Here is a 116,682-nt window from a genome sequence, read left to right on the forward strand (position 1 = left end):
TTTGTCACTAGAAGCCCGTACCGATAGATCCTTAAGTCGTCTCTATAGGTGTCGTCCCCATAGATAAACTTTTAGAGACAACATGTCCTCCCGATAAGCATATAATAATAAAATATATTTCTCATATGTAGAGACAATATGTCGTCCTTATAGACAGGAAATGAATAAAAATAAAAACAATTATGAAAATCTTTTAGGGACGACGACATGTCGTCCCTATAAGTTTTTATTAAAAAAAATATTGTCACCCATAGAGACGACATGTTGTCTCTACAGGTTTTAAAACATTAAAAAAAACATTATTTTTCCAGTTTTTAAACCAGAAAATCCCAACAATCAAACAAATTTAAACCTGTTAAAAAACTACAACCTCAAATATAATAAACTACATGTTATAATGGAAAGTAATACAACTTTTGGGCAGATTAGTTTATAAAACTTCTATGTAATTACATTAAATACACTATCAATATACAATAACATTTGTGGTTCATCTACAATGAGATATACTAATAGCACAAATGCAAAGAATATCAAAATTAAAAAAGCAAACATTAACCTGAAGGTGCGTAATGCCATATTGTGCACCATTAGATACAAATGTCATTCTCCTCTATGCCGAGGCTTGCATTGAAGTTGAAGCAACTTGAGCTTTCGGTGCTGATATATAAACAAGTATACATCAATAACCAAAACTAGAACTATAACCAACAAAGCTATCAATTGTACATACCTTTTTCACCTTGTTCAGCTCCGTAATCACTTTTACCCTCAGCAGTAGAGAAGCCAAGTGCTCTCTGTTAAACACAAACCATCATTAAAAATGGGAAAATATAGTTTTATACATACAGTCGACACAAAACATTTATTATTTCATAAGCTTTGAGCATCTTACCTTGCCATATACATTAGTAAAGTTCCTCATGTATTTAACTTCATAACCCAAATGTTTCAAATACCTTAAAAAGGTAAATTATGTGTTGGATAGATGTATCATCAAAAGTAATAAAATACATACTTCTGAAGTCATGAATAAGATAAGAGAGTTGAGTTTACAAAAATAATAATAATAATGCGTAAACGAGACAGATAGAACTTAGATCTGTGAATTCATTATCAAGGGAAGCAACTTTTGGTAATGTGTGCTTAATTGATTCACAACATAAAAAAAAGGCCTAACATAAACAGATAGAAAAACAACAAAAAATCCTAAATATGTAAGTTCAAGACTTTAATTGGAAGATCTGATTTACCTTCTGGTAGAAAAAGAGCCTCCAAATCCTGATTTTCGCTAACTTTTGATCTAAATTCTTCATTTTTTTCTTTTCTAAGAATCTTATTTGCATCCACCACCATAATAAAACCAAACCCCCAAATCAGTAGGATTGACCAAATTTAAACCAAAACAGATTCAATAAACTTTTGCTGTGAAAGCTTAATAGAGTGTATAATCATACAAACAATGTTCTAGGACTCACCTGACATAGCCACGGAGGTGGGGTTAATGATGGTGGCGGGTTGCAAGAAGTCGGGTGCAGTGGTGACCGTGAAGGAAGAGGAGGCGGGTGCGGTGACGACGGCAAGAGCTGGGAACTGCGGTCGGATTACAAGAGGTGGGGAGTGGTGGTGACGATGGCGGTAGAAGGGAGGGAAGAATGGATGTTTGGCGTTTGGCGCTCATTTCCTTAATGAACAAACACGTACATAAAATCTAGTTCGGTAAGTGTCCGTGAACCGTTCGTAAACACGGTATTTCCTTAATAAACGAACATGAACAAGACCTTGCTCGTGTTCGTTCGGTTCGTTTACGGCCATATACATATGTGTACACTTGCGTAGGGCTATAGACGAACCGAACCAAATCGAAAAATAGCTTGTTCATGTATGTGTTCTTTCATTACGGAATTGGGGTTGTCCGTGTTCATTTGATTATGTTCATTAATTTTATAAACATATACTAATTGATAGTAAAGAACACAAACGAACGTAACTGGACACAAACGAACATATATTAAATTCTTATCATCAGATGGACACTAACGAACTCATTAGGTTGCTGACAATCTTTCGTCATATGCCTTTTTTGTTAGCAACTATCGTACCTATACAGAAGTCTATTTAGTTGGTATCTTGATTATTCTTCTTGGTTCTCTTCGTCCAATGAATATTCTTAAGAGTAGTCGTCCCGACCCTTTATGTTCCATTATTTCTTATCGGTTCGGTCACGTTTTTTGTTCTCCCAGTATAGCCCTGTTTTTCTCGCCATTACAGTTCTGACTGTTACTGAAGTGACCAGTCTCCTTTCTCCCACATAAAAGGTTTGGGTAGCGGTTTTAATCAACACCTGACTAACTATATTTTCTCAGGGTTATTGTCTGACAAGGATATTTTCGATCTCTGTAATACTCGGTTGGGTCATCAACCCTTGTACTGTAGTAGCGAAGCTGCGATATTCCAATCTCGCAGAGGGTATCCTTCATACAAGCATCGTTAACTCGAGAATGCGGATCGAGTTCTCCAATCTCGTGACATAGATTCTTAACTCTACGAAAGTATTGTGAAATCGAGAGATCTCCTTGGGAAACCGTCATTAACTCACCTTCTACTAGTTGCAAGTGAAGATCACTCTTCTTTGTGATACGGTCTTTGGTGAATCCTACACTTACTTTGAGAATTCGAGTTCTTGAGTGTGGTCAATGAATTTAGATTACTCGTTTGATTCAATCAAACACACATACTCACGAAAGACAAACACTTAACGCATTCATATTGTTGGTTTGATCACCGAACATCTTTAGTTATGTTTAATAGTATGTTAATTTTTATATTTGTTATGTTAATTATGTAGTTTTATTTAAGTTCATGTACCTGTTGTATATTAGTTTTTTATGTTAGTACTCACAGACAAAATATACATATACAGTAGAAAATCTATAAAATAATACACTTGGGACCACCAAAATTTGTTAATTAAATGAGTTATTAATTAATCGATAAATTAATAATTATTAATTTACATATTAATTAATATTTTATTAATTTATAGTAGAATACTTAGTTTACAAACACCTTTCAAGCTTCCAGTTAATTACTGTATACAATGCATGTATATCAAATGAATGGCACAATTTGAAAGAAACATTCAATCTCTCACCTTATTATGCTTATTGTGTTCAATACATCACTTTATGAACATTAAAAATATTTTCTATATAAATACAAGATCAAAACAGGTTAACACAAACAAATCATACACACAACATGGCTTCCCATCTTAAAGGGAGCCCCCTTCGCGAAACGAAGCTATTAAAGCGGCAATCACATTGAACAATTTTTTGTTGAGCTATGAGAAAACAACACTAGAAGTTCTTACCATGCTAAGGAAAATTAGAGACGAGATTTAAGGGGAAATTGATTTCAACAAAAAACAAAAGACAATTGAGTCACTTTTCAAGAAACCTTCATAAATCATTCATGTAATATGCTATATATAAGGAATTATTAATTTATATTTTATATGGGGTCTAAAGAAATTATCAAAAATGTATTATTTTATAATTTTAGCGAATTATTAGTTTAGCACCCTATTCCCGAGTCGGGACCGACAAAAATATTATCTTAGAGAGTTTATTAAATAATCGAGTATTAATTTATCGAGTTTCTACTGTACATATAAGCATACATGCACATGCACATGCACATGCACATGCACATGCACATGCACATGCACATGCACACATAGATAGAGCGAAAAGATTTTTTTTGTCTAATAATAACAAGGGTTATTATGTTAGTTATAAAATTACTTATTAATTAATTTAATTAATCAAAAATAAAAAAGCCAAATTTAAACGGTATGAAATTGAAGACTTTTTTATATAATTTTTTTTATTTACCAATTAACTATAAAAAAAAGGTTTTATAATACACTTTATAGAGACATGTCTTCTTTGTAATTCATATATACTAAATACTTTTTTATTAATTTTGAAAATATTTGGTGAATTGGTGGGAATTTTTGGCTCCTAATTTTTACTAGTCAAACCTTTTAGAGACCACGTATCGTTTTTATATGTTTAAGTAGTTTTTTTATATATTTTTAAAATGTTTTCTTAGATAAATCATGATTAAAATAAAATTATAAAATATTGATTCGTCATGTAGAAACGACATGTCGTCTCTATAGATTAGATTATTTTTTAATATTTTTTTCTAATATGGTGGGAAATTTTACCGCCTAATGAAAATAATTTCTTTTCACTCAGACTTTGTAGGGACGACATGTTGTCTCTATAAGTTAAAATATTTTAATTTTTTTTATCTTATTGTATTTTGAACATTAATAAAAGAAAATCAAAAAATATATATGCATATTAAATGTTGTAGACACCATATGTCGTCTCTATAAGTCAAATCGTTTTTTTAGGTTTTTGTGTTTATCAAACTTGAATTAAAAAAATAAAAAATAAAATATTTTCACGCTATAGAGATGACATGTCGTCTCTAAATGGTTACCAGGCTTAAAAAGAAGGAAAACTATGTAGATGCGACATGTCGTCCCTATAGGGTGAACTATAGAAACAACTTGTGTTGTCCCTATAGGTTTCGTCTCTATATGGTATTTTTCTTGTAGTACTAAGGTGCATACCAAAGAGAATTTGACATAGTGGTACTAAGGTGCAAGTTAATTGAGTAAAGGTGTCCCTCTTCAAATAGTGAGAAATCAAGTCTCGTGTTTGATAAATGGTTGTAAATTTATGAGTAGTATTAAAGAGAATAATTTATAAGTTCAGACACGCTTCAATGCATGTGGAAAAAGTACGTTAAATACAGTTAACATCTTTGCTTCATTGTACTTAGAACACACATATGTGAATGTATATGTTAAGAGTTTGTCTTATAATTTTCTTCTTCCTAGCCCTGGCGCTATACGTTATCTTATTTATAGATCCCACTAATTGCACCAAGAGAAATATAAAATCATTTTCCCTTGCATATTTATAGAATTACCACCACCCTTTGTAGTTCTTTTTCTAAAAGTAATATCCATATATATATCTTGTGTTGTGACTACTGAACCATCATGAAAAAAACTGCAAGTACAAAAGTATTGTCTTGCATATATAGGAGGTTGGTGCTAGTGTAATAGAAAGTTAATTTATAATGCGCTCGCTACATTTAATTTTTATTTAAAAAAAAAACAACCTTCGTGTGCCGAACACAAATCATGATGTCCTCCATTTTCTTCATAGTATTCTACAAATATCCAAATCCACACACACGTCAACCTCGGAATCATATTCATGTTTCTCAATCTCCTTTTGTTGATGACCTCATAAAATTAACCCACTTTCCAACTCAAAAAGCAGTTGAAGCTTAATGAAAGAAAGTGAACAATTTCAGTAAAAGAATCATGTTCTTTAACTTTAAAGACAATGCATGCATGATAACAATTAACAACACATTCTCTTCAACTGCTTTTATTTTTTTCTTTTAGGGTGACACCAAAAAGAAACCTATATGTGCATGGCACATAATATGAAAGCGCGTAGAATTAGTCACACCCAAATATCAAGAACATCATGACGTATGTTGGATTTACACGGTTTATACTGTAAAATTGTTTCTTTTTATTGATCACAACGGAATTATAGTAAAGAGTCTTACATTACAAAAAACTTAACTAAAAGTTAACAATAAGAGCTCATATTGATAGTTAAAGCGCCCTATACATGGCAGTTAAAAATGGTCGGAGGTCGGGTGTCACAAGGTTTACATAAGAAGTAAATTCAAACCATCATTTCATTTAATCTTTGAGGCTGTTTGGCCCTTCTTAACGACCTTTTCTATCAAATGTTAGTTGCATTAACATAATTTGAAGTAACTTTTTTACTTTTTACTCAACAAAAAAGTTACAAAAGGTCAAAAAACAAGTGTGTTTATGGTATCCATTGGGTGGTGGTGGTGGTGTAAGGGGGTTGTTGGTTCCACATTATCTTGATTTAGTGGTGTGGGGTGAACTTAAGGAAAGAAGTCTCGAGAATAGAATCTGACTAGTAAAGCACTTAACTCAAAAGCTAACAATTGATATATGTTCAAAGATTAATTTGTCCCACATGGAAAACACCACAATTCAACAACAAACAATAATTGGCCAGAATGCTTTCTAGTACATAAATAATTGTATCTTGTCTATTGATCCTGTTCTTGTGTGTGGGCGGCAAGAATGGAGGTGAATGAAAGTAAAAGCTGTATATATCCATCACCCCACACCTCGCATTAGCATGTTCATGAACTTGTGTCGACACATGTCACATATGTGGTTTGTCGCATCACATTTGTATGATGTGTGCTCTTTATGTGTGTGTGAGAACATTTGAACCGACAAAAGCTTGTAGCGTGAACTCATCAGACCATTGCCTTATATTAAGGGGCGTGTGGATCCAATATTGATATAAATCAAATAGTGTTAGCTAGGGTGAAAATGAGTGATAATTTATTATACAAATTATCAAAACACTTTTTTTTTTGTTTTTCTAAAATAATCTACCCAATTTATTATAAAAAAATTGATGTGTCAGACATTCTTATTATTAATAGTCCATTTTTCAATCAATATTTAGACAGAGTAAATGAAAAAACGTGGATCGACTCACTGGTAGACGATCAACTTTCCTCGGGTGTGATTATGCTATTTCACCGACGGTTCTCTGGGATCTGGATTCTTCCACCTACAAAATGAACAGCACCGTAAACTTACCCCTCAGAAAGGGACAGAGGGGTCCTCTTTGGGGTAACCCTCCGGTGTGAGAATAAGAGATTGTAGGAGAAGATAATAATCTGAGGGTAAGGAATTGGAATGTATTGCTTAATAATGTGTAATACTGTGTAATAGGGCATACCTCTCCTTGTGGAGTTGATGTGGTATTTATAGTGCTAGGGTTTCCAATGATTGGGCTCAGACCCAATTAGGGCCTTTTTGGCCTCTTCCTATTGCTTTGCGCCACGTGTCCTTGGGACACCTGGTGCTTTTTCATTGATTATTCTCTGACCCATGTGCAATCACGTGGTAGCACATGGGTTTTGCTGAGTTGTCAACCTTCATTGGCAGCTGTCAACATCAGCATATTCTTATTCCTTAAAAAGATACCTTCTGGAAGGTTGTCTGACGTGCACAATCAAGGTTGTCCTTATCCTGATTTGGATAAGGACGAGGTTGATTATGTGCATGTGTGATATGCGCCTATCCTGAGGATGCGCGAGGTCTTCTCTTTATTCTCACGCGCAGATGTTTCATGCGCAGATGTGATATGCACAAGCATGTGATATGCGCCACGCGCGGATGCGCCACGCGCAGATGTGATATGCGTGAGCATGTGATATGCGTCACGCGCGGATGCGTCACGCGCAGATGTGATATGCGTGAGCATATATGGTGCGTGAGCATGTGATGCCTGAGCATGTGTGATGCATGAGCATATGTAATATGCGTGAGCATATGTGATATGCGCCATGCGCATAGGTTTTGGCTTTGTGCCTTTATAATATCTTGATTTCAAGCCTCTTGTCTATGTCTTGTGGGTTGACCCGCCTCGCTCGGTGTTGAGGCGGGTACATACCTCTTCAAGCCCCCCAGTCTAATGTGTGTCTTGTCTCGCGCGAGCGAGGTAAGATAGATATTAGACTTAATAGTTTGCTCTTTTAGTAGGGTTTTGTCTTTTTCTTCTTATTACTCATCGTTGCGCGAAATTCTATCCTTTTGGTTGAAACGAATCGCCCATGTACGTGGTTGGTTGTTGCTGACATGCGTCAGTGATGGAGACGTGTCAGACTTTTCGTGTGCTCGAGGTGCTACAGTTGCCTTTCATGTCCCCTCACATAGTGTCAGGAACACGTGTCGCGCTCGCGTTGGTCCGTACCTACGAGTGGTGGCGCGTGAACTCTGGCAGCACCTATATCGTTTCTTTTCGTGTCCCCTCACACAGTGTCAGGGATACGTGTCGCGCTCGCGTTGGCTTACACCTGCGAGTGGAGGCGCGTGAAGTCCGATCAGTACCAAATTTTCTCTCTCCTGGGCCTATAAAAACAAGCCCTTAGAGTTTTTATCCTTCATCTTCCTTGTTGTTTATTCAGAGCTTTCCTTTCTTTCTATTCCGATTAAGTGCCTATCTTTCAGATTTCCGTTCTTCAGAAGCAACTTGTGCCTGACTCTGTTGTATGTCTGATAGCCCAGACAACACAATCTCCCCCAGCAATCGCCGTGTGAAATCGTTAGTAATGTCTATGTTGAAGAAGACCGGCAAGGGGAAGAGGGCTGCTGAGGCCTCATCGGAGGAGGTAGGGAAGACCAAGGCAGTGAAGAAGTGGGATGAGATCCCCTGTAAACTGAGGCAGTCCGATTTTGACAGCCTTATCGCCTCTCAGGGTTTTCTCCCTGAGTATGGCTGCATGCTGCCGGCGGCCGGGCAAACGGCGGCGGACCCGCCCACCGGCTATATATCCCTTTATTGCCATTTTTTCACCCACTGCAACCTTCGTCTCCCGATGACAAGGTTTGTGGGTGCGCTGCTTAGGTTTTATGGGATTCATATATCCCAAGTCCATCCGTTTGGACTCGTGCGCATGACTCACTTTGAGTTCATGTGCAAATCTCAGCGCGAGGAGCCCACCCCTCGGCGCTTTCAGTTTTTTTATAAGCCAAAGATCCAAGATTCTTGGTTCTCCTTCATTCCTCGCAGTCAGAAGGTCAAGTGCTGCACTGTTTCCTTCAAGAGCCTTCATGACTGGTCTGAGAGATTTTTTTACATTAAGGCTGGTGTGATCCCCATCCGCATGACCATGCGCGCGATCTCTTCTGCGCCTGCGGATGTGGGTGTCTTCAAGAACCCAACTGGCGCCTGGGTTAAAAAGTTGACTGCCGAACCATCCCCCGCCAAGAACATTTGCGAGGAGGCGCTGGTGGGGGTTGGTATGAGCAGGAGGTGGGCCGACAGCGCGACTGAGCCCGTTATCCAAGTTGACGGCTTGTGTAAGTTAACTCATTGCATTACTTCTGCGTGAATATAATTCGTTTTGCTGATATCATTTGACTTGTTTTGTGCAGTCAGCAAGGAGTATGTCCACGCCGCCTATGATGAGCATATGGAGGGTGGCTCCGTCGCGCTGGGCGCTGGGGAGGTTGGCTTCCCCGATCGCTTCGATGACATGTTCATCCCTGTTGATCTGGGATTTCGCTTTGACTGCGACGCGCCTGGTAAGCCTTTGTACTTATGCTTATGCCTTTATAATACCATATTTGGCTAACCTTTCTGTTGCGTGTATTGTAGACGCGCTTGAGAACTACGAGCTGGAGCTCGCGGAAGAGGAGGAGGAGGAGGAGGAGGCTGAGGTGCCCCAACTAAAGCGTAAAGCTAAGGGGAAAACTGGCGCAGGGGCCAGTAAGAAACAGAAGAAAGATGTTGCCCCTGTTGCTCAGGATCCTCCTACTCAGGCGAGGGGACTTGAGAAAACCCAGGAGTTTACCTCCAAGTTTTCCTTGTCTTCCCTGCCTCAAAATGTGGGCAGACCTCCTCCCTTCGCGCGGATGAAACCCACGAGGTATGGTGCCGCTACCTCCTCCCTTCGCGCGGCGGAAAAGGGAAGCGGCGTTGCGCCTGCCGTTTCCTCTTCGACAGGTATACTTTATACTTTATGGTTTTATGAGCGTTATTCTGATAGGATTACTAATGAATCTTTTCTCTCAAATGCTTGTAGAGCCGGCGACGTTGGTGGATCAACCTCATGCGCCACAAGGTGCCGAGGCTGCGCCGGAGGTCGCTTCGAAGTCCCCTGTTTTACCCTCAAAAAAGGGGAGAATGGACTTCATGGCGATGTTTAACTCGCGAACGGCGGTGCGCCAAGGTATGTATTGCACTTTTATTTTCTGACTTTTCTCTTTTTAGATCAAGTCAGAACCATTTCTTTTTGTTGATTTTTTCATAGGAGTCATTGCTGGCGTACAAGCTGCTGGCGGCACTGCTGGCGCCGGTGTCAGCGCCGTTGGTTCTGCTCCTGCTCCTGCAAGCGCTGAATCTCCCCTCATCGGGATTACTAAGGAGCAGGAGGCTGTTTTACGCGCCGACCTGGCGGCGTCGAGACCTCCCTCACCTCCTCCTGCGCACAGCCCTCCTCGCGAGACTAATTTTGGTTCTTCTAGGTCGCAGGAGAAAAGGCCTGTTTCAGAGGAGGATGAGGAGGTTCAAGTTGAAGGCTCCGACAGCGGCCGCGCCAGCCCTGCAGCGCCACGAGATTTCGCGGCGCAGTCTTCTCGTGGGGCTGGCGCTGACTTTTCTACTTCATCCCCGCAGGTATAGGTTCGTTTTTGCTCCGCTGCGCGGACTTCCTTATTAGTGTTTTGATGACTTAGATCATTACTTTGTGTTTGCAGGAAGCCGATCACATTTACCGCCCGAGATGGAATATTACTGAGGACAGCTCATTTCAGTCCATGGGTGTGTGTGAGGACTTCTGGGCTCATTCTGTGCCTCCAGCTGAAAGGAGGTTTCAGGAGGACCGCGCTCGCGAGGACTTGCTCAACGATCATCTGTTTGCTGGGCCGGCTTTCTTTGCTGCCTCCCAAGAGCTTCGCTATGATTAAATAAAGGTACGTGATGCTCTTGCGGAAGCCAAGCAAAAGGCTAAAGTGTCTGCTTGGAATCTTTCTGATGCTCGAGAGAGAGTTGAGAAACTCCAAACAGAGCTCAGCGAGAACAGAGCAAGTGCCAACACCGCATTCGTGAAGCGCGGGCATGAGCTACAGGCTGCGCGGGAGAAGCTACAGGCGGCCGAGGCGGACGCGGCCAAGTACGCGCGTAGAGTGCGCGACTTGGAGCTGGACGCGGAGGCGCGTGACCAAGCTCTTGTCCAGTCTATAACTGACAAATCATCATTGGAGAGTGAGGTTGCGCGCCTGAAGAAGGAGCTTGCGGCGGCGCGAGCAGAGAAAGATGAAGCCTTGGCGACGGCAGCGTCTAGCCAGGAAGCACTTGATGCTGCGCGAGCGGAAAGGGAAGAGGCCTTGGCGGCGGCAGCGTCCGACAGAGAGGAGCTGAAACAGACTAAGGAAACTGTTGAGTTGTTAAACTCTCAGATTCCTGCTCTTGAGACGTCTGTTTCTTCCCTCGCGCAGGATCGCCAATGGCTAATCTCACAGGGTATGACTCGTTGCGCTTATGCGATGAAATACTCAGAAGAGTTTCAGACCCTTGTGATGGATTGCAACGCTGCCTCGCGCTTGGTGGGTCGAGCTGAAGGGTTCCAGGATGGTTGTGAATATAGCGTGCTGAAGAACCCATCCGACTACCCTTATCAGCTCGACGTTGTCTGCGCGGACATGGCCGAGATGGGGGAGAAGTATTTGAATACTCCCATTCCCATCCTTGCGCAGGTATTTTAACCTTAATGAGTTTACCTTGACTTATTTTCCTAGTCTTTTTGTACTCATATTTTTCCTTATGATTTGCAGATATCCGCTCGCAGACTAGCCCGATCTCGGCGCGCTAAAGAAATTACTTGACGAGTGCGAAGGGACTGGTGGCGGCGATGATGGCGCGGGGAATGCCGCCCCTGCTAGCGGCTCTGGCGTGGCCAAAGGACCCGCTCCTGACACTATTGTGATAGAAGGCGACTCCATTCAGGACGAACATCTTGACTATGGTCAGTTTGGAGATGACGAGGAGTGGGCTGCGCCAGATGCTGAGGGCGGTGATGAGGACGATGAAGAGGCTGACGTCGACGTGGAGACTTGAGAAGCCCTTCATGTTTTTTTTTTTTTTTTTTATTTGTAGTTTGTATCACATCATCTTGTAAACTTGTAAATTTCAATGCTTTGGAATGAAATTTTGTTTTTCCCTTATTTGCATCTTGCGCATTCCCCATTCATCTCTTTATATTGCATGTTTGCTTGTTGAATATAAGATATGCTTGCACGTTGAAATAAGAACAAGGTTGTAAGGAAATTATTATACTTAATCCTTGTCATATTGTAAGTGATTTCGCAATATCCTGACTATGTTGACACGTGCTTTGGCGTTCCATTATTCCTCTTTTGCGCGACGTTATCGCGCATTTATTATAGGGAATTATGAGTTTTTTAGCCTTTACGTGTCAGTATGTGTTGCTCTGATATCCATTACAATTTCATGCGCGACCTCGACCTGAGACCTTAACAACTATGTTTTGGCATGTGCTTTGCCTTAGTTGTGCTTAGGTATTTTTATGGTCAGGCTGCGCAGCATGTAGGATGGATGTTGTGAGTGATTTGAGCTAAGGCTCACATTATTGGGCTAAGGCCCTGAGCTAAGGCTCATATTATTGGGCTAAGGCCCTGACGTTTTAGAGTTAAGACTCGTTAACGCGTTTGAGCTTGAAGCTCGCGCATGTATGTTTTACTTCGTTTTATTTTTTGTTTTGATGTCAATACAATGTTGTCATATTGCTCAAAATTAATAAAGGGAAGTGTGAAACATGTATGCAAAAGGTAATAGAATCCACATTAAGAGAAGATAGCGCGTATCATTATTCATAATGGCTTAAAAAGCCTTGATTACAAACTTGACATTTCCTACATGAAACATTTTCTAAGCTGTGCCGCGTTCCATGCGCGCGGGATCTTCTTTCCATTCAAATCTTTTAAAGCGTATGCGCCTTTTCCCAATTCTTCCGAGACTTGATAAGGTCCCTCCCAATTGGGGGACATCTTTCCCGGGGGTATCGCGCGGCTAGCTTCATTGTTTCGAAGGACAAAATCATTCTTCTTGAAGTGGCATTCTTTCAAGCGCTGATTGTAATATTTTTCCAGTTTTTTCTTGTATTTGGCTTCACTGATGATAGCCGCCTCTCTGCGCCCTTCAAGCAAGTTGAGATCCAACCTCCTTTCGCCCTCGTTATCAATCTTGTTCATCATGAGCACTCTATGGGATGGGCATCCAATTTCTTCTGGAATCATAGCCTCCGTTCCATAGGTTAGGCTGAACGGAGACTCGCCATTGCTGGTTTTGCTTAATGTCCTGTGCGCCCACAGGACATTAGGTAGCTCTTCGACCCAAGAATGGGATTCTCCCTCCAACCTTTTCTTCAGCCCATTTAGCAAGCTTTGGTTCGCGCGCTCCACTTGGCCATTCCCCTGAGGGTGGTATACTGAAGTGAAGATTTGGTTGATGCGCAATTCCTTGAGCCAGCTGGATATCTTTCTGTCAGTGAATTGTTTGCCATTATCGCTCACAATTTCCATGGGCATGCCAAAACGGCATATGATGTGGCTCCAGATAAATTGCTTCATCGCCTCGGCTGTAATTTTTGCTAGTGGCTTGGCTTCAACCCATTTTGTGAAATAGTCTACTGCCACTACCAAAAATTTTACTCGCCCTTGCGCCTGCGGTAAGGGACCCACAATATCGATTGCCCATTTGTGGAAAAGCCATGCGGAGGTCACCGGAATCAAGTTGTTCTTTGGCCGCATGGTGTTTGGCGCATAGCTCTGACACGCTTTGCATTTTTGGATCTCTTTTAAAGCGTCCAAGTACATGCCTGGCCAATAGTAACCTGCGCTCATTGCCTTGGCAACCACCATGCGCGGGCCAGCATGTATTCCACAGATTCCTTCGTATATCTCTCTGATCACATAGCTTGCTTCCTCAGCATCTAGGCATTTCATGAGCGGTCCAAGATAAGAGCGTCGATATAATGTACCATCAAGCAGTTCATAATTCTGCGACTTGTGTCTTATCTTCCTCGCCTTTGCGCGATCGTCCGGTACCTTTCCCTCCTTCAAGAATTCCATTATTGGAGTTATCCATGATGAAGGGGTTGTATGAGTTACCAGGACAGACTTCGCTCCCACCGACGGGTTGCTCATTACTTCTACCCTGACATCTTTGCCAAAGTGATCGAAGCCGGTTGATGCCATCTTGCTCAGCGCGTCGGCAGATTTGTTTTCACTGCGCGGAATATGAATGATTCTGAATAAGTCGAATTGCTCGATGAGTTTTTTCGCCTGCTCTAGATACAGAGGCATGGTGTTCTCCTTGGCATCATAAAGGCCATTGACCTGTGCTGCTACCAAGTATGAATCAACATGGGCCTCTAGCTTTTTAACTCCGAATTTGTGCGCGATGCGCAGGCCAGCCAGCAGGGCTTCATACTCAGCTTCATTGTTGGTGCTCTTGAAGTCCAACCTGATGGCGTAAGTATATTCATGATTCTCTGGATCCACCAGTTTGAGGCCTGCGCCGGATCCTTCGTTGTTTGAAGCTCCGTCAGTGAATAATCTCCAAACATTTTCTTCATCATTGGTTCGCGGAGGATCTACCTCGCGCTGAGCCTCTTCAATTTTACCTTCGGGGATTTCTGCGATGAAATCAGCTAAGACTTGTCCCTTTATTGCTGGACGTGGCTTATAGGCGATCGTGTGCTCTCCTAATTCCAGCGCCCATTTTGTCAGCCTTCCTGAGAGCGCGGGGCGCCGCAAGACTTGCTGGATGTTGTAACCAGTCAGAACTTCAATAGGATGACCATTAAAATATCTATGAAGCTTGCGCGACGCGTGTGTTAGTGACAGAACTAACTTTTCCATGATGGAGTAGCGCGTCTCAGGGTCTGTCAGCACCCGACTCACATAGTATATTGGCGTTTGGATTCCCTTGCGATCCACCAACAATACTGCGCCGATGGCGCGCTCTCCTGCTGATAGGTACAATGTCAAAATTTCACCAGGAAGTGGAGCTGTGAGCGCGGGCAGATTTATCAAACATTCTTTTATCTCACTGAAAGCTTGCTCGGCCTCAGGAGTCCATTTGAATTGGCTTTTCTTTAAGCAATTTCTCAATGTGTTGACAAATGGGGTAGATTTGCTTGCATGGTTCGCTAGGAACCTGTTGATTGATACCAATCTCCCATTCAACTTTTGGACTTCTTTCATGGTGGATGGCGATGGCATGTCAAGGATGGCCTCCACCTTCTCTGGGTTCACCTTGAAACCATCCTTGGTGACCATTACACCTAGGAATTTTCCCTCTTGTACGCCGAAAGTGCATTTGCTCGGATTGAGCTTCATGTTAACTTCCTTTAGGCGCCCAAGGGTTTCTTCGATGTCTTTGAGCATTTGTTTTTCCTCCCTGCTTTTGATCACCAAATCATCCACGTAGACTTCTAGGTTTCTTCCAATTTGCTCGTTGAAAACGGCATCCATAAGTCTTTGGTAGGTGGCTCCCGCATTCTTCAAACCAAAGGGCATTTTTGTGTAACAAAAAACACCCTTGTCGGTTCTGAAGGCAGTCTTGTCCTCGTCATGTGGTGCCATTTGAATCTGGTGATAGCCCTTGTAGGCATCCAGGAAACATTTGAGCTTGAATGGCGCCACGGAGTCCACTTTTGCGTCGATGTTTGGGAGGGGGTAACAATCTTTTGGGCACGCTTTGTTGAGGTCCTTGAAGTCAATGCACATCCTCCACGACCCGTTACTTTTCTTTACCATCACAGGATTGGCTACCCATGTCTGGTATCGTATCGGGCGGATGATGTTTGCGCGCAGTAGATCCTCAACCTGCTCATTCATGGCCTTCGCCTTCTCATCCCCCATGACTCTCTTCTTTTGAGCAATTGGCTCTACAGACTTGAACGTGTTGAGAGAATGTTGCGCCAGGTCTCGCGGAACCCCAGTCATATCAGAGTGTTGCCACGCGAAGACCGACATATATGCTGTGAGCAATCTTTTCATTCTCAACTTCGTGTCGTCTGATATCGTAGCGCCAATTGTGATTGTTTGCTCCGAGAATTTTGGGTTGAGAATCCATTCCTCTGGCGCGTTGTCTGCCATTGGAAGTTTCATTCTCCCTTCCCGCGGAGTACTTGTCACTGCACACAAATGATCTCGGTATACAAAAGTTACACCTGTTGGTGTTGGGAACCCCAACGCGCCGTGCGCTGGCGACGGTATGGCGTTGAATTGGGCAATCGTTCCCCTACCCAAGATCATATTGTGGCATGAAGTGGTGGGCAAGACCAAGAAGTTGACAACTTCGGCTCGCTTGTGTTTCTCATCCCCCATGGTTAGTTCAAATTGTATTTGACCTAGGGGATGAATGATTTCATTTGAAACACCAGAGATTGGTGCATTCACAATTTCAAGCCTTGCTTGGTCTGCCGGATCCAGTTTCCTGAAACATTGCTCATACATGATGTCTGATTCGCTGCCAATGTCCACCAGGACTTTTGACACTTCATAATGAGCAATGTGTGTAGTGATGACAAGAGGACTGCTGATAGAAGGGCCTCCCCTGATTCTTGGGAAGATTACTTGTTGCTCGCGCCAATCTCCTTGGATTTGCGCGCTTCTCTTTCTTGATCTTTGCCCTTGCCTTCCTCCCTCGGCTACACAGATTCTTTTGAACTTTTTGCTGGCTGAGGCTCCTTCTGGTTGTTCATTTTCTGGTCTTGAGTTTTTCACCAGGTGAGCCAGCTTGCCTGATTTCACATCTTTTTCAATTGCATCCTTCAAGTGGTGGCATGCATCAGTGTTGTGTCCTGTGGACTTGTGAAACTCACAGTATTTGCCACTGCTTGATGGTCCCTTGTAGTGTAGTGGCTTGGGGCTTTTGAACTGGACATTCTCAGTGCTTAACACTTGTGAAGGCGTTTTAGTGAGGGGAGTCCATATTCTTGGCAGAGGTCTGTTAGGATCTCTGCCGCCTTCCCTCTTATCACCTTCTCCGTGATTACGAATGTCTTTTTGGGGCTGGGGTGAGCTTGGTTGCGCCTGCTTTTCTGCGGGAGAAAAACTGGTTTGTTGCAACCTGGACCATACAGAGTTCTGTTTGCCCCTTCTTTCGTTGTTGCGCGGTGCCTCTGCTTGATGCCCTCTTTCTCTCGCTCTATCTTGGGCAATTTGTTTTTCATTTCTCGCGAAGACTCGCGATGCTTCCATTAGCTTGGCCCAAGTGGTTGGCATGCCATCTCTGCTCACGAGAACTCTGCGGAGTTGATCACTGCGCGCGCCTTGTATAAAGGCCACGCGCAAAAGTTGCTCAGTGATACCTCCGATTGCCAGAGACTCCTGATTGAAACGAGTTATGTAGTCTTCAATCGTTTCATCATTCCTGCGCACGCAGTGCATGATGTCATCAGGGTCGCGCGTGTGTCTGCGCTGCTGTACGAAGTGAGCTTGGAACTTTTCCAATAGTTCCTCGAACCCATCGATTTGCCCAGTCGGCAAGCTTTCGAACCAGACACGCGCCGCGCCTGTGAGGCAGCGAGCAAACATGTGACACCATGTTGGCATCGTCCAGCTTTCTAGGTTTCCAGTGTTGTAAAAACCTTGTAAGAAATCGTCTGGATCTGTTGTGCCGTCATATTTGCCCAAACCACTTGGCATCTTGGTTCTGTGCTGAATGGGAGCCTTCGCGATGCGCTCAGTGAATTTTGAATGTTTCACCAAGATGGCTGGCCTGTACGGTGTGGTTACGTCCACTTGCCCTCTCACTGGTGGGCTGTACGGTGTGTACAGATCCATGTCGGCTTTGGCTCCAGGCGTCGCGTTCATGTGCGCGTGAAGCTGTGAGCCTCCTGCATGAGTATCTCGCGTCTTCCTCATGCTGTGCACTTCTTCATCACTAAACTCAGCGTGTTCAGTGTGAACAGAGTGACCCTCTTCCGGCGCGCGCGCCCTTTTTGTTCCATGAACGGTTTGCTTGTCAAACGCTAGCCTTTGTGTTAAGTCGGCTAACTTTTTGTGTTTGACCATCTCATTGTACTTGTCCATTAGACGTCGTTGCTCGTTTATGAGCCATTCTTTAGGGTCATTGGTTTCATCTTCTGGACCCATTGGTCCTTTTTGTTTCGCGCCGGTAAGATTTTGGAACGTGAGATCGTCTGGAGGAGTTTCAGTCTGGCTATGAGGAGTTGTGATGAAGGGATGGTTACTGGTGGTGCGCGTAGAATCACGCGGCACCCTCGGAAACCGCTGTCCCTCATTAACATCCTCACGCTCAATATCCTTCAGAACTTGATCGCTGTTACGAACACCAGAAGCCATGGTGAAAATTTTTTTTTAGAGAACTGATGAGATTTTGTTGCCGTTGTAACAGGTGATGGCGCCAATGAATAAACGTGGATCGACTCACTGGTAGACGATCAACTTTCCTCGGGTGTGATTATGCTATTTCACCGACGGTTCTCTGGGATCTGGATTCTTCCACCTACAAAATGAACAGCACCGTAAACTTACCCCTCAGAAAGGGACAGAGGGGTCCTCTTTGGGGTAACCCTCCGGTGTGAGAATAAGAGATTGTAGGAGAAGATAATAATCTGAGGGTAAGGAATTGGAATGTATTGCTTAATAATGTGTAATACTGTGTAATAGGGCATACCTCTCCTTGTGGAGTTGATGTGGTATTTATAGTGCTAGGGTTTCCAATGATTGGGCTCAGACCCAATTAGGGCCTTTTTGGCCTTTTCCTATTGCTTTGCGCCACGTGTCCTTGGGACACCTGGTGCTTTTTCATTGATTATTCTCTGACCCATGTGCAATCACGTGGTAGCACATGGGTTTTGCTGAGTTGTCAACCTTTCATTGGCAGCTGTCAACATCAGCATATTCTTATTCCTTAAAAAGATACCTTCTGGAAGGTTGTCTGACGTGCACAATCAAGGTTGTCCTTATCCTGATTTGGATAAGGACGAGGTTGATTATGTGCATGTGTGTTATGCGCCTATCCTGAGGATGCGCGAGGTCTTCTCTTTATTCTCACGCGCAGATGTTTCATGCGCAGATGTGATATGCACAAGCATGTGATATGCGCCACGCGCGGATGCGCCACGTGCAGATGTGATATGAGTGAGCATGTGATATGCGTCACGCGCGGATGCGTCACGCGCAGATGTGATATGCGTGAGCATATATGGTGCGTAAGCATGTGATGCCTGAGCATGTGTGATGCATGAGCATATGTGATGCATGAGCATATGTGATATGCGTGAGCAAATGTGATATGCGCCATGCGCATAGGTTTTGGCTTTGTGCCTTTATAATATCTTGATTTCAAGCCTCTTGTCTATGTCTTATGGGTTGACCCGCCTCGCTCGGTGTTGAGACGAGTACATACCTCTTCAGTAAATATATATATATATATGAGACCGGTTTATAATAGCCTAATAAGGACCCGTTAAATTTCGCATTTACTAATTGTTCTTGTAAATCACTAAAACATGTTTATCATATTATCAAAAGGTGTTATCGTGAATTCATCATAATGTTCATACGCGTCACCGTTTAAATTTTTGAGTGGGAAAATTATAGAGTAAAAAAAGAAATTAATAAATTCAACATCATCCGGTTTTCTGCTAGATTTAATAATCACCGTTTAAAATTTGATGATATTGAAATATTTTAATAATACTTATGTACTTTTTTGAGTGGAAAATTTATTACATTATAATGTAACATGAACGTCACTAATTGATTGATAACAAAAATTGCATAATTAGCTTTCAAAACTATTAGATAATTGAAAAATAAATGCTTTTGCTAGTATAATTGGTATTTTATTTTGAAAATAAAATGATGTGTGCTTAATAAGCAAAAAAAACATATATAGAAAATAAACTGTGAGAATGAATATGAAGATGACACGTGTCATTGGACATTTGATTTTTTTATTAGATGGGATCGGATGAATTATATGTCATCACCTTTTTCGTTAAAACATAGAGTCGGGTCGGGACTAGGTAACGTTGGACTGGGCTTTTTTGGTTTCAGATTTGATTGGATTAGATCTATGAACTGGCTTTGGGTCCTGAGCCTACAAAGTATTTAGGCCCAAATAGTACTTTTAGGCTTTGAGGAGCAATTGTCAGACTGGTTTTGAGTACAGGCCCGTTTGTTCATCTCTCTCTCTACATATTATTAAACTAACTTATAGTTGTTGTTTTTAACGGCAAATTAACAACCTTTTTTTTTTCAACAACGGGACTTAGAACATTTACCCATTGAAAAGGAAAAGCCATAACCAACATCTTGGCACCGTTAGAATTTATGATCAAAGTCTTGGCCAAGTTTTAATTGACACGGGATCAAGGATGGATGTCATACAATGTTTACTATGTACAATAGTACATGTGTTTCGGGTGAAAATAACATGATTTTATAATAATAGCCTTCAGGGTTACATTATACAAAAATGATGGTTATATTTTCTTGCAATTTTATTAAATTAAAATATACTAGTTTAAAACATGAACGACAAGGCTGCTCATAGAGTGTGACATGGTACATTTTCATACTCAATATGTTCCTTCTTTAGAAATCAGGCAGCTAACTTCAGTGCATGCAAATATAAACAACAATTTAGGGCCTTTTGTGGTCTCTGCTTAAAAAATAAACATGTATACTTCATGTATATTATCGTACTTTGAAATGTTTAACATAAATCATTTTTGTAGTTCGTTGATAACGCAATGCCAAAAAAAACCATTACAGTTTATAAATTGGTATAAGTTTCTTTTTAACAATCTTCATGTCAAATAAACCAAATTTATTAATTTATTTTTATCGACGCTTATAAGTTTCTTTGTAAGCTCTGTCGTGTTTCCTTCAATGTCCCGACAATGGTTGAGTTGCCCGACTAGCTCACATTGCTGTTTATGATATTACCATGCTGCGTGCCTCATGGATTTGCATCATTCAAAGGTTTGTCACTAATTTGTTGTTTCACAAGGATGAGTTGACTTTGACCAAGATTCTTGTTTGTCAGTTTGTAGTTTTGTTTTCTTCCTAACTTATGGATCTTCATATCCCAACTGCCATGTATAATAATAATAATAATAATAATAATAATAATAATAATAATAATAATAATATTTGTTGGTAGTTTTAGTTAGTAAAAAGAGGAAGAGGTGCGACGAACATAATAGACTAGTTCTGGGAAGTAGGTACCGCTTTTTTGTTTTTTTGTTTACACTTTTTATATAACAAAATTCACAAAAGCATGGAGAAAGTTTCATTTTTTTATCATAAGAAAATAATGTAACAATACAATTTTTTATTTTTTATTTTATTTTTTGTAAAAGAACATTTTGTGTTTATCATACACACACAAGGGTGTATAATTCATAATAGGGATGTATGAAACCACAACCCATTTTCCTATTCCAAAAGGACATGTCATAGACATGGAAATGGTCTAAGCACATTACATCATTTTCCTATGTTAGGTTTAGAAAATGTCATAAACCCCACTTGATATGGAAGCATTAGACTTCCATTGAATAATAACAGTGGTCCTTTGATTGCTTAAACAAATAATAATATGAAAGTTTTTAGCTTCTATCCAAGTAAAATATATAGACACCCTTAGAAAGTTTAGATTAAGACAACAAACCCGATGGTTGTTGGTACCTCGTATCATTATCTGCTAACACAAAAGAGAGACCATTCTACACATTATTATTATTATTATTATTATTATTATTATTATTATTATTATTTATTATTATTATTATTATTATTATTATTATTATTATTATTATTATTATTGGATTCACCTACGTTTTTTGTTACTTTTTTTAGACGCATTTAAACTTTTGTTCCGAACCCTTTTGGACTGAACTAAATCCAGACAATCTGGTTACATGCATATACAAGGGCCTCATAAATATCTTTTAATTTGGTAACGCTATCAAAGAGGTACAAGTCGCTACATATAATACAAAATTATAAATGTCATGCTTTGAGTATAGATTGGATATGGTTGTAACAATTGGTATTGGTATATTCTAAGGTTAAACTTGGAAATAAAACATGTTTTTGTTGTTAATTTCCTTGTGCCTAATGCCTTGTTAATAACAAGTTGTTATTTAATTCAGATTTAACAGGAATATCTGAACAAAGATGCTTTTGTTCACAATACCACACGGCTTCAAATTAATATATTTTTTGTTTGATCTATATTACGATATCTTTTAGTAACTTGATTGCAAATAGGCTCCATCTGCAAAATGTGACCACAATAACTAGTGGTAATAAATTTGTACAAGGGGAAGAGCTTCTCTGTTACACAAATTCATTCTTGACATTTAAGTATACAATAAATGTCAAAATCTTTATATGGCTAAATTATCAATTGGTTTTAAATATGAGATTACTAAATGGAAATAATAAATGAGCTCAAATGCAACCATCAGTCCCTCATCAACATTTTTCTAAAGTTTTATTAAATATCTTTTGGTACACCATTACCTTATGGTATAGTGATAATCTGGTTGCTTCTTTTAAAATGGTGGGTGGGTTAACCGTTAACGGAACCAAAACCTGGTGTAATCGAACCGAAATAATCAAATATCGGTTATCGATAATTTTTGTTCCATCGGTTAACCGAATCGAAGCATTCACATTTTTATATATTTCTAATATTGTATACCTCAATTTCATTTATTTTATGTTTTGTGCCACCATTTCATGTAAGTATATATTCATTTCATGTCCTTTATTGTATTTATGCATCTATTTCATACATTTCTAAACAACTTTGGTTTTGATTATTAATCGAAATTAACATAACCGACCTGAAAACCATAATGTGAACCAAATAAACCAAACCAACTAACCGAAAACCATTTATAATACGATGAAAGGCGCGTTAGTAGTTGGGGAAAGATTCAAAGAAAACCATTTGTCATAATAATAATAATAATATTGCCTAGTTAGGACAAGTATTTAAATAAGGCCTGCAACACTCTATTTGTCTTGCATATTATTATTTTCAACCAAAGCCAAAGCCAAAACCAACAATGCCAATGTCTACCAATCTGTTTCTTCTGCTTCTAATGATCTCCGCCTTCATGTTCACGTTACCGGCCGCAGCCGCTAGTGATGTAGACGAGTTTAGCTGGATGTCAACACAAGGCGGATGCCAAGGATCTATAGCCGAGTGTATGGCCGATGGAGAGGTAGAGATGGAATCCGAAAGCACCAGGCGTATACTAGCCACGTCTAATTACATAAGCTACGGAGCCTTGCAAGGGAACAATGTCCCGTGCTCGCAAAGAGGTGCGTCCTACTATAACTGTCAAACGGGTGGACAAGCTAACCCTTACCAGCGCGGTTGCAGTACCATTACTCGTTGTCAACGTTGATCGAATTCATATTTCATATTTTCTTTTCAAGTTATGTATCAATAACTTCTTTGCTTAATTTGCAAGTATAATTTGTTCATGATATCAATATGATCGTTCGTTGGGTAAATCCACTTGTAAGTTATAAACTACGTACTAGTGTACTACCTTGTCCAGGTTTTAACCTATGCCCTCATATGCATATAAGTTCGGCTAATTGTTCAATGTTTTTTTCTTTGTTCAAGTTGAAATTTGTTCGGTTATGGTTCCAAGCTCAAATATGAAATTTTAAAGTTGAAATATGTCGGTTCTAAGCTTGTTTTGGTGTTTCAAGCTATGTTATATACAATTGCAACATAATTTAAATGTTCGAAACCCAAAATTGGATGTATAAAACTTGGAAAAATACAAACTTGGTTTCGGTTAAAGTCGGTCAACGGAAACAAATCAACTGTAACTGTAATAGAATGGTCAGATATCACTAGTATTGTTATGTTGTGTTAATTCGTTAGCGTTTTTTGGTTATGATTGGGTTTTTGCTCAACCTGATGGCTCTAAGAGGTATTTGATTTTACCAAGTGAACTAGCACCCACACTGGCCTCGTTTTCGCTCTTTCATTTTCGTTCTTGAGATTAGCAAATATATTTATTTATTTTGAAATTTGAATATGTGGTTTAATCAAATTCACAACATCAAGAACAAGATATCGAGATTCGAGAGACTAATTTAACATCGTTGAGTTAGTTTATTCTTTTACTTTTTACTAGGTGTCATTAAGTTTCAAATTTAACACTAAACTTGAAAAACAAGCACTCGTCCATCCTAGTGGTTAGCAAATTCTTGTATCATCAAAATATTAAGAACAACTTTTATGACTAGACAATATCCAAAGGTTGTTAAAGTTTAAACAATAAATTTAATTTTTAATGTCTTATAGTGTTTGATTAAATCTATAACATAGTGTCAACCATCAAATGAGTTATTTTTTTTATATGTCTATCGATTATTTGTCTATATGATTATCTTTCTTTACAAAACAAAAATGATTGATGATTGCTTAGGTAGCCACCATGAATTTATTCTTTTATTTGGTTCAAATAAAAGAATAATCTTTAGCTCGAATTCGAAGTTGCAATCGGATTTGTTCTTTAAGAATCGATTCAATATATTAGTTTTTTGTAAAAGCAACCGAAGAAAGGACATTACATTTTAAAATTATTATTATTATGTCACAAATGAGAAAATAAACATAAAAAAATTATATAGTTAGCAAATCGATTAGTTATCTTTTATTATTCAAATGTTTATATTATTTAAGAAGATTTTTCTCTAATTTCTACTTAGAATATAGTTTCTGAAATTATTGTTATTGCAATAATGATTATCCAGCTATTATATTCTCTTTAATTAAAGCAAATATATATATTGGTAGGTGATGACTGGTGTGTGATCGTCCGTCCTGATCCTATTTTACTACTTTTTTTTTTGTTATTATTTCGTTTTTCCTCTAGACTGGTTTTCAATTATTTAAACCTTTTTATTACATGTAAATATAATTATATTAAGTTAAACGTTCTACCACAAGGTTTTAATAAATTAAAGTAGGTGTTGTCTCATTCGAAATAATGTTATTCCCCTCTTTAAATATTCCATAGATATTAACCATAAAAAGAAAAGAACCATCATTATAATTAACTAGTTTTTATCCCTCGTATTACGGGGTTGTTTTATATTATTTGTTCTAATATTTATTTATTTTTGCATTTATATTTTTTTATTGTATGAAAGCTAATAATATACTTATGGCTTGATGATAAATTGTTTGACAAATAAATGAGATATTATAACCCGATTTAAAAGCTATATGATTTTAATAAGACCCAAGACCAGTTTATTTCTTTTACTATAAAATTGGGTTTTTAATTATAAATAATATTTATAAAAGTTAATAATGTACTTATGGTTTGATGAGACTCAAGACCCGTTTATTTTTTTTACAATCAAATTGGTTTTTTAATTTAAATAATATATATATCTTTTTAGAAATAAATAATATATTAATTTTTAGTATATCCTATTTTATATGATTTTTACATCAATAATTTGGTGAAAATAATTTTTAATTAAATGAGATGTTATAAGCCGTTTAAAAAATATCTGGGTTTGGTAAGACCCATACCCATGAATTTGGGTCAAATGCATGAGAAGCCTCCATTTAAAAATCAAATAAATCTGGTGACTCCAAAAAAAAGGGGGAGCGATCACATCGCGACACCTAAGATTTTTTGGTTTTCGTTTATATATATTATAGATTAATAAGTACAAAAAAATAATTTTAAAAAAATTTGAACATTGTTCATCCAAACATGAACAAGTTTAAACATAAACCAATTTCAGATATCAATCATCCAAAATGTGAGGTTGAACTTATATGGTCTATGTTCAAGTTCAACTTACTAGATCCAAAATTAAGCCGGCATGCATATAATTAATAATTTATATAACTTAAGTTACTGAATATAATTTTCCTATATAATTTCAAACTATAACCTATTCAATCAAAAATTAAGTTGGTCTCAAATCTTCGTGAACCAAACGCAAGCATACATCTTGACGAGTTGTCAAGCTATTGACACAAGTTCGAGCCGAACTTGAGCTTGTTATCAAATCTGGCCGAACCCACTTTAATACAGCAATTCATATGCTGAAGTTTTAGTAGCATGCAAAAAGACTTTAGTGACCAAATAAGATCAATCAGTTTCTCATACTTGACCCATGTAATTAGTTTAAACACATATTTGCAATCTTTTTTACAATTTATAAAAGTCCAATATGAGAAAAATATGAAAATTGCGGCCTGCAAATAACAAAGCTCATGTCCAGATATTCTAAATAGTCCATGACCCATGTAGGTCCACTTATTTTATATTCTAGTATTTTCGTTAGGCCCACTTTCAATTAATTATTGTGCAACTCTAACAGGCCCATTGTGCTTAGTCAAGCCTACACACCTTTCCATGACTTCTCCCTCACTATTTCACTCATTCGAAGCAGTATAACCTGTTGAGATCAACCCAGCACCGAACCATAGTTGAAATGTGAGCTTGTGATCGAGATAGTTGGAATCGATTTTGGTTACATGTAAGACTTGCATATCTTGTATTGCGGTGTGTGTCTTGGTGCGTTAAACATCTCACCATTAGCTTCTCTATCTATAGAGGTTCACACACACTTGCATGGATACATTTGTCACATATTCATGCATGGCTGACACTTGTTACGCATGCATTTTTGGGTATGACACAAGTTATTGACACTTGTCACGCATGCATACAACTATAGTCATGACACTTGTCATGCATGCGCATAGTCATTGACACTTGGCGCACATGCAATCATTGACGACACTTGGCATGCAACACATGCATGCCTCACATATGGCATAAAGCAAAAACACTAAGGCGGCCTCGTATGAGTCGTACCTGAGCCCAAACCCGTGCCCGAGCGCGCCAGGTTCTCTACACCATTGCTAATACCACTAATATAATCTTGTGAATTTCTTCAAGTTATAAGCAACTTAAAAAGTTTATTATTCTAACCAACGTGAGACAAACTTAGTTGCCTATTTCACCAATGCTCAATTCTCAAACACACAATTTAAAGTATCGATATCGTATTTATCTTTACTAATTGGACACATTACTAATTAATTTATTAGTAACATATACTAATAGATATTATTTGTCTAAATTTTCCAACATATCACGTATAAAGTATAAACACATATCAGATCATTTGTATATTATATCAAAAGTAAAAATTACGTTCAAAAAGTCTTTAACATCAAATAATTACATAAGAGAGTCGATTCCCTACTCTCTAGTCCACATCATCATAAAACAACCTACTCTAACTATAATGTTAACGTTAACCATTTCTAATAGTTCAATACCGTCGTAAAACTAAATAAAAGATGAAAATAACTTAAGAACATCATTATTTAACCTTACAGTTTGGATTACAATATAAACCCACATGAACTCCCAAAAACCCTCTACTTGCATAAACATAGAAATATGACCAACGAATTTTACCAACTTAAATAACAATGAAATAGATAATCTACTATCATAAATGAACATAAACCATTACTAAACCCCCTAAGTTTCAAACAATGACTATTCAGTCCTCAGAGTTTCACCAACCAGAATTCAAGTTTCAATAGTTACACTTATGGTCCCTCGATCCTAATCAATAAACTACATTCCAAAGTTGACAACTAGGTTCCTGACAATTCCACACCATTGCAAGTGTCTCATCTACCTTCAAGACACACCTCCTACTCTACTATATCTATTATGTATATATATTACTTCAAGTAAAAGTATAACAACTAGCTAGTGTAAATTAAACTTGTCGCCATTTAAAAATATTCCATAAATTATACTAGAAACAGGATGTTACAATATTAATGTTGTAACTCAACCTTCATGGATTACGGAACAAAGCTTCAGTTTTAGAGTTCTTTGCAAATTAATGTCTCGATTGAATAAGCAACGGATTGATTTTAACCTTTAGTGAAAACTACTTGCTTTTTATCTACCTCTAATGACATTATACTTTTATTACGTCCTTTTATGACGATTTAACTTATATTTCATTGGCAAGGGTAATTGCGGCTAACAAAAAAAAGAAGCTTCTTGCACCCCTAATAAACAATTGACCCATTTTTAACACATTTTTTTAACGGCCAACAAATAAAGAATTAATTAGGTACGAAGTGACCTAATAACAAAAGACTATCATCAGTTGACTTAATATGGTGTAGTGGTAGGAAGCCCAAATTGTTCTTCAATGGAGACCCAAATTCGATTAACACAAACAACACTTTGAGGAGGGCATGTCTGCTCAATGAAGAAAGACTGGAATCTTTGTGATTTTCGTTTCGATCCTACCAGTGGACCTTCAACGAATAGGTTTTCTCCGAGACTGTAGATAACTTGGAGGTCTTGACATTTTGGTACAAAGTAACATTACCGTTCTTTGAATTAAGGATGAATATTTGGTACAAAGTAATGTTTACCGACTTCTCTAGAAATTCAATGAGTATTTTTTATATCGGCACCATATTGATAAATGTAGTAGCGGGATACAATTAAATAAAGAGTTTGAATCAAATACAAATGAAATTAAAGTGCTAAACGTGAGAATCAAATTAGATAATTATATATACTTAATTCTCACATTTAGTACGTTAATTTTATTTGTACGTTAATTTTCCCCTTTTAAATAATAATAGTTGAAGACCGACTCATGAAACAACAAACAATTTATTTACTATAAATACTCTCCAACACGTACAATTACAAACCCTTAAAACAAACTATTTCCATCTTTCTTCATCTTCTTAACAAATTCACCTGCAATTAATTTATTAATAAGTTTCTATCTACCTGCAATCAATCAATCAATCAAGCTCTGCACGCACAAATGGTGGAGACACGTCGCGGCTCGTCTTCATCCAAACGCACACTCTCTTCTTCTTCCTCTTCGTTACCTAAAACCAAACGCTCCAAGGTATTATTATTATTATTATTATTATTATTATTATTATTATAATCCCCCAATTTTCATTCATCAGCTAGGGTTTCCAAAACCCTAGCTTTTGTTTTTATTATCTATCTCTATGCTCCGAATTGGTTTAATATTTGAACAATTCGGTGATGACAGGCTGCTGCTGCTGCATGCTCACCGCCGGAGCTGGTGGTCAAGGATTACGGTAAGACGGAGCTCCGATCGGAGAATGTTGAGCATGATGAGGCTCCAGTGGATGTCAAGCCTACGATTTCACCAGGTGTTTGTTGAGTTATTGATTGCATGAGCCTGTTTTTGGTTGTATAATGTTGTTCTGACATGTTTTGATGGTGGTTGCAGGGGGTTCGGTCATCGGAATAGAGGCGAATGAGGAGAAAGGCGGTTCTGCGGTGTTAAAGAACGTACTGTCGAAACCTACTGCGTGGGAGAAGCTTGTTTCTCAATCCTCTGAGGTATAATTAATATGATTGTTAGCAATTTTAATTTCTTTATTTCAAGATTTGATTTTTTTTTCAAGTTTATATTTGACTAACTCATGTTGGAATTAATGTAATCTTATAAAATTTGCTATTTGCAGGCTCCAGTTGTTCAAGTGGAGGCTGAGCCTGCGGTGTCACTAGGTGTTTATTGAGTTCTTATCTTTTGTTTCTTGATTGCATGAATCTGTTTTTAGTTTCTGAAAACCTTCAATGGCTGTTGCAGGGGATTCTGTGATCGGAGTAGAGGCAGACACCGACATAATTCGTTCAAAGGACATACCGTCAACACCTAGTGCATGGGGAAAGCTTATTTCCCCATCTTCTGAGGTTTTATTATAATGATTATTTGCAATTTTAATCTTAATATTTCAATATTTATGCCTCCACCTATGATGTATGAATTAAAATTTCTTCTTTTTCTCTATTGCAAGATTTGTTTTTTTTTTCTCTTCAATTATATTTCCTTGTATTGTCATGCAACACTCTATTGACAAGTCTTTATGCTAATTTATTTGATTAACTCATGTTGGAATTTATGCAATCTTATAAAATTTGCTATTTTTGATTTTCAGACTCCTCATATTGCTATGGAACATCCTGTATTCACTGTTGGTCAAGGAAGCCAATACGACTTGTGGGTTGGCGATACATCCATTAGCAAACCATTCTGTAGTCTTCGGTACATAGAGCCAGTGGTAAATTTTTCTTTCATTAAATTTTCTTTTGAGTTTTGAGATTTCTTATTATCAGTTTATATTCTTATATACATAAAGAAAAGGTTTTACTAGTATTATTCTGTTTATTTTACATAGCAAGGAGCTTCATCTGTTACGTTGCTTGAAATTGGGGGTGGTAAAGGTGTTGTCAAAGTCAATGGAAAGATCTATCCTAAAAGGTCAACTGTCCCACTTAGATCAGGAGATGAAGTAGTCTTCAGCTCATCTGGAAAGCATGCTTATGTATCCTAACCACGTCATTCGTGTTTTTATATTTCAATCTTGTTCACCCTTTGTCTTATGTGTTTCCTTAACATACTATCAGATATTTCAGAAACTGTCAAAGGATGCTGCCACTACAAGCGTGGCACCTTCATTTAGTATATTACAACCGCATAATGACCCATTAAAAAAACTACAATCTGAGGCAAGATCTCGAGACTCATCTGCTGTTGCAGGAGCATCAATTCTAGCATCTTTGTCAAACGCCCAGAAAAGATTGTCACTTCTATCGCCACCTCATAATGCTTTACAGACTGAAACGCCAGTTCTCCCAGTTGACACAAAGGACGATCAGCAAAATGTTCCCTTCAATGAGAAAGCTGTTTTACATGATGCAAAACGTCATGAATTACGTCTATCTATGTGTATGCGTGCTGCTGAGATGGATATATCCAAGCTTCTTGATAAACCAAGGGAAATGAAAGAACTTCTTAAGAATGTTAATCTTTCGGTTCCATTATCAGCACCACTATCAGCACGGAATCAAGCATATAAGGATACCTTAAGCCAACGAATTCTTGATCCTAATATGATTGAAGTTTCATTTGACAATTTTCCATATTACATAAGGTGCTCTCTTTAGACTTTCTTCTTATCATGTAAATAACAACTACTGTATTTAATACAGTGTATTAATAAGTTGCTTGTTTGAATTTTACAGTGAAACCACAAAAAGTCTACTGATTGCTTCGACTTATATACATTTGAAGTGTAACAAGTTTGTGAAGTACTCCTCACCTCTGCCTACTTTATCTTCTAGAATACTACTATCTGGTCCAGCAGGTACACCTTCGATTCATTTCTTTTTCTAAAGAATGCATCTCTTATTGTTTTATATTGTATGTTCTTTAGGTTCAGAAATATACCAAGAAACATTGACAAAGGCTCTAGCAAAACATTTTGGTGCTCGTTTGCTCTTGGTCGATTCTCTTCCATCACCTGGTGTAAGCTTCTTATCATATATTTAGTTTACTCTATAATATAACTTACCTGCATTATTGTTAAGGTACAATTTTATCACAATGATAATCGAAACCTGTTAACAAAATTTTTTTTGGAGGTATGCATTGTATATAGACATTCATGACTTTCAACCTGTTTTGACACTGTTCCCATGCAGCTAGTTTTTTAACTTGACCTGTTTGAGATAAAAAAAACAACCCAAATTGAACCATTTATGTTGTCCAGTTCATACCTGTATTATCTTGTTCCATGATTTGTTCGGCTATCATATCAGGGATCAACATGTAAAGTAATTGACACTTCACTAAAGGAGAGCACAAGGGCTGAAAAGGGAAACCTTTTCATAAAAAAGGCTACACATGCAGGTGTTATGCATTCAAGAAAACCAACATCGAGTACTGAGGCTGACATGGTATGTGGTGGATCCGCATATTCTCGTGCTCTAGCAAAATATGAAGCATCTACAGCATCATCAAAACGTTACACTTTCAAAGAAGGTATATAACTGTATAATACTTGCATTTTGTATGTTGTTTGTTACTCGTATATCTATTCGTGCATATGATGTAATGAAAACCATCATTTGGCAGGTGATAGAGTTAAATATGTGGGATCTTTGCACTCTGGTTTTGGTCATCCACCTGCCACAAGGTATCTTTTAATTCAGGTCCTATTTGGTAAATATGTAGATTTATGGCTTTTAAGTATTCTTTTTGCATACATTTTGTAGTGGTCCAGTATACGGTTATAAGGGAAAAGTATTGCTTGCATTTGGTGAAAATTGGTCTTCCAAGGTTGGAGTTAGATTCGATAAACAAATTACAGAGGGAAATGATCTTGGTGGTATATGTGAAAAAGATCATGGTTTTTTCTGTCCTGGTAACACTAGCATTCATCTGATCCCTAGCATTTAAATTTTTATAGCTACATGCGGATTGATAAAAAAAATGCTTTTGTGGGATTATATGCAGCTGCTTTTCTTCGTATAGATTCTTCCAGTTCAGATGACGTTGAGAAGCTTGCTATTAGTCAACTTTTTGAGGCATGTTTGAAGCCTTTTTTCTTTCTTGACTTCATGTTGTTTTCTTTGATTGTTTTTCACATAATATAGTATATATGTTAATATTTCTTTTTTTATTTACTATGAACACCAAATTTATATCTTGCAGGTTGCTCTTAAAGAAAGTAAAAGTAGTCCTTTGATTATGTTTATAAAAGATATTGAGAAGTCAATGCTGGGGAACCCTGAAACCTATACTTCTTTCAAACGGGAGCTTGAGAAATTGCCTCCGAATGTGGTTGTCATTGCTTCACATGTTCAGATAGATAACCAGAAAGAAAAGGTAAGATATTATCAAGCTTTATATTGCCAATTATCTAAAGTTTCATATTTTCTTTTAGTTTCTAATTTTAAGAAATGCAGTCTCATCCTGGTGGATTACTCTTTACAAAGTTCAGGAGCAATGCTTTGCTTGACTTGGCTTTTCAGGTATGCATTGACTTTTATCATTGGTCAACTTTCAATCATAATAGTGGAACCACATCTTTATCAGAATGAATGTACATTTTTGCGCATTTGGTAACTGTTAAATCACCATTAAACTTAGAGGAACACATGCACCTTAAACAACATCATTAGGTTCTGATGAAACGGTGCTGGTTTTTTATTTTCAGGATAATTTTAGTAAACCACATGATAAAAGCAAAGAAACACCTAAAGCCATGAAGCAGCTCTCCCGCCTTTTTCCTAACAAAGTGACTATACAGACACCTCAGGTATCTAAAATCCATTTCACTCTAGTGGTGTGTTTTTGTAAATGTTTGATGATGTCAGTTGATATTTATTATATTGAATATGGCAGGATGAAGCAATACTTTCAGATTGGAAGCAACAATTAGACCGAGACACAGAGACCTTGAAGTTACAGTCAAATATCGCCTGCATACGAACAGTGAGTGCCATGTTATCTGATCGTCAACGTTTACTTGGTTTTATTGAAATAACATGTATTAGTAGTCACATTTGGCACACCGATCATTATAAAGTGTTTCTTAATTTTAGGTTCTGGATCGAGTTGGTCTTGATTGCTCCGATCTAGAAAGAACGTGCATAAAAGATCAAGCCTTGACAAATGAAAGTAGGTCACATTTCATTCTTTTCCACTTGTTATGTTCCATTTTACATTTTTAGTTTTGAAGTTAAACTTATTTCACTTTTGGTTATATTAGATGCTGAAAAGGTTGTTGGATGGGCTCTTAGTCATCACTTTATGCAGAGCTCTGAGCCTTTTGCCAAAGATGCCAAAATCGTGATCGGCAGTGAAAGGTATTATGTAAAATGATAAAATAAACAACCCCAAGCTGGGTACTCTCTATAGATTATATATGCATGCTTACTTTCTGTTTTGTGTTTTCAATTGTAGCATAAAATACGGGCTTGATATATTGCATGGTATTCAGAATGAGAGTAAAAGCTCAACAAATTCACCTAAGGTAAAAATAACGCCTGATTCTTTTCATCATAGTACATTAATGCCAGCATAGTAAGGTTCCACAAGTCCGAATTGGTTGACTTTCAGCTAATAATTTTTATTTGATATATTTGGTATCAAGTATAACTCAAGTTTTTTGGGTTCCACCTTTGTATCTTCTCACCATATGCATATAAACTCACCATTACAGGATGTGGTTACTGAAAATGAATTTGAGAAGAGAATTCTAGCTGAAGTTATTCCACCGAGTGAAATTGGTATGTCTTTTAATGATATTGGAGCTCTAGAATCAGTTAAGGATACCTTAAAAGAATTGGTGATGCTGCCTCTTCAAAGGCCTGAGTTGTTTTGTAAAGGACAGTTAACAAAGGTGAAAACCAGTCTATTTCACATCAAAACCTTTTGTTTTTAATATTGAAAAGTTTAGCCAATTCTAACAATAATATGTATCTTTTCAGCCTTGCAAAGGAATTTTGCTTTTTGGGCCACCTGGTACGGGTAAGACCATGCTTGCAAAAGCAGTTGCAACTGAAGCAGGTGCTAATTTTATCAACATTTCAATGTCGAGCATTTCTTCAAAGGTAATTTTTTTTTTGGGTTTTGTTGATGAGGACTAGAGCATAAAAATGAATCTTCATCATAGAAATTAATAATTATCTTTTGAAATTTTTGTAGTGGTTTGGTGAAGGAGAGAAGTATGTCAAAGCAGTTTTTTCTCTTGCTAGTAAAATTGCTCCTAGTGTTGTGTTTGTTGATGAGGTTAGTAATTAAACTTCTAAACACATATACGATTAAGTGGATTGTCATTTTATATTTGCAATAAATACTGGTTTAGATCATTCACTGATCCAACAACCTGATGTACTTTCTTTTTATTGTTTGATAGGTTGACAGCATGCTGGGAAGACGTGAAAATTCTAATGAGCATGAAGCAACTCGTAAAATGAAAAACGAATTTATGATCAATTGGGATGGTTTGCGTACTAAGGATAGAGAACGTGTACTTGTACTTGGTGCAACTAATAGGCCTTTTGATCTTGATGAAGCTGTAATTAGGAGATTGCCTCGAAGGTGTGTGTTTCCCTGATTAATATTATTATTTTTACAATAATAAACTGTTTTTTTTATCAAATAAAATGGTTTTGGCAATATGGTGTTTTGGTGTAGGTTGATGGTGAATTTACCAGACGCCTTAAACAGGGAGAAAATTTTGAAAGTGATATTAGCAAAAGAGGAACTGGGGCCGGATGTTGATCTTGAAGCAGTGGCTAATATGACAGATGGCTGCTCGGGAAGTGATTTGAAGGTCTTTAATATCTTTTCTCTCTTTGATCGCAACTTTTTATACATATTTTACGTTTGTTTTTCCGTTAACATTTGTGTTTGTTGTCTTTTGAAATTCCAGAATCTTTGTGTGGCTGCTGCACATTTCCCAATAAGAGAAATCTTGGACAAGGAAAAGAAGGTTTCGTTTATTTGATTATTATTATTATTAACTGTTATCAACTCTTGATGTGAACTGTATTGCTTTTATGGAATCATATAATAAATATTTATAATATACAGGAAAAGGCTGCCGCATTGGCAGAAAATAAACCGGCGCCTCCTTTGTATAGCAGCACAGATGTCCGTCCCTTAAGTTTTGATGATTTCAAGAATGCACATGAACAGGTACTTTTGCGTAAACAACAATATTATCCGCGTGGTATTTGATATTTATTAATAGTTCGAAATTACATAATCTTTCTGATAAAGGAAATGTTTCATCAATAATACTAAATATTATGTGCAGGTGTGCGCGAGTGTATCTTCAGAGTCGGCAAACATGAACGAGTTGTTGCAATGGAACGAGTTATATGGAGAAGGCGGTTCTAGGAAGAAGAAACCTCTGAGCTACTTCATGTGATTAAGTGTATAGCAAAATCTTAAAGTTTGTTTCTCCTCCCCGAAGATCGCCAGGTTTCTGTTTATGTATATTAATTGGTTAACTTAACTTATCATGCTCTACTAATAGTTACATGAATCATTTTGCAAGGTCAGTTTGTTAACTCTTAGATATTTCATATTAATTATATATATATATATATATTTATATCTTTTATTTGAATTGGGATTAATTCAAACTCATGTTGAATGTGGCTTAATTGAAATGCATGGCTATATAATATAAAACATGGCTCAGTTCAACTCAAATGACTGTTATGCATTTATGCTTTGATTAAATATTATCTGCAACAATTTACATGTTATGTTTGGTTTCATTATGCAACGATTTGGTTTCTGTTTAAAAAATAAAAAACCGTAACTAGAGGTTTGGTTCACAGTTTGATCTAAAACCCGTTAAAACTGAACCATGAACACCAAGTAAAACAATTAAGCTGTTAAAAGGTGCATATATGGAGACACATGCTAAGCAGAAAATCATGCATTAAAGGTTCTTAAATAGAGTAAACAAACACAAACCAAACCAAAATAAACAAATACAAATCCATAGTTACACTACTGTTGCTTGAGTTAATAATGTGGCTTATGCATCCGCGGTGGTGATGTCATGAATGCTAGACCTCTTTTTCTTTGTTTTGTTGTTATCGTTTCCTTCCTTGTGCCTAAGGAAAAACTTTTGAGCATGGCTCGCCACCTGCGTAGCTGTCCTTGTAACCACCGCCATTCTTGAGATGCTCCTCCAGTCCCCTTTTGCATAAGTCTTCAGCCCGTTCAAGAACCTCCTGTAACATTTAAGTCGAAGTCACGTTAAGAGACAGTTACAATAAAGTGGTAGATAAACAAACTATGCAAACAAGATCAAAAATTACAAACAATACAATAAAAAGAGTAATGTTACTTGTGCCCTTCTACAGTCCATGAATTGGCTTTCTTCTTCCTCGCCTTAATCGGGTAACTTTCACAACCGGGATAATCAGGTAACTCAATTTCACGTAACTCGCGCACCAGAGCTTCTTGGTACGCTTTCACCTCATCGGCCGTATTACCTAGAATCATGTCGACCATCTCCTCCAACCCAGTCGCCACTGCATTTACAAACATCGAATTGTTCTCGTTCTGCATGTCGGATTCAATTGATTTTCAATCAAAAATAGTTGAATTGTTTATGGTATTTTGTTTTCTGTGAAGATGATTATTTATACTAAAAGATATACGAGCCAGTGGTTATCCAAACTTACCTGCCATTTTATTATAAACGTTTCTATGGTAAGTTATAAAGATTTACAAAATTGTAATATAAGATATACTTCCGGGAAATTCTCACTTCGATTTTTAAGTGATATGTTTAAAAATTTTATTTTGTAAAGAGTATATTTTAGTACTTTTAGTATGCTTGAAAAAATTTTGTACCGGAAACAAATCAAAGTTATTTATGATACAAATACATTCTCCTAAAATACTTTAAGGAATTTGTTTCGACTCATGATCCCAAGTTTTGTTTAATCGAATTTGAGTCATTTGACCCATGCATTTACTCTAAATGTTTGACACCGAACATACTATATTTCAAAATATCTTCTAGAATAACAATTTTTATGTATATCTTAACTTTATTATTTATCATTCAATTCAAGATAAACACAATGACATTGCAACAAAAGGTTGCATTATACCATCGTTCAAGTCTTCGTGCGCATGTAAGACCCATTGGTCAACCACATTCACCATGCAACTTCTTGTTTCAATTAGATTTCTTACAATAACTTTACTACTTTGTTTATTTTAAGTTACCGGGAAGTTTTCTTAGGTTAGTGGTTTAGTTCACGTTCCTTTTAATTTTACTAGTTGGTTTATTACTTTCAAACGTAGCCTATAACAGGCATTGCAAGTTTTTTATTCTATGTTAGTACAATTTGTCCAAGTCTTTATCTTTCTCTTATCTTTTTAGGGGGTGTTTGGTAGAGGGATTTGATTGGGGAGAAATGGAATTAGAAATATTTCTTTTATTTGTTTTCCACTTTTCATTTCTATTTCTTTTTCTATTTCTCTAAAACTAGAGAATTCCATTTCTCTTTAAAACAAAGAGAAATCCATTTCTCAGCAGCCTCCTCATAGCATGTCACCACCTCGTCTCCGGCCACCACCCCGTCTCCGGCCGCCACCCCCGTCTCCGGCCGCCACCTCGTCTCCAAGTCTACAACCGCCACCTCGTCTCCAAGTCTGCAACCACCACCCCGTCTCCGCCGTTCGCAGTGGTGAACACAGAGATGGTAACCGGTTGTAGGTTGCAGGTGGTACGGGTGAACGGAGATTAGGGTTTCAAGTGGTGGTTCGTGGTAGGTTAGGGTTTTCAGATGGTCGGGTGATTGTGGTCGCAGGTGGGTGACAGTGGTGGTGGAAATCGGCGGTGGTCGCAGGTGGCTTCTGATTATCATCATCATCATCGCCACCACAACCACCACCACAAAATCTCCAAAGAGGCAGTGATGACAGATCTGAGCCTCCTTTTTCTATATCTTATGTTCCAAAAATTTGAATCTTTTTAATTTCTTGTGTACTGTGGTTGAAGAAGGGGATTTGGTGGCGGCAGCCGGTGGTGGTGGGCTGTGGTTGAAGAAAGGGCTGTGGTGGTGGGGCTGCGGTGGTGAGTGATGTCAGGTTGGGTGGAGGTGGGGTTGGGTATGATAGAGTTCTCTGTTTATTTTCTCGTGTACCAAACAAGAGAAATGATTCTCATTCTCCATACCAATTCTCTTTCTCTACAATTCCATTTCCATTTCTATTTTCTCTCCTTTTCCATTCTCTGTACCAAACACCCCCTTAGTCTCTACTCGTTCAAAAGGTCACTATCCTAAGAGATTAGCCATCTTGAATCAGCTTCTATCACTTCATTTCAATTGGCAACAAGCAAACAAGCCGAAAACGTCGACTGTGATTTCGGGATTCAAAGTAGGTTGTAGTTCAAAATACAATACTCGAGTATTATCTAGAAATCAATTCCTCTGTGGTTACAAAGTTATCTCTAGTACCATTAAAAATGCATAAAAACTAATTGGTTTTAGACACTGTAAAATAGAAAACACAAATATGCAAACAAATGACAGATAAAGCATCAATTCAAATATGAAGTAAATATTAAAAAGATCATGAAATAGAAGTATAAAGCAGTTCAACATAGGCACCAAAAATGCATGTCACCCTTAAATGTCAGCAATAACACAAAAACAACCTAGAAAAGTTGATGAATACAACCATAACCATAAATGCAAATCGTCTGGGACCATTTTGTGAACGAAAAACAAATCACAGCCTCCTTCCTCTTCTTCCACTCTTTCGACGAGTGCTATCGGTTGGAATTGGTGTCACGTCCTCTGTCATTATCAAAACGTTAGACTTATTTACCATGAAAAATAGACCAGAGTAAACAAATACACATATTGTATATATATAACCCCTAGTTGAGTAGGATTTCTTTTTCTTTTTTAACTCGAGTTTTAAAGATTTTAACCACTTCAGTTCAATCGTTTAGCCACAATTGACCATATCAGCTGTTAAATCTCAATCAAGTGCTCCACACCGAAAGACATTTTCAACCTTTTATAATAACCCCCTATGATAGTACAAAACTGAACACCCTAACCCACAGCTTTCATCTCTACAAACTGTAAAACATCACATCCTCAACCATGTTATCTTCGATCACGCTAATTTCGAAATTATTATGGATAAAGATAACATGCTTGAGACAACAAGCAAAAATTCATGAAAAGCAAAATCGCCAGCTACGATTCCAATTTGATTTCATCACAGGAGGTCAATAAATAGAAAGGCAAAGAGCACTTGACCATAATTTAACAGCCAAACGGAACAGTGTTGGTCAGAAAACTCAATTGTTAAAAAAACACTCGGGCAATAATTTGAAAAAAAAATGAGAAATCATATTCAAAAGGTGTAAAATCTCAGAAACAAAAATAAATTTAACTCCAAAAGGGTTTAAAAAATCGTACCAATGCGACCAATTTTCATGCCAGAACGGGCAAGAGCTCTAAGAGCAGACTGAGCGCCAGGACCGGGTGTCTTTGTCTTGTTTCCCCCAGTTGCCCTTAGCTTAATGTGGAGGGCATTGATACCGAGCTCCTGTGAAACAAATCACAAGCTTGTAAAAAAATACAAACATAATTTTTCAGAAAAAAAAACACAGTAAAGTAAGCCACCTTGCATCTAGTTGTAACATCTTGGGCAGCAAGCATAGCTGCATATGGAGATGACTCATCTCTATCAGCCTTCACCTTCATTCCACCTAACAATATAAAAAAAGACAGTAAATAAACATAACAAATTAAAAAATTACACTAAAAAGTTCATAGTGCTAACTGAAATGTTAGATTAAAAATGAATTTCTAGTACATGATCTATAATATCTTGTAAACAACTTATAATTACAATAACCTAATAACAACATTCTTGTAAAGAACTTATTATATCCTGCAAATAAAAAGAAAATAAACTTCAAATATAAACAAATAAACATACCAGTAATCCGAACCATGGTTTCTCTCCCGGAAAGATCAGTCACATGCTGCATAACAAGATAATAATTAATACATAAAACATAGTCAGAACCTTGTTTTAAACAGTACAGACACATATATATATATATATGTAAATGTATATAACTTGCACTTACAATGAAAGTGTCATTGAATGAAGCAAAGATATGTGCGACACCAAATACAAGCTCTCCCTCACGAGTAGCCGGTCCAAGAGTGACATTGTCTTCCTTTGGCTCTCTAGTCTTTCTCTTCGACTATTCAAACAAAAAATAACAACCTAATTAAGCCATGCTAAAAAAACTTTACATCCTCAAAAAACCAATAGCTCAACAAATTTATTCAAAAAATATAATATAAAATGGCATTTACTAAAAAAAGTGTTGTGAGAAAATATAATTCAAAATATGTCACCGTTTTTCTCTTGTTTACAATTTAACATTTATCTTAATGTGCATCTTAAGCTGTAAACAAGCTTATTAATACTGGTTGAACTAACTAACTAACTAACTAACTAACTGTTAGTTATGCATTTGAATCAATCACAAAACCAACAAAACTAGACTAAATTTATCTTTAAAAAATGATTTCGAGCATTCATTCAATTTTAGATCGGAATGGTTAAAGCTAATCGGGATGATCCTAAACAGCAAAAACATTTTATTCTAAGCAAATTAAACTAACGCAAATGATTTACGAAATGAGATTAACAGATTACCATGCTGAATTGTTCTTCTTCCTACGGCTGTGAGAGAAAAATCAAATCAATTGCAGCAGGGGCGGCGGCACTGAAGGATTAGGGCAGTGTTCACCTTTTATATTATTATTATTATTATTATTATTATTATTATTATTATTATTATTATTATTATTATTATTATTATTATTATTCTGCACTGGACGACTTTCAAAGCCCATTTCACATTCTCTTCTTATTTGTTTCGGCCCAGATGCTATAAGCCCCTTCGCAGTTTCGCCAACTTATTATTATATCACATCCCCAATCCAAGCCCGAGCTAGACTAGGCTCATTTTACATATAGAGAGCTCGAGATTCATCCCACTCGTTTTGAGCTCTATATCTAAAGCTTGAGTTTCTCTCGTGAGTAGTTTTTTCAAGTTCGAGCCGGCTCTTATAAGACATGTATGCCTCATATAGCTACTTCAAACCAAATATGATATATTGCATATTAGTGTAACCTATTGCTACTTCATGACCCATTATGATATGCTCATATGCAAATAATAGCTTTTCCAGATGTAGCTTAGTTTGTGTTTATATGTTTAAGTAATTCGGAATCTAATACTTTAAACAAAAACTGGAATATATCTTTTAAACAATATGCTCCAAATGAAATACAAAAGCAACAGATATATAAATGCCATTTTATAACTTGTTTACATGATAACATGACTAAATCATATATTATAGAAACAAAAATGTGTTTCACAAATTAAAAAAAACGGAATATTTGAATCAATTTAGAAAACTAATACATTAAAAAGAGAAAAGCATGAAATATAACTGGCTTCGACCGGGTTCGAACCGGAGACCTTCAGTGTGTTAGACTGACGTGATAACCAACTACACCACGAAACCTTTGTTGTTATATCGCTACAAAGAATATCCTATATACAATTTGTATAAATTCGTTTTACATTATCTTTAACAATCTACACACATGAGAATTTGAGATACATAACATCATAGTTCATACACACATGTAACGGTGTCGACTGCTACATGCGATTCGAGCTTAATCTGATGGTTTTCGAAGAACATTCGAGTTTCATTGGAGATTTAGAGAGCTCATGTAAATTTGAAACATACTCATTAAGTCATTAGCTATATGCAGTGTCTTGTCGAATAAAAAAAACAACAAAAGATAGACTTGAAAGGAAAAAAAATTAATGAAGAACTAAGTATGACAATTAGCATTCATCAATATTTGCACTCTAATACGGTCTATGCCTATTGTGCTTGCGATTTTTAGTATTCCTATCAACCAGTGAAGTTGATATCCACGAATGATTCACATCAGACGATTCATCAGATAACCAGCAACACAAGCGTCCATCTTCGCCACCTGTCCACCCGAATATCCCATGTGTTTGGTTGATTCTAGTTTTGATGGCAGGGGAAGCTAACACGCTCCTAACAACACCCGTATGACCACCATGAAAAACAGCTTCTGGAGAGAGAATTGATCTCATTCCTCCCCCATAGGCTACCGGAAAGTAGCCCAAACTGCCACCACTTGTGCCGCCTATAACCCATAAACGATCGTCCACAGACGAGTAGTGACAGTCAACAAAATAGTCAACCTGCGTTTTTAAACAATAAGATGATAATTAAGATATACGATTTCAGAACAATAATCATTATATTAACAAGTACATAAAACAAGGTTACATACAGAATCTAGAGCCCAACTATTAGAAGCCAAGTTGCGAGCATCCTCGAAACTGGCTTCAAGTCTTGAATCATTCAAATCCCAAATACTAAAACACAAGTCATAAAACAGTTAAAAAAACATACACTTTTAAAAGTAGTCTTGTTTAGGATAGAAAGGAAGGTATAGACTATAAAGCAAAGTACCTTAAAGTTTGAATGTGAGTTAAACACCACAACTTCTCATAATTCCCACCAAAAATCCCGACTTTCTCAATGGATGTCCCCACATTAATCACCTTCATAGCAATGATATCAGACTTATTATCGATGCAAAGAACAGATAACAAGTTTCATTCTTTTCAAGACTTATTACACTGAACTTACAGATTCAAGATGATTGTCCTCGTTGATTTGCCCACTCGTATCAAATGTACAAATCAGACCATCGACAGAGGCGGATATAAGTTTATTTTGACGCTCCGGTACAAAGTGAACCTGTAACCATTCATGGTTAGCATTAAGTTGTCATAATATAACACAAGATTCATTTTCACTTAATCTCGGGGTATTGGTAGGGTCCGTGAGTTTACCAACAACGGGTTGAAATAGTTGACAAAATCCAGTCGTAAAACTAGTAAACGGAACCAATTAAAGTGATAAAAACTGAAGTTCTCGAAACACCATTTCACTAAATAAGAGCATTGAACAGCACTATACAATTAGAACAAACCTGTGTGACATCGTCCATATGAGATTCCTTTAAGCAGGCAACCTGCTTACTACTTCTCCAGTCCCAGAAAAGAATCTGCATAAACCGATCTCATCCGTTTTATTATGGAAAACTTAGGTGCGTTTGGTTCACATAATTCGATGGAATTCAATGGAATCTGAATTCCACTTCTTAATGTGTTTGGTCAGCACAATTTGCCGGTTTGATAAATACCATTACCTGAGACTTACACCCTGCAGCAAGAAGATTGCCACCAAATGAAAAGCTAAATATTTCTTGTGATGGACCAGCATTTAGACAGGTCACCTGCAACTCATATACAGAAAAGTACACGCACTAAAACAATTAAATGGATTTGATGTAAGTGTGTATACAGCTGCCATATTTAGGGGTGTGCACGGTTTGGTTTCGTGCTGAAACAGAACCATAAACCAAAACTTTGGTATTTGAATATTTAAAAAAACAACTGGGTTTGGTTTTGGTTTTTCGGTTTTGCCATTTAAGCTTTAAAATTTGGGGCTGCAAAATAATGAATTTGGTTCAAAGTTATCGGATCATCCTGTTTATTAATAACTAACAATTGATTATTATACATTTGGGCTAACATGTCTTATGGATTACTTAAGTTAAAAAAAATGAAAATGTATAAGTTCTTTTGTTACAAAAACATAAAAGAAAACAGTCGGTTTTTCCGGTTTCAAGCCAGATTACAGAAAATCAAATTGTTAGAAACATAAAAGGGGAAAACCTGTTGGTTAGTGCGAGTATCCCAAGCCTTGAGAGTAGCATCAGAGGAGCAATACATTATTATTAATATCCGAAAACATAATGTGATTGATCCTGTCAGAATGATAGCTGCATTCTCCGGCAAACTGACCGGTTACCGGTGAATAGAGTTTGACGGTGTTGGACGACAGCGACACCGCCATCGATGACCAGTCTTCCCTGAATCAAACACTTAACTCAATTGTATTATTTAATTACATGTATGTAAAATTGAAGAGGTTAGAAATAATAATAATAATAATAATAAGGTTTACTACGTACTTGGCAACGATTTGGAAGACGTAATCATCACCGAAGTTGGTTTGGATGGCATTTTTTAATGCAACTCGCTTCGATGAGCTGCCACTGTTATGTTGTTGATTTACATTTACATCCATATCCATATCAGTGGCCTCCATCAACAACTTGGGCAGTTAATTTCCCGGCGAGTGAGGGTGGCTTTATATTGTAATACTTTCTTTCTTGAGTCCCGATACTGTTTCTAAACACACCCCTGAATATTTATATACTTGCACAAATCAACAACTGTTTGTTTACTTTATTTATTTATTACCTCCTATTTCAAACCTTAGTCTTCGTTCCACCCCCCCCCCCCCAAAGTTAGAATTACATTTAGTTCGTTTATTTACTTTTGTGAAGGCTCGCTTATACATTCACCACAAAAAATAATATATGTAGAGATAATTAAGGATGTTTATATTATAACGGGCACACACGTTTGAGCAACTATGGGGATGCTGAGTTCTTTTCGATAGAGGCAGGCCTAAGGCCTTCGTCAAGGGTCAACATTGAGCTCGTTTATTTTATTTTGCAATGGTTCTTGACGAGTCGTCAAACCTAATCCATAAGATAGATTCGTGGTGCATGCTTTTCACAAATGATATTGTGTCAGTTTCTAAAAGCAAACACGATTGGAACATGAGGCTAGAGAAGCTGTGAATAGCTTTAGAGAGACAAATGTTTAATGATTAGTCGTTCTAAGACCGATTATCTTTATTAATGACTTTATTGTGGTAAATGGCAACGAGTACGTCCAGCTCACAATTGAATGCCAACCAGTTCCAAACACAAGTACCTAGGTTGATTATCCATAGAGCAATTGGGATATAAATAATAACATTGTCCTTCACATCCCAGTAGGACAATGTAGACGAAGAGCATCTGCGAGGTATTGTTCGACCTACGATGGTATACGAACATATTGCTATACCATCAAGAAGATACTTGCACGTAAACCGGAGGGTCCATATGAAACAAATGAAAATGATAAAATTGTTAAAGCCGGAGGGTGGACATATGAAAATATTAATCCTGTGTCATAAACCCTAATAATAATAATAATAAACCCTCTTATTCTTCAGCTTCAGCCATCATCAGTCTGCTGCACAAATCACAACAATGGGTGGATCAAGAAGAAGCTACAAGAGATCTCGAACCAACAAGGTCCGTGTGGGGTTACCCAAGAAGAACCCAAACGTCTTCAAACCGGCCTTCTCAATCCCACCCAAGTTTCGATCGCTCGTGGACTTGTCCAAAACCAAGTGGGACGACCAAGGGAGTGTGCTCGACAACTACAAGACCTTTGGTGTCGTTTCAAACCCTAACCTGCTGGGTGTTCGTGCTCGCACCTCCAAGATTATCGAGAGCCAGTCACTCCAACTCCCACCTCCTAAATTGGATGGCCCCATTGATGAGTTTGAGCCCATGGACTCCGGTAGCGAACTCGAAGAAGACGGTCAGTCTGTTTGTTGCTTATTAGTTAATTTATATACGTTTTCACTTATTTTTCATATATATTTAGAAGAACTTGAGCTCGGCAACTAAACAAGCTTTATTTGAGGCTCGGTTCCGGCTTGAGCATAGAAAAGCTCGGTTCTTTTTTATTTATTAATTAATTTATATACGTTTAGCTCAGCTGTGCAATGTGAAATTAATACATTGAAGGCCAAAAAATGTAAAATTTAAAAATACATTGACGACCCTAATCGAGTTTCCCATACAAGACTCGAGCTTTGGATTGATAACTAAACAAGCTTTATTTGAGGCTTGTGCTAGGGTCGATCTCAAAAAAGCTTTGAGCTTTTTATTGATCCAAAGCTCGAGTAGCTCGTGGGCAGTTTGGTTCATTGGCAGCCATAGTGTTTGCTTATACTGTTCATACTGTATTTGGTGTTTATGCTAACTATGTTTTCATTTATTTTCATTACATGAAAATTATCTTTTTGTTTCAGTTTAAGTTCTGGGGCTTGAATACATCAATTGCAGGCTTGATTTTGTTTTCAAATGAACATATGCTCACTGTATATTTCTCTAGTTTTTGGTTGAGTTTGAGATGCTGTTATTAGAGATTTAGAAATAGTTCTGAGTTTACAATAGACCAAACTATACATGATCAAACAATGCCATGCTGCTAAAGAATAACAATAGTGGATTTGTTCCAACTTAGGTTTTTGTTATCAATTTTTTTTGTTTTTTACGTTTTGTTAGTGTAAAAGCTCTAAAGTGCTGATATTTTAAACCAGATAATATCCATAATATCTTGTTTTGGTATTTGCAGATGTAAAATCAGCACTTGGGAAAAAGCGTGTAGACGGGAAACATGCTCCTCTGCAACCATTAACAACTATGCAACGAAATCATATCAGACCACTGGTAGAGAAATACGGAGATAACTATCAGGTGAGAAGTTCACATAATGAAAAAACTTGTTTTTAGTATGTTGAGATTGAAAATAGGCGTGTCAGGAGGATAGGGTAATGGGTCGGGTTGACCTGAAGCACTTTCGGCCCAGATAGCTTACAATATTACACTTTCTCAGTGAAATGAATTTAACCGTTAGACATGACCTGAATCAACTCATTTATAAGCAAATTAGCTGGTCAAAGTTGATAGCTTTAGATTGTTGAGTATATATTTCTTTTGCTCATTTGCTTCTTGTTTGCAGAGCATGTTCATGGACACAAAACTAAACAGGATGCAGCACTCAGTTGCGACTCTCGAGAAGCTGTGCAAGAGATATCACATGTATAAAGATAAGAATCCAATGCTTGTTCCCCTTTGATTATTATTATTAGCTACTTAGAAATTTATGGCCCGGGAGTTGCATTTTACGTCAAATTTGCAGTTGATGATCCTAGTTTTGACATTTCATTGTAATCCTATAATATGGTTTTGTTTAATACTTACAACTATCATTTTTGCTATATGTGGTGATTGTGGTCTCTGTATTTGCTTTATAATTATTATCATGTTATGTCAAGATTACAAAGATATGCACTATTTATAAATTACTATGGTATACTCATACAATAAAAAAAAACAATTGAAAAAACTGTTTGGATACATTGGTTGCTGTTGCTATTTATTCAAGAACTTGTGAAAAGTAAATACTGAAGTTAGATGCCAAGAAATGCCCGGGACTGAGTTTCCCAGTGTTCCTTTGCCTGTCGGATTCTTTCGACTCTTTCGTTCTGGAGTCTTTCTTCCCAATATTTGGGACAGCTGTTGAAGTTCGCTAATGATGGTTAGAATTATAGTCCGCAAGTATAGTTGACTGATTATAGTGTTGATAATGTTTACCTTCTACTTAATAAAATGTTAAGTTCATCCAAATGTAGAGCTCCTTCATAAACTCCTGCCTGCGGATTCAAGAAAATCAACTTACTTTCTTGAATTGTATCTTATTATTTTTGGTGAACCACCCGGGACTAGAAACAAACACCATGGCCTATGAATGTGTCGATTTAGGTTAATCATATCTTATTATCTAAAACAGGTTAGTAAAAATATTAGCTTTGGATGAAATGGAGATGGTTCAAGCGAGTTGTAAATTTGCAGAAGTATAATTTATTACATAAAACCAAGTAGATACGAGAAGCATACCTCTCGACAAAGTGGACATTTTGCTGTTGATCTTGCTGCTTGTAATCCGTCAACAATTGTTACTGATCCAGATTTGCAGGCACACATGTAGCAGAAGATGTGCCCACAAGTAAGTGATACCGAATCAAATACAGTATCCTGTTCAAGCAAATTCAACCAAAGAATAAACACTTTTATCTTTACATAATCATGCTTAAAAAGCTATGGTGTATTAAGTTTTGTAGTTCTTAAATCACTAATAATACAAAAAGATGCCATTAATGTCATAAAATAACAACGCGCAAAACTTTAACGAAACAACTGACAAATGTCAACTAAGTGATTTGGTTGGAATTGGTCAACGATGAGGCCGATTAGCAAGTTGAACATAATCAATGCAGCATAAGGATAAAGCCAAAAACAGAAGACTTACCAAACATATTGAACAAGTCAAATCAATCTCAATTTTGAAGGTATCAGAAAGCTCACAAGAAAGTGATGGTTTTCCCTCATTAAATACGAGACAAGGTCCCTCAAAAGCCTTTCGGTTTGTCTCCCTTAAATTAATATGGAACGCTATCAGTTCACACAGCCACGGAGACTGCAGGATTTCCATGTGCATACTTTGTACTTGCGACCTGAATGTTTGCCCGTGTTTTGAATAATGTATCTATGGTTCATATTTAAAATGAACGTGTTAGAAAACTATATTATTACACATATTGAGATAAAACATAACCCAAAACGACCCGTTTAATATATAGACTAAAAATGACACTAATGGCTACCTTATCATATTTCTTGAGAATTTTACGCAAAGCAATGGCGTTAATAATGGCATAAGCAACGAGGTCTTTGCCTTCTTGAACTAAAGCACCATGGTTACCCTGCAACTTACCTCTGCACCAAACATAATACTTTCGGAACCCTGTTGCTAGATGAACATCCAGCAGTTTCTGTGCGCGCTTGTTAAAGCATCCAACCACTGCTGGCATCTCTTTCATCAGGGAAGGAAAGAATGTCCCGTCGCACACTGCATCAAATTGCATTAATGATATTATAAGATCATATTCTTGGCAAGTATTTATTATGTGATCCATTCAAATCATTTATAACTGCTTCTACTAATGGAGTTGTCTTTAACATACTAAACTAGCGTTCGTTTAATAAATGAACGAACGTGAACAAGGAATTCCGTTCGATTAACTTAAGAACAAAAACAAACAGAGGCCATGTTTGTGAACGTTTGATAATGTATTCATTTATGTTTGTTTATTAAAGGTTTTGCGTAGTTTTTAATGGCTTTTCTAATTTATCATATAATTTTAAGCAAAATTACTAACTATAAAACAAAAATATATACGACTATTATGTTATCAAATATATGCAAAATTAACATATGAATATGAATGTTAAAAAATAACAACACAAATTTGGTAGCTCGACCGAACCATTAACACTAATTGTTTTCGGTTAACCAAATCAAATAAAACATTGTTTTCGTTCATTTGTGTTTGTTCGTTCTTTTGTGATCGTGAACCATTGACGAACGGTTGGGTTCGTTTACAGCCTATACCAAATGATACAATCCATGACATTTAACATAGAAATACAATAATAATAATAATAATAATAATGTGTTCAACATGTTTAAAACAAATATGATACCAGGGCAATGATGAGGGCAGATATCAGAATTGCCCGAAGGCGATGCATTAACAAGGGACGATGAGGATGATTGTGATCGATGTGAAACAATCGTATGATCAGTCCGACAACGTTTCAAGATCTTCTTGAGATTTTTGAAACCAACAGCTGGTAGTTTTTTCTGATCTTGTGTTTGCATGTACTCCTGGTATTTCTTGCAGAATTTCATATTGGAATTTGGATATGATCTGATTCTTGTTTCGTTAATTGTTATATATTTTGTTGTAGTTTTCAAGGTGACATGTTCTTGAATAGATTGGAAAATGGAATATGAATATACATACATTGCTTCGGACCATTCATACTATACTTTGAAAGTTACTTCCGAATTGTTGTCTTTTTTAATTATTTATTTATTTATTATTATTATTACAGCAAAACTGTTACCAGGAAAATCATGGTCACTGTCACTTGATTTTCAAGAGCCTATGATAGAAAACCAATGTAAGCAATATTCGATTTGAGAGTTGGACTCTAACGACAATCATTTAACGGATTCGACCATTCAAACACCCATGCTCTAGTAGGAAAATTATTACCAAATCGTAACGCTTTTTTAACATTTATTATTATCATTATGTAATCTTATGGTTCGATACTAAACAGATAATGATCTATATATGATTACGAAAACTAATGATCTTAATTCTTATACCAATTTTCCCCATCTGAGAATACAATGACCCAATGACCACCTGTTAAGCTCATTTGACTTGTTTTCTTTTGAGCTAAAATTTATACAAACGTTATAACCTATTTGAGATTAAAATCTAAAAAATCCATTAATAGTAAACAGATCAAAGTTACCACAATGCCACTTCTACTTGTATACGAGTTTTATGTTAAATTGGAGTAAATTTTATGTCTGCAGATGAAAGTGTTCTTAGTTCTGTGCACCGGTATCGTCCCAATTTTCTAGCAACCTCAAATGGTCTACCGTCTTACTATGAGCCTTATGAGTTTCAACACACATGTCAACTTACAGTTGACCAGTCAACTTACAGTTGACCACAATGATGATTCTGATCCTCTTGCTACAGATGATGACCTCGGAAATCCTTTGTATAACACAAAGAAATGTATTGCGTTACCTTTTGTGGATGCAAATGATTTTAATAAGAAAGAGATCGCTTTTAGATTGGCTGATTCGATTAAAGAGGTATTTAAAAACCTTTCGCTTCACATTTCTTTATTGCAATTTGGGTTTAATACTTAATATCATGTCAAGCAGATAAGGATGTGTTATCATGGGAACTCATCTGGCAACCAGCAAACCCAGGATATAGTTTCTTATAATGGCCAAGAAGCTTCACTGTGCAGATATTTTGTCAATGGGACATGCAATAAGGGAAGCACATGTTTATTTTCCCAATCACTGGAAGCTAAAAGACCTGTTTGCAAATTCTTCTTATCCTTGCAGGTATGCATTGTTTCAATAATGTAAAAATGTATATAATACATTAATTAAAATTTTTATATATAATAGGCTTGTTTCAGATTTCAAGCTTAGGTAAGCTCGATGAGTGAAGCTTGGGGTCGAGCTCGTTTATTAAATGTGCTCCAATATAGGCTCGCGCTCAATCTCATTTAAGCTCAGCTTGATTTAAGCTTTTAGCGAGTCGATCTCAAGTAGCTCACGGGCGACTCAGCCCGGCTCGTTTACACCCCTAGTGGTTGCAAACCATAGCTAATAAATAACCAAAACAAAAGATTTAGAAAAGGTAGTGTTACACATAATCATTGATATCGAACTGTTAATACATCTACAGGGTTGCCGAAATGGAAGTTCCTGTTTTTTCTCTCACAGTTCAGAGCAGCTTTCTTTACCAAACAGTGAACACAAATCATGTGCAGCAGAGGATATATCTGCTGATGCTTCTTTGCTTTTAGATTTATTTCCATGTCCAGATGACGGCTGCCTTCTTATATTCGACGACTTTGATATTCAGTTCTCATCAAACTTTGCTCATTTTTACAACCCGTCTTCTATAATCTGCACTGCCTCTGCAGTCAAATCTTCAAACGGCCCGTTTTTGCAAGATTTAAGAATAATCTGGGGACTATCTCACCCACAGGGAACTATCATTTCCAAAGTCGCTAATAAATCAATCCCGTGGAAAGAAGTCAAATGTGTTGTTTGGATTCCTAAGTTTGGTAACGATGTAGAGAACTGGGAAGAACAAAAAGGTCGTCTTAAACAGTTTTTTGAGTATCTTGCTATACGTATATTGGGTGACGCCTTGTATGAAGTTCAAGTTATTCTTGTATTGAACAACCTCAGATTTGCTCAACTACAGGTATGAGTTTGACGGTGTTTTTTAGTATTTGGTTTAGTGGCATATGATTAACATTAATTATACACCCGGTGCAGGTTGAAAGTTTAGGAAGAGAGAATTTCTTCTTCCTTAGGGAATCGTTTGCATTTGATGAATACAGCTTTGGGAAGCTGAGTGATGGCGTTGCTACTAAAAAGCCAATGTTGGCATCAAAGGCGATTGTGTATGTTTTCGATTTGCATCCTCCAACTGATATCCAGTTTGGTGACTACACATCAGCTCTTCACAACCATCTGCATAGCATAAGTTAATCACATGGTCAATCCAGCTTATTATCGTCTTGGCGTAAATATTTTTTTGCTGATTAGAGAGTACTTGGTTGAAGGTGTTTGTAATATCTCTAATCTTATTAAGTATTTTGATTGTTGTTTTAATTTATGTTCATGGATTTTAACTTTGGATGATTTATAGTTTACGGAGTGTCATCCGAATGTGATCCGCTAATAATCTGTGTTCATATGCATTAGAACATCTCCAATGGCCTTTTCGAGCCTATTTGGTATCCTTGGGCTTGACCATTGGAGGGTGTTTTTTTAATGTGGCACATGATTGGACGCGCTTTTTTGACATTTTTAGTTCTTATCTGTGTGGGTATGCTTTTGTTTATCTAATTAGTTTACTCATATCTGCCAATAAGAGGTGGACTGATGGATATTCATGGCCTGATGAGATTTCATCCAAAATGTTTCAAGTTACATAGTGATAGTAGAAAATCTATACCCGAACATATTGTAACCTGAAACATTTTGGATGGTTTCGTGTACTGCGTGTGGTTAATCTGAAAGATGAGACGGGTAACGTATTAGGTAATGCCAGTTAAAAACTAGTTTACCACATTGAAACCAAATGTATCAATATATTAAATTATCTTTAAAGTAAGTAGTGTTTAGAATTTCTTAGTTTCAAACTATCAAATATATTAAATGTTATAATTATACTTGGGTATTCGATTTAAAATTATACCAGTAAGTTTGAAATTGATTTTAGGAAAAGAGAACCCAAACAAGCCATATTTAGCCAAATAAGTTTGCTCGTAAATGGAGTCACCATTGGTGCGCAAACACAACGATGTGATAAGTAATTAGTTCACAATCGTATAATAGTAGAATACAATTTTACAACCATATATGAAATTGATATTAGCACAACCCGTTTCAAACCCGATCCACTTTCATGAGTTTCATCCAAAATTTTACATTATACAAAACATGTAATAGAGTGTAAAAAGGCAAATTAAGATGTAAAGGTGGTAACATATAAGCCAAGACAATCATCACTGTCATGAAAACAACTTTGTAAATTGTTTTATTTTTTGTCTTCCACGGTCAATATGTTAACAGATTATCATTTTCTCCTTTTCCTTCTCTTATTGTACCAGGAAAACTATGTTTTTGTTTTTATTAATTTGTCAACTTCTTACTGTTTACACAGGAACACACAGACATGTGTACATTTTATTCTTAGTTTATTTTGTTTTGTTTTCATTCTTAAAGTGGAACACTCGGTACATGAAACATGATAAAGTCTTTAAGTAAAAAAGTCTGAAAACCGAATAAACATACGTTTGCGGTAAGCGTATATGTTTTATATACACATAAATAGTTTATTATAGTTGGCTTAATATGTTTATATTTTCCTATTCAAAGTCAGGGCAGTTTGATACAAGGCGCGGGTGGGTGACCACTTAAGGCCTGCTTCGATGGTCAGAAATTTTCAGAAGCTGCATTGTTCATTATAGTGTTATGTATATATTCTAAGAACAAAACGGTCTTTGTAGTATAGTGGTAGGTATTCCCGCCTGTCACCCGGGTGACCCGGGTTTGATCCCTGGCAACGGCGTTAACTTTTTATTATTATTATTATTATAATTATCTGTTATGGCCTATGTGCCATCTTATGAGAAACCTAAAACATAGTTCTTCAAATTTGCTTTTGGTTTTGTTGATAACCCACTGTGTTTAATTTGCTAACAAAATGTCTAAGGTAAAGAAATCTTAATTTTGTGATACAAATATAATAATTTAACATGCTAAGAAATAACATGAATAACTTGAAGAAAGACTTGACCAATCCAATCTATTTAAGTATCCAAACAATTTATTTAAGTAGAACAAAGTTTAGTGTATGTTCATAACAATAATTGGTAGGAATCCAATCTTCTTGTTTGTATGAAATTATGTATATCCTTTCACCTAGTTATAAACAATAATCAACCTATAACTAAATGATTCCAATAATTTTAGATTTATGATCAATATTAATAGAATTGTAGTTAAAGGCGGATCATATTAATAAAGTATTAAAGTGTATAGTGTGTTTTTAAAATCTTACTCTTTGGTGCAATATCAATAACTTGATTATACATGGATTTTTAATATAGTTAATGTTTCTTGAGACTACAATTTAAGGGTGGCCGGGTTCAATCTATATATTAAAAACCTTTGGTAAATGACATGCATTGTATTAGGAAATACTTAATAGATTGGTTAGTGAGCATTGGTTATGAAGAATAATTAGTTAAAACATAAATTTGCATTGAAGCGTCTCACGATTTGTGTAATTATAAAAAATATATCATTTTGTTATAATGATTTTATCTTGTTTGTTGTAACCACAATTATCGTCGATCTATGAGAAATAAAATGTATTATACAAATGACCTGTTTTTTTAATTACTCGCTCGGGGCACCTAAAGTCGTCTTACAGATGCCATTGTATATATAAAGCAGCAAATCCATTATATATTTAGTAACGAACTACTTTTGAAATATGAATACGTACATGATTAAATAGAAAAGATATTATAAAATGGTGTAATTTGAATATGGTGTCGTTTAAAACACGTGCAAATGTGTTGATGTGTTATCACCAAACGTCATAAAAAAAAGTCCAACGTTTGCTTGCATGTGAATTCAACTACGACGTCTAAACAGAAACATAGATCCCTCACCGTTGGATTTACAAATCCGACGGTCTCTATTTTCTTCAAATTCCAACAGGCAACTTTAATTGGTTGATTAGTACATTAGTGGACCATTTAACATAATATATATTTACATTGTTAGTTGATATTAATCATATTATCAATGATAGTTAAGTTATTCACATGCGACTCTACTTTTATTTTAATTAATAATTAATTTGTTTTTTTGAACAACCAATCAAGAAATTAAATAAATGAAAAAGAATCGACTAAGCAAGAAGCTAGACCGAGAAAACCACCTAATCACCTACAACGTCAACAATCAAAATACATCTAAATACTATCCACCTCTCCCATGTAATGTCTAAATTCTTAGACCTATTAGAAACCCACAAGAAACTTGACGCTTTTATTTCTCCCGGTATGTTATTGACGTTCGCCTCCTTTCTTTCGAAGACCACCATAATTCTCGTTTTCCATAGGCACCATACCAACGTTAGACAAACCGCATGGAACATCTTAGCTTTCCGTTTGGACAATCGGTAAAGTTTGTGAAGCTCCAAATATCACGAATTAAGAAAGCAAAGAAGGTTGGGACATTAAATTGTTTTGAGAACTTATATTGATAGTAACTCACATTTATAAATATTTAATATGGTACTTGTTTATAAAATAAAAAAGTTTAGCTAACTATTCAATTATGCATCCACTTGTTACCCCGTTATTACATTTAAAAATAAATAAAAGTTGACTATTCATCCAAAGGTCAAATGGCTCTTATAATTAGTTATTAACATGCACTTCATGATGAAGAATAGATAAAATAGTTGAGAAGGTAAACCATACATCACCTGCTCCAAGTCTAACCTATTTAAAATGTTATTAACTTATACATGTATACCCGTATTCCTAATCATTAATTAAACATCAGTTTATGGTTTGGACGTTTAAAATAATTATAAAAAAGAACATACGCGCCCAAAGGCGAGCCTAATGAAAAACCAACATACCCAACCTTAGGATTATGCAACCGCTATCATATCTTCATATGTCTAGTCGATATAACATGTAAAGTTATTCATGGTTACCTCGAAACCAAATGATGATAACTCATTAAGCATGTTGACTTAAATATGGCTAGTCTTGTGTAATAAGTCGTTAATTATAATCATGAATACATCAAACTATAGCTAATACTATAGTTATTGTGGCTCACCATAAGTTATTGGGAATTTTTGAGATCCACCTGTATAGAATTACACGTTAATTTGACAAGTCCGCTACTGACATTTATTCATAGTCGTAGATTGTAGCTTTGGTCATGAAGTATAATATTATTGATGAGAGGCTAATAACACACTCATTCTCTCTCTCTCTCTCTTTCATATCCAACATAAGTCATAAGTCGGAGAGCCTATTTACAAAATCACCTTTACTTGTCATGTTAGATTAAGTGTCCGTCATAATGCGTACACTAGTAAAAATATAACAATTTACAATTACAAAGGTGGTCAATGGGTGTACCCAATTATCTTAAACTTAATAACGTGAAATATGTGGATTTTCTCTCTTATAAAAAGGTAAATGTATAATTTTGTAATCTATAAGAAAAAGTGATAAGGCTAAAACTATATATGAATGCTTATAAAACCATAAATATTTTACTCATATATATTAAAAATTAAACTTTTTATTACTAAACTATTAGATATTGAACTTTCAAAAAGAGGAAGTTAATTTACATCATTATACCAAGATATTTAGTCGCATTTAAATATGAAGTTTAAGATCCACAATAGTTGCATTGGTACATGCACTTCTTAAGAGTTTGACCCTTAGGGGGACGAGTCAAAATTACTCAAAGTCCATCGCCAACCCACCTTTGAGTGCCATCACAAATTCTAATTAAATATTTGGGCAATTAGTTTTTCTTTAACCGTTTTATTCTTTTATTCTTTTAGTTACATTGGTTTCAAAGGGTTAGGGCGAATTTCATGGTTCGGTTCGATATCAATAACTTGTACCTGAACCGATTCCGACCCGTATTTTCAACTTTATGTAATTAGGAAAACATTTAACAAAATTTTCGTTGTGAATATTAGACAATAAATATATGTATCACCATACACTAATGAATATGAGAAAAGAACGTGGACATGGTGACAGTCTACATGCTTTTTTTTTTAATTAAGTGGCTCCCTCAACCCAGGCTTTACAACTAATGTATCAACAAACATGTTTTGACAAGGTTTAATTTATTTTGACTAGTTATAATAATAAATTAATTAAAGAGCTTTAAAATTTGATAAACCTTAAACCTTAGTTATTTTAAACAACGTTTGTTGCTAGAGCCGGTGGTTAGTCAATTAGTTGTATCCAGCTAATCCATAAACACCACAAACCTTTGTACTTATGAATTTCAAGTTGATCTAAATGAAATATGTTTTACATATAATGTTTTAAAAGCTAATTAAAATTTAAATTAATTTACTGTTGATCTAAATAACATCTTAAACTTTGTGAGGTGACTAAGTTTGTCATTGATAATGAAAATGAAAGTTCGAGATATAATCAAAAAACCGGACCAGTAAATTATAGTTTATATCAGTGTTATAAAAATCCCGATTAACTGCTGGTCTTTATCCTATTGACTTGTTGCTGATTAATCCTGATTTTTCCAAAATTAGTCAAACTTGAAAATTTTATACGTAAAACTAGGAATATATATGTATATTTAAAAACCTAGATATAAATTCTAAACCGATTAATCCTGAATCTCTATTGATCCGATTAATCACTAGCACTTGTCTCATCATCTGACTAACACCTAACGATTTCTACAACAATGGTTTATATTACTAAAATCCAATTTGCGTATTGTAGATATTTTATCTATAATAATTTAGCCAAATAAATAAAAGGTGTGAATTTATCAAAGGGTGTTACCGTCATTTCACTAAAAACCACACATAAACACGGAAACTTTTGGCAACTCTTTCCTACTTAACACCAAACGTTTACTTTTAAACACCACCCACAGGGACTATTCCGTCATTTCTCAAAACCAGTCCATATTATATAATTGTCTCGTCTTAATCACCAACCAAAGATCTTATAATAATAATAATAATAATCTTAGTATTAAACCACCGCCACCGCCACCGCCACCGCCACCGCATCCTTCATTCCATATATACCCCCTTCCACTTCTTCTCCACCTCTCTCTACACCTATACATATAATAGAGAGAGACATTCACAATTCTCATTTCTCAATAACAAATACTACTTTTATCAGAGTAATTTTATTAAGCTACAGTTAGTTTTACAATATGACGTCTGAGTTAACAACCTACAGACGCCCAACCGACGTCAGAATCATACTCCCCTAAGCCCAACAAGCCGTCATGACACGCGCGGGGAATTACCTTCTCCGCGAACAACGTCTCGTGTTTCTACTCATCGGCATTGCCATTGCCACATCCACCATCACACTCCTCCCATCCACAGGCATCACCAATGCTGGTGGATTCAGTCTATTTAGCTGGACTGAATCCGAGACAGTCTGTCTATCCTAACGGAATCCACTCGTTCAACATGGGAGGGAAGTGTGATTTGTTGGTAGTCATCTCGGTTGATGGCTAGAGGAGATAGTGTGATTGTTGTTGATAATTTTTTTACTGGTAATAAGGATAATGTGATGCATCATTTTGGTAATCCTAGATTTGAGCTTATTCGACACGATGTCGTTGAGCCCTTGTTACTTGAAGTTGATCAGATCTATCATCTTGCTTGCCCTGCTTCACCTGTTCATTACAAATTCAATCCTGTCAAGACAATCATATCCTTCACTACCATTAATTTCATGTTTCATTATTATTATTATTATTATTATTATTTATTTTATGTTTTTCAATAGTTACTTTAATTCTGGTTATCTGGTAGTGTAACAGATGTTTTTTTTTTTACTTTTTTAAGGTTGAGAGTTCAAATCCTATAATAAGCGTGGATTATTAGCTTTTATAGCAATATGATAGGTTTGATTATTACTAATTTAGATTTTGATTCAGTTTTCTATTTTTGAATTATAATTCTCAATTTACAATTAGTGAACTTAACTATTGATATTATTTTTATTATTATTATTATTATTATTATTATTATTATTATAAGTTTGCAATTTTGAAATCCTTAATTCCATATGTGATTCTCACAAGACAAATGTAGTTGGGACATTGAACATGCTCGGGTTAGCCAAGAGGGTTGGTGCGCGGTTCTTGCTAACGAGCACCAACGAGATATACGGTGACCCTCTACAACACCCGCAAGTCGAAACCTACTGGGGCAACGTCAATCCTATCGGTGAGTTCTTCTATTTCGATGTAAAAAGATTTAAATAATATTTAAAAAAAGAAAAAAAAACTATCTATGACTTAATTTTGGTAGATCACGAAAGATGTGTAAATTACATAATTAGATCTAGTCAAGGATTTGAAATGTCAACTTTTGTGCCACCTTTTACGGGTCTTTGATTGGGTTTTGAACTAATTTTGTGATCGTAAATATGTAGAGATCTAAGGGGTAAAACAGGAAATTACATAATTAGATCTAGTCAAGGATTTGAAATGTCAACTTTTGTGCCACCTTTTACGGGTCTTTGATTGGGTTTTGAACTAATTTTGTGATCGTAAATATGTAGAGATCTAAGGGGTAAAACAGGAAATAACATGTACTTTTGTACCTTTGTAGTATTAGATCTAGATAAAAAGACAAGATGGGTATTTAGTACATATTGTTGACAGGTGTCAGAAGTTGCTACGATGAAGGAAAGCGAACTGCAGACACGTTGACTATGCGAACTGCAGACACGTTGACTATGGACTATCATCGAGGTGCGGGTGTTGAGGTCTGTTTTAAATATTAAATCAGCCTTTTATTTTGCGCCTAAATATTATAATATTGTGGAGCCTACACTTTTTCTTTTTCTTGATTTTTTTTAGCAAAATTGAAAAAAGATTTAGCTATAAAGAAAATATGTTAAACCAAAATAGGTTGAATGTGTCCAAATTTACATAAAGTTTACTTTAATATATAAAATCTTGATAGAAATTGAGCGCATTAATAATTTGTTTTTTAATTATTTAATATACTTTTTGAAAAACATTAAACAAGCCTAAGCCCATTTCGAGCTCGGTTGTGCATTTTTAAGGCTCGACGAGCCAAAACGAGCTTTCCTTACAAGCTTTAGTTGAGGCTCAAGATTTTTTCGTTTCAGAAAATTTTGTCGGTCTGAGTTTGAGTAGCTCATGAATAGCTCAACTCATATATACCCCTATGTGTGCATGTATGAATAAATGAGATTTTTGAAAAATAAAGTTTAGAAAGGATTGCAAACCGGTGTAACCACCTATCATGTATTCAGTTTTGCCGATTCAACTAAATATAGTTAAGACAAAGTGACGCACTCAACCAAACGGACTGTGTACCCATTTCCAAGTTGGACTATATGGTTTCTAGGATGATATTTAATATGTTCATTACTTGTAAAAACTCTATTTAAAATGAATGTACCAAATAATTTTGGACAAAACTCAATCTAATCGTTTTGCTTTGCCTATTTTACCAAGTCTCGCATAGTTTATACCGAACATGATTTGTTTTGTGTAAAAGAGGTACTTCTTAAATGTTTTTGGACACATAAAAGTCTTACCTGTTTGTTGAGGATACGTAAAAAAGGCAACACTTTTCATGACTTTAATGTTTTGTTGAAGATACATAAAAAAGGTGACACTTTCCAAGACTTAAATGTTTTTGGACAAAATTTAAAAGCAATGGTAATTATTATAGTTCTGTTTGTTATGCCTAACTCTTGTGTTTGGCATTTTTTGCAAACATGCTTTGTTTTATATGAAAACGGAATCTATTGTTCAAAAGTTTGATTCATGTTTCAAATTTTTTATGGGACCGGAAAGAAAGAATAAATAAATAAATAAATAAAATATATATATTAGAGAAAATAAATAATGCTCTGACTCATTGAAACAAGAATGTTCAAGGAATAAACAGAGCGTTTTGAGTTTTAATTTTTTCTCACTTTACAGGTTTCATTTATTGTATTAAAAACTGATTGATTTTTATAAACAATATAACAAGTCTAATGTCACATGCTACTTTTTAGAGGAAATAATATTCGCAACAAAGGTCTCCAAAATAACCATTTATGTTTAGTTACAAGAGTTTGATTTATATCAGTATTGCCTGCAATTTGCTATAAGTATTTTTAGCCTTTATTTATAATTTTTGAATACAATGCAGGTGAGGATCGCTAGGATATTCAATACATACGGCCCTAGGATGTGCATTGACGATGGTCGTGTCGTTAGTAACTTTGTTGCTCAAGTAAGCGCTCTGCTCCTATTTTCGTTTATCACTCGTAACGTTTATCTTATTATACATAAACATTATATGCAGGCGCTTAGAAAAGAGCCCCTCACTGTTTATGGTGATGGCAAGCAAACAAGAAGCTTCCAATATGTTTCTGATTTGGTTAGTATTCCACAAAATTCAACAAATGTATATTTAAACGTTAACACAACTTTATGTAATATTATTTCTAACTTCATTGTGTTTGAATTGAAAAGGCTGAAGGTCTAATGCGGTTGATGGAAGGCGAACACGTTGGACCTTTCAATCTTGGAAACCCGGGTGAATTCACCATGCTTGAACTCGCTCAGGTAAATTTTTGTTTGAACTCCATTGGCCTCATAATACAAGTCTTGTCCTTTGTTTAAACCGTGATTATGTAAAAACAGGTTGTCCAAGAAACAATAGACCCTAACGCGAAAATAGAGTTCAAACCAAACACGGAAGACGACCCACACAAAAGGAAGCCGGATATCACCAAGGCTAAAGAGCTTCTAGGTTGGAAGCCGAAGGTCCCTCTTCGCAAAGGTCTCCCTATGATGGTTTCTGACTTCAGGCAACGTATTTTTGGTGATCAGAAGAATGCTGCCACCACCACGACCACCACGGCATAGGTGTCAGTTTGTATACACTAAGATAATTGTGTTTTGAGTTATTGTTTAGTTTTGAAATTTGCTATATTAATGTTTGATTTATTAATATTTTTGGATAGAGGAAGGGGTTGGACTTGTATGGAGATATGTTGTAAGTTGTACCCCAGTTTTCTTTTTCCATTGGAAATGACTATGACAACACTATTATTATTATTATTATTATAGGTGCAAAAATAACGTTTAACATTGTTTTAGAGTTTTCTTTTATAATTGCAAGTGACTATTGGTACAGAAAAAATGGAACAAAAATGATTGAGAGGTTTTGTGTCCTCAAATCGGTGTTTCAAAACCAAAAATAAGGATGATTAATAAATGGTCTTACAAAAAAAAGAATGCACCATTACTAGAAAGTAAAAAAATGGAAGTGCTATTAAGTAGCGGGAACAAAATAATGTGACCACTTCTATAAACAAACCTAATGCAATGCATTTACTTTGCATTTGAGCCGAGGAGGCATAATGTATCACTAGGAGAGAGAAAAAAGGTTATTAAATAGTGGGAATAAAAGAATGACATTACAAAACTACGTGAATAACTTTAAACTATGTTTATGGAAGTAGTCTAGACTAGAAAGAACAAGAGCCGTGAAAGTTACATTGTTAGACTTTCAATGCGTCTGAAATGTACAAAATCCGTGAAAGAGCAAAATACATATGGAGGCAGGTCACACGAGAATGCAGACAGGCCACACCCATGCCCTCCCACTACAAACTAAACTATAGAGTTGTGAACATGTTACTTTTTACATATTATTATACTAGTAGCATGGATAGTTGGATGCGACATGGTAGCCGGCCGGTTACCTCCAACCTGTGCAAAGCCCACAACTATCAATGTAATGTGCATAAAAGAAATTATTATGTCATTACAACTTACTTTTATGGGTCATTGCAGATAAAAATAGAGGTTTGGGCCTGGTCAATTTGGTTGGCCCAATTCTCATTTGACAGACACCAGCAACTCTCTTTGTTCCTGCTTTCAGATAAATAAACGAATCCATCCATCCATCCATCATGAGGTACTTGTTAATATTATTACACCATTACTTAGATGCCTATATTCGCCACTGTTGATGCTACTAAATTGCTGCTAATTGTTTCTGTTTTATTTTTGCAGTCGATCAATGGAAGAAGATGCTCCAGTAAGTACTAATTAATTGTCTTTATATTAATACTATGATTGTAATTCCAATTGCAATTGCTTCTATTTTTTTGGCATATTGCGTTAACGGTGTAAACGACCTCAGCTCCACTAGGCTCTCGAGCTCACTCGTTTAGCTTAGCTTACCGAGAGCTTAAGCTCGAGTTCGGTGACTCGTTTTCAAGCTCAAGCTCAGCTCGTATATTATTTATGAGTTAATTTTTATTATTAATTTATTTATAACATTATATATATATATATATTATCTACTTATTTTTAACATAATTTTACACATTACAATATTTATTAAATAAGTGTATATTTAATGAAATTTATACAAGTAACATGCCTGCTTAGGTTGGTGAGCCGGCTCGAGCTCGATAAGTGAAGGTTTGGCCCAGGCTTGTTACTTGGCTACCTCATTTTTAGGCTCGAGCTTGTTTAAGCTTGGCTTGATTTGAGTGTTTTTGCGAGCCAATCAGAGTAGCTTGCGAGCGCCTTGGCTCGTTTACACCTCTAGTTCTAATCATATATATTTCACGTTAAACTTTGTTGCAGACCAAGAATGAGGAAGAGGAGTTCAACACCGGGCCTCTCTCTGTCTTGATGATGAGTGTTAAAAACAATACGCAGGTAACCATATGTTTTCTTTATTTAGTTGATAGACACGTTTAAATGTTTTTGCACAAAATAAACTGAAATTGTAATTAATTTGTAAGTATGGCCCGAACGTTTTGGTTGGTATCGTCATTGATACTTAACGCTTGTTTGAATAGGCTGCTGCTGTTGATATTGACCCTTTGATTGACAATAATTGTAGATAACATTGTTCTGTCATTGTGTTGCCAATGCAGGTTCTTATTAACTGCAGGAATAATAAAAAGCTTCTAGGTCGTGTTAGGGCCTTTGACCGACACTGCAACATGGTGCTTGAGAATGTTAGGGAGATGTGGACTGAGGTTTGTTTTGCCCTGAAATAACTTGTCTAAAGTTTTTTAGTTCAGTGTTCTTAAAATATGACAAGGTTTGGTGTTATGCACTTTTTAATTTTGTGGTTTTGTATGTCAGGTGCCCAAGACTGGAAAAGGCAAGAAGAAAGCTTTACCGGTTAATAAAGACAGATTTATTAGCAAGATGTTTCTTCGAGGTGATTCAGTTATCATTGTGCTTAGAAACCCCAAGTGAAGGTATGTTTTCTTGTTATTTTCCAAAAAAAAAAAAATATATGGCTAAACCGGAGACTTGCCAGATTAGTTGAACGTGAGCAGAGTTGACAAAGTGTAGTTATGCTATATAAAACTTGCAAAATCATGTTTTTTAACATTAGCTTATTAGTGAGGTAATACACATTGTGGCATCATCTCTGGCATTCGGTTTTTAAAATGCATGATGAGATTGCATCACACGATGTGATTTTATGATACGGTTTGATGTGTCGCTTTACGCACTTGACCAGAACAAATTGGACCGTTGATTGCAATGGCTTCAAGATTTTCAAATTTGATTAAACAAATCTTGGCATTGATTGAGCAATGGGTTTTGAGCATTTAAAACAAATTAGACCATTGATTGAACATTTCTAACAAGAGATGATGAGAATATCTTATATTTTAGTGTTTAAAAGTTAACAAGCCAAATGTATAAATAATCTTCCGTATTTTTTTAACATCAAATGCCTCAGATATGCTTTGCGCCTGCCTCACGCATCACACATTGGCTTTTGGTATTAAGACACATCAGAGCACTACACATGTTTTAAAACCTGGCTTTGACAAGCTTATTATTTTAAAAACATGTTAAAGTTATGATAAACAATTGTTTAGGATCAACACCTCATTGTGATCTGACTCATAACTCAACCGAACCCATGCCAATATTTGATTAGCCGAAACCGATTAATTGAAAACTGAGCGTTACCATTCTCTAATAACCTTTTGGTTTTGGTTTGGTTAGTGCTCTAAATTGAACAGACCATATAGAAATAAATAACTAATTTAAATAATATATAGGATGATACAGGATACAGAAGCATACAGGATACCTGTAACACTTCCGAGGTTTGTTGACGAAGAGTGGGTCTGAAAGGCAGCACCTAAGGCCACTGGTAGAACCTGCGGTAGTTGCGAATTGCGATTAGAGAAGATTTCATTATAAAATACAAAATAAAGCATCATTACTTTGATAGACATGACTGTATCAAAGTAAAGTGTTTTATTTGGTATTTTAAGTTGAAATCTTATTTGTTTACAACTACCGTTTGATTACAGTTTATTCCATCAGTTGTTGCTCTCGTGATCCAATTGTTACATGTATTGGAATTTTCTTAGACATGGGGAAACAAAACCCATATGTATATTTATGTTTAATATTTAGATTAGTTTATTTGTTTCTATATGGTTCGTTCAGTTTTGAGTCTTAAATGTAATCAAAGTTTTGGTTATTGGAGAATGTTAACCGATCGGTTTTCGGTTAATCAGTTACTGGCATGAGTTTGTTTCGGTTATGAGTCGGTTAACCTTTATGTTTTGAAATATTTTTTGCTAGTTAGTGATCCACATAGAATGAAATTTAGTTATACTAATCCAGCAAGGTGTTGGACAACTAAGGTTGAACTAATCCCATATTTTCTATTTCTATTACAGGATTTTGTCTAATAGGAGCTCTAAATTTCTAGTTCACTTGGACTTTTGTGTGTGAAGAAAGATGTAGCCGGTGACTGTTTGTTTTCTTTTGGTTTGTATGATCTTTGTTAGATGATAAGACTTCTAGCTTCCCTTGGGTTGATCTTGATTTAAGAAAAGCAATTGCTACCAATGCTATTAAGACTTCTTTTTATAATAGATCGTTTTTTTCTATCGTATATGTGGACCTAATTCAATTATTAAGTACTTGAAATAATGAGCCGGGCCATAAAAATATTATCTAGGTGATGTCGATTAAGATTAGTTTCTAAGCATTCAGGTCACGAAACAAGTTCCATTACAATCTGCTACATATAGTTCCTCTTAAACCGAACATGATAAGTTGGAAGAGCGGTGGCTACATGGCAGGGTGGTGGTGCATTCGCTTTCCTTTCCACCCACAAAGATAGCTCCCATGTGTCCGACCCCGCTGTGGCTTGCTTCGACTCTTTTCAACCACAGTGGAGACCAGCTCTATATTATTAACAATACTGACAACACTGTTGTAAAATTGCTTTTCGGTAATGTAATCTTTATCAGATCGCTTGTCGAGCCATGATATGATGTCAGAAAAGACGATATCAATGTTGTGATCCGGCTCGCCTGAAGTCAACCCATGCCACATTCCTGGGTATAGCTTGATGGTCTTGTCTTTACTGCTGGCCTGATTGTATAAAGCCCGACTTACTTCTGGATCCGTCACTGTATCTGCCTCCCCATGTAGCACGAAAAATGGCAATGTCACCTGCATAAGAAGTTAAAAACAATTTACTTAGATTCGGGCCCGAATCGTAGCTCATACAGGCTCAAGTTTTGGCCCGGCCGGTGTAATATAGAAAAGGAAGTGACCTTGCTTAAGGTGTCCTCGAGACTCATACTGGTCCTTAGCATCTCAAGAGCTGTTTTTAGCCTCGGTTTTTCTTGATAAATTAGTCTGTTTGCGCGTATCTGTGTAATGTTTTAATAGCGGTAAAATTAGAAATATACTCTTGTTGGATTAAAAGAATGAAGATGTTACCTCCTCTCTCTTAAGAGGGTCCTTAAAAGCTGCATCAATAACATCTTTTGTAGGGACAATCTTCCATCTTGGTATCACATCTTCTACCTTTGTAAGCATGCTTATCACCATTGGGTGAGGTTTCACCTTCTCAGATATCTATCAACATTTTAAAAAAATTGCAATTTATAATGCTACAACTTTATAAGATCTTTTGTAAATGAATCAAGCCACTCATAAGATCGATTTGTTGAAAGCTTAAACTCAGTTGAAATTAAACAAGCCCGAGGCGTTGCATGTAACATTTGTTAATTACGTAATTATTATAGTTGTTCTTTTTGGTCCTTTTATATAAAAACTAAATACAATTGCACAACAAATATTATGTATAAAATTATGATAAAAGTAAATAAATTTATATTATGTTATTTAAAACGGATAAATATGTAAAAATAAATATAAAAATTGAATATTTAACAAATAATAAACGAGCCTAGCCCGAGACGAACTCGAGTCTTAGGCATATGGTTCAAGACGAGCCGGACTCAAACTCTTTTAAACCAAATGAGTCGAACTTGTGCTCAATTTGACTCATTTACCACCCTACTTTTATAGTAGTAAATACACGTCCAAAAATATCAATGATAAACATATACTGATTTTTTTTAATCTCAACTATAATAATTTTGTAGGGTGTCTATATTGTATCTTTGTTAATTTTTCTTAATAACGAGAAACAACTGAAAAAAACTTAGATGATAAACTTCCTTCACCTTACACATGGGTGCAACTAGAATGGCACCATGCCAGAAAGTCGGGTCTTTTTTGTGTATAAGAAGGGAAACTGCACCACCCATGGATTCACCGTACAAGAACCGTCTCTTTTTCTTGTAGTCCTCTTGGCCTTAATAGTTTGGGCCATAAACAAGTTACTGGTCCAATGTACTTAGTTTCAAAACATTAAATATCGTGAAAGAAACTGTATATGTACCCGAAATGTGTCTAAAGTAGTTGGAACAATCGGTGACAATGTGATCAAATTTCTTGATGTAACATCGTGCACCCATGGATCGTCCGTGCCCTTCATAGTCTATTCCATAGACCGCATACCCATAGCTCGCTAGCTTGATTCCACACCCTAGCATAAAACAAACCCATTAAATCATCTCTCTTAATGTCGAGAAAGTACATTTTACATTAAGGCAAACCAAACAAGACAAAAATATTCGGCTCGAGAGTTTGTACTGCTATTTTAGTTCAAAACCGTTGGTTTTCATTAATTCTTTTGAATTGACATTTTTCATGAATATTATATATCCGCATAATAAAAAGTTTGACAAATAATTATTCATTTTATCTATTTAAGCTATTACTTGTTGGTTGATAATCATAAAATACTAACGATGTGACCGTTATGTTAATGAGACTTTTGACTTTTATTTTTGTTGGATGAAAAATATAACTCTATTCGACCCTAATAAACAATTGAGTAAGAATGCCTTGACACACAAAAATGAAAGCTATAAGTGTCATTTGTTACAAGAACAATATCGACTATTAGTTTACTACCGGCCAATAGGTCACATAGTTTGTATTATTGAAATCCAAATTTTCTAAAACGTTGGTTCGGTTTCCACAATCAATTCGATGCTCCAAAACATGAACCTAACCGTTTAGTCCGGTTTTTAAACCGCAAATCGTGAACCAAATTGTATAAATCTCAAATACAAACAAAACATTAAATATTTTACCCAAAAAAAAAGCATTATAGGTACGTGAAAACCGGTTTTGCTTACATCAAAGGTAGCCAAAAGATGTTGAACAACAACATGGTAGGTGAAAACTTTATAGATGTGTTTGGTAACCACACTATAAATATATGTGGGGCCCTTGTTTCATCACCTACTTCAACAAACCATACTTATCTCCATTTATTCCTATTTAATAAAGTTATATATACTCATAAATGATAATTAATGAAAGATTATAGAGCATTAAATCATATTATTGGTACTTAAGCCCTTTAATTAATCCACTAATTGATCCCTTTATGTAACTTGTGTAAACATTACATATTTTAATTATTATTGTCCCATTAAAGATTTTCTCTTCAATGTTTTTGAAACATTGATTCAAAATTAATTTTCTATTAATTTAGTAAACTACAAACTTTGAGAGGTTGAGGTTGGTATGTGAAAATGATTTTTAAAAAAGGTGAAAAGATACATATGATGCTTGTATGCAAAAACTTATTTGAGAGTTACGTGTGAACTTTTGACGCTTACCATGCTTAAACATCTAGGAATGACAATTTGTCATAACGTTTTTAAACCAAGCTCGTTAAATTTCACATAAAATCAGAACTTATACATATAGCTTCTCATAACAAGTCTCAACAAATGAATCTAATAATTTAATAAAAAGGTTTTTCTCATAATATTATAAATGTCGAAACTCATAATATTAAAAAGGTCAAAAAGACACGAGGAAAATGTGTTGGTGGTGATTGTTCTAGGATTATTAATGAATAGTGATTCTAAAGTTGGTTTGTATTTATATGTTCACGTGAAAAAAAGGAAGAAGTGAAACAAAATATCAAAAGATATATTTAATACCTTTCATGAAATCGCTGCATTCCATACCGTAACCTGCGAATTAAACTTTAATGTTTCGGTAATCTTATCAATGTAATTTAAATAATTTCATTCTGTACATATATTTATTTATGTAAGCTGTGTTTTGAAGTTTAATAAATGAAAAAGAAAAAAAACACATGAAATTAAAAAAAGTAAAGGATTTAATTAAGTATTGTGATTGAAGAAAAAAAAATATAAAGACTTTAGGTGCTAAAACCTTTTTTCTCCTCAAACACTTCTAAAACAAAAATTCCCCGATGGTACGCGAAAAATAAAGATTTTACGTGTCTAAATTATTTTCATTTTCTCTTTCCAAATCTCTCAAATTTGAATGAATGAAAATACATGGAACACGATGATTTTTATTTTATATTACTATTTATTTTAATTTCTTCGTAAGTCATTTCATTTCCATCCTAGGAGAGAGAGAACCGTGACAGAGGAAAACGAGTGCTTTTGGAGACGAAAGAGGAAGCCATTTGCACGTAAAGAGCTGCACTCCTCTTGAATTCCTTATGTGCTCCTGAAATACACATTGATCATTATCAAAGATTGATTTTTTATTAAAATTTATAAAACCCAAAGCTCAAGATTTTGACAACTACTGGATTAGAGAGTGAATGAGTGGGTGAGTTACCTCTTGGTATTCGACTTCCATTGATGATGATTCAAAGGGAGATGATTCTACATATCTTTCTTGGCTCTTTATAGATCAAGTGGTTGTCAAGTAATATTTAATGATCTAAATAAAAAATGCCACGTAGGTGAGAGATACTAATTATATATTTTCATTTATTTCATTCAGAAATGCATACTAGTTACGGTGACTCATCACTTAAGCCACACAAATGGGTTAGGGTCCAAATAGGCCACAAATAATGTTTTAAATTTTAAATGGTCATGAATTTGATCGAAAACATTTTATGGTTATCTTAACGGCAAGGATCAGATCAACAACGATTGGGTTTTATTAATGCTCGAGTCTTATCGATCGACGCGATCCCATTGGTCCGCCTCGATTTTTATAACTTTTTTATTTTATTTTTGGTTTTAGTTCCGGTTCAATAGCGCACGTACTCGAACCGACCGAAGTCGCGTCGACTTGACGACTCAACACTTGGGTTTTACCACTGTCCATGTTTTATCGATCTGCTCCGGTGCAACACGCCGGGCAAAACAATAGTTATATACAAAGGTTAGTTAAATATGTACACAAGTTGTATATAATGTTACGTTACACTATAATTTGTACTCTTTATGACCCCAAATGGAAGAAATCAATGCAAATGAACAAGAAATGATAGAAATCCAAAACCAAGCCATAGTTCATGCTCTTTACAACACATTAGCCACCGGAGACACCAAAAGCGTCACCGGAATATATATTAGCCACCGACTTGGAACGGTGGTTTCACGGCCCACTAAACTGCCACCACATGATGCTCATGCTAACCGGCGCCAAAGCCCATCACACTGATTGCAAGTTCGAACTTTGAAGCATAACAACCATTGGTGAGGAGATAGTGATCGTTGAGGGCTACGAAGGTGCACACGTGTACTGGATACACGTGTGGACCCTGAAAGATGGGTTGATCACCCAATTTAGGGAGTATTTCAACACATGATTGACGGTTAAGGAGTTGATCAAAGCCAAACCCCTTAACCGTGTGAAGGAGCCATCCTAGAGATCTTTTTCGACGGTCATTGCAGGGGTTCATGCTTGCCATTTAGCAATATTGGTGCATGAGTACTAAAAGATGTCACAGAATGATAATGATTATGTAAAAGTTTTAAAATTAATGTGCTTTAATTGATTTATTTATCCAATATTGCAACGACTTATTTCTACAAAATTCCAATTGTTTTGTTATATATTGTTAGTTAACATGATCAAGATGTTTCATAAATGTTTTATATAGTTGAATACTTATATTAAAGTGTAAGTGTTGTTTTTTTTCTTTTCATTTTCTTTATTTCCAATTATTATACGAATACGTTGATGGATACTCTTCAAGCTGTGTTGTATTCAAATTCTAACAAAAAATCGGTGTTCTCATAAATATATTACTACTACTACGACTTTAGTATATATGTTGATTAATAATAATCTCAACACAAACCAATACACATCCCCTTGTAGAGTTGACAACTCAACTCCCTCATACTCTCATGGTCAATAATCGGTATGTTTCATGTTCTAAGACTATGTGTGCTAGTTTAATTAACTAAAAAGTGAAAACGGTAAAAGCAAAAAAAAAATAAAAAAAAATGAAGACGTGTTGATTCTCGTCACATGCTTTCTCGTGTTAAACAATTTTTCTCTGACGGGATTTTTCTAAGAATTTATAACTTTATACAGATGTTGCTACGAAAGACGGAACGTCTATCGGTATATAAACCACAACAAAATTTTTGTGAAGAGCAATTCGATACATAGTTATTCTGAATGAATACTACACGTACGTGGGTTAATAATTTAAGGCATTTGATCAATCTTTATACACCATATTGAATCTTCACACACCAATTTTCGCCTATACGACTTGTATAGGCCTTGAGCTGTTAAAGACCTATACGACTCGTACAGGGCTATACAGGCCGTATAGCTAGGCCACAAAAAGTTGTTTTTTCTGTTTCCTCGTCGTACACTTATTAGTCATGCGTGGTCTATACAACCCGTATAGACGTATCACGGGCCCACTTTCTTAAAAAACTTTAGCTTTCACGGGCTAAGGATGTACAAGTCACGGGCCCACTTTCTTAATGTACTAAAAAGTAATAATCACTTTTTATGAGTTGTTTTTCACTTCTTTGTTTAGCTTATGGTTTTCATTTATGTTTTGGGTGTAACAATTCACATGTATTGTGATATTTACCATGGAATATTCATAGATAGCCAATAAAAAGAAGTTAATATATAGGGTATGTTTGGCAAAGAGCTTTTAGAAGCTTTAAGCTACAAGTTTTTAAGAAAAAGCTCATATTTATTGAAAAATCTTGTTTGGTTAGAGTAGCTTTAGCTTTAAGCTTCTAGGATAGGAGAAAAAGCTTGAAGCTAAAATCTCCAACTAGTAGCGTTTAATAAAAGCTACAAGCTTTTGGTATTTCATATTTTACAATTTTGGTATTTGAACTTCCATCACCTTTTTTTAATTCATATAATAATTACATATTTAACCCTTATTCAAAACCAACAACCCCCATGACTTTTAAAATGCCATAATTTTTTCACACGTTAATATTTTTTAAAAAAATTACATCATAAAAACGAGCATTTTATTCTCTTTAATTTGAGTATCATATTGTTATACTTCTATAACTTTAAAAAATTAGCATATTATGTGATTATTGGTCAGGATCGGCAACAAGTCGAGTCAGGAAAGCCCGGGTCATGTGTAAGACCAAATTAGGGTCAAAACGAGTCAATGCAAAAAGGGTTAATGTAGTTCAGTTCACGTTGGTACAGTTTTGAGTCGAAAATGGTCAAGTCAGAATAGTTTTCAGATTAGAACGATGCACTGCGCGAGCACCCAGCTAGTTTTATTAAAAGCTTTAGCTACTCTACCAAACACCTGGATATTTCTAAAAAGCTACAACTAACAGCTACCAGCTACAGCTTCCAACCACCAGCTTCCAGCCACCAGCTAGCAGCTTCCAGCTAGTTTTACCAAACATACACATAATGTTAGTAATTTTTAACTGTATTAAATCGTGTTGGGCTGGAACAACGGGATTTAGGTCCAAATCCACATGATTGGGCCGTCTGTACTGGTAGGACAATAGGAGTGTTTGTAATGCTTTGGCTCGTGAAACTGTTAACGGTTCGTTTCATGGTTTTACAACTGGTAATGGTTATTCACACACCATTTTTGAATATTCACGCACTCTCTTAACACACATATTATCTCTATATACACCCTATAAAATAACACATCCCTTTACAACTTCTATCCCTGCTCAAGAAGACTTGATTTTTTTTTTTTTTTTTTTGAATGTTTAAGTTTGTCTCCTACTATTTACAATAAACCGCCATTGCCAGGGATCGAACCCTGGACCTCTCACCCAAAGGCTATGCAACTCACCATCACCTAAGGGTGTTTTTATACTATTTGAAACCAGTTAATTATGGGCTCCAGTCACAATCGAACCACGACCACACGAACGAACCACAATCACTTCCAGACCACCGCCACCAATATACGCAAACCAGCACATGCAGCTGCCACTACAAAACCCTAATTTCCTAAATCACAACCACCGACCACCGTTTCATCTAGGGCTCTAAATACAGATATCACCACAACAAATTTTAAATCCATCACAACCCCTTCCAACACTAGCGACAGATGTTGCTGATATGCATTCTTCAATTTAATCTTCTGATTCAGACTGGATACCCAAGATAGATGGTGAGGGAGAGATATATATATAGAGTGGGGGGGGAGGCGATGGTTTGTTGTAAGTGGTGGAGGTGGTGGCGATTGTAGAGGTGGTGGAGAACGATGGTGAAATTGAAGGTGTGGCAGTAGGTGGTAGTGGTGGCTGGGGTCTAAGTCTGTCAATCTATGATACAAACCTGTTAACACGATACGACACGGGTTTTAACAGGTCTGGGTTACACAAGTCCCTTAACATGTCTTAAGCTGTTAATAAAGAGGTCGTGTTTAGAAAAAGTGACACGGTTAATTATCGTGTTGTGTTCGTGTTTATTATGACATGTCATCGTGTTCGTGTTATGGCAGCCCCATTGGGTCTGGAATACAGCATTTAGAAGGAGAAAAGGAATGGTTTGAGTGGGTGGGGTTTTTGTGTTTTATTAAAAAGTTTATTTATGTGTTAGGATTGGAATATACACTAATATCCTCACATGGAGTCCACCTGATCTGATTAATCGGAAAAACTTAACTGTGTTTGGGCTAAAGGACAAACGCTGTTAAATTTGAAAACGTAAAGGAAAAGACATATCAATTTTAAATATAAAGAACAATGAGTGAAATTTGTTACAAACATAAAAGACAATTTCTGTTAAAATACAAAGGGAGACAACAATGAAAAATGTGAGAAGGATTTGTGACCACACATAAAACTTCTTAAAAATAAATTTATAAAATAATAAAAAAATCATAACTCAAAATATACATAAAAAACGAAAATAATTAAAAGATAAAATGTTTCCGCCATTATTCCTGTTCAAAAAAAATTACGAAAAGACACAATGCCGAGATCAAAGACATAATGACGAAAATGAACAAAACACATAATTATAACTAAACAAGACACAATAGATCACAAAATATAACACAATGCCGAACAAAATATAGCACAATGTTGAATAATATAACACAATATAAAGAAAAAAAAGACACAATGTGAAGGGAAAAAAAAGACAATCAATAACGAAAATAAACACAAAACACAATGATAAAAAAAAGACACAATGGCTTTTTCATTTACCATTTTTTTTATGAGAACAAGATAGACGGTGGAAACATTTTTGTGTTTTTACTTTTTTCATTTTTTTATTACATTTTGGGTTATGATTTTTTTATTTATTTTTTATGGAGTTTTTGTGTGGCTACAAATCTTTCACATCTTTCTCATTTATGTTCCAGTTTGAACAATACCATGACTAGTCACTATCATCGTGGACCAATAACACTTTATAAACAATCTACATTTATGTTTTTACATTTCACATCATATCCTTTCCTTCCTCCCTCACTGTTGCACCTCTGACAACAATAACATCTCCGATGATGTGTAATTCCCACCATAGCTCCGACGACCTGCAACACCACGAGCACAACAAGTTGATGCTATCTCCGATCTATCTTATGAAAGCCGATTGGGATCAAGTCTGTTAGTGTTACGCTTGAGGTACATATATAATAAAAGTAAATGTTCATTATGTATATTTAAATATTTTCTCAAGTATTTTTTTTTTTCTGTTTTAGTCTTTTGGATATATAAAGAAAAAGTTTATGATTTGCTGGAGTCGGCTCCGGCTGTTTGTAAAACTGACGAGAAGGGGAAACTTATAGGTACTTCTCGGGCTCCACTTCAAATAAGAGAAACTTCCAAACATTGTATCTTTATCTACATGGTGTAAAGGAAGCTAAAGTCACCTCACATGGTGAGATGGCTTCACATATCAAGATCAAGATCAACCAAATAATCGGTGGTGACGTACTATATTGCCGGGGTTATAACGTTTTTAGGATTGCTTCGTAGTTGACGTTCATGTGCGTATAAAACCTGCTGAATTAATAAAATCATTTAACTTTACATGAGTTAAGAAACAACTTATAAAAACAGATAGTAAATAAACGTACCGCGAGAAACGCCAATGGGCCATTGAAGGGATTGTTTCGATTCCATTCCTTTTTCGTTCTCTTCAAGCACGTTATTATATAGGTGCACCAATCTATGTCACGGATGTCGGAGTCACTCTTGATTGATGAGAGAAATTTCGGATTTACGGTAGCACTCTTAGTTGACTCTCCCATGACAATGTTGAAGAGAACAAGGAGGTTTAGCTTAAAAAGTAGTCCAGCTTCCTTACATGATTCAAGCTTGTCAATTACATTTCGAATAGTTATATGGCGGCCTAAAGGAAGCTGTTTCTTCCATTCTGTCACTGGAACACCTCTTCTTTGTTGCTCATTATTTCGGGATCTTAGCATTGGTTTTTTTGTATTCCACAAGTAGCAAAATCCCCGTGTTTGTATCTGTATTGCTCGCGATTATCTCAGTGGTGGCTTCATTTACTGGAGCGTGGCTGCCGGTGACATTCGCAAGGACTCAAAGAGCAATAGCGTGGATTTTCCCGGGGTTTCGTATTGCCGGATTTTTGATTGCATCAGTCCTCAGTTTGATTGGTGTTTTAACTATAACTCCTAAAGGTGACCCACAAATCCCATCAAGGGATTTCACAATTCGTATGAGAATGACAACTAGCTTTGGGGAACATGGTGTTTATTCCACCTCAACATACTACACCACTCACAATGTTTACATCCATAGCTCCAAAGTTGAAGTTGAGGGGGCTAGTTCCATTACATATAAATTGTTAGCAACCGATCACCCAGCCACACCACCGGAGTTCGACTGTCCACCCCAACTCTTCAGCCAAACACTCTCAGCCCCCATCTGCTCCCTCCCAGCCTGCTCCCTCCCTTCCAGAACCAGGAACATCATCCAGCAGCTCAACAAGATCAAGTTTTCTTCCATCCCGTCGATGCTCCCGAGACAGCTAAAACAGTTTGCATGATTGATTTCTAATTGTTATTGTTTATCATCTTTTCAATTAGAGAAAACAAATGAGAATCGATAACATGTGTTTTGTTATACAATCGGTTAATCGTGTGAACGATTGATTTTGAATGTTTTGGTTTAATATGTCTCGTGTTTTTGTTATACAATTGGGTTTGGGTTGAAAAATATGGAGTTTGAACTTGCATATGTTTTTCCAATCAAAGAAGGTGGTGAAAAGTTTCTTTACCAGCTGGTACATGAGGAATATGACTCGATGTTCAAGACTCATAACAAAACAAAACATCATTAATGTGTATTTATAACTGAAGACCCAATATTGGTAGCACAACCAACCTAAGAAGTTCATTTATAACTAAAGATTTATATTTTATATACCAGAAAGACATAAACGCAAAAGTTAGAAAATTCTAAAAAAAAAGATAATATTGTAGGAGATACAATACTTTCTTTATAGAAGGACGAGTCAATATCATGCAATTATTAAAATAATAATGGCTAATTGATCCCTTTATATTTAACTTGTGTAAACATGACATATTATAATTATTATTGTCCCATTAAAGATTATGTCTCTTTAATGTTTTTGAAACATTGATTCAAAATTAATTTTCTATTTAGTAAACTTCAACCTTCGAGATGTTGAGGTTGGTATGTGAAAATGATTTTAAGAAAAAAGTGAAAGATACATATGATGCTTGTATTTAAAAACTTATATGAGAGTTACGTGTGAACTTTCGACGCTTACCATGCTTAAACATCTAGGAACGACAATTTGTCATAACGTTTTTAAACCAAGCTCATTAAATTTCACATCAAATAAGAAGTTATACATATAGGTTCTCATAACAAGTTTTAACAAATGAATCTAGTAATTTAATAAAAAAGTTTTTCTCATAATATTAAAAAGGTCAAAAAGATAAAATATTGAGACACGAGGAAAACGTGTTGGTGGTGATTGTTAATTTGTTATATAGGATTATTAATGAATAGTGATTCTAAAGTTGGTTTATATTTATATGTTAACGTGAAAAAAAGGTAGAAGTGAATCATCAAAATATCAAAAGATATTAATTTAATACCTTTCATGAAACCAGTGCATTCCATACCGTAACCTGCGAATTAAACTTTAATATTTCGTAAATCTTATCAATGTAATTTAAATAATTTCATTCTATACATATATTTATTTATTAAAGTTGTGTTTTTGGAGTTTAATAAAAGAAAGAAAAGAAAACAGATGAAATTAAAAAAAAAGTAAAAGATTTAATTAAGTATTGTGAACCCGAGTCTGAAGAAAAGCAAAAAAATATAAAGACTTTAGGTACTAAAACCTTTTTCCTCCAACACGTTTAAAAAAAATCCCGATGATACGCGAAAAATAATGATTTTACGTGTTTAAATTATTTTCTCTTTCTCTTTCCAAATATCTCAAATTCAGAAGAATGAAAATACACATCAATTAAAAAAAAGAACCATGGAACATGATGATTTTTTATTATTATATTTTTTTAATTTTCTCTCAACTCCTTTCATTTCCGTCGTCGAATGAGAAAGAGAGAGAACCGTGAGAGAGGAAAACGAGGGCTTTTGGTGACGAAAGAGGAAGCCATCTGCACGTAAAGAGCTGCACTCCTCTTGAATTCCTTATGTACTCCTGACCATTAAACACATGGATCATTATCAAAGAGTCATTTTTTATTACTAAAATTTATAAATTTATAAAACCATAGCTCAAGATTTTGACACTACTGGATTAGAGGGTGAGTGAGTGAGTTACCTCTTGGTATTCGACTTCCATTGATGATGGATGATTCAAAGGGAGATGATTCTATGTATCTTTCTTGGCTCTTTATGACACAGACCTACTAGCACGACACGACACGGAGACAAAGGGAGATGATTGATCCCTTTGAATCATCGTGTCGTGTTACAAACATCCATCATAAAGTGTCAAAATCTTTTGGATGATGGATGTTTGTAACATTTATAAATTGTTTTTTATGTTTATAACAAATTTCACTCACTTTATGATGGATGTTTGTAACACGACACGGTGCTAGTAGGTCTGTTACTAACACGACACGACACGTGTCGTGCTAGTAACTCACTCACGACAGTGAGTGAAATTTGTTACAAACATAAAAAACAATTTATGTTAAAATACAAACGGAGACAAAAATGAGAAATGTGAAAAGGATTTGTGACCACACAGAAAACCCCTTAAAAATAAATTAAAAAAAATAATAAAAAAATCATAACTCAAAATATACATAAAAAACGAAAAAAATATAAAACTAAAATGTTTCCGCCATTTTTCTTGTTAAAAAAATTACGAAAAGACACAATGCCGAGATCAAAGACATAATGACGAAAATGAACAAAAGACACAATTATAACTAAACAAGACAAATAGACACAAAATATAGCACAATGCCGAACAAAATATAGCACAACGTTGAGTAATAACACAATATAAAGAAAAAAAGACACAATGTGAAGGAAAAAAGACAATCAATAACAAAAATAAACACAAAACACAATGATAAAAAAAGACACAACAGCTTTTTGCACTTACCATTGTGTTTTTTTATGAGAACGAGAAAGACGGTGGAAACATTTTTGTGTTTTTACTTTTTTCATTTTTTTATTACATTTTGAGTTATGATTTTTTATTTATTTTATTTAGAGAGTTTTTTGTGTGGCTACAAATCCTTCATATCCTTCTCATTTCTGTTCCAGTTTGTACAATACCATGACTAGTCACTATCATCGTGACCAATAACACTTTATAAACAATCTGCATTTATGTTTTTACATTTCACATCGTATCCTTTCCTTCCTCCCTCACTGTTGCACCTCTGACAACAATAACATCTCCGATGATATGTAATTCCCACCATAGCTTCGACGACCTGCAACACCACGAGCATAACAAGTTGATGCTATCTCCAATCTATCTTATGAAAGCCGATTGGGATCAAGTTTGTTAGTGTTACGATTGAGTTACATATATAATAAAACATAAATGTTCATTATGTATATTTAAATATTTTTTCAAGTATTTTTTTTTTCTGTTTTAGTCTTTTAGATATATAGCGAGAAAGTTTATGATTTGTTGGAGTCGGCTCCGACTGTTTGTAAAACTGACGAGAATGGGAAACTTATAGGGACTTCTCGGGCTCCACTTCAAATAAGAGAAACTTCCAAACATTGTATCTATATCTACCTGGTGTAAAGGAAGCTAAAGTCACCCTCACTTGGTGATACGGCTTCACATATCAATATCAAGATTAACCAAATAATCGGTGGTGACGTACTGTATTGCCAGGGTTATAACATTTTTAGGATTGCTTCGTAGTTGACGTTCATGTGCGTATAAAACCTGTTGAATTAATAAAATCATATAACTTTACATGAGTTAGGAAACAACTTATAAAAACAGATAGTAAATAAACGTACTGCGAGAAACGTCAATGGGCCATTGAAGGGATTTTTCGATTCCATTCCTTTTTCGTTCTCTTCAAGCACATTATTATATAGCTGCACCAACCCATGTCACGGATGTCGGAGTCACTCTTGATTGTTGAGAGAAATTACTGATTTACGGTAGCACTCTTAGTTGACTCTCCCATGACAATGTTGAAGAGAACAAGGAGGTTCAGCTTAAAAAGTAGTACAGCTTCCTTACATGATTCAAGCTTGTCAATTACATTTCAAATAGTTATATGGCGGCCTAAAGGAAACTGTTTCTTCCATTCTGTTCTCAAAACATCTTCCATTATCACTTGTCTACATTCAGATACGGGAATGTCCCCCATAGGCAGTCCCCATATAGCTTTAACCTTTGACGGAGTTATCTTAATCGCACGGCTGCCAATTGTTAACGTGTTCTTATCATGATTATATTTTGCCAACAGCTAACGTCCCAAACTCGGTAGTATGTAGTCTATATTAAAATATTGTATAGACTTAAACCCCATTTCATTTATGTCATGTATTTGAGCCGTTGTTAACCACTTAACCCCTGTAGCGCGCTATACAAGTGGCTTGGTGTGCTAGTCGTATCAAATACCATTGCTTGTAAACCAACCTTTCTTCTTGTTATTATTATTATTATCAAAATCACATAACAAAACATTGAAATTCCAGCAAACAATTTGGACAGTCTAGTACTAAATGAATGTGAATATGTTACCTTACCTAAATTAATTAACAAGATGCTACAATCATTCATATATTGTTCATGGCATATGTTGAAACATAAAAGGTCTTCTGGCATATCATGTCTGTTATAATTCCCAAACACTTAAATTAATATTGACAAAGCTAGCACTAGTGGTCTCTAGGACTAAAACAATCTAATCATTTAGCAATCAGCAAGTTAAGTAATAATAATAATAATAATAATAATAATAATAATAATAATAATAATAATAATAATAATAATCAATCTCACAGCATTGTAGGGCTCTTTACCATTACATCCCTCTTTGGTTTCTTTAAGCAAGTTATGATATAGCTGCACCAATCCATGTTAGATATGTCGACTTCATTCTCGATTGATGAAAGAAACTTTCGACTCACGGTTGCACTCTTACTTGTCTCACCCATGATAGAGTTGAAGACAACAAGAAAGTTAAGCTTGAAAAGTGTTCCCCCTCCCGTACATGCTTTAAGTTTGAAGGACTTATTTTAATTATATGGCTGCCATTTTTTAAATCGTTCCTATGATGATCATATTTGGCCAACAACCAATGCCCCAATCCCCATAATATGTTGTCTATTAGAAAGGATTTATAGACTCAAACCCCATATCCTTTATGTCAAACATCTGAGCAGCAGTTAACCCTTGTAGCGCGCAACACAAGTCGTTTGGCGTGCTTGTCGTTTCAAATGTCATGTCCTGTATGATCCATTATTAACAAATAACATCATAAATTAACTAATCATAATAACATTAATACAACTTAACAAATCGTTTCAACCAACCTTTCTTCTTCTTCTTCTTCTTCTTCTTCTTCTTCTTCTTCTTCTTCTTCTTCTTCTTCTTCTTCTTCTTCTTCATCATCACATGAAAAAACATTGAAATTTCCAGCAAAACAATTTGGATAGTCTACTAAATGAATGATAATTTTTAAGATGTTACCTAAATTAACAAGAACCTATAATCATTCATATATAATTTCAGTTTGTTCATGGCATATGTTGAAACACAAAAGCTCATCGATTCAAGAAGATAGTTAGTCATTTGGCGTTTCAAATATCATGTTTCAAATATCATGTTTGTTATAATTTATTTTTGAATAAATTAAAAATAAACCGTAACATGATTTTGCTTTTGCTAAAAGACAAAATTGCCCCTAAAATTTCTTAAACTTATGCATTATAGTTTGTACTAAAAGCAACAAGTTTGGTACCTCTTAAAAATTAAAAGGTCCCTCACTCATGCTTATATATAATATAGATATAGATATAGATTATAATAACAAACTTTGTGTAGCCCGTTTTGAAATGAAATACATGTCTCCAACGTCTGATTTGAGGGGATGCTTTGGGAGTTTTCATGAGTAGCTAGGGACATTTTAATAGATTTCCTTTCAAATTTGAAAAGAAACATTAGAGAAAGAGAGAGTACGTTTAGGTGACTTTAATCAAGTAGATAGAAGGAAAGACGTGACTGCTAAGTTTGATTTTGATTACATAACATGATCACGAATTTATATATGTGAGTTATTTTTATATTTTAATTAACTTTGACCTAGAATAGAATTTTGTTCGGATGGTAATTCAAGATTTAATTGTTGAAACTAGGGTTTTTTTTAAATGGTGACTGTGACCAAATTTGACCGATTTGGCAAAGTTGTGGAATGAATGTGTGTGTGCAAGTACGTAGCTTGGCATGCCAATGCCATTTACAAGTATGCATAAGCTTGAATTCACATAGGTAATTTATTATTTGAAAGATGAATAATGTGACAACATCCTTAAGCCTATGCAAACTTGCAAGCTTGAATCCTTGATGTTATATTAATTGAGCATGGGTGTGGACGTGGGCAAGTAGTCTCACATGAAGCCAACTTTTATGCATATTTATTGGTGTGTGGAGTATAAACTCAGATGTTATGTTACCATTGTGCCATGTGCTCTATCATAATTATCATGTTTTAGGTGTGTTTACCTCATTTCCAACAAAATACAAAAGAGGCTCTTTTTTAAACTATAATTAAGATGCCTAATTTTGTATTTAAACACAAAAAGCATCTGTTTCATCTTTCTTCCAGCAAGATTGAACAGAAGAAAGATGAAACATCAATGCTTAACGTATTCTCCTTTTCATTCATATTGTATGGACATTTAACGAGGAAGAGGTGTTTCAAGATTAATACGCGTTCTAGTTCCCTACACCTTTATTTTTTCTTCATAGTGCTATATAAAATTTAGGTAGAGGTGTTAAGTCAAAATTTTGTATGTGATGTCAACCAAATATTCTTTCTTCACCATTTTTCTGTTCATATTATTTCTTCTCCATTTTCTTTGTTCATATGATAAGACTGCCTCGTAACATAATATAATTCTTTAAACACACACATGACTCTAGATTAAGTTATTGTTGTGAGATCTTAGGCACATATCGTGTTGTTATATTCAGTCCATAACAAATATTGGATGATATAAAGAATATCTCACATCAAATATCATTATCGTGTTTTAGGTATAATATTTTTGGATAAGGGAGAACTCACTACATTGCTTTTAAAATGTTTGTGCCTTACCAACTCAACTATGATGAATTGATGTTGGCTTTCTCTTTTTATTAATTGGTATAGATTCACAACTTTCTAGTTCAATTTTTTTAAATACAAATACAAATTATTCTTACTAATCTATGTATTACAAATTACGGTTCGTGTCCATTTTTTAGCTTCTTTGCAGGCGGTGTACTTTAAACATTTTTTTCTACACGTTATATCCTTTACGCTAACTGGGTTAGAAAAACCCAGTTAAATACCCTCACGTGAGGCGCATGTGAGAGCATTTTTGTCTTTTTGTCTGTACATAATGAAAACATATAAAACTCTTTCTCTCTCTCATATCATACTCTGCTCTCTCTCTCTCCCTGTTTCTCTTTCTTTCTTAATCACCCACCACCACCACCAACTCACCACCACCAGCCACCCCCACACCTGCCCCCATCCAACCTACGGCAACCACTATCGGCGAGCCGGAGATCTTGAGCTTTCAATTTACAGTTTCTACCACCTACATCGGACTCTCACCCAACACCTTCTTCACCGTCATCGCCGCCGGCATCGCGGTCTACAACATCGTCTCCGTCTAGTTCGGCAGATCCTCCGACCACCGTCCCCCACGCTCCTTCGAGGAGGATGTGCAGCCTCTACCGCCGCCGGTCCAGCTGGGCAAGATTTCCGAGGAGGAGTTGAAAAGCCAGATCTATGATGTCTCACTGTTATGTTCTTGATATACAAGAATAGATGCGGAACCACACAATCTATATGTAATCCACTTATCCACTCTCAATACGGTAAGTGGGATTCCGGCGAGTTGGAGTTCGCCGAAGTTGGTTATTAAAAGGGATGATGATGCGTTGACTGGTGAGTCAGCGTTGACCGACAAGATAGTAGTTGTGGGTTTGGTGGGTATGGTGAGGTTGAAGTAGTAGACGGAGAAGATGAAGTGGTTGCCGGAATTTGGTGACGGTAAGAAGCCGGCGGCGAAGATGGAGTTGTTGGATTTTATGAACCGGGTATCAATTGGTTTTGAGTTTTGTTGCTGTTTTGAGATTAATTTTGTGCTTGTTTGTTTGTAGAAGAACAATTGTTTTGACTAATCGTTTCTGGGTTTTTTATTTTATGAAACGGGTATTTGATTGTTTTGAGTTTTTACTGCTGTTTTAAGATTTATTTTCTGTTAATTTTGTGCTTGTTTGTGGTGGTGGGTTGAATGGAATCCGGAATTTATGGTGATGGTGGTGGCTTAGAGAGAAAGAAGGGGAATGTATTATATATATTTTCTTTTCTTTTTTTTAAATTTAAGAATATATTAAAATTAAAATATGCCCATCACGTGTCTGGCACATGTCATACTTAACTAAGTTTTTCTAACCCAGTTAGCGTAAAGGACATAACGTGTAGAAAAAAAATGTTTAAAGTACATCGCCTGCAAGGAAACTAAAAAAGGGACACGAATCGTAATTTGTTTTTTTTAAATGACAAAATTTGTAATTCTGTCTTTAGAAAATTATTTATATCTTTCGAATCCATAAGATATGTTATTATATATATTATTAAATTTAACTTTTTTGTTTTATTTTTTAACCACCTGTGTGATACACGAATTTTATCCTGGTAAAGCCGTTGTAAAATTAACAAATGGTATTTTGGATAACATGTATGAATTAACAATTCAACCAACAAAATACTTGCTATTAAACTACCAATATGCATATCCCTGTATGAACTTTGTTTTTCATATATCATCTTAAACTTATGACTTACTATAAAGATTGTGTTTTCTATCTCTCGCAATAGTTTTCATGTGAACTTTGTTTTTTTAATTTGTCATTTTGAACCAATCATGGCTTGCTACAAGGATTGTGTTTTCTATCTCTCGTAATTGTCCCCATGTGAACTTTGTTTTTCTACGTGTCATCTTAGACCAATCATCGCTTACTACAAGGATTGTGTTGTTTATCTCTCACAATTATCCCATGTGAACTTTGTTTTTCTACAATGTGTTGTCTCTTTCGAAAAGATAATATACATTGCATTCATAAGGAACCCTATAAACCTAATTATGCGTGCTATATTCCAATATTGGACCAATAATCACTTACTATACGAATTGTGCTTTTTTATCATGTGTTATCCCTTTAAAAAAGATAGTACTATTTTAATTTATAAATCTCAAAAAACCAACACTTTTAGGGAGATAAACTCAAACATTTAATATTATAAGTATAATTATAAGGTTTCTGTTCTTCTTAGAAAATATATTTGAAAATCTTGGTGCCACTAATAACACATACTACGTGAATATCTTCCAAAGGTTTTAGCTTTGGATGATGTGAATGGTATTAGCTTTGGATGTGAATGCGTATCCCCCATGTAATAATAATAATAATTTTATTAAAGTAACACATCTTTTCCACAGTTATTTAATTAGTTTATCCATATAGGATGTTAAATATACAATTTCTAGAAATGAATTATTCATCTAATAAATAATTTAAATTTAAATATTAACTCCTAAGTTAGAAAAATGTTTCAAATTAAATAAATAGTTATACTCACTATTTAGACCACCCTAGTGGTGCGTTTTGGGGAGCATTTTGGAGGATAACGCGGGGGGTACACCCCCTCACCCCGCGTTTTGAGTTTTTTTATAGCGTTGTATCTAAAACGCGAGAAAAGTGCACGAATATAAAAAAATGACCGTTGCATGTTACCGTTGGAGAATTAAAAAAAAAATTATTTCTTTATATATTAAACCAACTAATTCCCAATCAAAACTCATCAAATTTATAAAAATTCTCTTTCAACTCTATAATTCCTTACACAAAATTCACTATATATGGATCCTCCATCTATATATAAACAGTTTTCGGGCCCGACCAACAAGACGAGGACGTGGAGGAGGAACAGGCGGTTACGAGTGCGATTATGCTCGCGACAAAGTATATGACTTCCGTTACGAGTGCGATTAGCTCTACACCCCCCGTTTCAAAAATAACATATATCACAACCGGTTGATGACAGATTACTTCTGCGACTCGAAGTGACACAAGAACCCGAAGACCTTTAAGCGTCGTTTTCGGATGTCTAAAAATTTATTTATGCGCATCACCAATGATTTGGAGCGTGAGTTTGATTACTTTCAACAAAAACCTGACGCTCGAGGGACGCTAGGATTCACGGCTATTCAGAAGGGTACATCAGCCGTACGCGTGCTCGCCTACGGAAACACGACCGACATCAACGACGAGTATTTAAAGATGGCCGAAAAAACAACTCGGGACACCTTGGAGTATTTTTGTTACGGTACGTTTTGTTTTTTTTTTAAATAGTTTTATCACTTGTTTACTGTGATCATTTATTTTATAAAAATTTTATAAAATATAGGAATATTGAAACTATATGGACCACATTATCTGAGAGAGCCCAACTTTAACGATCTACAGCGTCTTTACGAGGCACATACAAGGGTGCATGGTTTCCCCGGCATGATAGGGAGTGTAGATTGCATGCATTGGGAATGGGCTAATTGTCCAACTGCATGGCGAGATCAATTAACACGAGGTGACCAAAAGGGACCAACGGTCAGCCTTCAAGCGATCGCTTCATACGACCTTTGGATTTGGTCGGCATTCTTTGGTGTTCCCGGTTCCAACAATGACATAACCGTCTTAGAGCAGTCTCATGTGATGGAGAGTTACAATCTGGGACCGTTCCCGTCGCTTCGTTTTGGGCTAACGATAACTTCTACCATCATGGGTACTATCTGGGGTGATGGAATATATCCAGAGTTCGCGATAATCGTTAAAACATTCAGAGACCCGATGGATGAAAAAAGACAATATTTTAAGAAAGTGCAAGAGTCTGCGAGAAAGGATATCGAGAGGTGTTTTGGTGTTCTTCAACAACGATGGCATTATGTTAAAAATCCTTGTCGTCTGTGGTCTTTAGAAAGAATGAGATGTGCTATGTATGCGTGTATCATAATGCATAACATGATCATCGAGGACGAGGGAAGAGCAATATGTCAAACTTTCATACCAGACCCGGATCCACCACGGACTCCAGCAAGTATGGAGCAACGACTGGAAAACTCGGATTCCGTGCGGTCAAGAGAGATACATAACGCACTAAAGGAGGATTTGGTCCAACATCTTTGGATGTATCGGTCTCTGCCTGGTGAAAACGATGATCAAAACGAGGGCAACAATGAAGACGATGATGAAGACAACGACGACGATGGCGAAGACGAAGAGGGCGAAGACGACGACGACGTCAACAACGACGAATAGTTTTTTATTTTATTTTCATGTAATATTTATTTAATAAAATATTATTGTTATTTGATTATTCTTATTAAAAATTAAAAACAAAAAACAAAAAGTGTAAAAAGTGACTGGGCGCCACGTAACGCATAATGCCTGGGGATGGAGAGTTATGACTACAGCCTGTTTTTGTAAAAAACCATAACTCTGACTGGGCGTCACGTGACGCATAATGCCTGGATGTGGAGAGTTATGACTACAAATGGTCTTATTGAGTAACAAAGACAATTAATTATCTTAATTGTTATTTTTTAAAAGTTTAAGACTTTGTTTTTTTTGGATTTTGGGAGATTATTTATGAATGTTTGGACTGGATGTATGGATATTTGAATTGATATGGTGGTTTAAGTCACTAAGATTGGATTTTAATACTCGTACCCGACTCTACCCCGTAGGGTATAGATAAGGTATGAATTTTAGTACCAAAACCCATATCCGAACCAGACCCGATTTGTACCCGGTAATACATGAAAACCCGAACCGAAACCGGGTTTTTTTAATACCCGAAACCGGGGTTTTTAAATACTGGATCTATACCCAAAATTACCCGAAATATAACTGGAAAATACCCGAAAAAATACCCCTAAAAAGTGCAACCCCTAGAAAATTCTAATCTATACTCGAAAAAAACCCGGAAAAAAACCCTAAAAGACCTGTAAATATGGTTTTTTTTCAATACCCGGAAATAGGGTATTCAAATACCCGGTTTTAAAATACTCGACCCGAACCTGATGCATATGGTATGGTTTCTAGAGGCAATACCCGGACCCGACCCCGAACCCGAACCGGGTATTGTTAATACCCTATTTTCCAATACCCGATCATACCGGAACCCGGGTTTTTCTAATACCCGATTTGTGCACCTCTACGGGTCTAACAGTCTAACTCGAACTATAAGGCAGTCCAAAATATGAGGCCGCTTTGTATGAACATTAGTCCATAACATCAGCCCAGCAACTCCAGAAACAGGGCTCGATCCAACCCACCCGCTGAATAATAATAATAATAATAATAATAACAACCTAATTTAAAACCCTAACTCGACTACCTTCTTCATCGCATTCTCCAGTAGCAGCTCGCCGTCGTCAAAATCCAGCACGTAAGAACAGAACTATTATAATAATAAGATTATTATTATTATTATTATGCTAGTGTTGTGTTTCAGGAGCAAGATGAGTGGTGGAAAGAAGAAGCAGCAATCGACGTTCGTGATCGACTGCGGGAAGCCAGTTGAGGACAAGATCATGGAGATTGCTTCTCTCGAGAAGTTTCTTCAGGAGAGAATCAAAGTCGGAGGCAAAGCCGGTAATCTCGGCGACTCCGTCACCATTTCCCGTGAGAAGAATAAGATCTCCGTCACCGCAGACAGCAACTTCTCCAAAAGGTAATTATTATTATGATATTTATTTTATTATTCCATTAAATCAAATTCTATTGCTGATTTTATGCATTTGTAGCTTTATTTAGTTCATGAATGTATGTCTGTCTGTTAGGTGTTTATTTTGATATTAGCATAACACTTATATTAGTCATATATTGTATAACCTATACAATAGTTGAATTATCATATACATTTTATGACTAATATAAGTTATGCTAATACATAGTGATGTAACATTCTTGGACCTATAGATTTAGTTGTGGTAAATTACACTATGTCACTACTCACTAGCAAGTTTTTAGTTCGGTTTGTGGTATATTGCATCAAAGTTGTTGCTTGTTAGACTTAGCGTTGAGTTGATGAGGCTAGAGCTTGGTTTGTTTTGACTTATGTAAGCTTGAGTAGCGCATTTTGACTTTTTTAAAGTTTGAACTTGGTTCATGTATTGTTTCGTTAATTAATTTGTTCACATTTTTAATTATTTTTATTCTATTTAGAGAAATTTTAAGCTAGTCTAAGCTCGAGTAAAACTTGTGCGCACTACCTTAAATGAGTTAAACTTGCTCGAGCTTGATTGTTTAGTGTGAATTTAATACAAAGAAGTCTAAAAGAGCTAGTATTCAAAGCTCGTTAAGGCACAACGTGCATATACGGCTTTCCCATACAAGGGTCAAGGTTGGTCTTGATAAGGCTCGGCTTGTTTTGAACCTTTTTTTTACAATCTTATTTTGAGCAGCGTCTTCAATTTAATTTTGAGCAGCTTGCGAACGGCTTGGGTGCACCTCTAAATATAGAAAAAAATGGTGTTTATATGAATTAGGAAGTAACAACTGGTACTCAATGGTTTGAAAATTGTGCTTTTTAACTTGTGTTCTATCAATTTTATGTTACCTTTTTAATGGGAAGTTGAGTGATATGTTAATCGTGTATATGATAGAAATTGAGCCACCACTGACCAAAGTGCATAAAACTAGAATTTGAATTAAAAGGTGCAGGCTTCGTGTATTTAACTCTGTTGATCATTAATGTTTCATAATTTAATTTGTAAAAACACACTTGAAACGTTTTAGGTGATGATTTGTTGTGTTTTTTTTCAGGTATCTGAAGTATTTAACAAAGAAGTACTTGAAGAAACACAACGTGAGGGATTGGCTTCGGGTGATTGCTTCCAACAAAGAACGCAATGTATACGAGCTACGTTACTTCAACATTGCTGAGAACGAGGGTGAAGAGGAAGACTGAGTGGAAAGTCAACATTGTTTTATGTTTGTTTGTTTGTTTGTTTTTACCTGGATTGGCTTTTAAAGTATGTTATCAGATTTCTTTTTATATGAAGTGTATTGTGGTAGAATTTTGAGTTCACTTCCATGGCAATTGCATCTTTTCACTAATTTTGTGCTGCTTTGAATTTCTTGATCATAAAGTATTATTCTTTGGTAAATTTATTTACCAGTATAAATCTTTGTGAATCTTGTTAGAAATATGAGTTTTCGTAAGTTAAGTAATTGATGCGAGTTATAATCTCTGGCTGTAAAAGACTTGATATTTGAGTAAAAGTTGTGACATTTGAGCAAGTCAATGACAAAAACGGCCACCGGCATGGTATTGATCTTATATGTCTTAGAAACAACTAAACAAGAACGAGAATGGTAAAATCTCTTGATTTTAAAACATTTGAGTTCAATAAGTTCAAGGTTACACAAGAAAGTAAAGTTGCATTAGCAATAGATGGTAGTTTAGAATTTTATAATTTTCTTTCAATTTGTTTAAAATTTAATGATATGCATTAAAAAGTTAATATAATGAATTTTCACAATGACCAACCAATACCATAAAACCACATTATTAGTGAAAGTGAACGTGAAAATCATCTTTCCAGTTCATAAGTACTAACTGTAACAATATGGTCTTACATTAGTGGTAACTCTAGCTTGGATCATAAGTTCCACCAATATTCTTTTATGTTTCGTGATTTACATTACCCATACGAGTAATTTATTTGTAGTTAACTCGTCGTGTCTAGTTTACCTTGTTAACATTCCAATACGAGTAGTTAATTAGTAACTAACTCGTCTTGGCTAGTTTAACATAACAATCTACTCGTCTCCTTACTTTATAGTCTAAACTAGTCGTTACAATGTTGTTTTGAAGTTGTTGGGTTTATATAAATGTCATGTTCTTGTTGTTTTGAACTCACACATCAATGGAGAAGAAAATTGATAATATTGTAGTTTGTTACGGCGGCAAGTGAGAAGAAACAAAAGAAGCTACTGAGTACACCACCCACACATTCTCCATTGATGTGTGAGTTTATTGTTGATTTCAAAAAACTATGAATACTTAAAAATTTTACACCATACTTGAAAGAACATTTTTGAGACCAACAGGATTGACGCGTATAAACGTGTAAGATAATATGTGCGGAATCCATAATTAAGGTGAAAAACACAATAAGATCTCTTTAACTCTTCTTTTATCAACTGATTTTGCATTCTGTCTCGCGTTAGTAACAAAACTGAAAACGTAGTGTTGCCCAAACGACATTTGCAGCATCAAATGAAGTTTGATGGGGAAGTTTTCGAATAAACATAATGTTGTTCGGTGGGGCCGGCTGTTGATCAGTTCTTCATGTATATAATAGAAAACATGGATGTTATGATAAACCTACAATTAAAACATACCTGTCACAGCAGAGAGAGTGGCCACGGCTGATGAGTACGATCCAGACGACATGACAGTCAGCTTGGTCGAGTTCTCCTTTAGGATGTATATTAGTGATGGGGATTAGGGTTCTTGAGAAACCGAATAATATAGAGGGAGTGAGGCTCACGAAATCTGATGTGAGGGTTTAGGGTTAAGTTATATGATGTTAATTAGTCTCTCCATATTTATATACATCCAAGGGAAACCCTTGGTTAGCAAGAAAGGGTAATTTGGTCCATTAACAATTACCTAGCTAACATAATTATAAGGTATAATTTAATTAACTTTGATATATTATAATATAAATGATCATGTAGGCCATACATAAATATACATATCCATATATTTATTCTTACATTCTCCCACTTGGCCAAATAATCATTTATTATGAGCATTAGATTAGTCTGCAGATTTTAACACTCATTTTAGCTTTAAACTTAAACTGGAGCAGAGAAATACAGTCATTGAATTGAATATCAGCTCAAGACCCCCATTAAACATACTGCAGTCCTTGTTTAAAACCTAAGTAGTTATGATCAAAATTATATAAGTAAGCCCTTCAAATATTTGATTTGTATAATAATTTGTCTATATGTCATTACGCATGCAAAACATATTAAGAGACATACAAAATCAAAACCGATGAAATGTTATTAAATAAAATGTAAATAAGTACAATATGCAATTAAATAAGGTCTTTAGTAAATCTCATATTAGCAACATGTTCTTCAAAAACTTTAGGTGAGAGACCTTTAGTCATCGGATCCGCTAGCATATTATGTGTACTAATATACTCAATACAAAGCTTATTTTCCTCAACTCGTTCACGCACGAACAAATACTTTGTATCAAGATATAAACCAGCACCAGTCGAACTGTTATTGTTCGAGAAATTAACGGCAGCTGAATTATCACAATAAAGCTTCAATGGTCTAGAAATAGAATTGACTAATTTGAGTCCGGAGATCAGATTTTTAAGCAACATTCCACAACAGGTAGCATTATAAACAACTATATATTCTGCCATCATAGTGGAAGTAGTCGTTAACTGTTGCTTATGACTCCTCCATGAGATGGGCCCGCCTGCTAACATAAAGATATACCCCGAAGTGGACTTCTTGTCATCTTTGCATTTAGCAAAGTCAGAATCAGAATAACCTACCACTTCTAAATTATCACTTCTTCTATAAGTCAGTTTGTAGTCTTTCGTCATTTGAAGATATCGAAGCACCTTCTTAGCTGCTTTCCAGTGTTCAAGGCCAGGATTAGTCTGATAACGGCCTAACATTCCAGAAATATAAGAAATATCCGGGCGAGTACAAACTTGTGCATATATAAGGCTCCCGACTACTGACGCATAAGGTATCAATCTCATTTGCTCCTTTTCAACCTCTGTTTTCGGACATTGAAAGACCCGTTTATTTCTTTTACGTTTTTTAATTATAAAGGAAAAGTAAGTAAGTGCTACAATACCATGGCATTTTCGTAAATTCGTTTGTGTATTGTTTCTTTGCGTCTTCCTTATGTCATCAATCTTTGGTTTTGAACACCAATGAATTTCAGGCTACAGTAGGTGTTGGCCTAAATCATCCTACTTTAGCTAAAGTAAAGAACCCTTAATCGATCTGACGCTTTCACAAGCATCGCGAGTCCGGGTAATTTGATTTTGACCTGAATTTGTTGATTCTACAACAGTTTCTATGAATCCGGCAATTATGTTTTCAATCTGAAATGTGAATTTATTTATGTGTAACCTCACGTACTTTCTACTTTACCAATAAAAGTTTCAGGTACAGTGGGCTGGGTAAACAGTTTAAATGGGTTCGCATTAAGATGTGTTACTAATAGTTGCAGCTTAGTCGGGTTCGGTAAAGAGGACAAAAGGGTTCGGGCCAATTTAGTTTACGTAAAAATCGGTAATTTTACTTGCAGATCACGGGTTGGGTTAACCATAACACGTTATTTACTTGCAGATTGGACCAGTGTGGCCTATGATACTTACTTTTCGAATACTTTACAAAATCCGGATCATTACAATAACATTCTAATTTGTTTTTGCGTAACACTTACACATCATGAATTCGACCCATTTAACTGATTCTATCCATTTGACCTGTTACGGATTAAACGATTAGCGATCGCTTTTACCAAAATATAACCATACATGACATTCAAAATTGTACATACATCAATGACACCATCAATATTTATAGGATTGGCCCAGTGGATCGTTCATTGTGTTGTCTATAGGAAATGAACATGTGACCATTCTTAGCCACCTGCTATTGCTACTACATTTTCGGGCTGTTGGGTTAGAGCTTTTGGACTCAAAACATGTAATTTTCGTATGTGGTATTTTGCCTATTTAAAAGTAGTTCCATCTTATTCGAATCAATATATAATTTGTTTTCTTTTAAAAGTAGTTGCCTCTTATTTCAATCAATATAAAATTGTTTTCTTAGGAAGTTTCTATACCTAAATCTTTATAAATTTTATGTTTTTGTATTACAATGTGTGTTTTCCTAATTGAATTTCTTACTTTAAGTTAACTGTTTGCCACCTTATTATTGCTTTTGGTTCAAGTTGCAGGCCTTTTTATCCAAAAAGGACTGGACTGCATCACCACATTTGTCTTTCTACTTTTGTTGTTTTAGTGCTTATGTTATGTTTAGCTAAAAGATTCAATTTAGATTAACACCTGTATACAATTTTTTTGTAAAAACAAGCGATGCCCGCCACGAAGCGCGGGGAGTATTTCCCGGTTATTTTGTAAACGATGGGTGTACTAGACCTCCTAACTAAATAAATTTCTGTAAATAGAAGCCAAACGCAATCGGTTATACCTTGAGCTACCAACCATGTAAACACGCAAAGCAATATGCCTAACATCATATTTACCTAGCGCCTAGATCAAGAAAGAAACTAAACGGTGTAGCAACAAAGGCGCAACGCGCCGTGAAAACATCTAGTTATTATTATTGTGCAGTAACTCGTCTTCTTTCTTCTACACCCACACCCAGGTTTGGTTTCTTCGTCAAAACAATATTATTCAGACGCCCAATTTGCGATTTTTATGCTTGAATATTTGTTTAGGGTTCCGTTTTATTATTACTTACTTTTTTAGGGTTTGATTTTGATAGAATAGAATAGAAAATGAATTGACATGTCCAAAGGGGATCTAGTACTACTAATTAATTGTTATATTATGCAATATTGTTCTCTTACATATTGTATGGTGTGTTTAGTCAATAACCGAATATGGCTGAGAGACAATTGGGTGATCCACACGATGCTCAGATGCATTCGCCTCAACCGCCACCTAAGGATGATATGATTGGTTATGTTATGGCCTTGGAGGCTGCTTTACTCCCGTGTCTTCCCGCAAGAGAGCTTCAAGCTATCGATCGATCTCCCCACCCGTCCCATCAAAGTGAGCTACTTTGCTATTATAACTTGTTATCAGATGATTAAATTAGTTGCCAAATAGTCATTTAAAAAAAGTATAATTACGCGTTATTGAGAATAGCTGTAAGCTGCGATATGCTCATGGATATATTGATGTGTTATACTTAATTAATTATATGAACATTTGTCTTTGTCAGTTGATGTGGAGAGGCATGCTAGAGATTTCATGGAGGCTGCTAAAAAACTCCAACTTTACTTTATCAGTTTGCAGCGTGAGGATCACCCAACCAAAGAAGAAATCTTGCAAAAGGTAATTAACATTCGGATGATTTTTTGTTTTTAGTTTTAATAAAGTGGACTTTAAATGGTTAGTCCGTTTTGGTAGTTATACTCGGTGACCTCTTAAGCTGGTAGTTTTTGTTGGAATAATTTTGGTTTGTTCATACGTGAAACGAGTCAGACTATTGGAAGATAATCATAATTAGTCCATATGCGAATGTTGAAGGGCTAAACCCGTTAGAAGTTTGAAAGATATGCTTAATTTATTTTAGTTTTTTTTTAATGACAGTTTATTTTAGTATGACAAACAAGTTTAAGTTTAATTAGTTTTGTAATCTGAGTCATAGTATGTTTAGGAAGTTGTTTGATATAAAAAGATGGACAGGATCCATGTAATTTCCGTGCAAGTTTATTCATAATAGAAAAAGAATCATTATCGTGGTTTGATCATAAAATCAGGTGTGTTTGTGTTTTTCTTGAATCTGGGCAAACACTGGCATTGGGGCACAGAAACTGAATTGGGCTATGAGTCTAGGGTCAGTTTACTCTTTTTATATTGGTTAAACCGTTAATGTTTGTTTATTTAGTCATCTTGTTAGGAGATGTTAGTAAAAGGGTTTTATTTGGGTTTATTTATTTGTTTATATTTATCTAACGGGTCAAGATGATCATAGATTAGTTTGGGTTATCTTATTGTTAGGAAGTTGAGTATAATTAGGATTAGATTGGGTCTGATGGGTCGTGGTTTTGACAGCATGTAAGTTTTTAGTTTCTATTAATTAAAAAAAGTCGACCTTGTTTGATCAAAGTAACCTGCATTCATCTTTATGTTCTTGTTCTTCAATTTGCTGGTGTACTTTGTCGATTTTGATTACCTGCTTGCCGCTGTTTTGCTTATGTGGCATTTTCCTGATGAGGTGTACATTACCAAATGAAACCGTTGAGTATCAAAATGCAACAAGCAATTTGATTATTCAAAGACGACAAACTTATGGCTTTTGGCTTATCTGTGCTAAATAAGGTGTTTTTGAGAGTGTGTAATTCTGAAAATGAATGTTTGCAGGACATTGCGATGATGATGGAAGAAGAACTGAAGACGAAGACGGATCTCATCAAGAAACAGGAAAGATTGATCCAGGGGTGGAGAAAAGAGTTAAAAGACCAATTACGGAAACATAATGATGAGCTGGAGAGAGTTTAAAACTTTAAATGTATGATCAAACAACATTTTCTATTGTTCAGTTTATAGTTTCTGTAGTTTAGTTTTCACTTGCAAACACCGTTTTTCATGAAGAGTTTTCAAATGTTTGTTTGGTTGTACCTTTTACAGTCCCTGCACAGTCGCTGTTGCGGATGCTCTAAGCAATTAATTAGTTTCTATTTAAAGTGTTGATCTAGTTTTGTCTTTCAATTTGTGAAAGTTTATTTAGGCTGTGTTTCTTTGTGACAAATAAAAAGTTAGATGCGAAACAATATCACAATTCAAATTTTTTATTATTTATAAGTTATAATAGCAATCTATTTGAAAATTATAAGAATAATACCAATCATCTGGTAAATGACATATGTTAGTTGGAGATTGAAGGTAAGTTGTGTTGGTAAAACAGTAACGGTGTTGTAATGTAGGTAAATAATGAAAAAGGAGTATGTATGTATGGCCTTGTACCAAAAATAGTTGTGATTCTAGCATCATATATCAAACTTTGATATCTAACATAACCATGCATCCATCACAACCAAAAATAATAATACACAAATAACATAACCTTTCACTCCATCATCAATACAAAACACATTAAAACAAGTAAAATGTGTGTTACAAATCACATTTAGCAAATGTTCAACACAGTAAAGGTCAATTCAATCAAGTCCACTTTCATATATTATCAATCAGGAATCAAACAACATATCGGTAAGTGACATAACGACCAGCAGTCTCACTGGGCCGAATAATTTTCACGACCTGTCCACGTTTTAGCCCGTAATATCTAGCAACTGGGTCACTCACTTGAATTCGAGGTAGCTGAAAACAAAACATTATAAACACAATCACTACACTTGTTAAAGAAATCAAGTCCAAAAATATATATAAAGAGAGCTGCTACCTGTGTTTCTTTAACTGTGTATCTCTCGAGTAAGGTTTTCTTCTCTTCGTTTGTAAGAACCTGATGTTCGGGAACAAGAACATGGTTTTTAACATTCACCAACAGCTCTGCTTCCTGCACACCAATTGTGTTAAATTATAATAATACTAGTAGTACAAGTTAGTTAGTTAGTTAGAGAATTAAAAGGTACCTGAAAAACTTCCAAGTGAAATTTAGTTGATATCTCACTAATGCAAGTTCTTGCAAAAGGAGTGAGATTTTGCTGCACGACCAAGATCCCACGCGTGACATTTTCAGACTTCATACGGTTTATATAATTCTTTATTGTCTTCACTCCAACTTTTGCTTCATCAGGGAAGAAGACATAGATCTGCTTGTAACTTACTAGTCAAACACACCTTTTATATATATGTAATAATGTATTATATACACAGACAAATTTGGGGTTTTTCAATGATTCATAATCAAACACAACCAGATTATAATAATTATATAAAGGGGGCTAAGTTACTAAACCCTAACAGAAGCAATTAATTACCTGTTCAGACGTATCGTTCTTCATGGACTTGCAGATAACTAGATCTTCACGCTTCATATGTTCACCATACTTTTGAACAAACTGCCTTGTGTCCATCTCCAGCTCGAACTCTCCGACCAGATAGTTTCTGTCTTTCAGCATCTCCATCACCGTTCGACGTATTCGTAACAGCCTCTTTATTTCTTCCTCCGACAACGAAGAACTCGACATCTTCTTCTTGCAAGTAGAAACCTGATGATAACTCAACTCACTGCAGCTGGTCAATTAGGGTTTTGTGTCTTGTCTTGGGGAGTTTAATTTTGGTCAAATTGGATAAATAAATATTGGTTGACAATGTTTTATATAAATGTTTCTTGCTTTTTGCATTTTTATTACCCTCCTATTTTGATTTTACCTACAAATATTTGTATACTGTGGGGTTTGAACCCCTAACCTCCTATTTAACTTATATTTTTTGAATTAAAAACTAGTCGTTATGATTGTTTAACTTATTTTAGTTTTATATTCGGGAAAATTCTCACAATAGGCGTTTATAATTACGTTTTTTCAGGTTTTAGGTGTCATTTCCAACAAATTCCCAAAATAGGTATTATAAACTAGTCGTGACGAATAGTTTATGATTAACCACGAGTAGTTTGTATAACCAATTAAACTTGTCACGTGTCATAAACTAACCGTAACGACCAGTTTCACTAATCATCAACTCGTGAAGATTAAATAAGTTTAAAGCCTCGTAATCAACGCCCACGAGTAAATAAGATATCATTTAGTCGTGACGAGCAGATTCTAAAACCTTAAGAGTAGCGAGTAGTTTATCAAACTAACCACGACGATGAGTTTGAGTACCAAATGCATCTAACTGGTTTGTTTTACAAAACACTAACCGGAATGGTTAGTTTGTTTGAACAACTAGTCGTTAAGAGTAGATATTGGTCAACGACTACTTTACATACACTATACGAGTATTTTAGTGGTAATTAACTCGTCTCGATAAGTTTACCTTGTAAACATTACGCACACGAGTAGTTCATATGTAGTTAACTCGTCGTGACTAGTTTACCTTGTTTACATTCCCGATACGAGTATTTTATTAGTAATTAACTCGTTCTGATAAGTTTACCTGATTTACATTACCCATACGAGTAATTTATTTGTAGTTAACTCGTCGTGTCTAGTTTACCTTGTTAACATTCCAATACGAGTAGTTAATTAGTAACTAACTCGTCTTGGCTAGTTTAACATAACAATCTACTCGTCTCCTTACTTTATAGTCTAAACTAGTCGTTACAATGTTGTTTTGAAGTTGTTGGGTTTATATAAATGTCATGTTCTTGTTGTTTTGAACTCACACATCAATGGAGAAGGAAATTGATAATATTGTAGTTTGTTACGGCGGAAAGTGAGAAGAAACAAAAGAAGCTACTGAGTACACCACCCACACATTCTCCATTGATGTGTGAGTTTATTGTTGATTTCAAAAAACTATGAATACTTAAAAATTTTACACCATACTTGAAAGAACATTTTTGAGACCAACAGGATTGACGCGTATAAACGTGTAAGATAATATGTGCGGAATCCATAATTAAGGTGAAAAACACAATAAGATCTCTTTAACTCTTCTTTTATCAATTGATTTTGCATTCTTTCTCGCGTTAGTAACAAAACTGAAAACGTAGTGCTGCCCAAACGACATTTGCAGCATCAAATGAAGTTTGATGGGGAAGTTTTCGAATAAACATAATGTTGTTCGGTGGGGCCGGCTGTTGATCAGTTCTTCATGTATATAATAGAAAACATGGATGTTATGATAAACCTACAATTAAAACATACCTGTCACAGCAGAGAGAGTGGCCACGGCTGATGAGTACGATCCAGACGACATGACAGTCAGCTTGGTCGAGTTCTCCTTTAGGATGTATATTAGTGATGGGGATTAGGGTTCTTGAGAAACCGAATAATATAGAGGGAGTGAGGCTCACGAAATCTGATGTGAGGGTTTAGGGTTAAGTTATATGATGTTAATTAGTCTCTCCATATTTATATACATCCAAGGGGAAACCCTTGGTTAGCAAGAAAGGGTAATTTGGTCCATTAACAATTACCTAGCTAACATAATTATAAGGTATAATTTAATTAACTTTGATCTATTATAATATAAATGATCATGTAGGCCATACATAAATATACATATCCATATATTTATTCTTACATTCTCCCACTTGGCCAAATAATCATTTATTATGAGCATTAGATTAGTCTGCAGATTTTAACACTCATTTTAGCTTTAAACTTAAACTGGAGCAGAGAAATACAGTCATTGAATTGAACATCAGCTCAAGACCCCCATTAAACATACTGCAGTCCTTGTTTAAAACCTAAGTAGTTATGATCAAAATTATATAAGTAAGCCCTTCAAATATTTGATTTGTATAATAATTTGTCTATATGTCATTACGCATGCAGAACATATTAAGAGACATACAAAATCAAAACCGATGAAATTTTATTAAATAAAATGTAAATAAGTACAATATGCAATTTAATAAGGTCTTCAGTAAATCTCATATTAGCAACATGTTCTTCAAAAACTTTAGGGGGGAGACCTTTAGTCATCGGATCCGCTAGCATATTATGTGTACTTATATACTCAATACAAAGCTTATTTTCCTCAACTCGTTCACGCACGAACAAATACTTTGTATCAAGATATAAACCAGCTCCAGTCGAACTGTTATTGTTCGAGAAATTAACGGCAGCTGAATTATCACAATAAAGCTTCAATGGTCTAGAAATAGAATTGACTAATTTGAGTCCGGAGATCAGATTTTTAAGCAACATTCCACAACAGGTAGCATTATAAACAACTATATATTCTGCCATCATAGTGGAAGTAGTCGTTAACTGTTGCTTATGACTCCTCCATGAGATGGGCCCGCCTGCTAACATAAAGATATACCCCGAAGTGGACTTCTTGTCATCTTTGCATTTAGCAAAGTCAGAATCAGAATAACCTACCACTTCTAAATTATCACTTCTTCTATAAGTCAGTTTGTAGTCTTTCGTCCTTTGAAGATATCGAAGCACCTTCTTAGCTGCTTTCCAGTGTTCAAGGCCAGGATTAGTCTGATAACGCCCTAACATTCCAGAAATATAAGAAATATCCGGGCGAGTACAAACTTGTGCATATATAAGGCTCCCGACTACTGACGCATAAGGTATCAATCTCATTTGCTCCTTTTCAACCTCTGTTTTCGGACATTGAAATACCCAGAAAACGTCTCCTTTAACCGCAGGAGCTGCAGTTGGGTTACAATGTTGCATGTTGTAACGAGTAAGGACACGGTCAATGTAGGCCCTTTGAGATAATCCTAAGATTCCTCTGTGTCTGTTTCGGTGAATTTCGATGCCAATAACATAAGAAGCATCTGCGAGATCCTTCATGTCGAAGTTATGCGAAAGTAATCGCTTCGACTCATGCAACATGTCTAAACTATTACTTGCTAATAGAATATCATCTACGTAAAGGACAAGTACAGTAAACTAACTCCCACTCATTTTGAGGTAGGTGCATTGATCCACTTGATTCTTTGCAAAACCTTGTTTCTTCATGACTTCATCAAACTTTAGGTACCATTGACGTGATGCTTGTTTCAACCCATATATTGACTTTTTGAGCTTACAGACTAGATGTTCTTGACCTTCAGGTTTAAAACCTTCAGGTTGCTTCATGTACACCTCTTCGTCTAAAGTGCCGTTAAGGAAAGCGGTTTTCACGTCCATCTGATGCAAATCTAAATCAAAGTGAGCTACTAGGGCCATGACGATCCTTAATGAATCTTTTCGAGAGACAGGTGAAAAGGTCTCTTGATAGTTAATTCCCTCTTTCCGAGTGTAGCCCTTTGCAACCAACCTCGCTTTATAGCGTTCAACGTTCCCATTTGGATCAAGTTTTGTTTTGAACACCCATTTACATCCTATGGGTTTGACACCGTTGGGAAATTCTACCAAATACCAAACGTCATTTTTCCTCATGGAATCAAGCTCATCAATCATCGCTTTATTCCATTCAGAAGACTGATCACTGCTCATGGCTTCATTATAAGAGATAGGATCATTAAGCTTTCCGGCGTCAGCTTCAGTCAGGTAGGTGACATAATCATCAAAGTTAGTAGGTCTTCTAGACCTAGATGACCTCTTGAGTTGATTAGCGGGTTCAACATTGTCTTGGTTTTGAGTGTTTGATGTGCCTTCATTTTCTGTGATAACGGGTTCTGAGTGTGGAGAAGGTGGTGCAGAAGGTTCAATTGCATGGGGTACAAGAGGAAAAACCGGAGTTACAATAATCGACGAGTCTCCCCACGCATCTTGTATTTCTTGCAATTCTTCATAAGGGTTAGTACTGCTCCCACTGATCTTGTAATCCTCCAGGAACACGGCACGCTTGGTTTCTACAATACGAGTGACATGGGAAGTACAATAGAAACGATAACCCTTTGAATTTTCAGGATACCCGATAAAGAAGCAGGTAACAGTTTTAGGGTCAAGTTTCTTTAGGAAAGGGTTATAAAGTTTTGCTTCAGCAATACAGCCCCATACTTTCATATAATTAAGACTCGGTTTCCTTCCTGTCCTAAGTTCATAAGGAGTTTTAGGGACAGACTTAGAAGGAACTCTATTGAGTATATGAACGGCTGCTTTTAAGGCTTCAGTCCAGAAAGAGGCAAATTAGTGTTGGCTAACATACTGCGTACCATATCCATAAGGGTTCAATTTCTCCGTTCAGCGACACCATTTTGCTGAGGAGTAACTGGCATGGTATATTGGTTCACGATCCCATGGCCCTTTCAAAACTCATAAAATGGACCAGGGGCCTGACCCACATCAATATGTCTTCCATAATATTCACCTCCTCTATCTGATCTGACAACTTTTATTTGACGATCTAATTGTTTTTCAACTTCAGTTTTATAATCTTTAAAAGTTGTTACAGATTCAGATTTTTCTTTAATGAGATACAAGTACATATATCGGGAATTATCATTAATGAAAGTGATAAATGAAGTATGTCCAGTTATGCCAGCAATGGGGTAAGGACCACTAATATCAGTGTGAATGAGTTCTAATAAATTAGAGCTCCTAGTGGCGCCTTTCTTATTTGCTGATGTCATTTTGTCTTTAAGACATTTGACACATGTTCCAAAATCGATGAAATCGAGATGTGGTAAGACTTCATTCTTCACGAGGCGGGCTAACCGGTCTCGTGAGATGTGGCCTAAACGTTGATGCCACAACATAGAAGAAGTCTCTAAGTCTCGTTTCTCTTTAATCTTTGTGAGTGATTCATTAATATTATATGACAACAAAGATTTAGAAAAATTATCATCCAGTTCTAATCTATAAAGACCACCATCCAAAAAGCCATAACCAAACACTTGAGAATTTAAAGAAATAGTAAGTTTGCCACGACCATGAGGCACCTGTATTATTTTTCTGAACTTTAGCAAACTCCTTTCTTGGATTAGTGTTCTTCCTCTTCTTGGAACTGGTGGCAAGGTAAGCAACTTCAGGTTTGTCCATCTTCATACGCTCTTCCTCTTGCACGCACATAGCAATCAGCTCACTCATGGACCATTTGTCCTTCTGGGTGTTGTAATTGATTTTGAAAGCTTCATAGGCAGGTGGAAGAGAGGTCATGATGAAGTGTACCAGAAAACCGTCGATGATCTCCATGTCTAATCCCTTCAGTTTATGGGCCATGTCGTTCATCATCATAATGTGCCCACGAATGCCACTCCTTCCATCGTACTTAGTAGTCACCAGTTTGAGAATAAGAGTACTAGCATGTGCCTTAGACGTTCCTTTGAATTGTTCCTCCACAGAAGCCAGATAGATTTTAGCATTGTCAGAGTCCGGAATGGATCCTCTTATGGGCATGCTAATGGAGTTTTTCATAAGCATTAGAGACATGCGGTTACATCTCTTCCATTTTTCGAACAATAAGTGCTGAGCAGGGGTGCTTTCATTGGTTAGTGCTGGAGGTTCATCCTCGTTTAGAGCAAAGTCGAAATCTAGGAAGGCGAGATTAAGCATAAGAGAGTCCTTCCAGGCAGCAAAGTTATCTCCAGTTAATGATGTGATTCCACAATTTGGAGCTGCTATTGGAATTTATATGAGAATGTTAAGATACTAAACTAGAAGAAACTTAGAGTGAACTAGGGGCAATTTAAACTAATGCAGGCATAAATAAGAACCATTTTAAATTATGAAGCTGTGATAATTAATATCTATTATTAACATCAAAATAATAGATTAATGTAATTGATAAAATTCTACTTAAATAAAAGGTAAATCACCTTTGGGCAGAATTAAATTTTACTTAAGTATATGTGCAAAACAGTTGTAACACATCACCTTTGGGCAGAAGTGAAACAACCATTTTAATTATGCACGAGTTAGTTTTGCTTTGATATAGATGTATCGCATCACCTTTGGGCAGAAGTGATACATTTAAATCCCAAAACATAGCTTGTATTTAGACTTGAATGGTATGTTAGATGTATCACATTACCTTTGGGCAGAAGTGTACATCATCATTCATTCAAGTTTAAGCTTTTATATGTTTTGTAAAAGTGATAAATATTTATTTTAAGTATTTACAAAACATTAGCTTAGTTAATAGCAAATAAAACGATTAGCGCGGATCGAACTCCGCGGTGAGTTCGCTGGGAGTGCGGGGGGCAGCGCGCAAAAAATTTTAGTCTCGGGATATTAGTTTACCGGTTTGATGCGTTTACGGGTTCTAGTGTTTTCGGAAACTCAGTGTTCTCCGAAAACTGTTTTAGCCATAAACACATACACCCATAAGTTTATGAACAGCTAATAACATTTAATCTGAATTCTTAGGGATTGTTTGTTTATCCAAGATTTGGTTATAACAATCCAGATATTGAGCCAGATTATACTAGATTTTCGAAAACTGCTATGAACGCGAATAATCATTTAATTTACCAAATTTCGAAAACTGTCAGGTTATATCAGATACGATTTTTAAAACTGAAAAATTGTTAGGGTTTCTGACATTCGCGATTTTAATAACGATAATAAAATAAAACGAATTAAAACGAAAATCTGTTAGGGTTTATCAGTTTTCGGATTTTAATCAAAACGATAAATAAATAATATGAACTAATGAAAACCGAAAACTGTTAGGGTTTATCAGGTTTAGTCCATGTCTTCCGGTTTAGATCCTGAGTTAATGGAAGACATGAAGAACTGATTAATCAACATCGCTCTGATACCACATTTTGATCAGTTCTTCATGTATATAATAGAAAACATGGATGTTATGATAAACCTACAATTAAAACATACCTGTCACAGCAGAGAGAGTGGCCACGGCTGATGAGTACGATCCAGACGACATGACAGTCAGCTTGGTCGAGTTCTCCTTTAGGATGTATATTAGTGATGGGGATTAGGGTTCTTGAGAAACCGAATAATATAGAGGGAGAGAGGCTCACGAAATCTGATGTGAGGGTTTAGGGTTAAGTTATATGATGTTAATTAGTCTCTCCATATTTATATACATCCAAGGGGAAACCCTTGGTTAGCAAGAAAGGGTAATTTGGTCCATTAAGATACAAAGGGAGACAACAATGAAAAGTGTGAGAAGAATTTGTGACCACACAGAAAACTTCTTAAAAATAAATTTATAAAATAATAAAAAAATCATAACTCAAAATATACATAAAAAACGAAAATAATTAAAAGATAAAATGTTTCCGCCATTATTCCTGTTCAAAAAAAAATTACGAAAAGACACAATGCCGAGATCAAAGACATAATGACGAAAATGAACAAAACACATAATTATAACTAAACAAGACACAATAGATCACAAAATATAACACAATGCCGAACAAAATATAGCACAATGTTGAGTAATATAACACAATATAAAGAAAAAAAAGACACAATGTGAAGGGAAAAAAAGACAATCAATAACGAAAATAAACAAAAAACACAATGATAAAAAAAAGACACAATGGCTTTTTCATTTACCATTTTTTTATGAGAACAAGATAGACGGTGGAAACATTTTTGTGTTTTTACTTTTTTCATTTTTTTATTACATTTTGGGTTATGATTTTTTTATTTATTTTTTATGGAGTTTTTGTGTGGCTACAAATCTTTCACATCTTTCTCATTTATGTTCCAGTTTGAACAATACCATGACTAGTCACTATCATCGTGGACCAATAACACTTTATAAACAATCTACATTTATGTTTTTACATTTCACATCATATCCTTTCCTTCCTCCCTCACTGTTGCACCTCTGACAACAATAACATCTCCGATGATATGTAATTCCCACCATAGCTCCGACGACCTGCAACACCACGAGCACAACAAGTTGATGCTATCTCCGATCTATCTTATGAAAGCCGATTGGGATCAAGTCTGTTAGTGTTACGCTTGAGGTACATATATAATAAAAGTAAATGTTCATTATGTATATTTAAATATTTTCTCAAGTATTTTTTTTTTCTGTTTTAGTCTTTTGGATATATAAAGAAAAAGTTTATGATTTGCTGGAGTCGGCTCCGGCTGTTTGTAAAACTGACGAGAAGGGGAAACTTATAGGTACTTCTCGGGCTCCACTTCAAATAAGAGAAACTTCCAAACATTGTATCTTTATCTACATGGTGTAAAGGAAGCTAAAGTCACCTCAAATGGTGAGATGGCTTCACATATCAAGATCAAGATCAACCAAATAATCGGTGGTGACGTACTATATTGCCGGGGTTATAACGTTTTTAGGATTGCTTTGTAGTTGACGTTCATGTGCGTATAAAACCTACTGAATTAATAAAATCATTTAACTTTACATGAGTTAAGAAACAACTTATAAAAACAGATAGTAAATAAACGTACCGCGAGAAACGCCAATGGGCCATTGAAGGGATTGTTTCGATTCCATTCCTTTTTCGTTCTCTTCAAGCACGTTATTATATAGGTGCACCAATCTATGTCACGGATGTCGGAGTCACTCTTGATTGATGAGAGAAATTTCGGATTTACGGTAGCACTCTTAGTTGACTCTCCCATGACAATGTTGAAGAGAACAAGGAGGTTTAGCTTAAAAAGTAGTCCAGCTTCCTTACATGATTCAAGCTTGTCAATTACATTTCGAATAGTTATATGGCGGCCTAAAGGAAGCTGTTTCTTCCATTCTGTCACTGGAACACCTCTTCTTTGTTGCTCATTATTTCGGGATCTTAGCATTGTTTTTTTTGTATTCCACAAGTAGCAAAATCCCCGTGTTTGTATCTGTATTGCTCGCGATTATCTCAGTGGTGGCTTCATTTACTGGAGCGTGGCTGCCGGTGACATTCGCAAGGACTCAAAGAGCAATAGCGTGGATTTTCCCGGGGTTTCGTATTGCCGGTTTTTTGATTGCATCAGTCCTCTGTTTGATTGGTGTTTTAACTATAACTCCTAAAGGTGACCCACCAATCCCATCAAGGGATTTCACAATTCGTATGAGAATGACAACTAGCTTTGGGGAACATGGTGTTTATTCCACCTCAACAGACTACACCACTCACAATGTTTACATCCATAGCTCCAAAGTTGAAGTTGAGGGGGCTAGTTCCATTACATATAAATTGTTAGCAACCGATCACCCAGCCACACCACCGGAGTTCGACTGTCCACCCCAACTCTTCAGCCAAACACTCTCAGCCCCCATCAGCTCCCTCCCAGCCTGCTCCCTCCCTTCCAGAACCAGGAACATCATCAGCAGCTCAACAAGATCAAGTTTTCTTCCATCTCGTCGATGCTCCCGAGACAGCTAAAACAGTTTGCATGATTGATTTCTAATTGTTATTGTTTATCATCTTTTCAATTAGAGAAAACAAATGTGAATCGATAACATGTGTTTTGTTATACAATCGGGTTAATCGTGTGAACGATTGATTTTGAATGTTTTGGTTTAATATGTCTCGTGTTTTTGTTATACAATTGGGTTTGGGTTGAAAAATATGGAGTTTGAACTTGCATATGTTTTTCCAATCAAAGAAGGTGGTGAAAAGTTTCTTTACCAGCTGGTACATGAGGAATATGACTCGATGTTCAAGACTCATAACAAAACAAAACATCATTAATGTGTATTTATAACTAAAGACCCAATATTGGTAGCACAACCAACCTAAGAAGTTCATTTATAACTAAAGATTTATATTTTATATACCAGAAAGACATAAACGCAAAAGTTAGAAAATTCTAAAAAAAAAGATAATATCGTAGTAGAAAAATTTCGAACGGGCCACGGGAAGCTCTAGGGACATAGAATCGATCCGCTTTATTCGATGCAGGTCTCCAGGACCGAAAATATGGTCATTTTGGGTGAAAAGCCCCATACTCAATTTTTCGGGCTGAAGGTGAACTTACCCCTTTGGCCGTAGTAGCAAATTTCGAACGGGCCACGAGAAATATCTAGGGACGTCAAACCGATCCAATTATTTCGTAGGGTCATAAAATATTCGATGCAGGTCTCCAGGACCGAAAATATGGTCATTTTGGGTGAATAGCCCCATACTCGGTTTTTTCGGGCTGACGGTGACCATACCCTTTTGGCCGTAGTAGGAAAATTTCGAACGGGCCCCGTGAAAGCTCTAAGGACATCAAATCGTTCCGATTATTTCGTAGAGTCATAAAATATTCGATGCAGGTCTATAGGACCGAAAATTTGGTCATTTTGGGTGAATAGCCCCTTATTCATTTTTTTCGAGCTGACGGTGAACATATACCTTTGGCCGTAGTAGCAAAATTTCGAACGGGCCATGGGTAAGCTCTAGGGACAACAAATCGATCCGATTCTTTCGTAGGGTCAAAAAATATTAGATATAGGTCTCCAGGACCAAGAATATGGTCATTTTGGGTGAATAGCCCCATACTCGGTTTTTTCGGGCTGACGGTGAACATACCCCTTTGGCCGTAGTAGCAAAATTTCGAACTGGCAACGGGAAAGCTCCGGGGACATCAAATCGATCTGATTCTTTCGTAGGGTCATAAAATATTCGATGCAGGTGTCCAGGATAAAATATAAGGTCATTTTGGGAGAATAGCCCCATTCTCGGTTTTTTCGGGCTGATGGTGAACATACCCTTTGGCCGTAGTAGCAAAATTTCGAACGGGCCACGCGAAAGCGCTAGGGACATCAAATCGATCCGATTATTTCGTAGGGTCATAAAATATTCGATACAGGTCTCTAGGACCGAAAATATGGTCATTTTGGGTGAATAGCCCCATACTCAGTTTTTTTGGGCTGACGGTGAACATACCCCTTTGGCCGTAGTAGAAAAAATTCGAACGGGCCACGGGAAAGCTTTAGGGACATCAAATCGATCCGATTCTTTCTTAGGGTCATAAAATATTCGATACATTTCTACAAAACAAAAAATATGGTCATTTTGGGTGAATAGCGCCATACTCGGTTTTTTCGGGCTGACGGTGACCATACCCCTTTGGTCGTAGTAGAAAATTTTCGAACGGGCCACGGGAAAGATCTAGGGACATAAAATCGATCCGATTTATTCGATGCAGGTCTCCTGGACCGAAAATATGGTCATTTTGGGTGAATAGCCCCATACTCAGTTTTTTCGGGCTGACGTTAACATACCCCTTTGGCCGTAGTAGCAAAAATTCGAACGGGCCACGAGAAAGATCTAGGGACGCCAAATCGATCCGATTATTTCGTAGGGTCATAAAATATTCGATGCAGGTCTCCAGGACCGAAAATATGGTAATTTTGGGTGAATAGCCCCAAACTCCGTTTTTTCAGGCTGACGGTGACCATACCCCTTTGGCCGTAGTAGGAAAATTTCGAACGGGCCACGTGAAAGCTCTAGGGACATCAAATCATTCCGATTATTTCGTAGAGTCATAAAATATTTGATGCAGGTCTAAAGGACCGAAAATTTGGTCGTTTTGGGTGAATAGCCCCTTACTCATTTTTTTCGAGCTGACGGTGAACATATCCGTTTAGCCGTAGTAGCAAAATTTCGAACGGGCCACGGGTAAGCTCTAGGGACAAAAAATCGATCCGATTCTTTCGTTGGGTCAAAAAATATTCGATGCAGTTCTCCAGGACCAAGAATATGGTCATTTTGGGTGAATAGCCCCATACTCGGTTTTTTCGGGCTGACGGTGAACATACCCCTTTGGCCGTAGTAGCAAAATTTCGAACTAGCCACGGGAAAGCTCTGGGGACATCAAATCGATCTTATTCTTTCGTAGGGTCATAAAATATTCGATGCAGGTCTCCAGATTAGAAAATTTGGTCATTTTGGGTTAATAGCCCCATACACATTTTTTTCGAGCTGATGGTGAACATACCCCTTGGCCGTAGTAGCAAAATTTCGAACGGGTCACGGGAAAGCTCTAGGGACATCAAATCGATCCGATTCTTTCATAGGGTCATAAAATATTTGATGTAGGTCTCCAGGACCGAAAATTTTGTTATTTTGGGTGAATAGCCCCTTACTCATTTTTTTCGAGCTGAGGGTGAACATATCCCTTTGGCCGTAGTAGCAAAATTTCGAACGGGCCACGGGAAAGCTCTAGGGACATCAAATCGATCCGATTCTTTCTTAGGGTCATAAAATATTCGATACAGGTCTACAGGACAAAAAATATGGTAATTTTAGGTGAATAGCCCCATACTCGGTTTTTTCGGGCTGACGGTGAACATACCCCCTTGGTCGTAATAGAAAAATTTCGAACGGGCCACGAGAAAGCTCTAGGGACATAAAATCGATCCGATTTATTCGATACAGGTCTCCAGGACCGAAAATATAGTCATTTTGGGTGAATAGCCCATACTCAGTTTTTTCGGGCTGACGGTGAACATACCTCTTTGGCCGTAGTAGCAAATTTCGAACGGGCCACGAGAAAGATCTAGGGACGTCAAATCGATCCAATTATTTCGTAAGGTCATAAAATATTCGATGCAGGTCTCTAGGACCGAAAATATGGTCATTTTGGGTGAATAGCCCCATACTCGGTTTTTTCGGGCTGACGGTGACCATACCCTTTTGGCCGTAGTAGGAAAATTTCGAACGGGCCACTTGAAAGCTCTAGGGACATCAATTCGTTCCGATTATTTAGTAGAGTCATAAAATATTCGATGCAGGTCTATAGGACCGAAAATTTGGTCATTTTGGGTGAGTAGCCCCTTACTCATTTTTTTCGAGCTGACGGTGAACATTTCCCTTTGGCCGTAGTAGCAAAATTTAGAACGGGCCACGGGTAAGCTTTAGGGACAACAAATCGATCCGATTCTTTCGTAGGGTCAAAAAATATTCGATGCAGGTCTCCAGGACCAAGAATATGGTCATTTTGGGTGAATAGCCCCATACTCGGTTTTTTCGGGCTGACGGTGAACATACCCCTTTGGCCGTAGTTGCAAAATATCGAACTGGCCACGGGAAAGCTCTTGAGACATCAAATCGATATGATTCTTTCGTAAGGTCATAAAATATTCGATTTAGGTCTCTAGAATCAAATATAAGGTCATTTTGGGAGAATAGCCCTATTCTCGGTTTTTTCAGGCTGACGGTGAACATACCCTTTGGCCGTAGTAGCAAAATTTCGAACGGGCCACGGGAAAGCTTTAGGGACATAAAATCGATCCGATTCTTTCTTAGGGTCATAAAATATTCGATACATGTCTACAGGACAAAAAATATGGTCATTTTGGGTGAATAGCCCCATACTCATTTTTTTCGAGCTGACGGTGAACATACCTCTTTGGCCGTAGTAGCAAATTTCGAACGGGCCACGAGAAAGATCTAGGGACGTCAAATCGATCCAATTATTTCGTAGGGTCATAAAATATTCGATGCAGGTCTCCAGGACCGAAAATATGGTCATTTTGGGTGAATAGCCTCATACTCGGTTTTTTCGGGCTGACGGTGACCATACCCTTTTGGCCGTAGTAGGAAAATTTCGAACGGGCCACTTGAAAGCTCTAGGGACATCAATTCGTTCCGATTATTTCGTAGAGTCATAAAATATTCGATGCAGGTCTATAGGACCGAAAATTTGGTCATTTTGGGTGAATAGCCCCTTACTCATTTTTTTCGAGCTGACGGTGAACATATCCCTTTGGCCGTAGTAGCAAAATTTAGAACGGGCCACGGGTAAGCTTTAGGGACAACAAATCGATCCGATTCTTTCGTAGGGTCAAAAAATATTAGATGCAGGTCTCCAGGACCAAGAATATGGTCATTTTGGGTGAATAGCCCCATACTCGGTTTTTTCGGGCTGACGGTGAACCCCTTTGGCCGTAGTAGCAAAATATCGAACTGGCCACGGGAAAGCTCTTGGGACATCAAATCGATATGATTCATTCGTATGGTCATAAAATATTCGATTTAGGTCTCTAGAATCAAATATAAGGTCATTTTGGGAGAATAGCCCTATTCTCGGTTTTTTCGGGCTGACGGTGAACATACCCTTTGGCCGTAGTAGCAAAATTTCGAACGGGCCACGGGAAAGCTCTGGGGACATAAAATCGATCCGATTCTTTCTTAGGGTAATAAAATATTCGATACATGTCTACAGGACAAAAAATATGGTCATTTTGGTTGAATAGCCCCATACTCATTTTTTTCGAGCTGACGGTGAACATACCTCTTTGGCCGTAGTAGCAAATTTCGAACGGGCCACGAGAAAGATCTAGGGACGTCAAATCGATCCAATTATTTCGTAGGGTCAGAAAATATTCGATGCAGGTCTCCAGGACCGAAAATATGGTCTTATTTGGTGAATAGCCCCATACTCGGTTTTTTCGGGCTGACGGTGACCATACCCTTTTGGCCGTAGTAGGAAAATTTCGAACGGGCCACTTGAAAGCTCTAGGGACATCAATTCGTTCCGATTATTTCGTAGAGTCATAAAATATTCGATGCAGGTCTATAGGACCGAAAATTTGGTCATTTTGGGTGAATAGCCCCTTACTCATTTTTTTCGAGCTGACGGTGAACATATCCCTTTGGCCGTAGTAGCAAAATTTCGAACGGGCCACAGGTAAGCTCTAGGGACAAAAAATCGATCCAATTCTTTCGTATGGTCAAAAAATATTCGATGCAGGTCTCCAGGACCAAGAATATGGTCATTTTGGGTGAATTGCCCCATACTCGGTTTTTTCGGGCTGACGGTGAACATACCCCTTTGGCCGTAGTAGCAAAATTTCGAACTGGCCACGGGATAGCTCTTGGGACATCAAATCGATATGATTCTTTCGTATGATCATAAAATATTCGATTCAGGTCTCCAGAATCAAATATAAGGTCATTTTGGGAGAATAGCCCTATTCTCGGTTTTTTCGGGCTGACGGTGAACATACCTTTTTGGCCGTAGTAGCAAAATTTCGAACGGGCCACGAGAAAGATCTAGGGACGCCAAATCGATCCGATTAATTCGTAGGGTCATAAAATATTCGATGCAGGTCTCCAGGACCGAAAATATGGTTATTTTGGGTGAATAGCCTGAAACTCGGTTTTTTTGGGCTAACGGTGACCATGCCCCTTTGGCCGTAGTAGCAAAATTTCGAACGGGCCACGGGAAAGCTCTAGGGACATCAAATCGATCCGATTCTTTCTTAGGGTCATAAAATATTTGATACATGTCTAGAGGACAAAAAATATGGTCATTTTGGGTGAATAGCCCCATACTCATTTTTTTCGAGCTGACGGTGAACATACCTCTTTGGCCGTAGTAGCAAATTTCGAACGGGCCACGAGAAAGATCTAGGGACGTCAAATCGATCCAATTATTTCGTAAGGTCATAAAATATTCGATGCAGGTCTCTAGGACCGAAAATATGGTCATTTCGAACGGGCCACGTGAAAGCTTTAGGGACATCAAATCGTTCCGATTCTTTCGTAGAGTCATAAAATATTCGATGCAGTTCTACAGGACCGAAAATTTGGTCATTTTGGGTGAATTGCCCCTTTCTCATTTTTTTCGAGCTGACGGTGAACATATCCCTTAGGCTGTAGTAGCAAAATTCCGAACGGGCCACGGGTAAGCTCTAGGGACAACAAATCGATCCGATTCTTTCGTAGGGTCAAAGAATATTCGATGCAGGTCTCCAGGACCAAGAATACGGTCATTTTGGGAGAATAGCCCATGCTGGGTTTTTTCGGGCTGACAGTGAACATACCACTTTGGCCGTAGTAGCAAAATTTCGAACTGGCCACGGGAAAGCTCTGGGGACATCAAATCTATCTGATTCTATCGTAGGGTCATAAAATATTCGATGCAGGTCTCCAGGATCAAATATAAGGTCATTTTGGGAGAATTGCCCCATTCTCGGTTTTTTCGGGCTGACGGTGAACATACCCTTTGGCCGTAGTAGCAAAATTTCGAACGGGCCACGGGAAAGCTCTAGGGACATCAAATCGATCCGATTATTTCGTAGGGTCATAAAATATTCGATGCAGGTCTCTAGGACCGAAAATATGGTCATTTTGGGTGAATAGCCCCATACTCATTTTTTTCGGGCTGACGGTGAACATACCCCTTTGGCCGTAGTAGCAAAATTTCGAACGGGCCACGGGAAAGCTCTAGGGACATCAAATCGATCCGATTTATTCGATGCAGGTCTCCAGGACCGAAAATATGGTCATTTTGGGTGAATAGCCCCATACTCAGTTTTTTCGGGCTGACGGTGAACATACCTCTTTGGCCGTAGTAGCAAAATTTCGAACGGGCCACGAGAAAGATCTAAAGACGCCAAATCGATCCGATTATTTCGTAGGGTCATAAAATATTCGATGCAGGTCTCCAGGACCGAAAATATGGTTATTTTGGGTGAATAGCCCGAAACTCGGTTTTTTCGGGCTAACGGTGACCTTACCCCTTTGGCCGAAGTAGGAAAATTTCGAACGGGCCACGTGAAAACTCTAGGGACATCAAATCGTTCCGATTCTTTCGTAGAGTCATAAAATATTCGATGAAGGTCTACAGGACCGAAAATTTGGTTATTTTGGGTGAATAGCCCCTTACTCATTTTTTTCGGGCTGACGGTGACCGTACCCCTTTGGTCGTAGTAGCAAAATTTCGAACGGGCCACGGGTAAGCTCTAGGGACAACAAATCGATCCGATTCTTTCGTAGGGTCAAAAAATATTTGATGCAGGTCTCCAGGACCAAAAAACGGTCATTTTGGGTGAATAGCCCCATTCTCGGTTTTTTCGGGCTGACGGTGAACATACTCCTTTGGCCGTAATAGCAAAATTTTGAACTGGCCACGGGAAAGCTCTAGGGACATCAAATCTAGCTGATTCTTTCGTAGGGTCATAAAATATTCGATGCAGGTCTCCAGAACCGAAAATTTGGTCATTTTGGGTTAATAGCCCCATACTCATTTTTTTCGAGCTGACGGTGAACATAACCCTTTGGCCGTAGTAGCAAAATTTTGAACTGGCCACGGGAAAGCTCTAGGAACATCAAATCTAGCTGATTCTTTCGTAGGGTCATAAAATATTCGATGCAGGTCTCCAGAACCGAAAATTTGGTCATTTTGGGTGAATAGCCCCTTACTCATTTTTTTCGAGCTTACGGTGAACATATCCCTTTGGCCGTAGAAGCAAAATTTCGAACGAGCCACGGGTAAGCTCTAGGGATAACAAATCGATCCGATTCTTTCGTAGGGTCAAAAAATATTCGATGCAGGTCTCCAGGACCTAGAATATGGTCATTTTGGGTGAATAGCCCCATACTCGGTTTTTTCGGGCTGACGGTGAACATACCTCTTTGGCCGTTGTAGCAAAATTTAGAACGGGCCACGGGAAAGCTTTAGGGACATTAAATCGATCCGATTCTTTCATAGGGTCATAAAATATTCGATGCCGGTCTCCAGGACAAAAAAATATGGTCATTTTGGGTGAATAACCCCATACTCGGTTTTTTCCGGCTTACGGTGAATATTCCCCTTTGGCCGTAATAGCAAAATTTCGAACGGGCCACGGGAAAGCTTTAGGGACATAAAATCGATCCGATTTATTCGATGCAGGTCTCCAGGACTAAAAATAAGGTCATTCTGGGTTGAATAGCCACATTCTCGGTTTTTTAGGGCTGACGGTGAACATACCCCTTTGGCCGTAGTAGCAAAATTTCGAACGGGCCACGGGAAAGCTCTATGGACATCAAATCATTCCGATTCTTTCGTAGGGTCATAAAATTTTCGATGCAGGTCTTCAGGACCGAAAATTTGGTCATTTTGGATGAATAGCCCTTACTCATTTTTTTCGAGCTGACGGTGAACATATCCCTTTGGCCGTAGTAGCAAAATTTCGAACGGGCCACGGGAAAGCTCTAGGGACATAAAATCGATCCGATATATTCGATGCAGCTCTCCAGGACAAAAAATAAGGTCATTTTGGGTGAATAGCCCCATTCTCGGTTTTTTCGG

At 36.3% G+C, this 116,682-nt stretch overlaps 11 protein-coding genes, 1 non-coding gene and 6 pseudogenes across 17 annotated transcripts; 10 read left to right on the forward strand and 8 right to left on the reverse strand.

Moving 5' to 3' along the window:
• Window positions 1-22,818: 22,818 nt before the first annotated feature.
• Window positions 22,819-23,163, forward strand: LOC143631358 (rapid alkalinization factor-like). The gene has a single exon (XM_077100149.1). It carries the CDS (start codon window positions 22,819-22,821, stop codon window positions 23,161-23,163), a length of 345 nt encoding a protein of 114 aa, XP_076956264.1.
• A 6,606-nt stretch (window positions 23,164-29,769) lies between these two features.
• On the forward strand, window positions 29,770-30,555 carry LOC143631359 (uncharacterized; the record flags this gene model as incomplete). Its single annotated transcript, XM_077100150.1, has 3 exons — window positions 29,770-29,912; window positions 30,030-30,176; window positions 30,259-30,555. Coding segments are annotated over exons 1-3 (552 nt in total), but the record flags the coding sequence as incomplete, so codon positions are not given.
• Window positions 30,556-35,580, forward strand: LOC143631336 (uncharacterized). Its single transcript, XM_077100127.1, has 22 exons — window positions 30,556-30,785; window positions 30,877-30,998; window positions 31,068-31,159; window positions 31,453-31,675; window positions 31,769-31,829; window positions 31,909-32,057; window positions 32,150-32,220; window positions 32,348-32,521; window positions 32,602-32,667; window positions 32,853-32,954; window positions 33,041-33,130; window positions 33,241-33,316; window positions 33,408-33,504; window positions 33,602-33,671; window positions 33,861-34,040; window positions 34,129-34,251; window positions 34,346-34,429; window positions 34,557-34,741; window positions 34,838-34,976; window positions 35,076-35,135; window positions 35,237-35,341; window positions 35,463-35,580. The coding sequence occupies exons 1-22, from the start codon at window positions 30,577-30,579 to the stop codon at window positions 35,574-35,576; spliced, it is 2,592 nt and encodes an 863-aa protein (XP_076956242.1). The 5' UTR covers window positions 30,556-30,576; the 3' UTR covers window positions 35,577-35,580.
• Window positions 35,581-36,197: 617 nt separating this feature from the next.
• On the reverse strand, window positions 36,198-36,736 carry LOC143631361 (transcription factor DIVARICATA-like). The gene is made up of 2 exons (XM_077100151.1): window positions 36,513-36,736; window positions 36,198-36,396 (listed from the first exon to the last, which is right to left on the reverse strand). The coding sequence occupies exons 1-2, from the start codon at window positions 36,734-36,736 to the stop codon at window positions 36,198-36,200; spliced, it is 423 nt and encodes a 140-aa protein (XP_076956266.1).
• A 2,002-nt stretch (window positions 36,737-38,738) lies between these two features.
• On the reverse strand, window positions 38,739-40,954 carry LOC143631299 (small ribosomal subunit protein uS11x-like). Its single transcript, XM_077100101.1, has 6 exons — window positions 40,883-40,954; window positions 40,302-40,421; window positions 40,148-40,193; window positions 39,829-39,914; window positions 39,622-39,751; window positions 38,739-38,985 (listed from the first exon to the last, which is right to left on the reverse strand). The coding sequence occupies exons 1-6, from the start codon at window positions 40,883-40,885 to the stop codon at window positions 38,918-38,920; spliced, it is 453 nt and encodes a 150-aa protein (XP_076956216.1). The 5' UTR covers window positions 40,886-40,954; the 3' UTR covers window positions 38,739-38,917.
• A 735-nt stretch (window positions 40,955-41,689) lies between these two features.
• TRNAV-AAC (transfer RNA valine (anticodon AAC)) lies at window positions 41,690-41,763 on the reverse strand. The gene has a single exon. It is a non-coding gene; the product is annotated as a tRNA-Val (tRNA).
• Window positions 41,764-42,067: 304 nt separating this feature from the next.
• On the reverse strand, window positions 42,068-44,457 carry LOC143631300 (WD repeat-containing protein GTS1-like; annotated as a pseudogene). The gene is made up of 8 exons (XR_013153326.1): window positions 44,336-44,457; window positions 44,037-44,233; window positions 43,508-43,594; window positions 43,289-43,363; window positions 42,943-43,053; window positions 42,763-42,854; window positions 42,581-42,665; window positions 42,068-42,488 (listed from the first exon to the last, which is right to left on the reverse strand). The product of XR_013153326.1 is annotated as a WD repeat-containing protein GTS1-like (transcript).
• Window positions 44,458-45,448: 991 nt separating this feature from the next.
• On the forward strand, window positions 45,449-47,266 carry LOC143631301 (uncharacterized). The gene is made up of 3 exons (XM_077100103.1): window positions 45,449-45,809; window positions 46,632-46,753; window positions 47,019-47,266. The coding sequence occupies exons 1-3, from the start codon at window positions 45,473-45,475 to the stop codon at window positions 47,133-47,135; spliced, it is 576 nt and encodes a 191-aa protein (XP_076956218.1). The 5' UTR covers window positions 45,449-45,472; the 3' UTR covers window positions 47,136-47,266.
• Window positions 47,267-47,416: 150 nt separating this feature from the next.
• LOC143631302 (putative E3 ubiquitin-protein ligase BAH1-like 1) lies at window positions 47,417-49,943 on the reverse strand. The gene is made up of 6 exons (XM_077100104.1): window positions 49,604-49,943; window positions 48,724-48,968; window positions 48,369-48,605; window positions 47,957-48,094; window positions 47,654-47,712; window positions 47,417-47,575 (listed from the first exon to the last, which is right to left on the reverse strand). Exons 1-6 carry the CDS (start codon window positions 49,926-49,928, stop codon window positions 47,470-47,472), a joined length of 1,110 nt encoding a protein of 369 aa, XP_076956219.1. The 5' UTR covers window positions 49,929-49,943; the 3' UTR covers window positions 47,417-47,469.
• A 560-nt stretch (window positions 49,944-50,503) lies between these two features.
• On the forward strand, window positions 50,504-52,390 carry LOC143631362 (DExH-box ATP-dependent RNA helicase DExH8-like; annotated as a pseudogene). The gene is made up of 4 exons (XR_013153339.1): window positions 50,504-50,801; window positions 50,874-51,062; window positions 51,412-51,939; window positions 52,014-52,390. The product of XR_013153339.1 is annotated as a DExH-box ATP-dependent RNA helicase DExH8-like (transcript).
• A 5,842-nt stretch (window positions 52,391-58,232) lies between these two features.
• LOC143631303 (UDP-glucuronic acid decarboxylase 2-like) lies at window positions 58,233-62,124 on the forward strand (annotated as a pseudogene). Its single transcript, XR_013153327.1, has 7 exons — window positions 58,233-58,746; window positions 59,120-59,262; window positions 59,703-59,806; window positions 61,216-61,299; window positions 61,372-61,446; window positions 61,542-61,634; window positions 61,713-62,124. The product of XR_013153327.1 is annotated as a UDP-glucuronic acid decarboxylase 2-like (transcript).
• A 972-nt stretch (window positions 62,125-63,096) lies between these two features.
• On the forward strand, window positions 63,097-65,810 carry LOC143631304 (uncharacterized). The gene is made up of 5 exons (XM_077100105.1): window positions 63,097-63,117; window positions 63,675-63,749; window positions 63,971-64,075; window positions 64,185-64,303; window positions 65,759-65,810. Exons 1-4 carry the CDS (start codon window positions 63,100-63,102, stop codon window positions 64,299-64,301), a joined length of 315 nt encoding a protein of 104 aa, XP_076956220.1. The 5' UTR covers window positions 63,097-63,099; the 3' UTR covers window positions 64,302-64,303; window positions 65,759-65,810.
• Window positions 65,811-66,084: 274 nt separating this feature from the next.
• On the reverse strand, window positions 66,085-78,502 carry LOC143631305 (caffeoylshikimate esterase-like). Of its 2 annotated transcripts, none has more exons than XM_077100107.1 (8): window positions 78,483-78,502; window positions 78,269-78,359; window positions 69,410-69,442; window positions 67,786-67,932; window positions 67,568-67,698; window positions 66,816-66,953; window positions 66,647-66,745; window positions 66,085-66,542 (listed from the first exon to the last, which is right to left on the reverse strand). In XM_077100107.1, exons 3-8 carry the CDS (start codon window positions 69,432-69,434, stop codon window positions 66,156-66,158), a joined length of 927 nt encoding a protein of 308 aa, XP_076956222.1. In that variant the 5' UTR covers window positions 69,435-69,442; window positions 78,269-78,359; window positions 78,483-78,502; the 3' UTR covers window positions 66,085-66,155. The 2 variants fall into 2 exon arrangements, with proteins under 2 accessions (XP_076956222.1, XP_076956221.1); XM_077100106.1 differs by lacking the exons at window positions 78,269-78,359; window positions 78,483-78,502 and adding exons at window positions 69,863-69,953; window positions 70,068-70,138.
• LOC143631306 (uncharacterized) lies at window positions 70,698-71,161 on the forward strand (annotated as a pseudogene).
• Window positions 78,503-88,954: 10,452 nt separating the features above from the next.
• Window positions 88,955-90,554, forward strand: LOC143631308 (large ribosomal subunit protein eL22z-like). Its single transcript, XM_077100108.1, has 2 exons — window positions 88,955-89,166; window positions 90,261-90,554. Exons 1-2 carry the CDS (start codon window positions 88,955-88,957, stop codon window positions 90,403-90,405), a joined length of 357 nt encoding a protein of 118 aa, XP_076956223.1. The 3' UTR covers window positions 90,406-90,554.
• Window positions 90,555-92,551: 1,997 nt separating this feature from the next.
• LOC143631363 (secreted RxLR effector protein 161 pseudogene) lies at window positions 92,552-93,241 on the reverse strand (annotated as a pseudogene).
• Window positions 93,242-95,111: 1,870 nt separating this feature from the next.
• Window positions 95,112-96,780, forward strand: LOC143631309 (mediator of RNA polymerase II transcription subunit 28-like; annotated as a pseudogene). Its single transcript, XR_013153328.1, has 3 exons — window positions 95,112-95,296; window positions 95,469-95,581; window positions 96,614-96,780. The product of XR_013153328.1 is annotated as a mediator of RNA polymerase II transcription subunit 28-like (transcript).
• Window positions 96,781-97,391: 611 nt separating this feature from the next.
• LOC143631310 (DNA-directed RNA polymerases II and IV subunit 5A-like) lies at window positions 97,392-98,406 on the reverse strand. Its single transcript, XM_077100109.1, has 4 exons — window positions 98,194-98,406; window positions 97,846-98,025; window positions 97,656-97,769; window positions 97,392-97,573 (listed from the first exon to the last, which is right to left on the reverse strand). Exons 1-4 carry the CDS (start codon window positions 98,401-98,403, stop codon window positions 97,448-97,450), a joined length of 630 nt encoding a protein of 209 aa, XP_076956224.1. The 5' UTR covers window positions 98,404-98,406; the 3' UTR covers window positions 97,392-97,447.
• Window positions 98,407-116,682: the final 18,276 nt, after the last annotated feature.

This window comes from Bidens hawaiensis, unplaced genomic scaffold (assembly GCF_021521415.1).
Source record: "Bidens hawaiensis isolate Kalapana, Puna unplaced genomic scaffold, B.hawaiensis_p1.1 tig00006061_1, whole genome shotgun sequence".
Lineage (NCBI taxonomy): Eukaryota > Viridiplantae > Streptophyta > Magnoliopsida > Asterales > Asteraceae > Bidens > Bidens hawaiensis.

Bases quoted from the DNA above. Each gene is read 5' to 3' on its own strand.
- LOC143631358 (XM_077100149.1), top strand. From the start codon at position 22,819: ATGCCAATGTCTACCAATCTGTTTCTTCTGCTTCTAATGATCTCCGCC.
- LOC143631336 (XM_077100127.1), top strand. From the start codon at position 30,577: ATGTGTATGCGTGCTGCTGAGATGGATATATCCAAGCTTCTTGATAAA. The intron at 32,221-32,347 runs GCATGTTTGAAG...TATATCTTGCAG, and splicing joins CTATTAGTCAACTTTTTGAG to GTTGCTCTTAAAGAAAGTAA. The intron at 34,430-34,556 runs GTTAGTAATTAA...ATTGTTTGATAG, and splicing joins GTGTTGTGTTTGTTGATGAG to GTTGACAGCATGCTGGGAAG.
- LOC143631361 (XM_077100151.1), bottom strand. From the start codon at position 36,736: ATGCAGAACGAGAACAATTCGATGTTTGTAAATGCAGTGGCGACTGGG. The intron at 36,397-36,512 runs GTAACATTACTC...TAAATGTTACAG, and splicing joins TGGACTGTAGAAGGGCACAA to GAGGTTCTTGAACGGGCTGA.
- LOC143631299 (XM_077100101.1), bottom strand. The intron at 40,194-40,301 runs GTAAGTGCAAGT...CTTGTTATGCAG, and splicing joins CATTCAATGACACTTTCATT to CATGTGACTGATCTTTCCGG. The intron at 39,752-39,828 runs GTGGCTTACTTT...TTTGTTTCACAG, and splicing joins ATGTTACAACTAGATGCAAG to GAGCTCGGTATCAATGCCCT.
- LOC143631301 (XM_077100103.1), top strand. From the start codon at position 45,473: ATGGGTGGATCAAGAAGAAGCTACAAGAGATCTCGAACCAACAAGGTC. The intron at 45,810-46,631 runs GTCAGTCTGTTT...TGGTATTTGCAG, and splicing joins TAGCGAACTCGAAGAAGACG to ATGTAAAATCAGCACTTGGG. The intron at 46,754-47,018 runs GTGAGAAGTTCA...TCTTGTTTGCAG, and splicing joins AATACGGAGATAACTATCAG to AGCATGTTCATGGACACAAA.
- LOC143631302 (XM_077100104.1), bottom strand. From the start codon at position 49,928: ATGTATGTATATTCATATTCCATTTTCCAATCTATTCAAGAACATGTC. The intron at 48,969-49,603 runs GTATCATATTTG...AATTTGATGCAG, and splicing joins CTGCCCTCATCATTGCCCTG to TGTGCGACGGGACATTCTTT. The intron at 48,095-48,368 runs GTAAGTCTTCTG...TTGCTTGAACAG, and splicing joins TGACTTGTTCAATATGTTTG to GATACTGTATTTGATTCGGT.
- LOC143631304 (XM_077100105.1), top strand. The intron at 63,750-63,970 runs GTAACCATATGT...TTGCCAATGCAG, and splicing joins GTGTTAAAAACAATACGCAG to GTTCTTATTAACTGCAGGAA. The intron at 64,076-64,184 runs GTTTGTTTTGCC...TTTGTATGTCAG, and splicing joins TTAGGGAGATGTGGACTGAG to GTGCCCAAGACTGGAAAAGG.
- LOC143631305 (XM_077100106.1), bottom strand. From the start codon at position 70,088: ATGGAAGTCGAATACCAAGAG. The intron at 69,443-69,862 runs GTTCTCTCTCTC...TTTAATTCGCAG, and splicing joins ACTCGTTTTCCTCTGTCACG to GTTACGGTATGGAATGCAGC. The intron at 66,543-66,646 runs GTCACTTCCTTT...CTTCTTATGCAG, and splicing joins TCGAGGACACCTTAAGCAAG to GTGACATTGCCATTTTTCGT.
- LOC143631308 (XM_077100108.1), top strand. From the start codon at position 88,955: ATGAGTGGTGGAAAGAAGAAGCAGCAATCGACGTTCGTGATCGACTGC. The intron at 89,167-90,260 runs GTAATTATTATT...GTTTTTTTTCAG, and splicing joins GACAGCAACTTCTCCAAAAG to GTATCTGAAGTATTTAACAA.
- LOC143631310 (XM_077100109.1), bottom strand. From the start codon at position 98,403: ATGTCGAGTTCTTCGTTGTCGGAGGAAGAAATAAAGAGGCTGTTACGA. The intron at 98,026-98,193 runs GTAATTAATTGC...AGTTACAAGCAG, and splicing joins AGAACGATACGTCTGAACAG to ATCTATGTCTTCTTCCCTGA. The intron at 97,574-97,655 runs GTAGCAGCTCTC...TTTTGTTTTCAG, and splicing joins ACACAGTTAAAGAAACACAG to CTACCTCGAATTCAAGTGAG.